General features: G+C 43.7%; 3 protein-coding genes across 5 annotated transcripts in view; all 3 read right to left on the bottom strand.

Annotated features, from left to right (window-relative positions):
* Window positions 1-12,566, bottom strand: part of eif3ha (eukaryotic translation initiation factor 3, subunit H, a) — a 71,163-nt gene extending 58,597 nt beyond the window's left edge. Inside the window, 4 exon segments of the mRNA XM_037533784.1 lie at window positions 4,470-4,474; window positions 5,169-5,267; window positions 5,270-5,324; window positions 12,483-12,566. Of these exon segments, the coding sequence (XP_037389681.1) occupies window positions 4,470-4,474; window positions 5,169-5,267; window positions 5,270-5,324; window positions 12,483-12,566 (243 nt within the window).
* Window positions 12,567-20,852: 8,286 nt separating this feature from the next.
* On the bottom strand, window positions 20,853-30,293 carry rad21a (RAD21 cohesin complex component a). Of its 3 annotated transcripts, none has more exons than XM_017684354.2 (14): window positions 30,089-30,293; window positions 27,728-27,912; window positions 27,479-27,608; window positions 27,223-27,322; window positions 26,179-26,285; window positions 25,836-26,033; window positions 25,569-25,691; window positions 25,302-25,433; window positions 24,931-25,154; window positions 24,533-24,686; window positions 23,606-23,751; window positions 22,861-23,040; window positions 22,526-22,609; window positions 20,853-21,656 (listed from the first exon to the last, which is right to left on the bottom strand). In XM_017684354.2, the coding sequence occupies exons 2-14, from the start codon at window positions 27,869-27,871 to the stop codon at window positions 21,465-21,467; spliced, it is 1,914 nt and encodes a 637-aa protein (XP_017539843.1). In that variant the 5' UTR covers window positions 27,872-27,912; window positions 30,089-30,293; the 3' UTR covers window positions 20,853-21,464. The 3 variants fall into 3 exon arrangements, with proteins under 3 accessions (XP_017539843.1, XP_017539844.1, XP_017539845.1); XM_017684355.2 differs by having other exon boundaries at window positions 30,096-30,293; XM_017684356.2 differs by having other exon boundaries at window positions 25,302-25,430; window positions 30,089-30,289.
* Window positions 30,294-45,653: 15,360 nt separating this feature from the next.
* ext1a (exostosin glycosyltransferase 1a) lies at window positions 45,654-124,615 on the bottom strand. The gene is made up of 11 exons (XM_017684353.2): window positions 122,851-124,615; window positions 70,779-70,872; window positions 60,100-60,207; window positions 55,263-55,382; window positions 53,812-53,944; window positions 52,270-52,388; window positions 51,745-51,840; window positions 50,235-50,324; window positions 49,938-50,098; window positions 49,593-49,764; window positions 45,654-48,453 (listed from the first exon to the last, which is right to left on the bottom strand). The coding sequence occupies exons 1-11, from the start codon at window positions 123,786-123,788 to the stop codon at window positions 48,268-48,270; spliced, it is 2,217 nt and encodes a 738-aa protein (XP_017539842.1). The 5' UTR covers window positions 123,789-124,615; the 3' UTR covers window positions 45,654-48,267.
* Between the last annotated feature and the right edge of the window lie 19,564 nt (window positions 124,616-144,179).

Raw genomic sequence — 144,179 nt, 5'->3', positions numbered from 1 at the left:
AATGCCCAGCTATAAATGACCTTGCTCTTTCGGGGTAGCTAAGCTGGTCCTCTCTTCCTCCCCGATGCCGTCTTTGGTCGCATACTGCTATGAATCACAGAATGACATCGTTCTCAATGTCAACATGTAAACACAGCATGAGTGCTTATCCTTGTCTTTTGGGGATTGTGAGTTCAATCCCCAGCGATGTAATGGTCGTTTGCAGCTGGGAAAACAAGAGAGAATAATTGTCCTCAATCTCTCTGGGTTTGCAGGACAGTCCTTCCTCTTCCCCCACCATTCAGCTTGATGTGGACATTATTGGCTGACTAAAGAGAATAGGTATTTAGCACTCTCCTCCGGGCGTGTTTAGTCCAGTGACATAGTGAAGCAGAAGTAAGTAAGGATCTGGGATGTGGTGATGTGTCACAATTGGCCCCTCCCAGCCCTCCATGTGCTTTTGTTTTGCTTCTTTGTTTTGTTTCTTCCCAGTCCTGCCCCCTTGTTTCTAGACTCCGTCCTTGATTGGTCCTCACCTGTTTCTTGTTAACCACCTGTGTCTCATTAACCTGTGCCTGTATTTAGGCCCTGTGTTTTCACCTATGAGTTTGCTGGTCTTTGTATTTTTATATTGCATTCTTTGTATTGTATCGTTTGGTGATTGTTCTGCTGGTGTCCGTTGTTTGTTTAGCCTGTTTTCCTTTTTTTATGTCAGTTCCCCGATCTATCTGTGTTGGCTCTCTGACCTTGGACCGTTTTTGACCCTGATTATGGATTTGCCCCTAATAAATCTCGGTTCTCTCAGCGCATGCGTCCGCCTCATCATCGCTCATCGCTCAGATCATATTGATCCAAGTGCCAGCCTTCACCCCCTCCAGCTTGGTAGAATGATATGACAAGGGTAGACCTAGTAGATGGAACTGGGAGTGAGTAAACTGGAGACAAAACAGAAAGGAAGCGACCAGCCAGGTCTGTTTCCAGTCTAAAAAAACAGGTGTGTCTAAACCTTTAAATGATTTTCATAACAATTTACAGCGTTCTCTCTTGAGCTGTGAATTGTGCAGTGGTTGGTTGGAAGCATCAAGATGTCAAAGTATAAGCTTCTTTTTGTCTACATAACGTCTCCATCTTCCTTACGTTCCTCATCCTTCAAAACATGCGACTGGGTAATAATGGTTCTCTGTTTTAATGATTGACTCAGACTTCCTTTATACTAAGAAACAAAGTGACTTTGCCAGTTGACTTTAGAATTCACCTACAGACGTCTTCCCGTACAGAGGACAATCTATTGGGTCAGTCAAAGACAAAATTAATAAGCAGATTTTTTCCTTTCAAACACTTGAATGATCTTCACCATTTTTTGTTTTGTTTTTGACTGATCCATGCCCATTCGAGATGAGCTAACCTAAAGATCAGAAGCTTCACACCCTGAGGTGATTTCTTGGGAGCACAGCGGATCGCTTTGTAACCACTCTGTCTGACAGATGAAGGCAAGATCTGGCACTGCTAAAGCTGTTTCATGAGTTGAGACATTTTTCAAGTACTCAAATTTACTCCAGTGTATTCTCAGGTACGCCAAACTCAAATTTACTCAACTCTCTAAAAGGACACTTGAGAAGCATTCTTTCACTCCTAGGACTGACTCAGAGGGTTTGTTGTTCATACATGAATGTGATATCCAACCACATTGCATCTATATAACAGTCAAACCCCTGAGTTGGTTTTCTTGGACAAAAAACTGTGACAAGAAAAGCTTCCGTGCTGCCGAGACGTGTTTTAGAAAAGCTAATTATGGGGAGAAGTTAAACAAAGCAGCAACCTAAAGTCTCCTTTTTCCAAGTGTTTTCCATTTAAGAAAATGCAGTCATATCTTCAGAGACTGTGTGCTACAGTACACCCAAGTGGGCTCATCATAAGACTTAATTACTATGGTACTACAGTGAGTACATTTGCCCTACATCCTTAAAGCACTGCGATAGAGCTGTTAAACTGGCCTTGCCGTTCAGACCTAAACAGCTATGGAGAAACTAATGCCAAGGAAAGGTTGAGCAAAAAGACAAATAGGCAGCAAGTGATGGGTTAATGTTTAAGGAAAGGCTGTACTTAAAAATTCCACCACTGCAAACGGTGAACACTGATAGGAGCATCTTTCATCCAGTGTTAGTAATAAACATTTTTAAATGTTATTCATTCAAGGCCTTAACACAAGTTCCAATAAATGCCATAAACAGATACGCAGATGTACTTTCTTAACCTCTGAGGGAAAATGTGGGATTTCTCTATAGTAAAAATCATGTAGAGGTTCTGGTTTCTGTTAAGCATTTGTTTTTTCATTAAATTATGCGAAAGGCTATAGTTTTGATACTTTTCATTGGAATGCTTTTGTCTTCAAACTAATCAGCCACGTCTGTAATGCAGTTATACAGTTGAATAGGTGGTGCAGCATATGGCATCCTGGTGGCATAACTGTCTACAGATTGCCACTAGTTTGAATCCTGGCAATGCTGCAACCGAGAAAATGTGAAAGTCATTAATTATCGGCACAGTTTCCTCAATATTTTCACCAACACTGTTATATCAGGTTCTAGCCTGTGTTTACAGGAGACTGAACCAGAAGGTCCTTACAAGCCACAAAGCTTCAGTTCGTCCCACGTTCAATTCCTGTAAGAGAAGCGTCAGTCGTCACAGCAGAAGGCTTTTGTCTGATCGTCCAGAGGCCTTGATTAATTACAGCTTGAGTAGTGAGGAGAGGGGTTCGAAGCAATCTGCTAAAACCTCGGACAGGGCATACTCTGTGAAGGCATCAAGGGCCATTAATAAATCAAGCCATTTAAGTAAAAGATTGGCCCACAGCCAGGGCCACAGTGCCAACTACCAGCTCCCACGAGTGTGGAAGGTGGAAATGGCTCTCGTGACTCTTGTTTGATTAAGTCATCCCTGAGGTGCACGCGAAGATTCCGGAGGTTTAGAGGTCAGACGCCGGCTGTGACCAGTCCAGCATCCCACTGCTGCTTTAGGGTTAGCACTCACCGTTGATTATGTGTCTCAGTGACCCTCCTAGCAGTATCAACAACACGCCATTCTCTAATGTCAGATTTGAGCCGGGCAATTAAAAGGAGAAAGCCTTCTGCCCTGACTCGCATCTTAATAACGGCATGAATGAGAGCTGAATTTGCAAAACATACAGTATGTTGGACTTACCAGAGGTGAAGGGGGAAATGGAACCACTGGCTTTAAGTGATGTAAGATAAGCTCATCTTGGAACCAGGAGCCAGACTGTTACCCTGATCTCCAAGAGTATCACATGGTTAGTGTCCTCTGTTTGTACAGGGCAGAGGTTCAGCCTCATGCACTGTATATCTTGGAGTTGTCACTGTCTAGCACACTTCATTGAACTAATCAGCTAATTAACAAGTTGAGGTTGAGTAGTTGCACTGGAGCAATAACAACACTATAATGTGCAGGGCAGGGGTACTCAGGGTGGGGAACCAGTGCAATAGAGTGTTCAACACTTAATCCTCAACTTCCAGCACTTGCACCTTATACCCAAGCCTTCTCTCAGCTTATGTACCTGGCAGCGTTTTCCTCCAACCCTGACTGTCTCTGACCCAAGACCCCAATCAATCAGCAAAGCAGAAGATGATCACGGGCATCTTGATTCAAGTTAGGGGTCGACGACTAGGCTAATGCGCTCACAGAACCCCCTCTGCAAATTGCCCGTTTAGTACATTGGTTCTGCACGATGCACACTGTAGGACTGGGACGAGTTCTTCTGCAATAAATCTGCTCTCCAACCGCTCCTAGGTCAGTCTGCCAGCATCATGCCCCCCCCTTTTTCCCACTCAGCCTGCCGGCTCACCTACCTGGCCTCCATGTTGAGGTGGAAACGCTGAAATGAAAGTGCAACACTGTCACCTTCTGAGAGTGCAAGGGAATAGCAGCTGAAGATGGCTGAGAGCTGAAGGGCAGCAGGCAGGGAGGCATATCTCTTATGCTGGGCAGCACACTCACAACAATAAGAACGTCCACTTATTCCCTTCACATCTGCCATCATCCACAGAGGGATGGGGAGGGAGAGGGAGAGGAAGAGCTAAATTATACCCAGGCTGCATGAGCTACCTGGGAGCGATGAGCTGTCACAGGAGCAAGATGACTGGCTCAGCAGAAAGCGGTCAGCGTGGCTGAGTTTAAGAGTGATGGAGCGCTAAAAAGAGCGCTGGGGCAAGCTACAGCCTGACCGGCCACAAGTTATGACTACAGAAAGACTCTAGAATCATTGCCTTAAATCAGTGCTGAAGATGGCCCGCGGAGTCCAGGAGTGATGTGAACAAGCTGAGACCAATTTTGTTCACGCGCACACAAGCACCAGTTTTTCTGGACACCGATTAAATTTAGGCCGCCATCAAGCAGGCTAGCCTGAAGGTCACCTAGATTTTTTTTTTTTGGCACAGAGCAGCAGGGCTGCCTTTGATTCCCCTTGGGCAGTAAACTTGTACTATTCTTCTGCAATCAGGCAAACAAGATCAATCTTTTTTTTGTTGTATTTCACACAGAAGGAACCACCAAGTATATATTGTTTCAGTGGTAAAAGCAACAAACTGGCTTCAAGAGATAATGCCATGCCTCAGTAAACATATGTCCCTGGGCACCCATCTCCAGCTTGGCCTTTTGCTCTGGCTGCAACTTCTAGACCGCTGCTTGTTAGCGGAGTTGGCCGGCATTCGGTCAACCGAGCTCTAACGAGCAGTCTGAATCAGCAAGGTCGTTTCCCACAGTCTGAGGGCCAAGGTGGGGGACCGACCTCTTCTGCAGGCCAGAAGCCAGTCTGACAGAAGGCCGGGAACTAATCATGGAAGCCACTGAACAGGACCAGCATGCCATACTAATTACATGGCGATTGAAGACTACAGCCTACAATGAGCGCAGCATTAATTATCCTATAGATCGCACAAAGCCTACTCACACACTGTATGATGCATTATCTTGTTTCAAATTAGGTTTGCACAGCTATGCTGGAAAATCTCACTTGAAAATGAGACCTTGGATCTCAAGAGACTTACCTGGTTACATAAAGGTTAAAAAGGCAATTAACATTTAGAGACGTAATAGGAAGACTCAGTATGTGAGCTTCATTACGAGACCGGCGTACGTGTGGAGCTGCGGGGATGAAGATGGGTTTTAGCCCCTACCTCCATCCAAGTCGGCATCATCCTCTGTGTGCTGGCGGAAAGGAAAGCAGTTGGTGATCTTAAGGCGGTCGTCCACCACTAGGCCATGCAATACTCCTGTACTACCCCGCTGCCCTGGCTCTCCTCATGGTAGCGCTTTATAATCTTTAGCACCACCTGCCAGACAACAGACACTCCAACTAAGGGCACAGTAAGGTTTATGTGTGAGCATGTGAAATAAAATAGGAAAAAAAGGAAAATAAAATTGTCAGAATAAATAGTAAAAAATAAACAAATGACAGTTAAAAAAGGAAAAATATGTAACCTATCCTGTATTGACCTGACATGGTAAAGTACCTTTATACAGAATTACCAGTTCAATTTCAAGAAAATTACAAAAGCAAAAATGCTTAATGTAAGTAGTTAAGCTGGTTATGATTAGACTGAATATAAGCAGTTACATATATGTGATAACCCTCCCATCGACCCACCACCAATGGGAGGGGCAGTAGTAGGGGTTCGGTGCTTTGTGGATCGGGCAGTGTCCGAAGGCGTGGGCCTTGGCGTTCTGATCCTCGGTTGCTGAAACTGGCTTTTGGAACTTGGAACGTTACCTCACTGGCGGGGAAGGAGCCTGAGTTGGTGCGTGAGGTTGAGAGATACCGGCTAGATATAGTCGGGCTCACCTCAACACACAGCTTGGGCTCTGGGTCCAATCTCCTTGAGAGGGGCTGGACTTTATTCTTTTCTGGAGTTGCCCATGGTGAGAGGCGACGGGCAGGTGTGGGCTTTCTAATAGCCCCTCGACTCGGTGCCTGTATGTTGGGGTTTTCTCCGGTGGACGAGAGGGTAGCTTCCCTACGCCTTCGGGTTGGGGAACGGGTCCTGACTGCTGTCTGTGCTTATGCACCGAACAGCAGTTCAGAGTACCCAGCCTTCTTAGAGTCCTTGGAAAGGGTGCTTGAAAGTGCTCCTCCTGGAGACTCTATTGTCCTACTGGGGGACTTTAACGCTCACGTGGGCAATGACAGTGAGACCTGGAGGGGTGTGATTGGGAGGAATGGCCTCTCTGATCTGAACCCGAGTGGTGTTCAGTTTTTGGACCTCTGTGCAAACCACAGTTTGTCCATCACGAACACCATGTTTGAACACAAGGATGTCCATAAGTGCACATGGCACCAGGACACCCTAGGCCGCAGTTCATTGATTGACTTTGTAGTCGTGTCATCGGACTTGCGGTCATGTGTTTTGGACACTCGGGTAAAGAGAGGAGCTGAGCTGTCAACTGATCACCACCTGGTGGTGAGTTGGTTCAGGTGGTGGGGGAAGATGCCGGTCAGACCAGGCAAGCCCAAACGTATAGTGAGGGTTTGCTGGGAACGTCTGGCAGAAGAACCTGTCAGATTGATCTTCAACTCACACCTCCGTCAGAACTTTGACCAGATATCGGGGGAGGTGGGGGACATAGACTCAGAATGGGCCATGTTCCGTTCCTCCATTGTTGAAGCGGCTGACTGTAGCTGTGGCCGTAAGGTAGTTGGTGCCTGTCGGGGCGGTAATCCTCGAACCCGGTGGTGGACACCCCAGGTGAGAGATGCCGTCAAGCTGAAGAAGGAGTCCTACCGGGTATGGTTGGCCTGTGGGACACCAGAGGCAGCTGGCAGGTATCGACAGGCAAAGCGATCTGCGGCTTCAGTCGTCGCCAAGGCAAAAACCCGTGTATGGGAGGAGTTTGGTGAGGCCTTGGAAAGTGACTTTAAGTCGGCTCCGAAAAGATTCTGGCAAACCGTCAGGCGACTCAGAAGGGGAAAGCAGTGTGCCACTAGCACTGTATATAGTGGAGATGGTGTGCTGCTGACTTCGACTGAAGACGTCATTGGGCGGTGGAAGGAATACTTTGAGGACCTTCTCAATCCCACCGACACGTTCTCCAGTGAGGAGGCAGAGTCTGGGGACATGGGAATAGGCTTGTCCATTACTGAGGCCGAAGTCGCTAAGGTGGTTAAGAAGCTCCTTGGTGGCAAGGCTCCAGGGGTGGATGAGATCCGCCCTGAGTTCCTCAAGGCTCTGGATGTTGTGGGGCTGTCTTGGCTGACACGCCTTTTCAACATTGCGTGGACATCGGGGGCGGTGCCACTGGATTGGCAGACTGGGGTGGTGGTGCCTCTTTTTAAAAAAGGGGACCGGAGGGTGTGTTCCAACTACAGGGGAATCACACTCCTCAGCCTCCCTGGCAAGGTCTATGCAGGGGTACTGGAGAAGAGAGTCCGGCTTATAGTTGAACTTCGGATCCAGGAGGAGCAGTGCGGGTTCCGTCCTGGTCGTGGAACACTGGACCAACTTTTCACCCTCTCCAGGATTCTGGAGGGTTCATGGGAGTTTGCCCAACCAGTCCACATGTGCTTTGTGGATCTGGAGAAGGCATTCGACTGTGTTCCCCGGAGTATTCTGTGGGAGGTGCTTCGGGAGTACGGGGTACATGGCTCTTTGCTACGAGCCATTCAGGCCCTGTACAAACAGAGCAGGAGTTTGGTTCGCATGGCCGGCAGTAAGTCAGACTTGTTCCCAGTGAGAGTTGGACTCCGTCAGGGCTGCCCTTTGTCACCGATTCTATTCATAATTTTTATGGATAGAATTTCTAGGCGCAGTCAGGGGATGGAGGGTGTCCGGTTTGGTGACCTCAGGGTCACATCGCTGCTGTTTGCAGATGATGTGGTCCTATTGGGGACATCAGGCCGCGAACTTCAGCTTTCGCTGGATCGGTTTGCAGCCGAGTGTGAAGCGGCTGGGATGAGAATCAGTACCTCCAAATCCGAGACCATGGTTCTCAGGCGGAAAAGGGTGGAGAGCCCTCTCTGGGTCGGGGATAGGCTCTTGTCTCAAGTGGAGGAGTTCAAGTATCTCGGGGTCTTGTTCACGAGTGATGGTACAAGGGAGCGGGAGATTGACAGGCGGATTGGTGCTGGGTCAGCAGTGATGCGGGCTCTTTACTGGTCTGTTGTGGTAAAGAAAGAGCTGAGCCATAAGGCAAGGCTCTCGATTTACCGGTCAATCTACGTTCCCACCCTCACCTATGGTCATGAGCTTTGGGTAATGACCGAAAGAATAAGATCGCGAATACAAGCGGCCGAAATGAGTTTCCTCCGCAGGGTGTCTGGGCTCTCCCTTAGAGATAGGGTGAGAAGTTCGGTCATCCGGGAGGGACTCGGAGTAGAGCCGCTGCTTCTTCACATCGAGAGGAGTCAGCTGAGGTGGTTCGGGCATCTGATTAGGATGCCTCCTGGACGCCTCCCTCGGGAGGTGTCACAGGCAAGTCCACCTGGGAGGAGACCCCGGGGAAGACCCAGGACACGCTGGCGTGACTATGTCGCCCAGCTGGCCTGGGAGCGCCTCGGAATCCCCCTTGGAGAGCTAGTGGAAGTGGCTGGGGAAAGGGAGGTCTGGGCCTCACTGCTTAGGATGCTGCCCCCGCGACCCGAACCCCGGAGAAGCGGAAGCTAATGGATGGATGGATGGATGGATGGATATATGTGATAAATATAGGCAAACTAAAATGTATATCTGAATATTTTTTACTACTTTATTACGCTATTACAATATTAAGTAATTAAGTACAACACGAACAAGGACAATAATAATAATAATAATAATAATACATATTTTATAAATACTTCGATTAGGGACGCACCAAAAATTCTGGCACCATAAAAAAAGAAAAAAATTACTGAAATGACTGAAAAGTAACGCTGAACAAAGTATTTGCAAGGTAACAAAAATGGGGAATTAAACTTAAATTACATTTCAGACACGGGAGACAAACAGTGGTGAAAAAGTTTTTAGGTTTTAGATTCAACCAGGAACCTTCAATTCTGTGCATCACTGAACAAGATCTCTTCTTAACCCGGGGCTGCATTTGTATCAAGTTAAGGTCTGACAGGTGAAGACAGGCTTTTTCACACATACTTATTTGAGAAGCAAATCTTATCCTAATTCCTAATTTAGGAATCTTATTAGCATCTCATCTGAAGTTACTTGCTATGTCTATTGTCAAAACAATTATATTTGTAATATCAAAAATATTAAAAATGTAAGGTTAGGGATGAATAAAAGGTCAGAACATAACTAAAGAACAATAAACGGGAGATTCTGAACATTGTGACAGCATTGTGTATCAGGGCATCACCACTCTCAAGTTTCAGTTTCCATTTCCCAAACCGGCCTGCAAGCCACGCTAATGTTATTCCTATATATATCTCGCTGCTGTCGGGACAAAACCTCATATCTCCATTTTTGGCATTTTACAGTTTTTGACATAATTTGAAAATAACTGTTGCCCTTTACATTGTGTGCAAATTTCATGATGAATGGACCAAAAGAAATGTCCCAAAATGACTTAGTAAAAAATCTGGTTCCATTGACTTACATTAAGAGTAAAGTAGGTTTTTTTCCTTCTCCTGTAAAGTTATCCATTTGGAGATATGAGGTTTTGTTCTGACAGCAACGATATGTACTATATACAGTTGTATGTGAAGGTTTGGTAAGGCAGAGACAGACCCATTGATGTAGCAGCTTAGCACAACTTATTAAGGAATTAATTTTAAGCTCACTTTAACTGTGGATTAGACTGTGTAAGAGTACTGAAACGGCCCAAAATGACTTAGTAAAAATTCAGGTTCCATTGACTTACATTAAAAGTAAAGTAGTTTTTTTTCCTTCTCCTGTAAAGTATATATGTATTTATATATATATATATATATATATATATATATATATATATATATATATATATATTAAATAGACACATGTTCAGCTCTGTCTCCTCATTATTCACCACCATTACTGTAATATTTTATCTGAGGAGATTTAACATACACAGGTAATAAGAGGGGATGATGTAGATCGTGTCTGCAGCGTCTGGGATTAGGGCTGAAAGATTCATTGTTTTTATGTCGGAATCGTAATTCGAAACAGTGCAATTTTCAAATCTCAAGAGCTACAAGGTTTTATTAAAGTTTTATAGTTTATTATTAACTACACTCTTATAAACGATAGTTCTTAAAGCATTCTTTAGGAACGAAAATGGTTCTATCAACACCTCAAAGAACCCTTTACGTGATTAAATGGTTCTTCGCATCGTGAAAGGATTCTTCAGGCTGATGGAGAATGTCCTGTAGATGGTTCTATATAGAAGCTTTTGAAAAGGGTTTCATGGTGCACCCAAATGGGTTCTTCTACAGTTACAGTGTCAAGCTTCTAGCAATAGCAGGGTGCTATACAGAACCATACACAACACATTTTCCATCGTTCAGAAAAAGCGTTTCACAATGCAAAGAACCTTTTAATCAAGCAAAGGGTTCTTTGTCCGTTCATAGTTCTACATAGAACCATTTTCTTTAGTAAAGAAACCTTGAAGAACCATTTTTTAAGTGTGGATGTTGATATGTTGCGAGCTTTAAGTAGGGAATTTTATCCTGATCACATGGAGCTTGTGAACTGCTTTTAGATGAATTCGATGAATCAGAAGCAACCAAACATCCGTGAGCTGTGACATCACAACCATTAATAACTGTGAGGCTGGTGCACCGTTTTAAGTGTTTATGCCTCAAGCCAAAAAGTATTCGTTGGTCTTCTTAGCCAAAAAAGGCCCATGCATCAGTTTATAGGAAACAGTGGGATTCTGGGATTGTGATTATATTAGTGAAATATGCTGCCCAAAAATGCTAGAAACAGAAGGTTAAAACAGAAGTTAGGAGCCTGTTTGGGTTTGTCCTAAAGTTAGGACAGTATTTAGGAGATTTAATCTAGCTAGGATGTGTCTGTAATACTGTTTTCTTATCCAGAGTTAAAGGATAAGATTATGAAATTAAGCACGGTTGTTCTGTAATACTACAGAACACAACTGTAATACTGTAATACTACTACTGTCCTACATTTAGTCCTGAAGTTGCCATGGTGACTAATAGATAAGATTACAGAGTTAAGATGTTTCTTAATAAGGCCAAGTCAAGACAGAGCAAACAGAGTCAATGCAACTTCGGACTATATCTGCAATTACGTTCCCTAACTAAAGGTACTTTAGACGTACCCTTGATGTTACCACCCCAAAAAGAATTTAGTACATTCTTTCCTGTGAGTGTACTTGACCCCAGGTCCTGGCAAGGTACAAAAAACATTTTAGGCAAACAGAGAGAATTGCAGAAACAGACGAAAACAAAAAAGCACAGGGTCAGACAGGTTACACGTTTAGAAGGGCAAGTTAGTCTGTGAACATTTGGCCAATTATGCAAGAGACAGAGAGAGAGAGAGAGAGAGAGAGACGGAGGAAGTGATTAGAGAATGTAAAACAGTAAAAGGCAGATCACAGACTTTCGCTTTTGGTAAAGTGGCTGAAGGGCGAGATCACAATATAAGAACTGCCCTCCATGGTAACAGGGCACACTCAGCACTCTGGCCACCGCACGTCAGTCTGAGAGAGCCAGAGGGTTAATGGAAACACAATTACCCTTACTGTCTCATTAAGCTGTCCGTGGGAGAGCTGCTCTCTGAATAAAGCTCACAGCCTCCTCAACATGCAGTCAGGTCTACCAGGGGTGCAGCTCGCTGTGCCCTTGGCCTGATTGAGCACTGTATATTTAGATGTAAAACTATATGGCGCAACGGTACAATTAGGTTCTTGTATGGTTCTTCTGAACCGTGTGCTGGTGATCAGAAGGTGAAAAATAAACTCTAAAACAGGCTGAGCTCTTGGGGAGACTTGGCCAAAACAGCGGAAATTAGATGACATCAGTGGTCTAAATCGGTCACTTTATGATTCAAGCAGTTGGTCAGCGTTCTAGACGGACCAATCACACCCATGATTTACTCAGAAAAGTGTACTGTGACTAAGGACTTGTATTTTCTCAAAAAGAAATATTGGCTTTAGACACAAAATAAGATTTGACTGCTATTTTAAAATGATTTTTTAAGAACGGTATGATAAGAATGGGCAACGGTTAACAAGGTGAACACCAGACCAGATCAAAAAGCAGTAGGAAGAAACACAGTACAAGGCAGGAGGCAAAACCATAGTCATAAACAACCAGGGGTCGAAACCAAGACACCAAACAAACAGGTAAACAAAGCCAATAAATAGTAGAGAATCCAAAAGATGAAAAAAGTGGAATAAAGCGAGGTCAAACGTGGGTAAGCAGTAGAGAAAACGGCTCGGTGTGCACTGACGGAACAGGGGCAGTACTTCCCAGAGTAACAGTGAGACAGACAGACTTAAACACACATTTCTACAGGTGATGATAATCAGTACTCAGGTGGCTTGGATCTGCTGGTCACATGACATACTACGGGATCTTGGGAATTGGAGGTTGTAGGGAGGTGAGAGTCCGACAGAGAACCAGGAATCCCGACGGTCAGCATTTTATCCATTTTGCCACATTCGTAACTCTACACAAGTAGGCTTTACACTGTACATAACCTATAACAAGTTTCAGACGTTGCCATCAACCCACAAGTCCCATACCGGCGCATCCCTACCTGTGATGAAATTCATCACCATGATGATGACATCATATTTCCGTCCTTCCTTTCAAACATGTGCATTAGTATCTTACTATGGGACATACTGTCAGACAAGCTCCTCCTAAAGATCAACCACAGAACATGAATCAGTCACTGCCTGTTAGGTTCAAACGGACCTACTCTCGACACTCTGGCGTTTCTGCCTGAGATGACCAAGGCTCAAGAGAACGGCATCCAGTTGACCACACAAAGTTCAGGATTAGCTTTCAGCAAAAATTATGCTGAACTCATTCATCATCCAAACCGCTTATCTTCCTGGGTCATGGGTTGGGGGCGCTGGAACACCTTGAACAGGTTGCCAGTCCATCACAGGGCAGACACATGGACATATTTAGAATTAGAATTTGCAGTGAAAAACCCACCTACATGCACACTAGTGAACACACACACACACTAGGGGTCAGTGAGGTGGGCAGCCCTATCCAATTGCAATTGGGGGTTAGGTGTCCTGCTCAAGGGCAGTTCATCATGGGCTGTCAGCCGAGGGGATTGAACCAGCAGCCTTCCGGTCACAGGGCCGTTTCCCTAACCTCCAGCCCACGACTGCCCCTACATATACAGTAACGCTCACATCGAGGGGCAATTTTAGGATTTCCTATTGGCCTGACTGCATGTCTTTGGACTGTGGGAGAAAACCCGAGAACCCGGAACAAACCCACTCAGACACGAGGAGAACACCACACAGAAAAGACGCTGGTTGCCCGGTCAGGGAATCGAACCCAGGCTCTTCTAGCTGTGAAGTGTGAGCTTAACGTTAAATTTAAGTAAATATCAACTCACATTACTACGAATTTATATCACCTACAAGGTGTTGCGTTGTCACACATGCATGGACTGAAGAAAATGAAAGAAATCAGAGTAAGAGTAAAACAGAGTAAAAACAATTACTGAGCTGAAATTCTGCTCTCTTTTTCTTCATAAGATCTCTAGGCCTCACTCTGATCTAAGAAATGGGAGTGTGCCGTTCACTTGAGCACATGAATAATCAGAAAGCTGGCAAAACCCAACCAAGATCAAATAATTACGTGCATATAAACGCACAAAAGCCAATGTGATGACCATCAAGTACCCATCGGTGGTAGACGCCCTTCTCCAAACGCCAGCTGTCACCTCAAGGCATCACCATCATGTTCTTTAAAGCACTGCTATAGTTTGGGCTTCTTCGCCATCTCCTCACTCCACATAGCAAAGAGCTTATCAGATTTCACAAATCGTTTGTTGAACCAACATCTTTGATTCACAGATTTGCCGGCTTTATTTTCAGCTACATAACCAGAATTTGTAACAGTGGCAAACACCGAACCCTCTGACACGTTTGGGCGCTGGGTAGAACTGATTTGATTCTGTCAGTGCTGTCTAGGAACTGAATTGCGGTACTCAGTCCCAGACACAAACCCTGGGATGGAAGGTTGTTTATGAAGTTGTTTCCTCTCTGTGATCCTGAAACAGGCTTTACGGTGATAGAGGGAAAGAGCCGAAAGCTTAACTCCCTTGAAGTGCAGTCCTGCCAAGCTTATCATCTCAAATAGAGGCGCCCCTCCACGGGTATTTTCCGAAAAGCGTTGATCCGCTAAATCATTTACGACGCTAGTCAAACACCTGCCTCCCCAAATGAAATGGAAGGCGAAGCCCCCTACAAATGGGGGCAAACAACACATCAAAAGCCATCGCTGAGCTCCACAGTGCAGCAGTCACCTCATGGGTCACCATGGCAGACCAGAGCGTGAGCCTGTGACCAATTTATAAAGACATTTACACAGATGTTGGGTAATGCACAAATAAAATGCACTGAAAATAAAGATTCATTTCCAATTGATTAGAAATGACCAGCCACTTGTAGCCCAATCATTCTTTGTTCAATCAGCTTAGGCTGTATGCTGCCAGTTCATCTGTCCATTCAAGTCGCTCTGTGCCTGTGGTCGGGTTCACAATTCAAATCCTTTTGCATGCATTTGTCAGTGTCAATATGGACATTTTCTACCAATATAAAAGGCAATAAACTCGGTGCAGGAGGTCCTTCATTATTTCATTACAGTCCCAGCAATCTGAGCTTTTGCCTCCACTGATGCGTATGACTGGCTCTGGCAAAGTCTTGAAAAACACGGGCATCATTAATTCAGTAACACCTGGATTTGCTACAGTTTCACAGTGCATTTCAGTGCCTGACTGGAAGCTTGCGCCCGACCAACAGCAGAAGGCAACAAGACCTACCTCCACAGCTCCTGAGGAGAAACTGATCTGTAAGCAAACCTAGCAGATTCCATTGATGGGTCGCATACAGTTCATTCAGATACATTCTGTGTCACTTACTTGAAAGAGTCCTCACTGAACACATCAGGACGTTTGATCACACCAGAGAAGTTGTGGAGAGGAGAATCACTACTCTGAAGTCTTCTAGGTTTCTCAAACACTAGAGGGCGCTGCTGAGTGAGTCCAAAATGAGTGGGTTAAGGTGGAGCCTTTGAGCAAAATCGTTTTAATGTAAAAGAAAACATTCATGTCCTGAAAACTGAACAGCATAAGACATTTTAACACCGCTGTTATATTTTAGACGCTTTTAAGGCCAATTCTTAAGATTTTAAAGCAGCACCTCATGTACATCTATGACGTCAGTTGATGAGCTGCTCCGCTTGCCCACCAATCAACCCTCAGAAGCAGTAATGCTAGCGACCTGCTGCTAAAGACCCATCTGCTGTAGAGAAAAGGAAACATACAAGTGAGTTTTCTTTGTTTTTTTAATGAAACACGTCCCTCTACTTTCTAAAATTAAAGAAAAGATCAGGGCAAGTGATTAGAAACCCATTCATCGAGCACTCGCTCGTGGGCGCCCTCTGCTGTCCTGCTTTTGATATAACGAGGGAAATAAGAAAGGGGCCAGGCCCTTCATAAACCGGCTCTGATCCCGAGCTCTCCACCTCAAATGTTTGTCTTCATGTCTGAGCAGAATTAAAGTCCCAGGAAGCCCAGAGTGAAATGTTTGTATGAGACAAAGACTCTGAGTCTTCGGTTAAAGACACAGCAAAGCTTCAATGAAAAATCTAAGACATAAATACGATAAATCACTGCTTACAAGGTGCAGATCAGAGCGATCTGTGAGCTAATCCAGCTTTTATGTGATGGTAACTGGACAAAAAAACTCATGGAGCCCGGAGAGGAACAACAAAAGCAGCACATGAAGGAACGGATGAACTGTAGGTCTGCTTTAGCTCACTAAGCTTCTCTGACTCTGAAACTGTTTCGCGTGGGCGGGGCAAGAGACATCAGCCCTGTGATTGGTCAGGGGCATGCTGACAGATGATTAGGACCGGCCAGTTTACATTGCAAGGTGAGAAATATGGTGACATATGTTGGTCATTTAGAACCTTATTTGCAGGGTAAACTGGGTCCTTGTTCACTGTTTGCCTGCAATAACAAGATTAACCCAATTAGAAAGGAAACACAGATTAAGGTTTGGGTCTCTGGGTCTTGAAGTGAGTGCCAGGGGGGCAAATGGATTAAAGCAGGTTACCAAGGGCAACAGAACAACTGTTAACGTCAAGCACTGGGTCACACACTTGGCCTCAAACCCCATTAGGTTGCTAAGTAACTGCAAACAGACGTATGTGGTTTGACATACTGCTGTCCATTGCTACTACCAACCACAGCAGGTGACACGACCATCACAAAGACCAGTGCGAAACTAAAGAGGCACCAAAATCTGATCTGGCCGAGTCACAGACCAAGACTAGAGATGGTACAGATGCTTGTAGTGCTGCAAAATGCAAAGCGAAATTAACCTAAGCATGTAATAAAGTCAGTAACCCAATGATAATGTCAACTCATAATACAGATGGTCCTTCAAGGGCTCTTCAGTAAAGGCAATGGTTCCACTTGAAATGGTTCCACACATTTATGGAGAGGGTTTTGTATTCGCTGCTGTCGGAACAACGCCTCATATCTCATATTTTTCACATATTTCATTTTTTTATATCATTTGAAAGCACCTGTTGTCCTTTACATTGTTTGTAAATTTCATGATGAATGGACTACAACAAATAACCCAAAACGACCTGGAAAGACGTCTGGTTCCATTGACTCACATTAAAAGTAAAGCAGGTTTTTTCCTTCTCCTGTAAAGTTCTCATTTTGGAGAGACGAGCTTTTCTTCCAACAACAGCGATATGGTTCTCCGCAGAAGCTTTTCGAAAATGGTTCTATTTTCCACCAAAAAGGTTCTTCTACCCTCACGGTGTTAATCTTATAACAATTGAAAAAGGATTTCTGGCGCTATATAGAACCCTTTTCAAACATCCCACAGTTTTCATCAACCTGAAAAACCATCTCACAATGCAAAGAACCATTTAAGATTGAGATGGTTCTATAAAGCGTTGGTGGTTCTAAATCCTTGAAGAACCACCTTTTTAAGAGTGTAGTGTTTGGGTAATGTGAGCACTGCATAGAAAGCATATTAGTTTTCAAAGAAATCAGCCAGTATGGAAGGTTTCAGTATCTGCATCAGGAAGAAAAACTCACTGTCATCTCAAATCTTTGCCATACGGCCCCAGTCGTCCTCATCTGGAGTTCGGCTCAGATCCAAACTGTCTTCCAACCCCACCATTCTTACCCCGTATTACCTGGGCAACAGCATCTAAATGTTTAACACAGCATCTGTTCCAGCATCCAGGCTTCAGCTCCACTCCGTGCAGCTCCTACCACCTGAGTCCTGACCATCGAGTGCACTGCCTTATTGGAAACATGACCCAACAGCCCGAAAGCACAGCTGACGAACCCACCAAACGAGGCAGCCGCTGGCTCTAATTCTGAGAGGAATTTCCTTTTATTCCTAGCAATCATCTCTACAAAGCAGCATGGCCTAAATACATTTGTGGCCCACATTACAAGCGTGGCTCAGCAAAGCAGTGATGCAATGTAAAGAAACTACTGTAGGAGCGCAGGTGAATTATTTATTTATCACATTGCGCACAGATTCCCTTTCATTCTACTGTACTCTGCTAGTCCCCCACTTATCAAAGACAGCAAGCAAATAAAGAAGAAGTAATTACAGGTATGTGTACACAGCCTTTCAGAGCGTTAAGAATGCCAAAGCGAGTCTGCCAGCTGAAGGAATCTGTTGATGCTTTCTGAAAGTGATTCCAGGCTTTAATAAAAGGCTCACGTGAGTGCAGCCGGCAAGGCTGTAGACTGGGATGAAGCGCAGCTCATGAGGCTGATGGAAGTGCCCCATTAAATATCTTGAGTGTTTGAAAATGCAGTAACCAGTCTCTGCTGTCAAATCTGAGTGGCCATGAACTTTGAGGCAAGCCTGCCCCCTGCTGGCAACGTGAGAAATTTCTCCTAATCAGCAGCAAAGCTTTTCACTGAGCTGACAATATTAAATATCTTAAATTAAATATCTTTTTACATCTTATTATGTTTATTTCCTTCGCCAGATTCATCTTGGTTTATCTGAAATAGTTTAAATGTGTGGTTTCTCATTTTGATTACATCGCTGTGCACCAGCGGGCCGGGGACAATAATATGCATATCAGAATCATACTAGAATCAGCAGAAAACAATAAGGACCTGACCGATATTTACTCCAGTCTGAAACAGCAGAACATTTAGCCAGTGCTGGATTTCAGAGCCAAAATAACTGCACTTGCATAGAGGTGGATGAAGTACACAAACCATGTACCTGAGCTAAAGTAGAGACGCCCAAGGTAAAATATCCCTCCAGTAAAAGTAGAAGTTCCTCCCTTTAGACCTCCACTTGAGTAAAAGTACTAAAGTATTTCCCTTCAAATGTACTTAAGTATAAAGTAAAAGTACTAAAAGAGTAATTCTGGCTCTGATGTCCTGTTATCATTTTTATAACCAGACTGGCTTCATGAACTCATTTCAGGTGAAAGTCCTCCAGCGTCTCTCTTGGTAAACCAGTCTTTTAATAGAACGTCATTAATTAGTGACGCTGACGTCTATTAAAATGATCAGAAGCACAAAACACTGAAGGTAAACAGTTTCCATCAGGGAGAACCGAGTGGCTCTGAAATCACTTTTTACACACAAGCAAAGTTTCAGTTTCAGATTTATTTACAACTTAGTTCCAAGTTTAAGTTGAATAAAAACTGGCTTTAAACTCAGGATCACAGATGAGCTCCTTTACTATGTTGATCTGTAGGCGTCTGTTCATAAACATAAACCAGCCCAAACTCATTTACTATAAAATGAAATGGTGTTTGTAGAAATTCAGAAAAAAGCCGCGTCAGTCTCGACTGCATATGTGGACATATTTCTATATTGAGCTCTATTTACACAAAGTTAGGTTAGTTCATCATTTATGTTGAACAGACTCTCCCAAAGTTTTACGCCACTGCGCTGACGTTGAACCGCGTGCTGCACTGGGTCGGTCTGACCAACAGGTCAAAACCAGCTCTAAACAAAGTGACCGCTGGGCCCTGATTGGTGCTCTGGCTTTGCGCTTCTTTCGTTTTGACATGTTACGTTTTTATACACACAGAAACCAAAAGGAACGACAGATTTCTCAGAATGTAGGAGGAAAAAGTCGGATATTAGACTCTGAAATGTAGTGGAGTGAAAGGAAAAAGTCCAGAACGGAGAAACTTCAGTACAGATACACCAAAAATACTAAAGTACAGAAACTAATTACATTTACTCAGATACTCAGTTACTGTCCACCACTGCATTTGATTAATTTACTGCCTTTTTAACCCTCGACAAATTTGTTGATACATTTCTCTGCAGGGTTATACCAAGTGGATCTGGTTCCAGTGAATGTGTTTAGATGCAATTAATAATCTGATAAATTAATAAACTGCATTAAATCTGATTTTGTCAGTAATTCTTGCAACGCTCAATGCACTTGAGGATTTCAGACGATGGAAAACTCCAGGTCTACATGAGTCCGACAAACAATCAGATTTCTGCTTTGCAACCTACTAATAAACACAGCTGGAACCAATACCAGCGTTGAATGGGCGAGAGGCAGGAAACACCCTGGACAGGTCACCTGTCCATCACAGACATGTACAATCGAACCTGTGAGACGACAGTGCTACCCACTGTGCCATCTAGAAGATGAAGAGTATTGAACTCGTCAGGTACGTAGCTGGTTTCAGCATCTCTCCCAAAGTATTTTGTTTCCGTTTCACAGGTTTGGGAAGTAGAGCATTCGGCAGACGCTCTTATCCAGAGCGGCTTACAGTTTGATCGTTTTACACAGGTCGGTGAAGGTGGTGTTGGGAGTCTTGCCCAAGGACTCATTGGTATAGTGTGGGGCGCTTGTCCAGGTGGGGACTGAACCCCAGTCTACAGTGTCGAAGGCAGAGGTGTTACCCACTACACTATCCAACCACTGTTTACACTCTTTGTTGACATAATATATATGACATACAGCATTTACATTTTTGATCATTTTTTTTCTTTTGAATATTTGTTTTAAGCCATTTTCATTTAAAATAACTGAAGAAAATTAAAAATGGGCTGCAAATTTAGCCTAAAAGTGAGTGAGTGGAGCTGGTGAGGTGGACAGTGAGTGGAGCAGGAGAGGTGGACAGTGAGTAGAGCAGGAGAGGTGGACAGTGAGTAGAGCTGGTGAGGTGGACAGTGGGTGGAGCTTGTGAGGTGGACAGTGAGTGGAGCTGGTGAGGTGGACAGTGAGTGGAGCAGGAGAGGTGGACAGTGAGCAGAGGACAGATGCCCCTCTGCCTGGACCTGAATAATAATAATAAAAAATACATATTCAAGGGCTACTTGATCATCTAATGTTTACATCTGCAGTGGGTTGTCCTTGGTGTCCCACCAGCACCAATGGCCCGGTCAGCAAATCGTCACTACCCATGTTAATAAATCAGTCATTACGCTTCTCTGCAGTGAGCCACTTCACATCAAACCACACTGACAGACTTTGTTTACATCTTAATTAAATTTCATATACATGTTGAACATGTTGATCGTCTTCTGAGGTTCTGGTCACCACACATTTAGCTGTACACCATAAAACCTCAGTACACTGTAGTTTTTGAAGGCCAAGGCTACAGAGATGAAACCCAGTTTGACTAACACTGCAAACATACACCAACAAAAGACTATCAGTAGCACAAAATTACACGTACGAAGTCAATGACGACCATATTCCAGGTTTAAATTTATATTGTATTATATTAAATGAAACTGGGGGTGTTTGACAGAGCTGTACAAAGTGTAACGCTATCGAAAGATTAAAAACAATGACATCAGTTGAAATACCAATTCGGCTAGAAGGCTATTATTAATCATGCTTAAGTGCATAGAGTTCCCAATCTGTATAGAGTTTTAATAATCCTTTAATAACCATCATCATTAAAAGAGATACAAAACGTTGAGCTTCTGCATCATTCAAATACACCACAGCTTCCAAAAATAAACCTTTGTCTCAAATGTGACATTATCAAAAAGGTAAAAATGTATACACCTATTCTACTTGTATTTCAACTGTAAAACCTAGCGGGTAAAACCAAAGTAATAAAACAGAAATGATCCGTGGAACGAAGAAGCGGGGCTGAAAAGTTCAACTGAGGTTACAGGAGTACAAAAAGGAACGACATGCAAACCTCCCTCCCTGCTATGTAGAGGACAATCTCTGCATGATCAAATACATCTTGATTCAAATGCATAAAAATTGGCCTGAAACAAGCTGAAAATAGGTACAAAAAAGAAAACTGAACAGTAAAAAGTGTTAAATACAACTAAAACGAGAGTAACACAGATCTATACAATGTGGAACCGTGGTCCCGGCGTGGCGACGATGTCGCTGTAGGGCTCTGCTTGGGACAGGTCGACGGCTTGCTGTTTCTTCAGGACCAGGAAACTGTAGAACTTGGCAGCGGCTTGTTTTTTGTTGTTGTTCCTGCACAGTTCCAGCAGGCTGATGGACTGGGCGCCAGTTTTAGCCACCACACGCTGAAAAAAAACGAAAAGTGATCAATTAGACTTTGAATCCTGCATTAAAATAGTGCATCATTCAGCAAGAACACCATGTAACGAACAAGACCTCAAACACAGACAGACAAACATAGATAGACAAAGACAGACACAGGCAAATAGACAAACAGACTCAGAGAGAGAGAGAGAGAGAGAGAGAGAGAGAGAGAGAGAGAGAGAGAGAGAGAGAGAGAGAGAGAGAGAGAGAGAGAGAGAGAGAGAGAGAGAGAGAGAGAGACAGAGAGAGACACACACACACAGAGAGAGAGAGAGAGAGAGAGAGAGAGAGAGAGAGAGAGAGAGAGAGAGAGAGAGAGAGAGAGAGAGAGAGAGAGAGAGAGAGAGAGAGAGAGAGAGAGAGAGAGAGAGACGAACACAGACATAGATAGCCTGTCTATATATCTGTCTGTTTGCCTGAGACAGACAGAGATAGACAGACAGATAGATAGATAGATAGATAAACAGACAGAGGCAGATAAACACAGACAGTAAGATCTTAACTTGGTCAATTTGAACCACGACTGTACCCTGATGGACCGCGTCTCTGGTCATATTAGGCATGTCATATCCAATTCACAGGAAAAGAAACCATTTCCTCCTGATTTTATCACATAACTCTGCACCAGTGGGCAGGGAAAATATCATATTATTTCCCCTCCTCCCACTACCACCACCACCCATCACTGACAGAAAAAAGCTTAGCCAGCTCATAAACTATCGATGTGGGTTTTTCACGACTCATATTGACACGATGCGAGATAATCAGCATATTGCCATTTCAAATACGATCAGCAAAGGAAGAAGACGGCAATCTTCACACACGCACTGCAGTAACATCAGTGGCATACCTGAAGTCCATGCAGCATCTGCTGGGTTCTCTTGTTCCATCTCCTCTCCTCTTGGTCCTGGTCTCCACCTTGACCCTCTGCCTCCTATTTAAATCAAACAATACCAAATTGTGTCAGACAGCTCCCAAGCCACACGTCATCTCATACTTCTCAACGAACTCCTTTACTCTTAACCTCACTGCAACAACCCTGTTGAATATACCCATTACACTGTGTCCATTAAGCAAAGCTGCTGAATCGGTTCCATGAATACGTTAATATTAACGTCGTTTAGTCCGAGTGATCATTTTTACTTTTTGTCTATAAAGCAATTTAACAAGCGTCAAAGCTCGTACCTCCTCCTCCTCGCTGTCGTCTTTTTCTTTGTTTTTCTCTCCCAGCAGGTCTAGCTCGGGGACGAGTCTGGAGAGGTTTGTGCTGTCCTCGGGTGGCAGGTCAACCTGTGGCATATCGAGCTGCTGGGACACCAGAGACTGTTCCACTGGCTGCAGAGTCTGATCAAGCATGCCCATTGGCTGCAGACGCAACACACAAATGAAACACAGCATTACATACAACACACACACACACACACACACACACACACACACAGCATAAATGTCTAATTTAAAAACAAAAAGTACAATCAAATGAATTACCTCAAACTCTGAGAACTCATGTGGGACCACGCTTCAGCTTCCCAATTAACTTTCTGAGTTTATTATTAAATATTAGAATCACAGCTGTTACTAAAAAATTCATAATTAAAGTCATTACTGTACAGGTTGAGTCAAAAGTCACAGGACATGTTTTATTTTATTATTGACTTTTTATCTCTGGGGTCATCTCAAATTGTGTATGCTGAGAAAATCCGCACCACCACCTTGTGGAGGCTTGTGACAGCATAAAAAAACTGACTTGACTCACCCTGTATAACAAGCCTTAGGTTGAACAGCTGAGTAGTAAGCCGTCAGTGTAAGAGGTTAACTAATATACATGGGCCAACATTTTCAATTATATTACAAATTCAATCCATTCTACTCATTTTCCTTTGAATCAAATCAGGAGGGCTTGAGGAGTAGCTGGCACGAGCTGACTCACCGGCAGAACGGTCTCGGGCTCCTGAGACTTGCGCTTGACTCCTCGCTGTCTGGAGGGGGGAGGCATCAGAGTCTCGTCCAGAGCTGTTCGACTGCCCTCGATAGATGAGACTTGAAGCATGCTGGGCTCCTCCACTATGGTCTGGTCTGTGACAGAAAAAAAAAGAGAAAAATGAATTCTCTAGCGTTTTAAACCTGCGAAGAGCAACGACAGCTACACCTCCGAATTTATCTATCAATTTAAAGCAACTTAACGACACCCATTACAGTCCCTTAAAACAACTTCTGTTAAAGCAGTTAGAGGCTGAAATGCAAGTTGGCGAAGCGAGCGAGCCGTCTGACAGCTGTGCCAAATTCTGAACAATTTTGAGCACTTTTTCAGCTTGCAATCATCTTTAAATGCACCGTCTCTGGACGAGCTGGCATATAAACAAGTGCCTCAAGACAAATTGCAAATGCACTGCTGATTTCAAGACAAATACACATTATGTCTGACATTTTAATTTAACATTCACCATAATGTTTTGTTACCCGTGTACTACGACCCATGTTAAGCCAGCAGCCACACCACTCTGGGTTGGGCAGTTTGTGATGCAACGTTCTTGCCACATACCATACACTATAAAATAGGCACCCCCAGCAACTGTGGACAACTGTGAATTAAATGTGTGAATTGTATTTTAATTACACATTTTTACTCAGCTCTGCAGAGAAATTCCACTTGTCAAATTGAGTTGCTTAATGCTCAACTTAACCCTGGCCAAATCGGGAACTCCTATTCAGAATAAACCCACCTGATTATCTGTCTGGAAGCTGAACACAGCTGCAGACGGCGGTCAGAGCGTTCACACAATACATTCAAGGCCATATGCGACACTTCAAAGCGCTCGTCTTTACTGTCCAGTATCACATCTGTCAACATACTTACCGATAACATCTCTACTTTGTGTCATCTGCTCTTCTCGGGGAACTTCAGGGTTCTCCAGCTCCCTCAGGAACTCCTCCAGACTATCAGCCTCGCCACCCTTCCTCCTCTTCCTCAGCTCATCCGGCACCAGCGGGGTCAGGCAGCGTGTGAACATCTGCCACGTTTAAACGCTTAGCATTACTTTACTTGAATCAGCACCATTTTTCTAAATCTTGGATTACACTATTCCAGCAATGAGCATTACGAGACTGGATTAAACATTTGGTTGGGCTAATTTGTTGGAGCACAGCAAAAGGCATAAAGGTGAAGAATAATGCTGCACGCTGAGCTTCACACTAATAAAACCTGTACGGAATAAGGTGAAGCATTGACTTTGGCAAGACTGAGTGTTGAGGTACCTTAAGCAGTCTGCCGTTCCAGAGTGGCTGTGCAGGCAGGGAGAAAAGCTTCTCCACCCCTCCAGTCTCCTTCCACATCATCAGCTTCTTGGTAGGTGGAGCCAGGTCCAGCGTGGTCACAATGTCTGAGTAGTCACTCAGCTGGGCACGAATGGTCTTACTGTCCAGCTCCTTCAGGCTGTCCACAATCAGCTTCCTCTTCCTCTTAGCCTTTGTCTCTTTCACTGTGAATGATGACAGAACCTTCAGAATCTCACGCATTCTGCACTTGTCGTTGGGGCAGAGCTACACTTAACTTTTCCTCACCAGAAAATTCCCTAGGGAACATCAAACTGCAAAGAAATTCTATTTTGCTTTGGCTGTTTCTTTACCAGTGATGTCTATGGGCTCCAGGGCAAAAGCTTCCTCCTCATTGGGCACCAGTGTGGTCTGCTCTGTTTGGTCTGTGGTGTTGGGCAGGGGCTCAACAGGGCCTGAATCAGGACTGTCCGGAGCACCTGCTGCTGATTCGGCAACGTCACACAGAGGAATAACGAACAACGAATGAGTATTCTACTCTGTTTTAAGAATATTAACAAGTTAAAAAGGAACCGAATTGATATGGCATCCCATGAAGCAGTAAAAGAAAATGAGCTCACGGGAAAAGGCGTCAAAGTCATCGTCGTCATCTCTGTGGTCTGGGGGCATCATAACGCTGTCCGTGATGGCTGGAGGATCGTCAAATATTCCTCCACCGCCATCGCTGCTCAAGAGCTTATCCACTAAAAACAAGCAAATAGATTTACTTTTAAATGAACTGAACTAACACAACTACTCCAGTAAATCAACTAAGAATAATCTATTTATCTGAAAAATCAGTTCCTAACTGTAAACCACACCATTAGGGCCGTCTACAAAGTACTTACCGAGTATTCCACCATCACTATTTTCCAGGTTGTTCTCTCCAAAGTCATCATAGTCGAGGTTAGTTGATTTATCAGGCAAGTGGGCAGGGCCAGGCTCCGCCTCCAGCAAAAGGTTGGAAGCAGATGATCCGTGGATGATGTCCATATCTAAGGCACTCTCCTCCCTCATGATCTCCCGGTCATCCATGCCAAAGTCACCTGTAACACACATCAGGAGGTCACCAGGGTGCGGAAACTATCTACAAGTCAGTAAACCTATGGGCACATAGGGGGGCACTGTATTTAACTGAATTATTTATCACAAAAGTGAAGCACAGGTGCAGTTAATTTAATTTACTCTTACCAAAGTCGTTGTCAGCCAAGATGCTGAGATTGCCCACCTCCTCCCTCATGGTGATCTCCTCCACCCGGCTCTGGTTCAGCGTGAACTGCTGTGCTACATCTATGTCACTAGAAGAGGGGAAAGTCAAGTCAAGTCAGTTTTATCGTCAATACAATATGTACAGGACATACAGTGCACTGAAACTGCGTTACGCTTAGACCCTGCGGTGTAACAATAACATTAAATAGACGGTAAACAGGAAAAGTGAATTTAAACAGACACAAAAAAAAATCATGAAAATACACATTAATTGTAGAAAAACAGAATTAAACAAATAAGACTTCTGAAACGAACACTAAAGCGACATAAGGCACATGCAGATTAATGTCTGTGGGTATAAACAGTGCAAATATAAACTGTAGTGCCGTTACTCTGAGCTTATGGAGCAGTTAAAGGGGAAATGTAGAGCAACGTCAATTCCACAAATATTCTTTCAAGCAGGGCATTTGAAAATACACTAAATGAATTACAGGCTTTATTTTTAAACTTAAGATTCAGAAAAGCTCAAAGATGAAAACTACAAGCAATTTATCACCATAGGTCAGTAAAAAGTTGAAACCTTTGCATGACAGTCAACCTATCAAGACCAATCCTTGGTAACCCGTATTTTGTGCTGTATTTGATCTGTTCTCAGACAAGCACTTACATTTTTCAGTAACAAAAGTCATTTTTTATGTGGCAAAAACAGGCATATTTAACTTTTACATAACCTTCAGATCCCCTAAAACTAAGTGGTTTGGTTTTGTTACTGTGTGTTTGCGACATGTAAATGCCTAGTTGCCATGCATCATGCCTCACTGAAAAAATTCAGTGTTAATAAAAAAAAATAATAATAATAATAACCTGTAACTTGAATATGACAGGATGGGGTTAAATAGATTTTTTTATTGTATTTTTCTCATGATATTGGCTATTTAATACCAACAGGCAATGACTGGATCACATCACTAGCACAGGGTCTCGAACCCTTGTCAGAACAGGCACAACAGCTACGTGCAAGCTTACTCCAGATCCGGAAGGGGCTGATCAAAGTCATGGAATTCCTCTGGCAAGGTGATGGCGTTGTAAGCAGCCTCACGATTGTCTTCAGGGAGATCCACAACACCTGACGAGCACAGACAATTCAGAACAAATTCAATGCATCTTCCTTTAGCACGGATAGCCGTGTCTTCATGTGCTGAATGCCAACCAGTGTGAATTACAATAAACGTTGAAGACGAAACAATAAATGGGAATCTCGCAGGTATAAATCTGTCATTACCTGGTCGGAAAGCCATTTTGATCTTAATGAATGCCTCATTACAGTCAGCAAGCAGGTATTTGGCTTTCCTGTGGTAGATCCTCACCACACCCAGGAGAAGGTGACCAGATGTACGCAGAGCCATCTTCACCTGCAAAATCAGCACCAATTTAGGAAGGGGGAAGACGGTCTACATACATTTACATCCAACAGGTTTCGTCGCACAGTTACAGCCCAATAACAAACATCAAATAAGGAACAAAAACGCACCTTGGGGGAGATTATGCTTTCCACACTGCTTTCCAAGTTGCACTCAAAGACATGGGCCTTGGTCAGCTTCTTGTCCCAGTGGGCCGCTAGCCAGATTTTGGCCAACGGCCCACGTTTGCTGAGGACGAAGTGGGCGTAAAACATTGCCCCTCAAAGATCACTCAAAGATAAAGGGGCTGCAACACCTGGGAGACACAAAACAAATTACAGCAACTTGTTGCTCTTGAAAGAACCACTGACACACCTGATCTTCACCCATCTTAAGAGGGTGTAAATCTGGTCTCAAAAAAGGGAAAATAAGCAGATCATAAGAGTCTTAGATGTAGAGTGAAGCAGCAAGCACAGGCAGCAACATTAAAGGGGAACTCCACCAATTTTACTAGATTTCCGCATAATTACACGGTTAACATCAACAATATCGCTCTGAGAGGTTCGTGAAATGCTCTTAGAGTCAGAAACCTGACGTCTCAGGAGCTTAATGCCTCCAAAAGCTCCCTTCCAGAAAGCTATTAGACGAAAGGGTTGGCATCAGCTGATGTCTGAGACACCGTTTTACAGTAGATTTAATTTGCAGCAGAGAGCTACATCACTAACCGTCTACCAGGAATTATTCTCCGAAGAAATCCTACTTTTTTCTAGAATCACCATATTTCATTAACATAACGACTGAGAAGAGACCTGCAGGTTCATCTACGGTCTTGCACAGTAAATAAAATGACCATATTTGCGTTGTAGACGACAGGAGCCCTGGTGATTAACTACCATCACCACTGTAAATAAATCTTAGCACGTCAGTAACTACGTTTCTCTGCAAATCCACAACTTCACGCCAAACCTACCTGAACAGCTTTGCTTACAAATCAGCTTCTGAATTAGACAGACGCGATGAAAAATCGGTGGACTTTCCCTTTAAAGCACAAAGGTGATTCATGCGAATTAACCCGCCGTCTATGCAGCTGCAGGTCATCTGAACTGGTCTAAATGTAAACCCGGGTCAGAATTCAGTTACATGCACTAAAAGCGCCCCGCGGTGTTAATAACGCCACGCATGTTTACATCGACCAGCTGCGAAGCGACGAGCGTCCACGACGAGGCCGAAACTGGCTTCCTATCCGCCAGCTTCTTGTTCGAATCTTCCCGTTCCACCTTAAGTTGTATTTTCCTGTTCCACCTTAAATGGTGCGGTAGTTACTTTCTGGCGAATTTGGTTAGCTGGCCTCCTATCCGCCAGCTTCTTGTTCGAATCTTTCCGTTCCACCTTAAATTGTATTTTCCTGTTCCATCTTAAATGGTGCGACAGTTACTTTCTGGCGAATTTGGTTAGCTGGCCTCCTATCCGCCAGCTTCTTGTTCGAAATGTCCCGTTCCACCTTAAATGGCGCAGAAGTTAACTTGCATGTTGCACTGTTTAAGGTGGAACGGGAAATTCTGATCAAGAAGCTGGCGAATAAGCGAGCCTGCTAACCAAATTCGCCAGAGCACCATTTAAGGTGGAACAGGAAAATACAATTTAAGGTGGAACGGGAAGATTCGAACAAGAAGCTGGAGAATAAGCGAGCCAGCTAACGCTAATTAACCCAATTCGCCAGAAAGTAACTACTGCACCACTTAAGGTGGAACAGGAAAATACAATTTAAGGTGGAACGGGAAGATTCGAACAAGAAGCTGGCGAATAAGCGAGCCAGCTAACGCTAATTAACCCAATTCGCCAGAAAGCAACTACTGCACCACTTAAGGTGGAACAGGAAAATACAATTTAAGGTGGAAAGGGAAGATTGGAATACGAAGCTGGCGAATAAGCGAGCCAGCTAACGCTAGTTAACCCAATTCGCCAGAAAGTAAATACTGCACCATTTAAGGTGGAACGGAAAGATCGGAATAAGAAGCTGCCTTCAGCTTCGTGCGTTTGCGTATTGGCTGGAAAACAAAACCAAACAAACACGAACCGACCGTTGGACAACTAAGCGGTCTCTTGTCTAAACACTTACCCAGACTAATGCGCACACACAACAGCAGGACTGCGAACAGAAACAGCCAAGTTTATTCGTCAGGAGGCTAAAAGCAAACTGGCGCTGCGGCTAGCACGCAAGCTAAGTGGTTAGCAAGTGTTAGCTTAGCTGCTCCGCAAAACTAACAACGCGCTGGCTTCCAAACACGGTCGAACAGAACGCAGATGGGGTCAAAAAGGGACGGGATCAGTTCATTTAGTCCGAAAAGTAGCCTAAACCGAACGAAACTGCGAGTTAAGCGCTAATGTTGCTAACGGGGTTAGCTAGCCCGACGGCGCGGCTAAATTAGCTTAGCGAGCGGTCGGAAACCTTACGCGCGCCGAAAAGGCCGCGGTTCGCGGCTTAAACTCACCATTCACCTGTAACGTCCCCGCGGCGACGTGGAGCGGTGTACGTTCTCCCTTCCCCGCTGGAGAGAGGTTAAAAGCGGTTTCCCTCCTTCCTCGTCCCTCTCATTGAATCGCGCTAAGATGGCGCCTCCCGCTCAGCGACGCTTTAAAATCAGCGGGATGTTTACGGTCGAAATTCGGCTGCAGGCGGAGCGACGACCCAGTGAGGCGCGGGCGGTGCTCCAAACAGCGTGACCGCGCTTCGCGGTCTAGTACACTAGGCAACAAGCGCACTAATGTGACGCGGCCTGGTCCCGTCGCACATGCTCTACGAGACGAGCACACGCACGCGCCATCACAGCGTTGCGGAGCCTCTAAAGTAATGTGGTGTCATCATTTTTTCATCTGATTGTCAAATTATCATGGATTACTATTTTGAGGCCATGAATTAGGATATTGTAGGCACGAGTTAAGTTTCTCATAACTCGTGGCCTGTAGTCGTCCATGACCTCAAAAAGACACAATTCTGTGGCTTTAATATAATAATTCATAGCCTCAATATATTAAATTGCAGTCTCAGTTTACGAAATTGTGACCTCAAAATAGTAAATTATGGCCCTAATATAGTAAATTGTGGCCTCAACATACAATATTGTGGCCTCAATATAGTAATGTTTGGCCTCAGTATAGTAAATTGTGGCCTCAATATACCAAATTGTGGCCTCAATATAGTAATTTGTGGCCTCAGTATAGAAATTCATAGCCTCAATAGACCTATCTTACATTCTGGCCTCAATATGCCAAATTGTGGCCTCAATATACCAAATTGTGGCCTCAATATAGTAATTTGTGGCCTCAGTATAGAAATTCATTGCCTCAATAGGCCTATCTTACATTCTGGCCTCAATATACCAAATTGTGGCCTCAATATAGTAATTTGTGGCCTCAGTATAGTAAATTGTGGCCCCAATGTAGTAACTTGTGGCCACACCTTATTAAAAAATGATCACCATGTCATTTTAGAGGGCTCCCTACCATGTCTCAATTATTAGCAAGGTTTTTCGTTTAATGAACCCCACCTTCCTGAGTTAGACGCGTGGGAATGAAACGAATCCGTAAAGACGCCTCGCGAATGTAAACGGCTGGATTTCAGTTATCCAGGGACACTTTGAACACTAGCGGGCTGGAATTCAGTTTAACTGCTTCTACTTTCTTGACTCGCTGGGATGAGGGTGTTCAGACACCCCCTCTAACTGTCACACGTGCTCTTCTTTTCATTGTCTCTGTTAAAACCGCAGTGACTGGAAACAAAACAATGCGAAACGAGTAAAAATGACTTTAAAACCGTTTTTAATGCAGTAGAATAATGTGATGTGTGTTATTTTGGGACCACAGCTGTGTTTTGTCTCGTTTATCTGTGACAGCAGTATGAAACAAAAGCACAGTGGCAGGTGTCTTTAATAGGAACGTGGAATAACTGCAGCGATTGTTTCTGAAATTGCTGAATAACAAGGCTGTCGGTTCGATTTGCATGCACTGACTTATGATCAGATAAGAGTCACTGACTTGGACCCTTGCTTGAGCTGACGGACCTTTGCCGGCAGACATTAACTCAGTTTTTAACCCTCGGATTGTCTGTTGGCTGTCAGATGTCCATGGTCCACACAGAGCTGCAGGTGGAAGAGGGCAGCATTGTCTTACAAATCAGTCCTATCACTGGGATTTCACACAGGGCCTCATAGCTCCGGAGGAACAGGCCTCGTTTTTCTGGTAATGTGTTTTTTAGATCAGGGGCATCAAACTCAACCACCAGAAGGGCCTGACTTGTGTTTGACACATGGTCTTTAGATTTTCTGCTCTTTGACCATCTCCAGTAAGCCATGATCAGCTGGAAATCTGTTTGCAAATGTAAATAACAAAATGCAATGACGTGCAAATCATTTACACCCTATATTTCATTTAAAAATGCGTCAAAGATGACATATCAAATGCTGAGACTGAGAAATGTAGGTGCTTTTTTTTTTAATATTTGCCCATTTTGAATCTGATGCCAACAACATGTTCCTAAAAAGTTGGGACGGGGGAACAAAAGGCTGGTAACGTTGTGTAATGCTAAAAAAAAACACCTGGTGGTTGATTGGCAACAGGTCAGTAACGTGATTGGGTATAAACACTTCTGAAAACCACTGACTGTGAACACAGTTCATCACTGCATCCACAAATGCTGTTAAACTCTAAAACACAAAGAAGAACCCAAATATAAACAGGATCCAGAAACGCTGCCACCTTCTCTGGGCCTGAGCTCATTTAAAATGGACTGAGGGGAAGTGGAAAAGTGTCCGGCGGTCCGACGGATCAACATTTCAAATTCTTTAGGAAATCATGGACACTGTGTCCTCCGGGCTGAAGGCCACCCAGCTTGTTATCAGTGCTCAGTTCTAAAGCCAGTATTCATGATGGTATAGGAGGGCATTAGTGCACATGGCGTGGGTGACGTGCACCAAGGGGGTGAGGGCTAGCATGTCCTTTCTCCCAGTCAGAGCAACACTACTTTTTTAAACTTTTCAAACTCACATCTTCTTTGGCACTGCAATGATAACAGATGTCAGAGTTGGCTGAGTGATGGAGGGAGAAGGAGGACTGAATAAAAAATGAATTATGTAAATACTTCATTAAATAATAATCATTGAAACTGAATAAAAATGACAGTTTTTAATACAATGACAACTAAATCAAGATCACAATGTTTGCTGCCAATTCAACTAAAATGAAACAGAATTATGAAGAAGAAACCTTTTATTCAAACTTTTCTTTTAGTGTGGAATTTTCCATTCCTTTGCGAATGTTTTGTGTTCCCTCACAATGATTTCACCTTCCCTCGCAACGGTTTTACGCTGCCTTGCAATATTTTCACCTTCCCTAGCAACGATCTTGCCTTCCCTAGCAACGATCTTGCCTTCCCTAGCAACGATCTTGCCTTCCCTAGCAATGGTTTTGCCATTACCTCGCAATGATTTCACTGCATCTTCCAATCATTTTGCCTTCCCTTGCAGTGATTTCACTGTATCTCGCAATGATTTCACTGTATCTCGCAATGATTTCACTGTATCTTGCAATGATTTCACTGTATCTTGCAATGATTTCACTGTATCTTGCAATGATTTTGCTTTCATTTGCAAATGCATTGGATTTTGCATGAGTATGCAAACATTTTGCAAGGCAACACAAAAAGTTTGTGAGGGAATGCAAAAATAGCAAAAAAAAAAAAGCAATGTTGCTGTTGTTGCTGCTGTAATGGCACCTTAAAGGCTCAGCATGAGTGAAAGCTTTGAACGGGAACTTTTCTATGTTTGGCTTCCTTAATGTTCAATTCATTCTACTCTAATCAAACACTTATTATCACAGCAGCATTCATCGTAAAACTGACAACTAGAACTGAAACTAAATAAAAACTGAACTAAAACTCTTAATGCATCCGTAAAACTGACTGAAGTGCTTGAAGCCAAATTAAACTCCAAAACCAAAACAAAAACCAAACTGAAAATGAGAAACCAATGAAGATTTCAAACCTATAAAAGCTCTGCGGCCTGCCTGCGCGCTCCCCTCGCCCCTGTAAATCAAGCTCCCATGTGAAGCACATGTCTAATCGTTTTTTGCAGTAAGTGAAGTTGGCCTGGATCTGACCTTGATTTAGTAGCCCTGGGCAGCGCAGACTCATGCTGACATAGACCTCCCGCAATACTTCGCAATATTTTGTTTTGAAATTGCAAGGCTGATGAGAGGCTTTTAAGTATGGACACAACAAACCAGCAGCAAAGGCAGTTCCTCAGAAACATTTCAGACCTCCAGCGTGGTTTCAGCGTCAGGCAATTTTCTGTCTCATCTAGTCTCAAACATCAAGCCCATGCATGCTAATTTGTCCTGGCTGGAAAGCGTCATTTTCAAATCAAGAGTAGCTAATTGTTTTCTTTGTACTGCGATCAGTTTTCACAGCGGAACGCTTCATCTCACCCCATGCAGCGTTCAGGCAAGTGATCCGATGAATATTTAATATCCCACCTGCAGAATCCTTGCAGAAGTGAAAAGTAGCAAAACAAAGACACAGAAAAATGGCAAATGCACGACTTTAATTAAAAGAAAACAACTGTTTTTTGTTATCATCATGATTATAAGTTGTAATATCAGCTATAACAAAAATTGAAAGTTATATATATCTCACTGCTGTAGGAAGAAAAACTCGTTTTTCAGTTTTTGACATCATTTGAAAATACCTGCTACCCTTCACATTGTGTGTACATTTGATGCTGAATGGACCAAAGGAAACGGCCCAAAATGACATAGAAACACGTCTGGTTCCATTGACTTACATTAAAAGTAAAGTGGGTTTTTCCCTCTCCTGTAAAGTTGGCATTTTGGAGATGCAAGGTTTTCTTCTGACATCAGCAATATGTATATATATATATATACATATATATGATCAGTTATACTGCAATTTCCCTCTGGGATTCTGATTGATTCTGATAATCATAACTGTTATGTCATTGCATTTTATATTAGAGGTGGCCTCATTTTAGCTTGGATCTTCTATTGGTGATTCCAGGGAATGGCAACTCAAATGTTAAGAAGAGCCATTTTGTCCTTTCTATCTAAAATAAATGTCTCAGTATGTGGTAATGTACTGGTATAGGCTAAGAAAAAATATAATATAAACGAAAACACAGGCTTACTTTGCTCTGCTTTAAGCTTCAGCTCAGCTGTAGCCGCTTTTCTCGCATCTCCAGCAGGAAACTTCTCTGCAAAAGCAGAACGGTTTCTTCTGTAATGTCTTACAACGTTTGACTTTTTTTTTACGAGGCTGAAGTCGCTTCTCATTCTTGAATTTTCCTATTCCACCTTAAACGGTGCTTGAGGTGCCAGAATGTAACCGCTGCACCATTTAAGGTGGAACGAGAGAATTTGAATAAAAAGCTGGTGAATGAGAAACTGAATCCAGCCTTGCGACTTTTTAGTGTTGAAGAGTTTCTTGTTGCAGATTAAACGTATCAGGAAACCAGCTGAGCGCTTAAAAAAACATTCATCTCCAAATGAACAACATTTGTCTATTTGCCTTTTTGTTAGGACTTAAATCCATTCAGAAGGAAGAAAAGCAGGTTTCAAGAAAGAGTCCATTTCTGGGGTCACCAAGGCTTGAAGAGGTAAGATCATGGTGTGGGGGTGTTTTTCAGGAGTTGGGCTCGGCCCCTTAGTTCCAGTGAAAGGAACTCTTAAAGCTTCAGCACCAAGAGATTTTGGACAATTTCATGCTCCCGACTTTGTGGGAACAGTTTGGGGACGGCCCCTTCCTGTTCCAACATGACTGCCCACCAGTGCACAAAGCAGGTCCATAAAGACGTGGATGAGCCAGTTTGGTGTGGAAGAACTTGACTGGCCTGCACAGAGTCCTGACCTCAACCCCATAGAACACCTTTGGGATGAATTAGAGCGGAGACTGTGAGCCAGGCCTTCTCGTCCAACATCGGTGTCTGACCTCACAAATGTGTCTGGAAGAACGGTCAGAAATTCCCATAAACACTCCTAACCCTTGTGGAAAGGCTTCCCAGAAGAGCTGAAGCTGTTATAGCTGCAAAGGGTGAGCCAACATCATATTAAACCCTATGGATTAAGAATGGGATGTCACTCAGGTTCATATGCGTGTGAAGCCGGATGAGCGAATACTTTTGGCAGTATAGTGTATTTCTTGTGTACAGCACTGTTAAATGAATGCTTTTCCCATAGTACATCGTTACGGTTACAGAATTGTGTAGATTTGTTAACAGAGTCTTTAATAAAGGAAAGAGAGAAGCAATCCTGATTTAAGTTTGTCTTTAGGATGACAAACCAAACCTTACACAAGAAAGAGAAATAGTCTATTGCACATCCACACACAGAGAGCCAGCAGTGTTCTAGACAGTCTGACAACGGAGTTAAAGGGTGATGCTTTATTAGATTATCCATCTGGGTCCTGTCCCAGCAGGTTATTTGATTATATTACTTACAAATATTGTTGATGTTTGATTTACATTGGCCACTAGGGAGCCTGCAGTAAAGGCCTGCAGTAACAGTTCAGCCAATAGTTGCACCGGAGCTCCAAGACGAGAAGATTTCGGTTCATAGACAATTCTGGGTAACAGGCATGAAGTTTTTATTTGGATTTTATTTTATTTTATTTAACATTTTTATTGAATTAAAAATGAAATTGACATGCTGAAATTAATTAATATACCATTAATTAATTAATTATTTCAGATTTTTCTTGATCTCAATTTTTATTGATCAGTTTACACATAAAAATTAAATTTACATGTAAAAAGTAAATAGTAAATACTGAATCCAGAATATCAGGAGTTTTATTTGCACATGAAAACTAAAACTGAATTCAGTTTTTACTGTTAAAACAATCATTTTGTTTTCAACAACCAACGGCACTCAGTAGCAGAGATGCCAGCGTCTTGCTGCCCAAACCTGTTTACTGTAGAAAAAAAAGAAGCACACAGGTTTTCTTTGCTTTGTTTAGTGGAATACTTGCATCCACAAGTCATTAGAAACTAAGTCTAGCTCCATTTCAGCTCCATTCTCCCCATTCGTTGAGGACTCACTCGCGGGTGCCCCTGTTTTTGATATAACAGGGGAAATAGGAAGTGGCCAGACTCTTGGTTCTTGTTTATGGGTGTGGAAATGCATTCCCACCATGCTATGTGCACTTACCGTCACATGGTGTGTTTCATAAATCTGGCCCAACATGTCTAGTTCAGTCTGTTTGTGGTAAGGCTGATACATACAGCCCCAGAATGTGATCCAGTACTGCCCGGTTTACAGCCGTCACAACGGCTGCAAGGCCCAAACTGCATTACTCACACACCCTCATGTTTAATGGAACTGATATCATCTGCTGAATGCCAAGTGCCAATTCATTTGGCTCAGTATAAATTGGTCCAAAGGAAAAACTGAGACTCGTATGAAAGCGCAGATGAGTAAAACTGTCCTGATCGCAACCCAAAGCCACTCATACATCCCAGATTGTTCCCTTCTGTCATACACAGCAATCAGATTATACAGCTCTGCCCTGTCCAGCTCTGGGCAAATAAATATGGCAGTTTGTTCTCAACGACCTCGCACGACCCCCAGTGTTACTCATACTGCAATCCAGTTCTTCGGAGCAGTCCTGGGACTCGGTAGAGTTTAGGCCGCAAATGAAACGGCTTTTGTGGGACTCCACTATTTTATTTGCGTCTGTTAGAACAGAAGCGCATGTAACTGGGGAGGCTGGACTGCTGGAAAAGCGAATACCAGAGCACCAAGTCATACGGGAGATTTTATAGCTGCCTAAGCATAACGGAAGACTGTTTCCACCACTGTCTCTACTAATTCTATCTTGCTATCTCATAATAACAGGATCCTGCTGTGACTTGGTTGAATTTGTTGTTGAATTGTGACTATTTATCTTATAATTAGCACATACTAAATAATCATGACTGAGTATCTCATAAATAGCATGTACTATATCATAATTATGACCTGCTATCTCATTATTATGACATCATGTCTCATAATTATGAATTAGTATCTTCTTATAACTTGCTTTGTGAATTTTGACTTACAATGTCACAATTACAACTTAATATGTTAGAATTATGGCTTACTATCTCCTAATAGCATATTGTCGTAATTATGACTTGGTATCTCATAATAATTATTAGATCAAATCTCATTTAGACAGTTTTTCATAATTATTACTTACTATCTCAAAACAGCGGGATCCTGCCCTGTAATTATGACTAAGTATATCCTAATTAGCATATTACTGTTGTCAGAAGCAAACATTATTCCTCCAAAATAATAACTTTACAGGAGAAGGGAAAAACCTACTTAAGTTTTAATGTAAGTCAATGGAACCAGAATGTTTTCCCAAGTAATTTTGGGCCGGTTCTTTTGGTCTATTCATCATGAAATTTACATCCAATGTAAAGGGATGTGAGCAAATATGAGCTGCTGAATCTGGCTAACTAGTAGAGTAATGGATCAGGTTGCATGCAACTTTGTTTTTGAATTGCATTGTGCAAAGTTGCACGGAAATCATGTTGCATGCAACTCACAACATGCTAGTTGCATGAGAGTTTCACCATGCAAAGCTGGCCTCAAGCATGCAGGTTGCACGTGGTGGGGTATGAATGTAAAGGGTATTTTCAAATGATGTCACAAACTGAAAACGGTCAAAAATGAAGATTTGTGGCTTTCTTCCAACACGAGCAACATACTATATCATAATTATGACCTGCTATCTATGAAGACTTAATAGGAATTAGTATCTCATAATAATGACTTACCTTGTCCATTTACAATCTCATAATTACAACTTAATATGTCAGAATTATGATTTAGTATCTCATAAAAATAACTGTGTTGTAATTATGACTTACTGCTGCAAATGTTAAGTAAACAGACAAACAAATTAATAAATAAATGTAAAATTAATTTAATGTTGATTTTTGCTTCTAAATCAAAGACGCTCATCCTGGAGAACCAGTGTCCAGAACATTGTTGTCCATGTAGCAGAAGACACAAAAAAGTGCGTTTAATTGAAAGGCTGGCATTGAAACCCCCCATTCTAAGCACTACCATCATATTTGTGTACAGAAGAGGGAGATCTGATCTAAGCCTGACACGCTGTATGACATATCACATTATGGGAAACACCGGGTTGGATTAGAATGTTATCTGAGCCTAGAGCTTAGCATGTTAGATAACGCTCGTGGCGTGGCTATCAGGGCCAGCAATCATCACAAAACTCTTTTATGTGGTCGTGTTTGTCTGTAAATATATTGGAGTGATTCGGTAAAAGCTGTTATATCACCCATTCAGATTAGAAGAGAGAAAGGAGAGGTATTAGAAAGACGTGGAGTATGAACCAGTTTTATTAAGCAGACAGTTTACAGTGGTCATCCGCCAAGCTACTGTAAAATATTCAATACACACAAAAATGACTAGAACTAATTCAATTTGTATTATGTATTATCTGCCCAAGTCAATTAGATCAAGATTAAGTGACCCTTATTAGTCCCACAATGGGGAAATTTGACCTCCGCAGTCTAATCCATCCGTGCGGTGAAACACCACATACACACTAGTGAACGCACATACTAGGGGGCAGTGAGCACACTTACCCAGGGCAGTGGGCAGTCCTATCCGCAGCACCCAGGGAGCACTTAGGGGTTAGGTGCCTTGCTCAAATATTCCATAGTCAACGAAGTGGTCGGCCATGTAAAATGACAGAGCGGGGTCAGCGGATGCTGAGGGGCATAGTGCGCAGAGGTCACCGACTTTCTGCAGAGTCAATCACTACAGACCTCCAAACTTCATGTGGCCTTCAGAGCAGCTCAAGAACAGCGTAGAGAGCTTCATGGAATGGGTTTCCATGGCCGAGCAGCTGCATCCAAGCCTTACATCACCAAGCGCAATGCAAAGCGTGGAATGCAGTGGAGTAAAGCGCCGCCACTGGACTCTAGAGCAGTGGAGACGAGTTCTCTGGAGTGACCAATCACGCTACTTGAGATAACGACAATATGGTTTGAGGCAACTGTGTGGTGACTTGGCTGGGTTTAGGCTGTGATGCTTTCATGCAACTTTAGTTGCTTGAAACCTACATGAAACTAAACTGCAATTTAGCTGCATGATGTAAAATGACCTGCAACTCACTCGAAACTTAGTCACAACACATGCAAGTGTGTTACCTTTGTGAAACAAGTTTCATGACACAGTCAATGGCAATACTGTATCAAGTGATCTCGTCGATTGATTGATTTCACCAGATCAGTGGGCAAGAAAATAAAACAGATGATGATTTACTGGACTTTTTCTGTTGATGCCAAAATTGCTCAGATTCATTTGCAATCCGAGAATTTCCAAGCAATCCAAGACGCGGAACGTGGTTCTCGATAAACCAGTGCTTCTAGGACTTGATAAGCGAGACATAGACCATGAGTGAAATGGCTACCTTAAAAATTCACTTTCATAGGCTTGATATAGAAACAACAGATAAAAAAACTCAAATATTTAGTGAAGAATTTAGAACATAGATAATTAAAAGTCAGATATAAAAGAACAGCAATGACAGCTGGAAAAAAAAATATATACAAATGAAAAAAATGTGATAATTTCACCTCACAAATGACTTTATTGCAAGAACAATATGTTGTATCCAAAAATATGAGCTGCTGAATCTGGCTAACTAGTAGAGTAATGGATCAGGTTGCATGCAACTTTGTTTTTGAATTGCATTGTGCAAAGTTGCACGGAAATCATGTTGCATGCAACTCACAACATGCTAGTTGCATGAGAGTTTCACCATGCAAAGCTGGCCTCAAGCATGCAGGTTGCACGTGGTGGGGTATGAACTTCCATTTCTTGTCTACGTTAGCCAAGTAGCCCCAGCGCAAAACGAGGGCAGTCGTGGGCTGGAGGTTAGGGAACCAGCCTGGTGACCAGAAGGTCGCCGGTTTGATCCCCTCAGCTGACGGTCCATGACTGAAGTGCCCTTGAGCAAGACACCTAACCCCCAATTGCTCCCCGAGTGCCGTGGATCGGGCTGCTCACTGCCCCCTAGTGTGTGTGTTCACTAGTATGCATGTGTGGGTGTTTCACTGCACGGACGGGGTAAATGAGGTCTAATTTCACAGTGTGCAAACACAGAGACAAATGGTTGTAAATTCTTCACTTAAAGAGGCCAAAATGTCCACTACAATAAAATGCACATGTAATTTAACATTTTTGCCCAACTATTTCTTTATGAGCAGCTTTAGCTCAAGGCAGAATGCTTCAAATAGTATTTCCACTACAAATATGAAGTCAGTTATCCATGACCTCATTACCATTGTGTTAATTGTTTGCTATTAGTTTTCATTCATTTTTTACATGATATAGTGAGACTGAAGTAACTGCAGGGAAAATACAGTGTATGAGGGCTTGGGGGCACGATTCGTTCTAGAAACCCCACCGAGAAATCTATCCACAAAATCTCTCCATGATTTACGGAGGTCTGATCAAAGGTCCACGCTGGGATGTGAAGGGCAAAAAAATAAAAAGGTCCAAGATTAGCACTTCAAAAGGTTTCATACACAGGACTGCGCTTCTTCCTTTAGCTCGTAAGAATTGATTGGAGAACCTGAGCACTGAGAAAACGATCCTAGACCTTAAAGCAAAATTAAGCAATAATACCTGACTTACTGCATTTATGAAAAGGAGGTAAATTACAGTGTAAGCAGAGCATGCGAACAATGGGGTTTGGTTGCCAAGCAACATCAACTAATGGTCAAAGATCATGACCTGTTTTGAAAGAGTTCATATTATGAAAAAACTGAATCTTAAGCACTTTAGGAAATAGGAGTTTCATGTATACTTTCAAAATGATGGTTCTTCAAAGGTTCATTAGTAAAAGAAGAGCGTTCAGGTTCTGAACTGTGAACACTCAAAGAATCCTTTGCATGATTAAAGGGTTCTTTCCATCCTGAAAGGGTTCTTCAGATGGATGGAAATGTGCTGTAGAGGCTTCTACTTTTATTACAAGCTTGAAATCGTAACAATAGAAGAACCCTTTGCAAACAGGTTCTATATAGAACCATCTACAGCACATCACCAATCTTCATCAATCTGAAGAATGCTTTCATGATGCAAGGAATCCTTTGATCATGCAAAGGGTTCTTTGAGTGTTTGAGGTTCTATATAGAAGCATTTCATTACTAAAGAACCTTTGAAGTACCACAGTTTTTAAGAGTGGTATGTAAACACTTTCAGTTTGAGAATGTACCGTTCACTGCTGAGACCATATTAATGAAATTGAGTAACATCCCATTCTTAATCCATAGGGTTTAATATGATGTCGGCCCACCCTTTGCAGCTATAACAGCTTCAGCTCTTCTGGGAAGGCTTTCCACAAGGGTTAGGAGTGTTTATGGGAATTTCTGACCGTTCTTCCAGAAGCACATTTGTGAGGTCAGAGGCTGATGTTGGACAAGAAGGCCTGGCTCACAGTCGCCGCTCTAATTCATCCCAAAGGTTGAGGTCAGGATTCTGTGCAGGTCACTCAGTCAAGTTCTTCCACACCAAACTGGCTCATCCGTGTCTTTATGGACCTGCTTTGTGCACTGGTGCTCAGTCATGTTGGAGCAGGAAGGGGCCGTCCCCAAACTGTTCCCACAAAGTTGGGAGCATGAAATTGTCCAAAATCTCTTGGTGCTGAAGATTTAAGAGTTCCTTTCACTGGAACTAAGGGGCCGAGCCCAACTCCTGAAAACAGCCCCACACCATGATCCCCCCTCCACCAAACTTTACACTCGGCACAATGCAGTCAGACAAGTACCGTCTCCTGGCAACCGCCAAACCCAGACTCATCCATCAGATTTCCAGATGGAGAAGTGTGATTGGTCACTCCAGAGAACACGTCTCCACTGCTCTAGAGTCCAGTGGCGGCGCTTTACTCCACTGCATTCCACGCTTTGCATTTGGCTTGGTGATGTAGAAAGTCGGTGACCTCTGTGCACTCTGCCCCTCAGCATCCGCTGACTGCTCTGTCATTTTACGTGGCCGAGTTGCTTTCGTTCCCAACCGCTTCCACTTTGTTATAATCCCACTGACAGTGGACTGTGGAATATTTAGTAGTGAGGAAATTTCACGACTGGACTTCCTGCACAGGTGGCGTCCGATCACGGTACCACGCTGGAACTCACTGAGCTCCTGAGAGCGACCCATTCTTTCACTAATGTCTGTAGAAGCAGTCTGCAGCCCTAGGGGCTCGGCTTTATACACCTGTGGCCATGGAAGAGACTGGAACACCTGAATTCAATGATTTGGACGGATGAGTGAACACTTTTGGAAATATAGTGCATCTTCACTCTGAAAATCAGTAGCTGCAAATTCCCTGAAGCCTCTGCCTTATTTAAACTAGATATAGACTACCAATAGACTACAGGCAGTAACAGTGCTGCTGTACCAGGAATCTGATTAAAGGTTAAAATCTCTTCACCGCACATGCTTTTCACATAGCCTCTGTGGAAACCATGCATTTCTGCCCATTTCCAGCAAAGCACATATCAGCTCGCTTCATACAGACATCAGGAGATATGAATCAAACTTCTTACCACTCAAGTAATGCATTTAATTGTAAGATATTTAATTAGGATTCCTCGGGTGTTATCTCCCACCGAGGCCGCTCTCCTGCAGCGACTCTCTCTCCCCGAGCGGCCACCCGCATTAGCATTTTTTTCATTAAAAAAGCCTCAGCGCGAGCTGCCCGATGCCCTGACCGATTACAGTAAGCCGCAGTGGTCATGTTCAAACAACGTAGACGAGCCGGGTAGGCCCGCCGGCTGGCCAGCCCACGTCCCTGGAAGAGATCAGCCAGCCTCAGTGATGTTATTTATGCATGTCTGAACCAATAGTGGGGAGATTTGCATGAGATTCGGGTCAGCATGAACATGCGGGGGTACGATTCAGTTTGGCCCCGTGCAACGTAGTGAAAAAAAGCAAGCAAGGATGCCAACCAGGCATGCAGTGCAAGTCTAGGAGGAACACGTAAATGGCAAGTAGACTTCTGCAATATGCTCAGGGAAACCGACTCGGAGCTGTCAATGATTTATGAGTCAGTGAAAGTTCCCTCATCCCATCAAGCGTGCCTAAGCTTTCGCAAGAGAGGTAAAGGCAATCCGCAAAGAGGCAGACGGATCATAGTCCGCCACACACGCACACGTCACGGATTCGTCCCGCTAGACATACATTATTATTAGCCCGTGTGGAACGAGGCCTAGAAAATTCTCTCTAGGCCCCAAGAAATAATCTCCCTCCCGTACTGTATGCTCAACACCCCGTACAGCCTCTGAACATAATCAGCTCCCAGACTTGGAACGCTTGCTCTCCGGATGTGCAGCAGCAGCTGCCTTTGAAACTATTTCAAATGAATTGGGATTCAGAACCTTTGCATAATTGAATTAAGAGGTAAACAGTGTGTTTCAGAGAGGTTCGGAGTGAAATGCTAGTGTGTTTAACGCCTCTAAAAGCTCTTAAAGGGTATAAATATGCTGCCTGTTTATGACCTACAACGTATTTTTAAAATCCATTAATGGAGGTGACACGTTTCAGTTATGCTGACCAGCTAAATCAGCGCAAGTCTACATGAATCAGCATTTTTTTTTTCCCAGCAAGGAAAGTAAAACAGTCTCCAAAGAAACGGATTTTTCACATGGATCACTATTTCACCAACACTGCATATCACGGTTGGAAGAAAACCTCGTATCTCCAAAACAGTAACTAAGCCGAAGGAGAATACCTGCTTTACTTTTAACGTGGGTCAATGGAACCAGACTCCCCCCAACTTCCCCAATCAAGGAATTTTAGGTCATTTCTTTTGGTCCATTCATCATTAAATTGACGTACAGTGTAAAGAGCAACAGGCATTTTCAAACGGTCAAAAACGGGAAAACACCAAAAATGGAGAGACGAGTTTTTCTTCCACTAACAGCGCAAATATAAAAGTTGAGATGTGCAGGTTCACTGGTGGTTTTGGATATTAAATAAAATGGCAAAGAAATGCAAGTTTCTGTACAGTAAACAACTTCCCATCTGACCATCCTCAATGACTGTTTACATCTCAGCTATTCATTCAAGCACAATCTGACAAATAAGTGTGATAATCGTTTTTTTTTTTTAGGGGGGGGGGGGGGGGGGGTCTATTTCTGACTATTTCTGTTTCCATAGCTGTTCCACAAAGCATTTCAAACGTCGGTCTGATGGAAACTGCATTTTCATTTTATTGCTTGCAATTTGAGCAGAAAGTTGATGGAAACAGCTATTTATGCCACAAACATTAGAAAAAAAATACAAGGACTGGAGGGCTGCACCTCCATCAGACGCCTGCCTTTGATTGGTCAGAAGCTCAGCCTTGAATAGTTCAAGCGCTTTTCATGAAAACAAAATTCAAAATCCCGAATTTACAGTCCAGCAGTGAAGCGATGCACTGCGATCAGAAAACCCAGGATTAGACTGAACTGAGCTAAAGGTGGGCCATCTGTCTATATGATGGCTATAGATTCATACATTATATGGATAAAAGTATTGGGACGCCTACAGGAGCTTTTATGTTATCCCGTTCCAAATCCACAGGCATTAATAAGGAGTTGGTCCCCCTTTGCAGCTCTAACAGCTTCCACTCTTCGACCACTTCGTGGCTGAGCTGCTGTCGTTCCCAATCGCTTCCACTTTGTTATAATCCCACTGACAGTGGACTGTGGAATATTTAGTAGGGAGGAAATTTCACGACTGGACTTGCTGCACAGGTGGCGTCCGATCACGGCACCACGCTGGAATTCACTGAGCTCCTGAGAGCGACCCATTCTTTCACTAATGTCTGTAGAAGCAGTCTGCAGGCCGAGGGGCTCGGCTTTACACACCTGTGGCCATGGAAGAGACTGGAACACCAGTGGTTTGGATGGGTGAGTGAATACGTCTGGAAATATAGTGCATGATGTGTATATAAGAATATAAGGACATGGAATACACACGGACTTAGCAAACATTATTTATTCCTCTTTTTTATTTATTTATTTTTTTATAAAACCTTTCTTACAAAACTGTAAGTTGCCTATTATTGTTCTTAGCTCTGTAAAATAAGGTCTTTCAATTACATTGTTGTCCGCACTGGGCAAAAGGGTTGCCATACAATGAATCCACATGTCTGATAAATACACAGATAAGCATGGTCACAGAAACTGTTAACAAAATGAAACCGATACGTCACCGAGATATTTTCCTACGAAACATGGTAGGAATGTCAGTTACAGCATAATTTTGTAATGAATCTCCCAAACAAACAAACAAAAAAAATAAAACAAAATCAAATAAAATCCAGTGTTCGACAACGTAAACCAAAACCAACTAATGTGTAGAACTGGATAAGAAGAGATCTGTCAACACTGATCACCGCAACACAGGAATGGAAGCTTGATTTCCATGAAAGGCAAATGGAAAAACAACTCAGACGTGTCTCGAGAAAGGCACATTTGTGTAATTAGGAGAGAAAAAGAAAAAGCCAGGTAAGATTGTGAGAATGTGCAAGCTGTGGGACTGACTTTAGAAAACCATGACTTCCTTGAGAAAGCCGCCTGCCACAGAACAGCACTAACTTCCATACACACAGAAGCAGCTCGCTGACACGCTTCAGTAACACCGAGGTCAGACTGCAGCTTTCGTTTGCCCAGCGATTCGTTTTCCTTGATTGCAGTGACAGAAGCGAGCGGTTCATTTCGTTTTCCGGCAGTAACGTCAGGCAAATCTTGTACGGAGGAAGGAATGGCACCGCATGGACATGGTAGGAACAAACCGTATTTTTAACAGAGCCCATGTGCAAAAAGAGACTTGGACTCGTTTCTGTGGGAAAATGAAAAACCGTCCAGACTGACCGCAGCAGCTGTCTTTAAAAAAAAAAAAAAAAAACACGACTGACGAAAAGTTTAACAGTCTCCAGATCCGTTCCCGTCTGATCTGAATGTTCAAGACACGTATTGGTTGCAGTACGACTGGCCGCAATCGCATAAATCTCAAAAATCTCTTTAAAGGGGGTCAAAAAAAAAAGTGTTTTTTCTCCCACGTGCTTCAACAGAAACAACGGTGCTCAATGACGTCTAGGATGCGTATAATTTACTACCTACACAGTCGCATGCAAAAGTTTGAACACCCCCATCACCTCTACATATCTCTACACGGAGAGCCAACTAATTTTAGAGCTCAATTTTTTTTTTGCTTAATATTTTGGTGGGGAAAAAAAACAAAAAAACAACAGAAAATATAAAATGTGTAATAACCGCCCCCCACCCCCATATACGTTACATTAAAGAAATAAAAAAAAGGAAATGTATGATAAAATATGTTCTCTGTAGAGGTGTTTTATCTTATCTTCACTGAGAAAACTGGGAAAAATGTAAATGCGAGGTGCCAAAACTTTTGCACACAACTTTAATTTTGTAACGATTTTGGATTTAAATCTCAGTAAAGCACCTCTAAACACTTCAAAAGCAAAAAAATGGACAGGGTGAATTTATCGTGCTCTATATAATCAACCATTTATATACTGAGAGACAAACTGTTATGATTGGCAAAAAGAAATCCAATTTAGGAAACAACAGAAACGGAATTCTCACTGATTCTCTCGCTCTTACCCTCAACACAGACTGCAGTATACTTTGGTTTGTTCGTCTTCTCAAAGCAAAGAGTAAAAACAAAACTAGTGTTTAAAACGTCTGATTTTAAATGTGCAACACATCCAGCTATGGCCGACGGGTATTCCGATATGGCAACACGAAATACAACAAAAATTCCTAATTTTGCCTGGCAAGAAGCACGGATTAGTTCTTGGTTGAATTTTTAGTCGTACAGGATCAGACGACGGTTACGTTTGAGAACATTTAAAACGTTACAGACGTCGTAGTGTTTCACTGAGGGACATTCACTCCCCAGCAAGTTAGTTTCTATGGTCAACAACAGTGGCAGTCACAGGACGCTCCCAAAAAAAACTAAAACCATGGTCTAAACCATTCAGAACACATCCCAATAAAAGACCACTAGAGATGTGAGGAAGAAACAAAACAAAAATAAAACCAAAAGGAACGATAACTTTGGGCAAATCTGAGAAACACTTCCATGTCATTTATACTACCGAAACGCAAGCAGCACGACCAAGGAGTTCCTCCGCTCGCGCCGAACCCCTCCGGACTCCCAGACGCACTCTGCTCCGAACCGGTCAGGCACTGTGACAGCGGAGCTCTGCAGGAGAGGCTTGCTTCATCCACCTGTCAAAACCCAAACTCCTGCAGTAGTGTGGAGCAGATGTGTTTTGGTTAGGGCTGACTTTCAATCCGATACATTTCGAATGTTAATGATGCTCGTTTGTTTTCCGACAGTGAGGACTTCATTAAGCACAATGCGCTCTCCTTTCCTTCGCCTGTCCCCTTCCCACTCCTGCCTGGCTCGCTTTCTCACCCGCCCGGCTGCTCCTGGCTGGCTCGCTTCCTGAGGGTTTCACTGGCCCCCCCGTTTGTCCCCTGTATAGTCCGAGACTCCGGGGGGGGCTCTGCCGTTACGTTTGCCCCTTCCAGCTTTGGCGGAAGAGGTGGGCTCAGGTTCGTTAGAGTCTCTCAATGTCTCTGTACTTCTTGCGCAGTATAGACACCTGGTCCTTGAACAGAATCGGGTCCAGCCTCATCTGGGAGTGGACCAGAGGCATGGTGCCAAACCAGCTGGCAAATTTGTTCATGCAAGTCTGCCGCTGGGCGAAATGGTCAGGGTCCGCCCAGCGAGAGGCTCTCGTCGTCTAGCGGGAAGAGAAAGAGGACGGTCAGTAAAGTTCACCTTCACAAAGCCATCGCTTTCGTTTTTATTTTATTGCAAAATAAAATCTTGTTTGCATGGAGTGCTGATGCACCAGGCACCAATCTGGCCGGAAGCAAAGAAGTTCAAGACACTAGGCCAAGCATCAAAACTGAGCTTCATGTATTATTTATTTATTAATAATTTTTAATTTTTTAATAACTATACTAAACATGAAACCAATTGAGCCGACATAAAATAAACAAAAATTATTATAGAACGGTTTGTGCCACAGAATCAAACGTCCTTAACCACAGAACGGTTGGCCACCCAAGACAAGGTCTTCCTTTTTTTTCTGATTTTTATACTTTTAGCCTGTCATTTGTGATTTTTTTCATCATTTTATGTTTCTCGATTTGCTCTATTCTGCATATGAAGTAGGATGTTATGTGTAGTGGAGAAGTTCTGGACTTTCTGGACACCTTATAACAACAGAGGGAGATCACAAATCTCTAATATCACTGGTAGAAACCATGAAATAGTCACGTGTCCAATATTTTCTCAGCTGCTGCAGTCCAAACACTGACCGGCGCAGGACAGTGAAGGGAATTAACAGCATTTTTAGTCATTATATTTCATGTTCATTACCATTCAAAGGATCGGTTAGTAAAAATTCCGTAGATCTAATTAATTAGATATTTTTCAGCCGTTCGTCTCTTTTGGCTGAAATCATTTGCAGCCAGATGTTCCGGTGGCCAAGGTTTCAGGGCATTCCTGCCTTGGTGGAAGTATCCGGATACATACTTTGCTTGGGAACATGATGAGATGGACTGAAAGTTGAGACATCTGCGGAAGTCGTTACTAAAGACACATTTGGAAAGAGAACAATGAGCTGATCTTGGCATTACGTTCTGTTTACTTCCGGAGTTTTCCAAATTTAGAACAGTGGCCGAAAGACCAACATTTCTTCGCTTAAAGTTAGACAAGAGACCTGAACGGATTTCCTCAAGATTGCCATGTCGTGTTAATTAAATTTAGTGATAGAAGAATATGTAGACTTCAAACTCTTTCTTTTCTTTTCTTCTGAAAGCAGTGGGCAGCTAATTATGTCTCCACACAATAAGCAGAGCCTGAAATGTGTACCTGTCCCATCATGGTCTCCTTATACTGCTTCTTCTGAGTGACCTTGATGGGAGGCATCTTGGTGACAGCAGACACTAGGAAGTTCATGAGGATATCTTCACAGTTTGATAGCTGGTCAACCATGCTCTTCAAGCTGGCTGGCAGGTAATTTGTATACAAGTAGTTGTAATATCTAGACAGAGGGAAGGGAAAAATGACACTATGATTACATTATTACTTATAATATTCACTATTAAGAAGGTCAAGCCACTAGGCTTCTTCAGAAGGCCCACTGCTGTTTTACAACATATAAATAATGATTCTTCTTCCAAAAGTAGAATAATGTAAACAAAACAAGTTTCAAACCTGTGGTAGAAAGCAGCTCCGGTCAGCACCATTGAATAGTCGTTGGTCCACTTAGACGTGTAGCCCCACCGCTCCTTGTTGGCATCCCAAAAATGGCTCCTAGCCGGGTAGCCTACGATCCTCTCGGGAAAACTTTGCCAAACAGTGAAGGCAAAATCCACCTTCGAAAAAATAAAACAGGCTCTCAACTGATATGATCCTGATTCGTATGATTCCTATCATAACTCGGGGAATGCAAGATAAAGCACAGCGCTGCACCAGCAGCCTGATAAAAGACGACAGCGTGTCGTCACTCACCTCAGTGGTCGAGAGCACAGTGTCCTCATCCAGACTCAGCACAGCGTCTGTTAATATGCTGCTGTATGGCACGAAGCGGCTGCTCATCACCTGGACACGACAACAAACCATTACATGACATGTCAAAGGCTGCCATTTGCTCCACATCGAATGCCTGCGCTGTGTTTTCAAACACCCAAATCCTCCCCAGTATAATGACCATCATTATTCAGAAGACTGCCATTCTCAGCATGACACAATATCATAACGTCTTATGTTACAAAGGATCGAGGGTATTGCAGCCATTATAATTACTAAGGAGGCTGGATATAGGCCCTCAAGTGGAGGAGTTTAAGTATCTCGGGGTCTTGTTCACGAGTGATGGTACAAGGGAGCGGGAGATTGACAGGCGGATTGGTGCTGGTCAGCAGTGATGCGGGCTCTTTACCGGTCTGTTGTGGTAAAGAAAGAGCTGAGCCATAAGGCAAGGCTCTCGATTTACTGGTCGATCTACGTTCCCACCCTCACCTATGGTCATGAGCTCTGGGTAATGACCGAAAGAACGAGATCGCGAATACAAGCGGCCGAAATGAGTTTCCTCCGCAGGGTGTCTGGACTCTCCCTTAGAGATATGGTGAGAAGTTCGGTCATCCGGGAAGGACTGCGCTGCGGTGGTTCGGGCATCTGGTTAGGATGCCTCCTGGACGCCTCCCTTGGGAGGTATCACAGGCAAGTCCATCCGGGAGGAGACCCCGGGGAAGACCCAGGACACGCTGGCGTGACTATATCGCCCAGCTGGCCTGGGAGCCCCTCGGAATCCCCCCCGGGGAGCTATTGGAAGTGGCTGGGGAAAGGGAGGTCTGGGCCTCATTGCTTAGGATGCTGCCCCCGCGACCCGAACCCCGGAGAAGCGGAAGATGATGGATGGATGGATAGATGGATATAGGCAAGCCAAACATGACATTTCCAGTATATGCAATAACAATAAGCTTAAGTATAAGCATTTTATTTGATGAGAAAATTCCCAGATCGATGGATAAATGACTTCAGAGGTACTAAAAAAGGACCGTTTGCAGTTTCAAGAATTTTCATGGTATACCAGTGGCCAGTATACCACTCTCAACAACCAGACAACAACCTTACAACCAGAGAAGTCGATTCTATGTATGTATATATGTTTTTCTCTGATGTAAAGGCGTGTTATTTGAAGCTTCACTGGAACAGCACTGCAATAATAACTGACCATGACCAAAGCAAAAGTGGCACACGGCGTCACACGTAAGGCTGGAAACAAATCATCAGTCGACCGAAAACCTCAGTGATCTATATAGCCTAAAACATCAGTTAGCATCTTGAGTTTAAACGTATATACAGGACAGAGTATATGTGCAAGTCATATAGAATAAACTTTAATAATGTGGAAAAAGTTAAATTATGGGTATCGGTATCGACCGAGAAATTGTGCAGTGTTTCAAATTTCTCTGGTCTAAAAGTCTGAAATCTGTCTGTATGAACTGCCAGACGTTCTTACCTTACTCTCTCCCTCAATGACAATGATGGGTTGAGATGTGGCAGGCCAGCGGTGCTTCGCAGGAAGAGGCTTGTCACAGTTCCACAGGACAATGATCTAACAAACAAGCAGTATCTAATCACTCCAAGAATAAAAACACTTTGTCTAGACACACTTATATTGCCAAAAACCTTCGCTCGTCTGCCTTCACTCGCATATGGACTTGAGCGACATCCCATTCTTAATCCATAGAGCCATCATTAAAACTTTAAGTGATTAGCTGGTAATTTACATGACAATGAATGCAGTTCACTTTCTTGCTGGCCTTTTATACAGTGACACATATTTTCCCCTCCACTCATCATCATCTTTTCGGTTTTAGGTTTTTTAGGCTTTTTGGTAAGGTTATGTGGGTGAACGGGTGGGTAGAGAAACAGTCTCGTAGACTTTTCAAAGACTTCCTCTTCTTTTTAACATCACTGTATGGCATTTTAATAAAACCACTTCAATGATCATCAGAAATAATGGACCTTCCACTGTCCATACCTGGGCACAGTACGGTGATTTGGCCACAGCCACTAGCAGTTTCAGGATGGGTTGAGACTGGGACACCAGGGGTGATACTGCATGGATGACCGCCGTGAACTTGGCTTGCGGTTTGATACCTGTGAGAAAAAGTGATGATGTGATTAGTCTGGGGGGAAAAAACCCCTCATTAAATATACATGCTCCTGTGGTATTTCAACATCAAAGTCTTCACACTTTCATCCCTGAAAAGCACACGGAGTTCAACTACTCTGAAATAACTCCGACCCTTGTAAACGCATAACGTCGGGAACAAAGGCATAGAGAACCCAAACAAGAGAACAAAAGAGACCACAGGGCTCAAAACACAGGTTTAAAGCTGATTTTTAAAAGCAATGAAAAGAATTCAAGTCTAGACTCTGACTCATCTGCCCTTTTTAAGATGAAGCCAGAGAAAACAGCTCTGACAGTTCCCATCACCATAGAATTAGGGGCTTTTCCTTCAAACACGTCAGTGCTTTCTACATAACAAGCACTTTATTTAAGAATTGTGCACTGCTGGTAATTAGACTATATATAGTCATATAGACTATGACGTGGCGTGGTGGGTAGCGCTGTGGTCTCATAGAAAGGAGGGCCTGGGTTCGATTCCCTGGCCGGGTGACCGGGGTCCTCTCTGTGTGGAGTCTGCATGTTCTCCCCGTGTCTGCGTGGGGTTCCTCCGGGTTCTCCGGTTTCCTCCCACAGTCCAAAGACATGCAGTCAGGCCAATTGGACGTGCTAAATTGCCCCTGGGTGTGAGTGACTGTCTGTGTCTGTCTGTCTGCCCTGCGATGGACTGGTGACCTGTCCAGGGTGTATCCTGCCTTCTGCCCAATGACTGCTGGGATGGGCTCCAGCACCCCCGCGACCCAGAAGGAGAAGCGGCTTAGAAGATGTGTGTGTGTACACACACACACACACACACACACACACACACATATATATATATATATATATATATATATAAAAAGCATAAGATCATGCTGCACCCTTTAAAGATATTTCACAACTGGCAGCCACATTTGATTGCTACCGTGGGAAAAAGCACATAACAGCACAAATTTAGAAACATCTAAATAAATATTATTGCATGAAACACCACTGTTTACCACAAAAACCAACAACAATACTGCTTACATTTAAACCTGCAATAAGTCATGTGGGCAATAATTTACAGGTTGGTTTCCCGGTCATGGATTAAGCTCTTAATTGCAATGCCAATGATGAATCACCCTTGGAAATGCTCTTAAGGCTTAATCCATGTCTGGGAAACTGGCCCTTTCAGAGATTACAGCCTCTTAGTTAAGGTTTAAGATGTTTTGCTTTAGTTGATTTTGTTGTGCTTAACCAAAATACACAATTGTGTGTATATAATTGTATTGATAATCTTCCAACTAAAACAAAAATGCTGTGAAGTAATGAACAGTCCACACTTATCTCCATTACTCAATGTCATTTTTGGGCGAAGCCTAGTTTTAAAGTGGCTGTCACAGCAAAAAGCACAGTGGGTAGGCCACTCACCAAGCGGAGCGTAGAAGAAAGGGAAGTGGCCCAAATAGGAGGAGTACTGTGGTAAGGTGAAGAGACCACCGGGATGGTTGTTCCACATTAGACTGCTGCGTCCCATGTGCTGCAACACGCGGTCATGGATGATCTGAAAGTGGAGACACCGTCATTTCGTACATATTCAATGGGATCGGCTCAAAGAAGGACGCTAGGACGAAAGCTAAATAATTAGGACATCCGTTGGTAATCTTTGACGTATTTTACCACTAATTGCTCAGAAATGTGTTCACCGTATACTGACATACGACTAGGTTTGAGGAGAGATGCTTGGCGCTCAATACAAGAGAGAAGTGAAAGGACGACACTTCACTTCAGGAGGCCTGAACAGAAATCGTGCAGGGGAAACAAATCACGAGGCCACGCAGGGGCTACTGCTCATTCTCACATCGAGAAGCGAATATCTGGTTTTATATTGCCACGTATTCCAGAATTAAACGTTGTTTTCACATTCCTCACAACCTGCTGTTATGTGGGACGCAAGATTCACTTGTAAAAAAAAAAAAAAAAAGATTGCAATAATTAAACGTACGCCCCCTTTAATGACAGCGTACACTTGAGCTGGCATGCAGACTGTTCAAAAGACTCTGGAGAGTAGACTGAACCTACCTGAGAATGGTCTGAACACAAGCCTCAATGGAAGGAGTTGGACTAATAAATAAATAAATAAATAAAAAACAATAACAAAAAAAAAAAAATGTCCAAAAACACATTATCTTACACATTTGCCTACATTTGAATTCTGACCTAAAAATGGTCCATTTCAAACGAATAAAATCTGGGATTTGCCGTGTACTCTCACACTTTCGGACCTCCTTTAATGCCCGTGTTTAATACGATTTCAGTACAAGTATATTTTCTAAACGTGCCAAAGAATCATCCACAATAACTATCTGCATGTTAGTATTCCTTCAAGAAGCCTTAACGTCATGAGTATCCAACAGTCTGCAGCCGTGTCTCCTTGAACACCTGTTCCAGCTGTCTGCTATAGACCCTCACGGCAGGGCCTGGTCTGGGTGTCCCCTTACTCACAAACACCAATCCGGCAATCCTCTGGGCGACAACGTTTCCTCTGGAGAAAAAGCGCGTGAAACCGGAGCCAGCGCCAGGCCCGCGTACGTCTGCTCCTTCAGGAATAGCTCAACGACGTGATTGATTGGCCAGACAACACTGACCGAATCCAAAGTATACTATGGCTCTCTACAGTCTCGAGTTCATACTAAAGGGAAAGCGAAGGGAGCCTATGGTCTATAAAGCTGCACAGCAGCGGAGATGGGTTTGGAGCCATTACTGCTCGGGGGCCATGAAAATTTAATGAGAGAGTGTCTTAAGCGCAGTGAGGGATGTTCATTGATTGGGTGGGGGTGGGGGTGGGGGGGGGGGTGACTCTGGGGAGAGGGTTACTGTACCTCCAGTGTAGTGAGCACGATCTTTTCCACAGAGGAGAAGTAGGCCTCCCACAGGAACTGCGTCTGCTGCCGGAGAGACAGGATTTTGTCCTGGTGGATGGAGCGGGTGGTGGAGGGGATCTGGAGCGAGAGAATGTAAAGACCATGCATCAGTTATGGTGCGTTTGATTTAAAGCTGGCTTGGGTTACTCCACTTGATCTGACTTGAAAATAAGACGTAATTTAGGGAGGAATATTTCAGGCCGATGCGGCGTACTGAGCATGTATAATGTATTTTATGCCTAGAAGGCTGGTATTAGAGCCTCCTGCTACTGTATCTCAGCCTGTATACCATCAATTTTTACATTATTTACGTGTATGGATGTATGGCCAAGTTAAAAACTGGACGCCAGAATTGTAGAAATGTTTATCACATTTAAATTAGATTTACAATTAACAATCATGCTGATCTTCTGTAGCTTTGAAAAAGGAAATATTTACTAAAAACTTGACATTTATGAGAAGATTGCTGTTGTGGTGACCGTGGCGGTCCCCCCTCTGACGTCATCTGATCTAGGTCACTACATTAGGTGCTGTTTAGCTACTGCACTGAGAGCCTCCCGGTATATTTAACACCTTGTTTTACTTTATTTGTATCAGAGAGACATTCGCAAACTTTAGAAGAGCATCCATGACGCCAGGCAGACCAGTTCAGCAGGGGGAAACGGCGATAAGGGTGTCCCAAAGATCTGAGATCACATTTAAAATCTGGGATTTTTTTCATTTGATCATGAAAATAAGGCACGAAACTTTCGAATTTTGAAAAAATTGAAAACAAAATAATCCTGAGAAGTAAATGAAAGAAGAAACGCTCACAATTCTGCACTATTTCTAGGTCACCGTTCAAATTTATTCGAATGCGTGACACTGAAAAAGGTCTTTGTACAAAAGTCTCAGAGTCTATGCCAGCTTGAGTGCAGACGGTCATGAAAGTGAATGGAAGACACTAAGATTAACAATTATGCTGATATGATTTGCAATGAAAAATAATATAGTATTAAATTAGAAAGCAGCACAGAGGAGAAGCTTTTCACAAATGTGGCTAATAAATGTTTCTGATAAGAGGTTTTACACACAGTGCTTTCAATCACCACCTAGTAAACAGCAATGTGTCAGGGCCTGAAGTACACTAGATTTCCAAAAGTGTTCACTCCCCCATCCAAATCACTGAATTCAGGTGTTCCAGTCACTTCCATGGCCACAGGTGTATAAAGCCGAGCCCCTCGGCCTGCAGACTGCTTCTACAGACATTAGTGAAAGAATGGGTCGCTCTCAGGAGCTCAGTGAATTCCAGCGTGGTGCCGTGATCGGACGCCACCTGTGCAGCAAGTCCAGTCGTGAAATTTCCTCACTACTAAATATTCCACAGGCCACTGTCAGTGGGATTATAACAAAGTGGAAGCGATTAGGAACGACAGCAACTCAGCCACGAAGTGGTCGGCCACGTAAAATGACAGAGCGGTCAGCGGATGCTGAGGGGCATAGTGCGCAGAGGTCACCAACTTTCTGCAGAGTCAATCACTACAGACCTCCAAACTTCATTTGGCCTTCAGAGCAGCTCAAGAACAGCGTAGAGAGCTTCATGGAATGGGTTTCCATGGCCGAGCAGCTGCATCCAAGCCTTACATCACCAAGCGCAATGCAAAGCGTGGAATGCAGTGGTGTAAAGCGCCACCACTGGACTCTAGAGCAGTGGAGACGGGTTCTCTGGAGTGACCAATCACGCTTCTCCGTCTGGAAATCTGATGGACGAGTCTGGGTTTGTCGGTTGCCAAGAGACGGTACCGACTGCATTGTGCTGAGTGTAAAGTTTGGTGGAGGGGGGATCATGGGGTGGGGGTGTTTTTCAGGAGTTGGGCTCGGCCCCTTAGTTCCAGTGAAAGGAACTCTTAAAGCTTCAGCACCAAGAGATTTTGGACAATTTCACGCTCCCAACTTTGTGGGAACAGTTTGGGGACGGCCCCTTCCTGTTCCAACATGACTGCCCACCAGTGCACAAAGCAGGTCCATAAAGACGTGGATGAGCCAGTTTGGTGTGGAAGAACTGGACTGGCCTGCACAGAGTCCTGACCTCAACCCCATCGAACACCTTTGGGATGAATTAGAGCGGAGACTGTGAGCCAGGCCTTCTCGTCCAGCATCAGCATCTGACCTCACCTGCTCTTCTGGAAGAACGGTCAGAAATTCCCATAAACACTCCTAACCCTTGTGGAAAGCCGTCCGAGAAGAGCTGAAGCTGTTATAGCTGCAAAGGGTGGGCCGACATCATATTAAACTCTATGGATTAAGAACGGCATCTCACTCAAGCTCATGTGTGTGTGAAGCCGGACGAGCGAATAGTTTTGGAAATACAGTGTAAGTAAATGCAGAAAACAAAGGTTCCACATGTTTTGAGTCCCATTTCTATTGCTTCAGTCTTTCTATAGTGCAGTAAAAAAGTCATTTTGGGTAAACATATTCATTAAAAGCAGCATGAAGTCACAACAACAATGCTTTTAAAAGGTTTACAGCTGTAAAGCGTCATTCAAAAGCCAATTTATAGCCCCTTTGTTTGGCGATTTAATGGTGCGGGGACAGAGAGTGCGGTCAGAGGCGTATTAAATGCAGAAACCTGGTACTCCACTTTGACAGAAGCTGTCACTGCTGTAACCCCACAGCGTCCTTTGGCCTTGCGCTGTAAGCACGAGAACTTGGGTCCCATTTCAATTACACTGCGGCTTGTTTCCTAAACCCTCCCCAGCCTGTTTAGTCAGTGAGTTTGTGGTATAGCAATTAGAAACAGCATCACATGCAGAGCAGATCTAATTGTTTTAGCTAATGAGCACAATAGCAAATAAAGTGTTTGGCTGAATGCTTTTGTTTGAAGCTGGTCCAAATCCATATTAAAGCTAATTTCCTGGACTTATTAAAACAGGCTAGGGTGAATGATGAAAGATGAATTAACTGCGGTTTATGTGGAAAAGTAACAATGAACTTTCAAGGTTGATTCTGTAGCTTTAAAAGCTGTAAAATGCTGACAGAGCCTAAAACTGTCCACACTATAGGTGTAAAAATGCTTCAGTACAGTGGACCTGTATCGATCCGCAGCCGGTGATTAAACCGTATTGATTTTGAGATGTAAGAATTGATTTTACACAACAGTAAGAAGCTGAACTGAGCCAAAAGCTTCCTACCCATGTTGTTCTATATGATAAGAGCATGTTTATTTTACCATTCCTGTATAATGTCACTGAACATTCGTGGACAAGCAAAAATGGTCACTTTAGTCCAAGCAGCTGGGCCTTTTTTAGTGGATGAAGTAACAAAAATACTGAATGAAACTACCAAATGAATATACGATTACCACAATAAAACACTTGAGCTGTTCACATTAACACTGTCCCTGTTGTGGATCTGCTGCTTAGATAAACTACTATAATAATGTATTGACTGATATTTGGCCAGAATATACACTACATTTCCAAAAGTATTTGCTCGTCTGGCTTCTCACGCATATGAACTTGAGTGACGTCCCATTCTTAATCCTTAGGGTTTAACATGATGTCGGCCCACCCTTTGCAGCTATAACAGCTTCAACTCTTCTGGGAAGGCTTTCCACAAGGGTTAGGAGTGTTTATGGGAATTTTTGACCGTTCTTCCAGAAGCACATTTGTGAGGTCAGACACTGGTGTTGGACGAGAAGGCCTGGCTCACAGTCTCCGCTCTAATTCATCCCAAAGGTGTTCTATGGGGTTGAGGTCAGGACTCTGTGCAGGCCAGTCAAGTTCTTCCACACCAAACTGGCTCATCCGTGTCTTTATGGACCTGCTTTGTGCACTGGTGGTCAGTCATGTTGGAGCAGGAAGGGGCCGTCCCCAAACTGTTCCCACAAAGTTGGGAGCATGAAATTGTCCAAAATCTCTTGGTGCTGAAGCTTTAAGAGTTCCTTTCACTGGAACTAAGGGGCCGAGCCCAACTCCTGAAAAACACCCCCACACCATGATCCCCCCTCCACCAAACTTTACACTCAGCACAGACGCGCCCCATCACTGAGCTCCTGAGAGCGACCCATTCTTTCACTAATGTCTGTAGAAGCAGTCTGCAGGCCTAGGGGCTCGGCTTTATACACCTGTGGCCAAGGAAGTGATTGGAACACCTGAATTCAATGATTTGGATGGGGGAGTGAAAACCTTTGGCAATATAGTGCATATAAAGTGAGTTTAGTGTATTGTTGTTCTCTGTTTTGCACCAATGTGTAAACAGGTCCTCGAGTTAAAAAAAAAAAAGTTGCGCAATTTTTTAAATCAATATTTAACACTAAAACCACATCCTCTGCAACACGATACACAAAAATGCAAATATGACATTCTTCCAGTGTGTCTGTTATTGTCTGGCTGGCTGCTCTAAAATAACACTATTGTCAGCCCTGTCTTTAAGCATCATCTTACAATTTAAGACGCCTAATTAGGGGTGGACAAAGTGGCAAGACACTGCAAAACAAAAATGCATCACGACGTTTAACTCTTCTGAGGTCTGAGGCAACAATATTCTATCAAACTAGACTACAATGATTTAGAAAGTGCACTTAATCCAATAAAACAGGACTAATTAATCGCTCTCCGTACTGACGCATGAAGGTGGTTAGTGACCACATCCACGTCATTATGATAACAATATACTGCCCGTCTCTAAATAAAATGTATGCAAAAACACTTTATGGCCTTAAATCTACTTCAAACTTTTTATAAGCCTACAAACAAACAAATAGGCACCAAATAAAATGTAAAACACCTCAAAAACATTCTAGGTTTCTATGTACCTGCAGAAGCAGCCTCTCATCCCCAATGACAGCAGCAGTGTTCCAGTCGATGACCTCCGAGAAGGGAAGCTCCCAGCCGTTACTGAGCATGACGGGAATACACGCAGCCTGCAAACACACAGAACGTTACTGCGTACGGCGGCTCAGCACGGACAAAATACCAGTACTGCAATTACACTGCTACATATCATGACTGCAATCCACCTATGAAATATCAACTCCCTGGTGAATCAATATTGTAACCTGCACTCTGAGAAATTAGGGTCCTAAACTGTCACTGGGGTGGTCCCCTCAGGGGTGCATCTCAGCACCCCTGGTCAGGGAATGTAACTGTACCATAATCCATTTAAATGATATTTTCTTTGCAATAACAATTTTTATTTCCTTTTCAACCACAGAAAAGAAAAAAGGAAAAGAAAAAAAAAAAAAAAAAACAACCAAAATAAACTCAAAAAACAAAGGAGGGTAAGAAACTACAGAGGCACCAACCCCCCCTCCAACCCACCCCACCCCACCCCACCCCACTAACAACAAGAGACAGCTTGCTAGACATAACGGTGGGCATTCTAGACATTCCACTGAAAAACAAACACACCAAATAAACCGAGCCGTCCGCCTTAATAACAACATTTCAAATACAACATCCTGGCCAGTCCCATCTCACCCCTTGCCCCTACCACTCAGCCCGGACCCCTCTGTTTTGCGCGTTCACGTCTAGGGTTAGGGTGTCCCAATTTTAGTTGAGGTAGAGGGGGAGGGTGAAGTGTTGGGGCTACATGACCCTCCAAACGGAGTGTTACGGAAAAAAAGCAAAAGACGGCAGGACGGCGGCGCAAAAGACCAAAGAAACCCAGAAATGTGAGAATTTTCTCTGTTAAAATTACAATAACCACTGTATTTTCTAACTTTAATGTAGCTTCAATGTATTTTGGTCATTTTATATATAATAATAATAAATAATAATAAATAACTGCCCCCCTCTTTGAAGGCGTTTGATCCCTAAATGTAACTAAAGCCCAGCAGTGAGGAGCTGAACTTTCCCCTCCTCTGCTGTCCCTGCAGACGGGCAGGGTCGCCTACAGAGCGGCGCTGGTAGCTGATAATGAAGTGATGCTCTTTTATTAGAGGGTCTCATTTCAGAGGGAAGATCTCAACCACTGCCCTGTAACTCAGGAACAAGGGGCAACACTCGAAAAGAAGAGGTGGGGGTAAAAAAAGAAGAAATGGGACTGGACCCAAGTGCTCTCAAATTCTGTATCATTACCTTTAAACCTAGCATATCGCTGCTGTAGGAACAAAACCTCGTATCTCCATGTATTTAGTTTTTCAGCTTTTGACATAATTTGAAAATACCCATAGTCCTATATTGTGGGGCAGTCGTGGGCTGGAGGTTGGGGAACTGGCCCTGTGACTGGAAGGTCGCTGGTTTGATCCCCAGAGCCGACAGCACATGACTGAGGTGTCCTTGAGCAAGACACCTAACCCCCAACTGCTCCCCGGGCGCTGCGGATAGGGCTGCCCACCGCTCCGGGCAAGTGTGCTCACTTCATGGATGGGTTACATGCGGAGGTGAAATTTCCCCATCGTGGGACTAATAAGGGTCACTTAATATATTGTGTGCAAATTCCATGATGAATGGACCAAAAGAAATGACTTGGAAAGACGTCTGGTTCCATTGACTTGCATTAAAAGTAGAGTGCGTCTTTACCCTCTCCTGTAAAGTTACAATTTTGAAGATACAAGGTTTTGATCCGACAACAGCACTCAAAAGGAAGAATTTCCAGAACTTCATTGTGCCAAAGGTTTACTGTCATATAGCCGCTTAAGATGCACCTACGATGAACAGTAACTTGTGAGTGAGCTGGATTTGACAAGATTTAAGATTAACCTCCTCCTTTAACCTTACCTAGTATAAGACTCCACACACCCCGCCTCGCCTCGCCTCCAGGCTTTTACTCTACTGTTCTCTTTTAAAAATTCGGTTCTGAAAAGGTACAAATACCAACTTTTCACCTGGAGAACCTGATTTAAGCTTCACAATCAGACCTTAAACCCACTGCTGGAGCTCTGAGGGAACATTGACATTGTTTATACCTTGATGGACTAAAAACGTTCCAGCACAGAACCTTCATTTCCAACAGTGCAGTCAAATGATTGGCATTATTTATTTTGGGCAAAATACTTTTTTACTCATTACTCATTTCTCATTTGGACGTGTGATTGGTCAGCACACGCACTAAAAAGGCTATAAATCAACATCAGGCTACACCACAAAAAAAATGACATGCAGCCCTATTACAGTCTCTCACACGCTATGGCAGCACATCAACCGCAAGCACGTGTCTCGTTACCACATAAAAGAACGTCGGACGCTCCAAGCAAGAAAAGACCCCGAATGTAACGCAAAAAAGGCCAACCGAGTGGCGAACTGTGATCCACTCCAACGCTGTACAGCCGAAATAACTAACAAAGTCAGGGGAGATGACTCAAAGCACTGCGCCATCTGCTTGAAGTGATGCCTCCCGATCATTACAGAGAGAAGCCGAGTGCAACAAAGTTATAAAGGGACAATACAAAAGGAATACAGTGACTGGAAACCCTGTGGGAGAACAGTGCATTAAATCTGTAGCTGTCGGCTACAATTTTATGACTGGAATAAACAGTCTGCCCATCCAGCAGTTGAAATCAGATATAATTGTGCCCGTACGACGGGATCGTAAATAACAAACAGCGCACAACAAGTCCAAGCACACTGAACAAGAACAAGGAACATCTGTGTTTGAATCTGATGTATAAACAAAGCACTTGACAACGGATTGGCACGGCGGTACCCAAATCCGCACTCCGTGCTACCTGGCTGCTGATGTCCCAAAAGGCATTTCTACCTCAGTACTAATGACCGATAATGAAGCCAGAAATTCTGCTTCATGTCCACACAGCCATTAGACCCTGAAACAATGCACCATCTGTCTACGTCTACCTCGGCTTAACACGCTGGTTTTGGAACGATTGGTCCATCTCTGTGTATTTTAAGGCCCATGAGGGTGGTGGGGGGCAATATTGGGTGCATACGATGCAAGTTCCAAGGGGTTATGGTGGCACACGAAAACAAGGGATAGGGGTAAAAAAGAAGAAATGGGACTGGGCCCAAGTGCTCTCAAAATCTGTATCATTACCTTTAAACCGAGCATATAAGGACCTGAAAGGAAGAATTTTTACCGTTTCATTATGCCCAAGGTTAACTGAGGGTTGGTGGTTTTTGTGCTGGATGAGAAACAAAGGCTGTCTCTTCGGATGGGAGTTAAAACCACAGCTGACTGGCTTTACACAGGATGTAATGTTTGTACAGCAAAGGACATCAGAACCTCCGAAAAGCTCTGTAGGGTCTGTGGCTCCTCAGTTAAGTCTATGTTTACTGTTTATCATCGTTAAAAAATAGGTGGTTGTCGATCTCGAATCTTCTCCCACAATTTTTTATTTTTACCCGATTTTCTCCCCAATTTAGTCGTTTCCAATCCCACCCGCTACTTAGGACTCCCCCAATCACACGATACTACCAGCGCTAGGAGGGTGAAGGCAGCCCAGGCTTCCTCTGAGACCTGTGAAACCAGCCACCGCATCTTTTCTAACTGCCGCTCACGCGACGTCACGGGACGGCCGAACGCGCTCGGAGGAAAGCGCCGACCGCCAGATCTGCTACGTCAGCTGAGAGACGCCTGCACTGACTAGAGTGATGGGGAGAAGGGGGGGCCACCCTGCCCACCCAGAGAGAGCGAGGCCAGCTGTGCTCTCTTGGACTCCCGGCTACGGACGACTGCAGTATCACCCGGGATCGAACTCGCGATCTCCTGATGACACGGCCAGCGTTTAGACGGCTGCACCACTTGGGACTATTAAAATCCATCACAGACACAAAAGGTTTCGCAAAGTCTGGTGGTCATTATGGGGAATATTGGAAGGGATGGGAATTATGTGTGTGTGATCGGCACGTTTTTCTCCGTAATCTGTAACATGTTTTTAATGTTATTCCACTACTGTTCAGCCTCTTTGTTACTGGTGCGGCGACGGACAACTTGTTATTATGGATAAATCTTTGAAATTCAATAAACATAATATAGAAAAGTAAAAATGCCGATTTGCAAATTAATCTAGATTACTAGTAATAGGCCATCGTTAAGTAAACTGTCCTGGGCGCAACTGAATAAAGAGAATAAGACTCAAAACTGAACAGAGATTGGGCTTTGATTTTGTGTGTGTGTGTGTGTGTGTGTGTGTGTGTGTGTGTGTGTGTGTGTGTGTGTGTGTGTGTGTGTGTGCGCTCGCATGTACATGTCCTGCTGCTAATCTGTTAAGCTGGGTGCGAGCGTGCGATTGGCCCCCACAACCCCCTGCGCTCCTCTATCATCCTGCTCCCCCATTCTAATCCCTTCAGTGTCATTACCCAAGCCTCCAATCTGCTGAAATACATACATACCCATATAACCACGGGGGGATAAAGCTGCCACGTGCTTGCGAGCACGCTCTCTCTCTCCCCATCAAAAGAACTCGCGTTAAAAAGGTGTGTATCCAGGAAAGGTAAGCATGATGATGTAATCAGCTTTCGTTATCGTGTTACATTACGTCAATTTGTTTTCTGTATATATCACGGAAATCACCAGTACTGAACAACCGTATGCATCACAAAAAAAAAAAAAAGAAATTGACCAACTGACCATTTGCAAAATAACGACTGGTACGCCTCTCAGCCAATCAGAACGCTACTCAGAGCTACTCAAAAGAAAACATCTGACCAAACAAACCTGCAGTGAGAACGGCGGTGGTAGTAAATCAAAGATATCAGGCTAAAGTGTTACTGAGTATCATTCAATTCTGATACACGCTATTATGATAGTTTATTAAATGCAAAGACTTTATGTAAAAGACAACACCCCCCCCCCCCCACCCCACCCCCCAGCTCACCTAAAGGGGCAGCTTCCATCAATAAAACCTCCTTCTTATTGCTTTACATTAACCAACACGTAAATCTTCACTAAACATTGTGGAAAATCAAAAGAAAATACTTATATAATATAATATAATATAATATAATATAATATAATATAATATAATATAATATGTACTTCAAAAGATTTTCTTCATGCTTTTTAGCCTGACAGCTTGACAGACATAGCAACAGTAACTAAGAGAGGCGGGGCTTGTCAGAATTTTTTGCCGTCGATTATAAAGCTCTTGTAAACAGCAGATGCATAGTAACTAAACAATATGACAACAGTAACAAGCAGCTGCCTGGATGTCAGCCCATTATGCTACTGTCTCATTGGGATTTTTCATCATCTTCATTTGTATTATATGCTTGATTTTTAGCTCTAGACGAAAAAACAAAAGCACTGTACGCAGTTCTTTGCAGCCGTTTATAAATACGGCCCTACCGTTCTGTTGGTGTGTTTTGTCTGGTCCAAGCTTCAGAGAGCCTAAATATAGTGATAAATATTGTGGCGTTACATTTTTACCATATCGTCCAACCTTATGCGCCTCCACATAAACCACATTATGTCCTACAACCCAATGCCATTACAAAAGCTGAACATGCTGCTACAGAAAAAGGCCGTTCCTACACCCACACTGCTCTGGGCCCAAGCTTCAGCACCGAGTAAACTCAACATTAACATTACCTACAACTGAACTGAAGCACTGAAGCCTGAGAGAAGCCAGTTTCACACCCACACAGCACGGCGCATCGCAGCACCTGCACACAGCTGTGGAGAATCCACATTTAGGAAACGGGCCTTGTGCTCGCGCATCAATCCAGCTTGTGCTGCATCATTACTGCAGCCATACAGCAGAGCTAAATGAGCCAACATGTGCAGAACTGCATATTTTTACATACACTTTGCTTGATTAATGAGTGAGTGAGGATATTACCGATTAAGCCGTGTGTCCTCAGTTACACACGGCCCACATAATTCAGTCGCATTACAAGCCAAAATAATCGGCACAGTAAACCGCTGGAACAGGTCAGCGACAATTAGCCAACAGCAAAGTCAATCAGTGGATTTTTGCGGTGACTTACTAAAATAAACAACGGTAAGTGGTGAAATTAATAGTCCTAATATCTGACTGGCTAAGCCGCATTCAGAGCCATTATAATATACGCACATCTACGCCTCAAACTCCGTCACTGAGCCACAGCATGAAAAATCCTTGCGCTGTTCATAGAACAATCTTCGACACTTACGCTGCTCACAGGAACCGAGAGCACCCCCGAAGTAAGAACCTTAACCAGAACCAGGCTGATCAGATAGCTGACAAGCTAAAAGACCTCCACCTCCATCCAAAAGTGCTTAGGGTCTGATTAACTGTAAAACTGCAGTATAAAACTCTAGAAACGCCACTTGAATGACTTACACTTCCAATGTCCGTGATTCAGTCAGAATTCACGTCAATCCCAAACGGCTCTGCACTCCCTAAACAGTGTTCTAGCTATGAAGGTTGAGAAATTCCAGCGTCTACAACCAAACAGTGCGTTTGTCGAGTCCCAAATGACGATTTCATAGCTAGATTTTGCACCGTTGGGGCTGCAGGATCCAGTATTTAAATTCGTGCACTACGCAGGGAGACATTTGAGATTCAGCCCCAGCACGAGAAGAAGGGAGCGTGGCTTATTGCTTTAATATACAATAATAAAACAGTCATAACATAACAGTAAAAACTGTTAATATATGCTTTTCCTTGGAGGGGCTTTATAACACTAGCTGATGCCTTTATAAAGGTCTATGTCGGGTGTTATGAAAGGCTCATGTAGGTGTGATGCAGCTTCACAAATCTGCTCTGAAATAAGTGTAAGTATGATTCTCTGTAAAGTTCGGCTGGCAGACTGTCGCTCTGACCGACTGCAGGACATTAAGAGGGTGATACGGCTTCTGCTGTTTCACCGCACCATAAAAGAAATAACCTGTTGCCCAGACTTTCAACGGCGACAGCGGAGAAACTGAAGACAAAATCATTCGGATTAGTCGACAGGTTAACAGACTGCAGTTCAACTCTGGAAGCAAAACCAAGGTAAGGCTGAAGAAGCAGAGCCTACAGCTACAGCCTGATCTCCCTCGGCTCAAGTGTAGCCTCTCCGTGCTGCCACTCACTTACATGTTAGGACAGTTCACGTCAGCGTGCGCCAAGCTAGACGACAACAGAGGCATCTTCAGACATGAGGTCGCCCGAGCATGTCAGCTCAGACTGAGATGCCTCAATCTAAAGGTGGTGACGCAACTGCACTGATTTTGGGTAACACTATTTAGACAGCACACTTTCAAAGTTCTGCAGAAAACCTAAACCCAACCCTCACCCTGCTCCTAGCACTAATCCTGGTCCAGATCCTTGAGTTTCTGGTCCAATCAACCGAGTTTCAACAGACAGTTTGTTAACAACATCAAACTATAACATTGGGGGCAGTCGTGGGCTGGAGGTTAGGGAACTGGCCCTGTAACCGGAAGGTCGCCGGTTTGATCCCCAGAGCTGACAGTCTATGACTGAGGTGTCCTTGAGCAAGACACCTGACCCCCTGGCTCCCTGGGTGCTATGGATAGGGCTGCCCACCGCCCCCGGGCAAGTGTGCTCACTGCCCCCTAGTGTGTGTATTCACTAGTGTGTATGTGGTGTTTCACTTCACAGATGGGTTAAATGTGGAGGTGGGATTTCACCGTTTGTGGGATTAAAAAAGTCTCACTCACTATCACTTAAACATCAAACCACAACATTATGCCCATTTTACCACCTTGGCTGTAAATATGTCTCAGTATGTGCTGATCTATTAGTTTAGGCTAAAAAATACAAAATAAACAAAAACACAGACTCACTTTGCTCTGCGTTTAGCTTTAGCTCAGCTATAGCTGCTTGTCTCGCATCTCCGGCAGGAAAAAGAACAGTTTCTGTGAAATGTCTCTCAATATCACATCTTTCTTGTTCGCATTTACCCGTACCTCCTTAAACGGTGCCTGTCTATAAATGCAAATAAGTCCAGTTGTCTCCAAATGACCGATGTTCATCTTAAAACTTTCTTTTCGCCTTTTCGTAGCTACTAGCTGGGCGAAACTGTTGTCTGTGTTGCTATGGTGACCAGCCGTCTGCGCTGATCTTCAGGGTTAAAGGGTGAATCAGCAGTTCTACATTAACTCCAGCGTTTAAGACCATTTACTGTTAAACTGTGTTGAAGGATCAGCAGAGCTTTATTTTACTGTAGAGGAGGATTATTTTATTATTACCTACTGATCTGATTCAGCTGTGGAGCCGCGACAGGACAGGAAAAGAGCCGGAGCCTAGACTGAATGCCTGGAGAACTGATCTATTGTCTTTGTTATGACGCAGTCCACATGGCTTCAGGCTATATTTGGTGGTTTATATTCACAAAAAAAAATAAAAACTGTACCAGGTACAGCATACAGGCACCATCAGTGGGGTGGTAGCCTCAAGAGAGTGTCTTCAGTGCCTGTAGTTTGGCAACACAATTGTATATGATGGTGTGCAGATATATAATTATATTCTACAAAGAGCTGGACAATATAACAATACTTCACATTATCGTGATGAATTACATCCTAATGTGTCACAATATGCTTCCCAACTCCATGACTGATTGAAAGAGCACCGAATTAGTCCCGTTTTATTGGATTCCGTGATGTACGGTATGAGAAATGTTGGATATAAATCACTGTACTCATAGCTTTTGTCAGAAAGACTATACATTGTGCCGTACTGTATATTGTGGAAAACGTCCACTCCAAATATCGTGCTTACGTTTTTGCCACATCGGCCACCTTGAACTGTAACGTCTTAAATTGCACTCATTTTTCATAAGTTCCACGTCCTCTATACACTCAGCCGTGGCTCCAGACCTTTTATTTTCTTTATCTAATTAAAAAGATAATTAATCAGGTATGAATGTGCAACTGTACCCTGGGAAAGCGAATGAGGTGTACCTTAAAGACTCATTTAACTGCATGAACCTAATAAGAAGCTGCTCGTTTAATTCCGCTGCATGAGGACCGGAATCTTTACCAAGCATTCGGAAACGGTTTTAACAGAAAACGAGTAGAACAAACGGCTGAATTAGCCACTTTTTTAGCCTCAAAGGGTTACGACACAACACATGATATGACCTTAAGATCCCTGCGGCAGCTCCGAGGGTCTGTTTGCACTGTTTGTGCCTTGGGATATGAAAATGGACCCAGACAGCGGTCGTTTTTTCTGACGCCGTATTTCCACCAGTCACATATCCAGTAAAACGGTAAAATTCGGAAATGTTTCAAAATCAACTTTAAAAAAAAAACTGAATTTCACAGTTTCTAAACAATCGCAATAGGACTGACATTTAAACTGCGCTTGGACTGCGAGGTGGACTGTGTTCCCTGGACGGTGTGTGCGTGCCCAAGAAGCCCAACACCGAGCTGGGTGTTATCATCAGTCTATGCCACGATGCAGCGTGTGCTGGCAAAGGGCAAAGGCCTGGAAGGTGACCAGAGCTCTGCAGTAGCCGACACATGCCTGGAGGGACGGGGGGTTTTATGCTAATTAAGACAAAACAAAGCGCCGGCAACCTGATACCAGTTCACAACAGTCAAAATGAGTGTCTGTGAGGGGAATGCAAACCTACGCATGTACATGACAGCAATGCTTGTTTGAGCGCGTGAGGACACTGTGTGTGCGTACACCCATATATCAGTGGTGGACAGTAACTAAATAAATGTAATTAGTTTCTGTACTTTAGTATTTTTGGTGTATCTGGACTGAAGTTTCTCCGTTCTGGGCGACTTTTTCCTTTCACTCCACTACATTTCAGAGTCTAATATCCGACTTTTTCCTCCTACATTTTGAGAAATCTGCCGTTCCTTTTGGTTTCTGTGTGTATAAAAACGTAACATGTCAAAACGAGAGAAGCACAAAGCCAGAGCACCAATCAGGGCCCAGCGGTCACTTTGTGTAGAGCTGGTTTTGACCTGTTGGTCAGACCGACCCAGTGCAGCACGCGGTTCAACGTCAGCGCAGCAGCGTAAAACTTTGGGAGAGTCTGTTCAACATAAATGATGAACTAACCTAACTTTGTGTAAATAGAGCTCAATATAGAAATATGTCCACATATGCAGTCGAGACTGACGCGGCTTTTTTCTGAATTTCTACAAACACCAGTTCATTTTATAGTAAATGAGTTTGGGCTGGTTTATGTTTATGAACAGACGCCTACAGATCAACATAGTAAAGGAGCTCATCTGTGATCCTGAGTTTAAAGCCAGTTTTTATTCAACTTAAACTTGGAACTAAGTTGTAAATAAATCTGAAACTGAAACTTTGCTTGTGTGTAAAAAGTGATTTCAGAGCCACTCGGATCTCCCTGATGGAAACTGTTTACCTTCAGTGTTTTGTGCTTCTGATCATTTTAATAGACGTCAGCGTCACTAATTAATGAGGTTCTATTAAAAGACTGGTTTACCAAGAGAGACGCTGGAGGACTTTCACCTGAAATGAGTTCATGAAGCCAGTCTGGTTATAAAAATGATAACAGGACATCAGAGCCAGAATTACTCTTTTAGTACTTTTACTTTATACTTAAGTACATTTGAAGGTAAATACTTTAGTACTTTTACTCAACTATATATATATATATATAAAACAAAATGATTAAAATTCACCTGCAGGGCCTCTAGGAAGCGGAAGGAGCCCAGGCGGCGTCCTCTAGGCACCAGACAGAAAGTGGAGTTGTGCAGCATTTCTTTGTATTCATACCTAGAGAAAGAGAGAGAAAGAGAGAGAACACTTGGATAAGAGGAAGAAAAAAGCTTTATCTGCAATCATGAGGAGCTGGCTCTGGTTCAACAAATCCACTCTCGTAGACATACCCTGGTACCGATTACTACCAAAGTGCTTTGAAAATCCATCAAGGAACACAGCAAGTGTCTAACTCATGAGCTCCTTACTGTGGAAGCCCAACTAAAAGGTCTTTGGTGTTCAGCCTAATTGGTGTGCAATAGTAAAAGAACTGCACAAAACACATTAAAAAAAACAAACAAACAAACAAAACAGAAAAAAACCCAACAAAAAACACCCTTTTCTCCTTACTTTGCAATCTTTGGCGTCAAGTTCCTGGACATGGTTTAAGGCCCAGTCTTTAACTGAACTGCAGTCCCACTGGCGCATTACCACATGAGTCTATGCTTAGCCTCAATCAGGGCCTAAGAAAGTGGCCCAAACAGTGGCCCAAATATTTCAGCTATCGTTTTCGTAAAACACTTCCATAAGCCCAGAATAATACTTCACACAAGTACACGAACACTTTGATCCACGCTGACGTGGTTTCGCTCACGCCTGCCTTGTAAAACTACACAATTTAAGACCAGGCAAGCCGCGTTCTGAGTGCTGCAGCAAGAGATGCTACAGCGTCATCCAAGCCTGGCCAAACTGCCCTATGAACTCATGACACACCAGCACTTCAACAACAAGTCTCTCAAAGGAATGGCTCGCTCATTAACATGCACTCACGGCCACTTTATTATTTAACACAAATAGCTAATCAGCCAATCACACGGCTGCAACTCAGGGCATTTAGGCGTGTAGAGGTGGTCAAGACGACTTGCTGAAGTGCAGACCGAGCATCAGAACGGGGAAGTAAGGGGATTTAAGGGGCTTTGAACGTGGCGTGGTTGTTGGTGCCAGACGGGCTGGTCTGAGTATTTCAGAAACTGCTGATCTGCTGGGATTTTCACACACGACCATCTCTAGGGTTTACAGAGAACGGTCCGAAAAAGAGGAAATATCCAGTGAGCGGTCAGTTGTGTGGACGAAAATGCCTTGTTGATGTGAGAGGTCAGAGGAGAACGGGCAGACTGGTTCCAGATGATAGAAAGGCAGCAGGAGCTCAAATAACCAACCAGAATCTCTGAGGAACGTTTCCAACACCTTGGTGAAAGTCTGACATGAAGAATTAAGGCAGTTCTGAAGGCAAAAGGGGGTCCAGCCTTTTACTAGAAAGGGGTACCTAATAAAGTGTCCGGTGAGTGTATATGATACATTATGGCCTCTTTGTTTCAACAGAGTGAAAGCAGAAATCGCTCCTCTACTGTCCACAGGTCTTGTTTTTCTGGCTGTTGCAATAAAAGTAGATCTTATTAGAACTTCCACTGTAACAAGGAACACAGCGAGTTTGTACAGCAGGACTGAACTGGCCAGGTGCTTTAATCTGTGTCGAGGTCTGTAGTTTCAAGGGCGGAGCTAGAGATGCTTATACATGCATTTATCTCATCTCGTATTGATCACTGTAATGCTCTTTTCTCTTCACTCGGTATGTCGGCTCGTGACCGATTGCAGGTCATTCAGAATGCTGCAGCAAGGTTACTGACCAAGTCAAACGGATGGTCTCACATTACCCCCGTTAGTCTCGTTACCCTGGCTTCCTGTTGAGTGTAGGACTCAGTCTAAAATCCTTACACTTACACAGCATTGCATGGTCAGGCTCCTATGTATGTGATTGATCTGCTTCATCCATACGTATCAGCTCGTTCTCTCAGGTCGAGTAATTTAGATTTACTGGCTGTTCCACGTTGTCGATTAAAGCCTCGTGGAGATTGAGCGTTTGAGGTCGTTGCTCCTAAATAGTGGAACAACTGCCCCCTTTAAGATCATCTGATTCTGTGGAGTCTTTTAAAAAGCAACTAAAGACCCACCCTTTTAAGCAGGCGTTTGGTTGGTGGCTGAATAAATTTTACTTTTTATTATTTTTCTGAACGTGTAAGTTGGATACAACAGCCGTGTTGCTCCAGGGCAAACCTAAAGAAGCAAATCTGGACACTAAACTTGTCTGGTTAGCTTCATCAAACACAAAGAAACACAAACCAAAAGAAAACAGTCCATGTATAAATGACAGGTGGTTGATTTACCTCACGTTACTTCACTGGTGGTTGGTTAGTGTAGTGGTTAACACCTCTGCCTTCTACACTGTAGACTGGGGTTCAATCCCCACCAGGGCAAACACCCTACACTATACCAATAAGAGTCCTTGGGCAAGACTCCCAACACCACCTTGGCCTCCCTGTGTAAAATGATCAAATTGTTAGTCGCTCTGGATAAGAGCGTCAGCCAAATGCCGTAAATGTACTAAATCAAAGGTTCTAGCTAATTCAAGCAAGCTAGTTTTATCAGCTTTGCCTCTCAACTGAAACCCAGAGGCACCCGTTCATCACCGCAGCCTGTTGTCCATTTGATGCAGCTTAAAGCCAAAACCTGGCAACTTCCACACTTTGAGGGTTGGATGGTGCTACCGCCAGATTTACAACGTACAAGAGGTTTTCCTTCGTCCGCTGGTTTGTATTCGTCTACTTTCATTTTCGTCATTCACAGCTGTAGGAAAAGTTTGGGCACCCTGTCAATTTGCTGACCTTCCGAGTGAAAATAACATTTTCTGTACAATTCAGTGCATAGTTTCTATAAAATGTGGCACAGCTCTTGCACAGGCTACACCTCAATGTAGAGCTGGGCGATGTGGCAGAAAATGTTATCAGGATAGACAAAATTCATATCTTTCGATATCGACACATATCGCGATAAAATCATTATTTCTTTCGAGACTGAAGGCCGATTTTTGCTCCTGGGTGGTTAATCGCAATTTTAATCTATCCTTTGTGGTCAGAACACGACAAACACTCACCAACCAGTGGAACGTCTCACAGATCGGTCACGGGACAGCGGGAGAAAGTGTCTGGTGAGCTGTTTTTACCGTCTGGAAAAGCCCGGCCGCAGTTTTTTTTAATATTCATAATTTAAGAAAGATGATTCTAGCCGTCTGGTGACGAGGCTCGGCTGTCCTGTTACAAACGCTAAACGAGTGGCCAAAAACAGCGCTGACCCGTTTAGCTTCTCAACAACAGCAACTCGGTATGAACAGCAAACGTGATCTGGTTCGGGACGCCGGCGATGGATCACACCGGCTCACTGGCGTCAGTCCCACCACAGCCACGGTATTCAGACACCAGCCAGCGACGACTGGGTTGCTCTATTCTATCGTGGTGTGTGAGGCGTGAACCACAATATCAACACCAGACAAACAGCCCAAATTTTAGCTACGTTTAACCTGAAAGCGGCGCTTTTGAGCCGTGTTTGATCTGCAGTATCATCAATTCTCTGTGCTGTGCGAGTGACGGAGCTGCTTCAAGTTATCCAGCTGCTAAAAACAGCCTGGAAAGATCTCTCCTGCTCTCTAAAGCCTCACAGCTTCCTCAGTCTACTTTAGTTTAAATCAGGGCTTCTCTCTCACTTTCGTTGCTTGTGAATGCACTACTAATAATAAAAAACCATGACTGACTGACTGAGCACTGTAGTTGTGTGGACCAGATGTGACAATGCTGCTAACGCTTGTTAGGATGTACAGAAAGAGGCGAGTTCGCTGCAGTTCAGTAAAGTAACGCCACCGATCTCATCACTCACACTTGGTCACAGAAATCAGATCGCCGGTCACTCCACTCAAACAAGGAATGCTGCTAAAGACTCATCTTACTCGTGCTCGTACGGAAGTGCGCCCTCTCCTGGCGACAGCAGAGTAGCGTCGCTTTCCTTGCAGTAGAAAACGCCACCAGGACTGTCGCTGAACGTGGAAGTGTGAGAATGGTGTAGCGTCTTGGACATTTATCGAACGTCTTATCGCTCTATTGAGGAAAAGTTACATTGTGATAATTATCGTTATCGTTTTATTGCCCAGCCCTACCGTAATGCGATAAATTCAGCAAATAAACGGCACAATCTTCAGTGTAAAGTGTTCTCTGTGGAGAATGGGTTCACTTTCACTTGAAACAAAATCAACACAACGTTATTTGGCCAAGGCAACACATAAACGCCCGTTTTTTCAGGATACGGTGATGGGAGTGGCCTCACATTCAAGACCTTAATACCACCTTTACTAGACAAGCTGTGTTTTTGGACCAAGTGCAGTATGTCAGCCGTTTTTCTTCCCAAACCTCTTTTGCTATAAATCATTTCTGAAGAGATTCATTCCAGTTTGCTGTATATCAATAAACTGCCAATATAAAGAAAAGAGAAATGGGGACCAGCTGTATTTCTGCTGCTTTATTCCCAGAAAACCTTTTATTCGGCTGCACTGGGTAAACACAATGCTCTTGTAGAGCAGCTCCCGTTGGCAACGGAGAGGCAGCTGCACAAGGAAAACGTTCAAGGTGGCACAATTAAATCACCAACATGTGGTCATGCTGAACCAAGTCAGAGTGAACCAAACTATTAAAAGGCCTTAAAAACACATCGTGAAGTGAAGAAAGTGGAGATCAGAGACACGTTCGCTTTTTTAAGGTGTTCTACGCTCACGACGGAACAGAGAAGTTGGAAAAAGCTCTTTCTTCCAAATCCCTGCGCACACACAGCCCTGACCCCGGTGACCCTGCCCCATTCCTTCCCTTCAGGCGAGGGAGGCTGAGTGGGAGGCGGGGGAGACGGGACTCCGCTGAGGAGCGAAGTTTCACTCAGCACTTGGATTAAGAGGCTGTTTGGAATTCCTAATTTAACATTCCTTCTCTCTTCCAGTGCTGGGACCTGTCAGCCTTAGGGTTGCTACTAAACCCCCTCCCCTCCGCCAACCAATATCCCTTAAAGGAGCAGCTCAGGCAAATATGCTAACAGGGCAAAGAATGAATGGTAGCTGGAAAAAAATATTCACATGATATGATTTGCAAAATTTTAAGAGGTGGCTGTTCACTTCCATTCCCTTTTTCATTACAGCTTCATTAGTGTTCTTTTCCTTTCCCGCTCTGCTGGCCTTAATCAATGGCGTGCAGTAGCCTGTTCAACATAGACCGGTAGAAATGCCAATAAGTGGGAAATTATCAAATATAATTTCAAATTGGTCTGGAAGTAAAGTCCTGTTTGAAATAAATACAAGTCAAAAGGGTTTTGCAGTAGTTATTTTAGTACGAATGAGCATTTTAACCATTTACCATTTGAATATTCGCATTTTTATACATAAACACTTCTGTTAGGTATGTGGACCAGTTGGTTTGCAATCATCAGTGGTTGGTTAGTGTAGTGGGTAACACCTCTGCCTTCTACGCTGTAGGCTGGGGTTCAATCCCCCACCAGGGTAAGCCCCCTACACTACACCAATAAGAGTCCTTGGGCAAGACTCCTAACACCGCCTTGACCTCCCTGTGTAAAATGATCAAATTGTAATCACCACATAACTTTCTATGTTCATCTCGTCGGCACATCTTTTCATACATACTTCTTTAGCTTTGTTAAGTTGTTGCCGTTTCTCTGAACGCGAGATGCCACGTCATTTGCTTGTGTCCCCACATTTTCCAGGGGTTCTGAATCAGCCAGTTAAAAACCTACTTAACACTTTAGTTAATACACATAATTAGCTTCATAGTCTTGCCTATGTTGTGTGTCCATAGTCTCAACGCATTGTGTTCTTTCTCTTGCTTCTCTAGCTTTTCCCTCCATCTATACCTCTCTAACCCGAACATGACGAGAATGAAATGAAGGTGAACATTCCTCCCAGGGCCTTCTCTCTCTCCTTCCTCCTCTTCCTCAGAGGGGATGAGGGATGGATGGATGGATGGATGAAGGAGCTGGAGGGTTTTGCCCAAAGCACAGCAGACGTTGGAGCTTCTTACACTGAAAAGCTTTCCCTGTGTTACTGCTTCAGGCTAGCTGCTGTCACACACACACACGATGGAAGTCAAGGACATGGGGTCACATATACACGTGTCCTATATATACACACACACACACACACACTATATTTCCAAAAGCATTGGCTCGTCTGACGTCCCATTCTTAATCCTTAGGGTTTAATATGATGTCGGCCCACCCTTTGCAGCTATAACAGCTTCAACTCTTCAGCTTCAAGGCTTTCCACAAGGGTTAGGAGTGCTTATGGGAATTTCTGACCGTTCTTCCAGAAGCCCATTTGTGAGTTCAGACACTGATGTTGGACGAGAAGGCCTGGCTCACAGTCTCCGCTCTAATTCATCCCAAAGGTGTTCTATGGGGTTGAGGTCAGGACTCTGTGCAGGCCAGTCAGACAAGTACCGTTTCTCCTGGCCACCGCCAAACGCAGACTCGTCCATCAGATTCCCAGACGGAGAAGCGTGAAAACCTTCAAATCTCCAAAACAGTAACTTTACATGAGAAGTCATTTTGAACCATTTCTGTTGGTCCTTTCATCATGAAATTCTGCCAAAAGATAAAGGGCAACAGTCTTTATCGAGAAAGGAGAAACAAGGTTTTGTCCCAACAGCAACGATATACTGACATATTGTGATGTGATTCTGTATAACGGTATGACTGTATTATGACCTTCCTGTAATAAATAAGTTTCCAACTCAGCAAAAATCAGAAGCCACAAACTAATTAAATAAGACTGTTCATGTTAAGACCAGTTTACTGGTCTGTAGCTTAGCCCTGAACCTGGGATCACCGCAGGTAGATCACTTTTGTCCTGAAAACGTATGAAAACACACACACGCACACACACGCACACACACAGCTGCACTGAAAGTGAATGAAGGGCCCTTCCTTTCTGCTTATGTCTGGTGGTGGAACCGCAGGTCAAGTTCCGCTGTTCTATAACGTCACTGAGAAAAGCTAATGAATCACAACCTGGCGCCTCTGCAAGCGCGCACACACACACACACACACACACACACACACGCGGTGTGCAACTGACATCGACATCTACTTATAATATACTGAAGGCCGGCTGAAAAACAATGAAAGGAAAGAGTGAACACAGAAAAATACGTCTATAATTCACCCAGCACAGCACGGCACGGCACAGCCGTCTTAAGGCACGACACCTTTCAGCAACAATGACGTACAAGGATGGACATGCCATCACGCCAGCCGTCTCCATAGGCCATGCTGTGAGAGAGAGCAGACATCGTGACAGACAGGTCAGTAGCTAGAAGGCTGAGTGGAAGGTTTAGGAATTTGGCAGGTTCTCTAATTCATTCTGTCGTGTTTCGCTATTTGCATCGCAAATTTCAGCAGCCCTATCGGTGCAGCAGCCCACTGTCAAGCTACCAAGACAGATTTAATCCAGTCTAAACCTGCAAAATAAAAACATTAATACAGAATACGAACAGCTACTCAATTCAGAACTGCAGGTGTATTTTTCATGCCCTGAAAGGCAGAGAAAGGCGGAGAAAGGCAGAGAAAGGCGGAGAAAGGCAGAGAAAGGCGGAGAAAGGCAGAGAAAGGCGGAGAAAGGCAGCACTTCCTCCATTTTTTTCTACAAAGGCTAACCAATAATTATAAAGTATTGCGCAAACCTCCTAAGACAGGGCGCATCAATATCAGCTTTTCCCCTCTGATACTGATACCTGAACTAATTAAGATTAAGTGACCCGTATTAGTCCCACAACGGGGAAATTTCACCTACGCATTTTACCCATCCGTGCGGTGAAACGCCACATACACACTAGTGAGCGCGCGCACTCTCACACACACACACACACACACACGCACGCACGCACGCACGCACACACTCCACTGGCTAACCCCAAGAGACTGGCAGTTCCTTCTGTATGTCTTTCTACTGTTCGCTCCCTCAACAGTAACATGGACTAACACTGACTCTAAAGCGGGAGATGAGCAATTACTGAAAGAGGCCTGACTCAGCCATTCATGTAAGGAGCTTCCATTAGCATGTTTTACACTGTGTGTAGAGTGTTAACTGGCTTAGTTGTGGAGTAACAGTAATTCCAACCGTCTCATGTATTATACACACACACACACACACACACACACTATAATATATATATCGCTGCTCTCGGAACAAAACCTTGTATCTCCAAAACCTTGTATCTTCATTTTTCAGTTTTTGACAATTATAAAATGCCTATTGTTCTTTACGTTGCCTGTAAATTTAATGAAAAATGGACCAAAAGAAACGGCTCAAAATGACTTGGAGAAAATTCTCCTGTAAAGTTGTGATTTTGGAGATTTTCTTCTGACAACAGCGATAATATTTTATATATATACACACACACACACACACACACACACACACATACATATGTATATATATATAGAGAGAGAGAGAGAGAGAGAGAGAGAGAGAGACACACACACACAAAACTATACAACTACTTGCATCTTACAGCAAAAAACATCCTTACATGCTCCTGTTTAAGATCTAAAATAGCCATCCAGAGCAAGGTACGCGTCTTCAAATGATCTCCTTGGTGGCCTGCTTTGTTGATGGTTGGCATTGTTGCCGTAGTAACCAACAGTCGTTGGTGGTGTGGCATAAATCAGATTATCGGAAATGAAAGCTCACTTGGCAACCACTGAGTTCACTATGCACACGCGCACACACACACACACACACACACACACGCACGCACGCACGCACGACTGCCAACCTGTTTGTAATGACTGTGTAATTAGAACAAGATTAAACCCACATTTATCTTCTCAACGGCACTAAAGACACGCGTACACTCACTCACTCTTGTGAGACGCGCACTCCTGCTCACCCCACCATCATTATCCGAGCAAACAAACATGAATACGACAAAGACAAACCAAGAATGACATAAACCATCATACCACAGCTATTATGACAACTTCAAAGGAAAAATTACATGGTATGAAATTACAGGTCAATGGCGAATTTAACACACACATGATGTGGCTGCTGTGTGGGTGGCATCACATGGGCCTTTTCCATTATAATGAGCCTTAATGGTGATACTTTATGCTGTACGTTGCACTGAAACCATTTCTGACGAGCCTCTCATCCCTGCTGAACACCACCGCTGTACAGCTGTAGTAGCCTTCGGGCGCTGTGTTCGAATAGAGCGGCCAATTCAGAACGAAAACAAAAACCCTGGCCGGAGTAATCTCAATACTCAAGTACACGTTCCAGGGATGTGCGTGGATACTGGAGACACTGCTTGACCGTTTGAGGTGCCAGTTCTTGAACACTATAAACCACCTTAACCACTATTCAGCATTTATTACATTTCATCATGGGAAGATTGTAGACTTACAACTCAAACACATTCATTCATTAATTTCATACCCTGAAAGAGGAAAAAGGGATAATGGCTTGGTGATCGCTTTATTGTTAATACCCTAGTTAGACACCCTGGGTCAGCTCTGGATTTATACATTAACTCCAGCATTTCTCACCCATTAACCTTGAAGGCTGGCACATAGACCGCTGGTCATCATAGCAACACAGACAACAGTCTCACAAAAACTAGTAGCTAACGAAATGGCAGAGAGAGAGATTTAAGACAAACATCAATAGTTTGGAGACGATACTTATTTGCATGTATAGTCACTTCAGCTGGTTTTCTGTTACGGTTAATCTGTAACAAGTCACAACCGTCAAAACACTAAAAAGTCTGAAGTCGGCTTCCCATTCAAATTTTCTCGTTCCACCTTAAATGGTGCGGTCAGATACATAGATAGCTACTTTGTGGCACCTCAGGCCCCATTTAAGCTGAAACAGGACAATTCAAACAAGAATCGGGCGAATGAGAGGCCGACTTCCGCTTCGTAAGGAGTCTAAGAAACTCTACTTTTGTGGAAAAGTTTCCTGCTAGAGATGTGAGAAAAGCAGCTATAGCTGAGCTACAGCTTAAAGTAGAGCAAAGTAAGTCTGGACTTTCATTTATATTATATTTTCTATCTTATACTAGAAGGTGAGACACATTTACAGCCCACACGGTGAAACGTTACTTCAATAAAACGGACGTGAAATGTTGTCAAGTGATGCTTTATTAATCCCACAAACGGGGAAATTCCACCTCCGCATTTAACCCATCCGTGAAGTGAAACACCACATACACACTAGTGAATACACACAGTAGGGGGCAGTGAGCACACTTGCCCGGAGCGGTGGGCAGCCCTATCCACGGCGCTCGAGGAGCAGTTGAGGGTTAGGTGTCTTGCTCAAGGACACCTCAGTCATAGGCACTGGGGATCGAACCGGCGACCTTCCGGTTGCAGGGCCAGTTCCCTGACCGCCAGCCCACGACTGCCCCCAACTGCGAGAGAGTCCAGGCACACGGTATATACCGTGGCTCCCAAAGTGGTTAGACTTTGTTGAAACTTGACAAAACAGCTCTTTTGACTGGGTTGTCAATTCCTGGCATACAACAAATATATCAAATAAAATACATTTAAAATATAAAGAATAGCAAATAAATATATTCCTCCAACGAATTACGTCACTGCTCTCCGAGGCAAAAAGATCTTTCAACAGCATCCAATGTGTTGGCTCATCTGACAAGGAAGCCTCCTTCACCCGTCCAACAAGCGTCTCTCAGCTATTTCTGAAATGTTGCTCTGCTTGCATATCTTCTTACAGGAAAATCAAAAGCCTGAGGCCACATTATTTTAAGCCTCCAAGTCCTTTAATCTCGTTCAGGAACGCTTACGGAAGCTCAAATATCAAAATTAGTTAGAACACGCGCTTAATACCTTTATTACACTGGTATTCTCTATTTAGGATTCAGAAGCTTCATCTTCTTTAAGAAAGAAAACCAGCAAAGGCCGTTAAACAAGAACTGCTCAGTTAATCCGAAGAGATAAACTACAGCTAACTTAGCTGAACGCATCAACACTGCACTGCCTTCCACACGGCCGGGGAAGCTAAAAGAGCAAAGATGCCTAAGAAAGAAGCCACAGGTGGGGGCATCTTAAATTACTGGACGATTAGAGGAACGTTCAGTCCAAATTTTGCTATAAGAGGCTGGAAGCAGAACAAGCTCGATGAATAATCTTAAATAGGCAAGTACAGCGATTCCCTATCTACACCGCCTCCAGCTTAGCTCTGTCACGTAACTGCTTCAGGTGGTAACATCATTTTTTCTCCTTTTCTTTCCTAAATAAGCTGCTTTTCAAACTTCACAGCACAAACAACTGATCTATTTGTTAGCACACAGTTGGTAGAGCTCAGGGGCCACTCACCACACCAACAAGGTCATCGCATTTCAGCAAATAAACATAGTTTAGAGTGATACAGAAAGTGGGAGGGTAGGATCTGACCAGGTCTCTATGGAGCAGGTTTGAGGAACCATCAGAACATCTGGTGTGAACTGAAAAACAGATCTAAATGGAAGCGTATCTGTTCCGTCAGATGCTTAGAAGTGCCTACAATATTACTGTCCTTATGGGTGATGAGTCTTTGCACACATTCATTCGGAAAGGCCAACCGGAATAGAAAGCCCATAAACTGCTGTAAAAAAACGGCAGTAGAAGGAAAAACGTTAAAGAGCTCCCTCTTTCATATTAGCTGAAATATAATAACAGTCTATTTGAGAAAAAAGAGCTTTAGGCATGCACTTCGCACAATGTCCGCTGGCTGTTACGAGCTTTCGTGACGCGTGATTAAAGTTTTCAATCGCTTTAAAGCACAACTGGAAAACAAAGTGCGCTTAAGTGAGGAGGAAGAAACTTAAACTGCTCACTAACCACTTCAAAACCACAAGAGCACATGTAGACGCTTCTAGTTTCACCACATAAAAGGGCGCTAATTTCAAAGCAAGCCTGCTCGTCATGCCATGCACTGCATCAGCGCCAGGGCCAGCATCTACCAGACGCCAGTTCTGCAAAGCTGTGCGTCTCCTTCTCCACCCGACGCCAAACGGCTGTACAAGCAGCTGAATTAATCGCTGTAGAGCGGAAGAAAAGCCTGAACTGTCGAAAGACGGCAGTAAAGTCACAAACTGAGAGACAACAATCCAAAGAACTGCTAGAAAATGACAACAAAACGATGGCTGTGTGTGGCGACGCGCTTCCTCCCGCCGACATCAATAGACTCGATGAAACGGCAAGGCCGATGCCATTTGGCATCCAGACAAAAGCAGCTTCCGAAGCGGCGGCAAATGATCACAGATCTTTCCCCGTGATATAAAGGCATTCGTATCTTAGGCCGAGCCCACTTCACTCATTTCCTCATATCCAATAATCCTCCTTTTCTGATAGGGATGAAAAAAGCCTTTTCAAAAAGTCATGCAGCCATTCCGCTGAGCTTTTTCAATAAAGCTGAGTGAATGCAGGAGGTCAGAGGAGGCTCCTCTGTCCACGCGAGCGACCATCATACACCACGATTATACAAAGCCTCAATTTGAGCTGCACAGGCCATATATTAAGCCTAATGCATGTGTGTAATGAGATGAACACAATAAAATATTATTAAAAACGATGGTTACGACTCTCTGTGAGGTAGGAAGACGCTGCAGGAGTGTTTTGTTTGAAAACGGCATTCTGAAAATGATAAACTAGTAGAATCTTCCGTTGTCGAGCACCTACTAATACGTAATACAGCGCATCAGACGTCAGGCTGGCCAACAGCCAGGCTCCTTCTTAAGGCCTCGGTAAAATTTCAGCAAATTCCGTTTTGACTGATCCATCCTCGAACGATGGTGCATCTCTTTCGCACCAACCAATGCACAGCTTGTTTGTCCAGCTGCCATGTGTGTGACAACGTGTGAGCTCACCAATCGTTCACCAAAGTCAGGCGAACGTCATCTCCACAAGTAGCACACCCAGGTCTTCAGAGAAAACAACCACGCCTTTACCACATCAGCTTCGCACCTTAAAACCCCATCTGCTTGTGAAACTGCAGAGGACAGGCAACACCATGGTTCAACCACATTGGGAACGGCTGAAGCTTCATTAAAAAGCAATAGAACGTGTTGAAAGAGCAGCGGTTCAAAGCTGAAGCTCACTGAAAGTGATCAAATGGACACTTGAACCAGTGTGAGCACTAAAAACCCTCGACAAGTGGCTGAAAACTGTGAATCTCTTGGACTATAAACAGCACTCCACTCGCTTCACAATGCTGATGTTTAGAGCAGCCGTTTGGAAACCACTTGTAACCAAGGTCCAGCGATACAAAACACACAGTCAGCCTTCACGTGCACAGAGCTGAGGGCAGGGGAGGGAAGGAAGAGTTGGAAGAGCAGCTTTTAGCGCAAATGTTCATTTCTTTTCACAAAGCCATCATCCACATCGAAGGTCTGCTCTTTTAGATGTTTTCTCCAAAAGAAATGGCTCTGGACATGTGCATACCTGAATCTGAAGGCAACAGACGGACACCACCATCCATTCACACAGGCTACTGTGCTACTAGTTCAGCCTTTACATTAACAGACCACCAGTACATCGCTGTCAAAGTAACGTCGCCACACTGTCCACTAAGGAGAAAACACTTCCTACAGAAGACGAGTCTTCATCAGCTGTCAACACTGTACTGGTCAGCATTGATCCACATTGAGCCACTGGACAGTGGAGACGTGTTATCTGGAGTGACCAATCACGCTTCTCCGTCTGGGAATCCGATGAACGAGTCTGGGTTTGGTGGTTGCCAAGAGACGGTACTTGACTGACTGCATTGTGCCGAGTGTAAAGTTTGGTGGAGGGGGGATCATGGTGTGGGGGTGTTTTTCAGGAGTTGGGCTCGGCCCCTTAGTTCCAGTGAAAGGAACTCTTAAAGCTTCAGCACCAAGAGATTTTGGACAATTTCACGCTCCAACTTAGTGGGAACAGTTTGGGGACGGCCCCTTCCTGCTCCAACATGACTGCACACCAGTGCACAAAGCAGGTCCATAAAGACACGGATGAGCCAGTTTGGTGTGGAAGAACTTGACTGGCCTGCACAGAGTCCTGACCTCAACCCCATAGAACACCTTTGGGATGAATTAGAGCGGAGACTGTGAGCCAGGCCTTCTCGCCCAACATCAGTGTCTGACCTCATAAATGCGCAAATCACATTAAACCCTATGGATTAAGAATGGGATCTCACTCAAGTTCATATGCGTGTGAAGCCAGATGAGCGAATACTTTTGGAAGTAGTGTACCTATTTCTAACATGACCCCAGTCCTTTACATTGTTCATCATTTATAAAAGGCTGCAGTTACACAGAAAGAAAGAAAGAAAACTAGATTAGCTCCATATGTTACCAAAGAGCTCCATATATATTCAATAAGACATTAAAAACACCTCGTGGTGAAATATAATAAACTACTAATTGGTATGAGTAGGTTATATCTTAGTTTGTACTGGGAAAGTGGTGAATAAAATGATTAGTATGATGAGTCATTGCAAAGTTTTGACACTAACTCCAGCACACAAATTCACCTGGCCTCGTCTTTTCACAGAACTGTCTGAGGAGGAACGCACAGCTCCACCACCCCTCCCCAAATTCGGTTCAGCTGTAATACAAATGACTTTTCCACAGCTGTAAGGAAGCAGCTGTACCAGACGCGGGGGTGAAGAGGAAACCTAGAGAGAGCTCCGGGCTCTGTAAACTTTCGTCTTAATTAAAAGCCCCGGGAGTTGAGCGGGCTGCGGGAGGGAGAGGGCTGAGGGTTCAGTTACCCCTACAGCTGGAGGACTGGAGTACGCCTAGAGGAGGGTGTGCAGGGTCACTGAAACTGCCTAACGAGCTCACTAGCCCTGTTGGGCCAACAACCAAGGCCAGACCCTTAATGGTTCTGTTAGAGACCTCATGGAACTCAGTGTTACAGCCTCATTTAGGAGCCTCAACACGTCTATGTTGGCAAGCGTGTCTGCGCTCATGTCTGAGAGCTCGCATTAAAAATGTCTTGGTGAAAAATCTCATTTTCACAATTTTCTCCTTATTCGAGACGCATATTTCGAATTGTGATCTCCATCAAAACTATACGTTTGTATTTAACCTCCCACATCAGGTTCAAATCAAATAAACAGGATCAGTTACGCTCTCTTTGTAGTGAAACATGCAGTTGGTCAGGTGTTCTTTAAGTACTGGTCAAACCCTAAATAATAAAAAAAATTTTTTAAATTATGTTAAGTGACAATTTAACATCGTAAACATTGTTATAATTTACAGAATTGAATTTATCACAACAAATATTATTCCATTGCCCTCAAACTGTGTCAAAGTGTTAATAAACATCAAAATCAAGATGCTTGAATGGAAAAAATGAATGAATTAGGGACGTTTTCATCAGCTGGGCTGAAGCAAAAACACATAAATCAGGAAATTCTTTGAGACGTTTCGTGGGTTTTACGAAAACACTAACTGGTGGTATACGTTGACTAATGTTTGTTTATTTGAGCCGGAGGTCTGTTGTCAGCTCGGCGCTACTAAGCATCCACTTTCTGGCATATTTGGCCAGTTCAGGCTTGACTTTAAGACTGGATCTACACGGGGGAACTTGCATGCAACTAGTTGCATACTGCAACAATTTCTATGCATTTAGAAAGTTGCATGCAACCCATTCAGCAGTTTCTCCAGTTAGTGGCTCATATTCTCTGATACACCGTATCATTCTTGCTTAAAGCCATTCACAAGGTGTTCCTTACAAACCGCAGCAATTTTACCATCTTTGTACACTTTGTCCGCTGATACTTGCCATTAATTTGTTTCTCCATCTATTCAAGCCTTTTCTTTATGTCTGTCACTATAGTCATAAACTACTTGAGGTCTCGCTCATCCTGCCCGAGAAGTTCCACGTTCCATGAAGGACCACGTCTGAGCTCTTCTGTAAGACCTTTCGTTCTTTGGCATCAAGAGAAGGCAAACATAGTCTAGCCACGTAAATCACCATAACAGAAAAGAAGAACAAACGGTGGCCAGTTAAACATCAGTTCATGCTGGCTGACGAGTTAAACCAACCGGTCACAGGAACGTTAGCTTCGGGAAGCTCATGTTTGTTGTCATGGCCCCGGGAACTAAAAAAACTTGGTTTAAAAGTGGTTAAAGAGAGCGTCGCTCTACCCGATCACGTAATGCGTTACTGGCATTAAGACTTGAAGATTTAGTCTGAAGTTCTAAGTGAGTTGCAGAGCGCTCCACGTTACGCAGCTTAAGTGCAATACAGTTTCATGTGCAGTGCTGTGAGAACGTTTTAGGCATCTGAGCAAAAATGTTTACACAGTGGACCTCAGCAGTGAGTTTATCACCATATACATTAGAATAAAGTCGTATTCATAATTCAAATAAACAGAAAATAAACAGTAACAAGAATTTCTCAGGTCCATATTTTTCCTGGACACCTTCACAGCCGCCACAGAGACTCGTTAATATCATCAATGACATCATGAGCTCAATTTACTGAGCACTGATTGGTCAAACCAGGAGCTGGTTTTTAACTACATATAATACTGGGCTTCCTCGAGGAGCGGCTTGGAGATGGGTAAACAAACACAACAACATCCAGAAAATTTCCATCCATCCATCCATCCATCCATCCATCCATCCATCCATCATCCATCCATCCATCCATCCATCCATCCTCTAGAGATGTTGTTTATTCAAATATTAACACTTTTCTCAGCAAATAAACACACGTTGTACGGCAGTCAATCCCTGGCTAAAATTTCCTGACAGTGTAAACTGTAAACGTCTTGACTGACCGACTCCGTTTGGTTTTCGTGAACTTAACTTTGTGCTGAATTCCTCCTCAACAGTCCATTAAGGCAAAGTGAGAGGGAGAAACTGTGTAAAAAGAGAAGACGACACAGCAGGAGAGGACGCGAGTCTCTGACAGTGCCATGACCCATGTTGCCCCACGCCATCTGGTTCCCTCATCATTTTATTTATTTTTAACACTCTTCCTCATTGAAGCTGCACAGGTTTGAGGTTTGAAGAGATCATGGAGTTTAAACAATATCGCGCTGTGCTCACAGCCCTTCTTCTGCCTATCCTCAGTCTGCTGTTTCCCAACACAAACAGATGAAAATTCACATTTGGAATTCCGTCTTTGATGAGCCGCGGCGATGAGCGCAAGACTGGCAGTTAAAATAAACATTATAACCCACGCTCAGGAACGGCACCGAGGATGACACACTCTCCTGCTGAGGGTTGAAAGCCAAGGAAGATCCAGTCGAGCCCTCAACGAACTACCTGACAACATGAGACGTGGCGTTTGCTACGTGTTCAAGTTTTTCTTGGGAATAATCTGCTCATGTGTAATGGTATTCCGAAAACGTCCCGCTCACGCTCACTCAAACAATTCCATTTGATCATGTTGGGAGGGAAACGGCGAGAAGCCGCTTTTCCTGAGACGAAGGAATGGCTTCTTTCAGCAGGAGGCATCTTACCAAGCCTGCTCTTACTGACCCATTTCCACTAAATCCAGTCTCATTCCACTTGTTCGTGTTGGGAGGGAACATGGGGAGAAGCTGCTTCTCCTGAGATGAAGGAATGAAGTATCTCAGCAGGAGGCGTCTTCAGGGCAAGCCCTACTATTAATCACACCGGTTCCCCCAGGAGGAATACGAACAAAACCAGCCGGAGACCATTGGGGATTTTTGTGATAAACATAGCACCACTCTGGAAAACAGACACTGCATAACTGGAAAATAAGACAGTCGAGGAGGCGAGGCAGAGTCAGACTGCAGGCCTCTCTGAAGAGGTTCTAAAACCTTCTCCCCCTTGCAGAAGCAACCCCTGAAAACCATCAATGACAACAGCAACACTTCGCGTTAAACAGCAATGTTCTCCAAAACAAAGCAAGGGTTGGCGTTTACGCCCTGGGCTGTTCTCTGAAACGTCCCCACGCTGAGCCTGTCTGTCTGTCTGTCTGTCTGTCTGTGTGTCTGTGTGTGTGTGTGTGTGTGTGTGTGTGTGTGTGTGTCTCAGGCCGGCTGTGTCTTTAATCCCTAACGGAGCGCTCTCCGTTGCTAAGAACATGAGATTGAACCAAAGGAATGTCCGCCTCAAAGGGAGACACTGAAAGTGTGTGTCATCGGTTCGGCAGTCAGTGGACACACATAGACAGCGCTGACAGTCACATTACACCACCTACTCCCTCTCAGTCTGCATCCGAGATTCGAACGGATTCTGTCTTCCACCAGGAACTCACTTCATATAAATCCTGCCTTCTTAAAAAGAAACGTTCCCAAGTAGTTCTTGGCTTGGATGTGCCACCATATGAAAACCCCTTAATCAGTATAGAATTCCTTCATCAATGAGGAGTTTTTAAATGTAAACAATCTGCTGAAATGTTCTTCAGGGGCCCAAAACGTGTCCTACAGTCTAACAGCTGTTGTATCCTGACCAGACGCAGAGTTGACGCTGTCGCACGGTTGTGGCTGAACAGTTTGGGGAAATGATCTGACGGTGAATCTTCAGACCGGTACTGAAATTATTCTGTATAAATAAATTTACAGGCCTTTTTTTTGTTAGGCACACAATTTTTTTGACCCAACGTAATTTGCCTGACTACCGGTTCATGATCTCTGCATTAAGCTACACTTTCCCACTTAAAATGTCAGACATTGTTGAATAATGTAGGCTATATAAAAAAAACCCACAACACCACTATTTGAAATTTGCTCTCTTTCAAACTGATATTTCAATACAGAATTGATTAAATCGCTCAGCCCTATCCTGTTAGGGCATTTCATTGGGTTATTTTCACAGTACTCATGATTTCTGGGTAGTTTTTTGGGTGGCCACTGGATAAATAGTATGAGGATAAACAGTATGAGGAAGAAAGTTAGAACAGAGTCTAAAACTACACACACACACACACACACACACACACACACACACCCTTTTTTTCTAACAAACATTAACTGCCTAATAAATTCTCTCAGACTAGACTAGATTGTTTTTCTCTTTTCTTTTAGCGTGTGGAAGGTTAGTCTTTTAGAGTACATAATAGGACAGCATGTAGTTTATTCCATAAAGAAAAAGACAAAAACAAGTATATAAAAAATAAACACACAAAAAAAAGAGTAAATCTCAGCAAAAAGCTTTTAAAAAAGTATAAAAAAAAAAAAAAAAAAAAAAAAGTGCTGGGTAGGGTCAAAAGGTAGGGCTAAGGTAGTAAGGTCAAAGTAACGTTAGGGCACCTCCTACAACCCGGTCTGTTGGGTTGCTCGTATTACCAGCGATGCTGGTTCAGTTTAACCCAGTACGTGTTCTGTTGCATTGTGACCCAGTACTGGGTAACGTAATGACCCAAATTGGGCCGTTTTAATCCAGCATTTGTTGAGTATACGGTCTGTTGGCAAGATCTTGATAATATGAACTTAGGAATTACCTTGGTTGGCGAAATTACGGCTATATATTCCAAGGTTGCCTGAGTCCCTAAAGACTGTTTAAACAAACCAAACATCACTTTCTATTGACTAATCAATCCAGAACAGCCGAACAGATCTCGGCTTTAAAAGTGTTTGCTGCAGACCAAAAGTAGCTTTCACACACTTATCTGCTTCAGTTGCTTCTCTACTGCCTTTCTGAAAAGGGAGGAAAGACTAATCTCGAACGTCGGACATTCCAGTCGAATTTTCCCAAGCTTCAAATCTCTGGAAAAAGTTCTGGTCATCACAATAGGAAAAACCCTCCCTCATCCAGCCTTCCGTTGCTGTTTATTGTCTTTGTCCTCAGCCACCCGTGCTGGGAACGAAAGCTTTTCCATTAACAGAACGGGAAAAACAGCTCATATGGAACATCTAAAGAAGAGCAACTGGAAGACTGGCAAGCAAATGATGACGATATGGGAAAACAAAGCTGGGCATCCAATGCGAACCTCAGTGAACCAAGTGGAGAAATCAACCCAAACACTCCTGACTAGACACTTCAAACAAGGTTCAAACTTGACCATTACTGACCACACAATTCACGTATTTCAAGCAAATGTTCTCAGGGTTGGCGGACGCCTATTTAAGCGATATTCGTCCATTTGTCCAGTTAAACAACCAGAAGAAGACAAATATTATTGCATCTATACATAAACAGACTTGGAAACACAGCGAGGGGGAAAAAAGCAAAACCTTTAAGGCTTAATTTCATTTGCTGCTCCACCAAATTAAAATTAAAAGAAAAAGAAACAATCTATCAAAGTCCTTCCCACAGCGCTGAGAGGTCCCGGGTTCCTGGAGCGCTGGAGGAGTTCAAAGGAGGATTCATGAAATATTTAGAGCAGCTCGGAGCAGAGTCTCTCCCTGCCTCTCTGTTCTCTCTGACCCCGGGTTAATTTATCTAATTGCTGCACAAAGGAGTCACATTCGCCTCTTTCAGCTTTCCCTCAATCTGCACAGATTCATCACTCCTTCCTTTCTTTCGGGTCTTTCTCTGCCTGTTCCGCAGCAGGTCTGCGGAAAAAAAAGAACAAAAAAATCCAAAGCGACCACTTGCATATCGATCAAACAACCACGGATAAGGCCTGGAAGAAGATGTCAGCTTGGATGACGTCTCAGACAAACTTCTGATCATGCAGAACCTCTATTAAACCAAAGGAATCCAACTCTGCGTCACACGGAAAGCTTCAATTGTAATCAAAAGACAGAAATCAAGAAGAAGCGTGAAAATCCTGTCTGTAAAAAGAGGACAAATGCCTTGAAAAAAGACCCTTAATCCAGAGTCACTCGTCTGTGTGAAATCTTAGTAACTCAAGCCCAACTTCCTGAAAGAGATACGTTACTCTGGACAGATAATTACATAGCAGGAATTTGTCTGTTCCTGGGCCAGGAGGGTCATGGGGAGCAGGATTCAGACGGAGCAAGATGTCGGAGTCTTGAGCGTGAAGAAAAATGGCTAGAAAGAACGTTAAAAGAGCGATTTGACCACGTCTATTCATTAAATTTGCGTATTTTTTTTTCTCAAAATGTATAGGCGTTCATACGATAAAGCACTTTGAACTTGAGTCTGTGTACTGAAGTTTTACTGCCTCAGTAACTGCTGTGTTTATGTCTGTTATCTGACTGCGTGGCTCTTTGTTTCTTGTTGCACCGTGTCGTTCCTCGAGGAACGCAATTTCACTCCACGGTGTAGTTGTACATAAACGGAATGACAATAAAAGCCTCTTGACTTGACTCCTGACATGATGGCTTCCATCAGAAAGTGGAAAATTCACATTCAAAACGGTCAAAAAGGCTCAAAAACTATGTGCTGCTGAAGGAAAAGAATACGCTGCAAATGAGGTAACGGCTGTAGAACATCTGTAATAACACACTGCAATATTTCTATCTGCGGTTCCAAACAGGCAGTGGCAGGGAAGAAATCCATAAGCACAAGGAGGCTTTCTCTCCTGTAACACCAACCTGAGAAAGCCTGGCTTAACTAACAAACAGTACTGCGCGAATTACATTGTTGCACCATCTAGCTAAAAGGTACAAATGCCTGCAACAAAGACAACTTATTGCTCGTTTCCTTTTTCTACTTCACAGAAACACCTTAGCAACCATGAGACAACAAAGCACCACTTTAGCAACCACCTGGGATTTCACTGCAACAGCTTTCTCAAGCCATCACAGTTTGCTCCCGAACTTCTCCTTCTAGTTATAAAACAATATTGAGAGTATCTTGATAAACTATATCCAAAAGTCTTCACTCACCCATCCAGATCACTGAATTCAGGTGTTCCAGTCACTTCCATGGCCACAGGTGTATAAAGCCGAGCCCCTAGGCCTGCAGACTGCTTCTACAGACATTAGTGAAAGAATGGGTCGCTCTCAGGAGCTCAGTGAATTCCAGCGTGGTGCCGTGATCGGACGCCACCTGTGCAGCAAGTCCAGTCGTGAAATTTCCTCGCTACTAAATATTCCACAGTCCACTGTCAGTGGGATTATAACACAGTGGAAGCGATTGGGAACGACAGCAGCTCAGCCACGAAGTGGTCGGCCACGTAAAATGACAGAGCGGTCAGCGGATGCTGAGGGGCATAGTGCGCAGAGGTCACCGACTTTCTGCAGAGTCCATCACTACAGGCCTCAAAAATTCATGTGGCCTTCAGATCAGCTCAAGAACAGCGTAGAGAGCTTCATGGAATGGGTTTCCATGGCCGAGCAGCTGCATCCAAGCCTTACATCACCAAGCGCAGTGCAAAGCGTGGAATGCAGTGGAGTAAAGCGCCGTCACTGGACTCTAGAGCAGTGGAGACGTGTTCTCTGGAGTGACCAATCACGCTTCTCCGTCTGGAAATGCGATGGACGAGTCTGGGTTTGACGGTTGCCAGGAGACGGTACTTGTCTGACTGCATTGTGCCAAGTGTAAAGTTTGGTGGAGGGGGGGATCATGGTGTGGGGGTGTTTTTCAGGAGTTGGGCTCGGCCCCTTAGTTCCAGTGAAAGGAACTCTTAAAGCTTCAGCACCAAGAGATTTTGGACAATTTCACGCTCCCAAATTTGTGGGAACAGTTTGGGGACGGCCCCTTCCTGTTCCAACATGACTGCACACCAGTGCACAAAGCAGGTCCATAAAGACACGGATGAGCCAGTTTGGTGTGGAAGAACTGGACTGGCCTGCACAGAGTCCTGACCTCAACCCCATAGAACCCCTCCGGGATGAATTAGAGTGGAGACTGCGAGCCAGACCTTCTCGTCCAACATCAGCATCTGATCTCACAAATGCGCTTCTGGAAGAACTGTCAGAAATTCCCATAAACACTCCTAACCCTTGTGGAAAGCCTTCCCAGAAGAGCTGAAGCTGTTATAGCTGCAAAGGGTGAGCCGACATCATATTAAACCCTATGGATTAAGAATGGGATGTTACTAAAGTTCATATGCGTGTGAAGCCAGAAGAGCCTTTTGAAATATAGTGTATCTTGTTATTTCTGAAGACTGGAAAATACTGTAATATAAATGAGCTCACATTGCCCACTTACACAAGAGGTGAAGCTCATTTTGCCCTATTTTTGCAAGCTTTCAAGAGGCCTCTTGAGTGTTTTCAGAGCCAGAACGCATCCTTGTAATAATTCACTGGGAAGGAATTACAGATGACAAAGGGAAACAAGGAAGCAAGGTACAAGCCACAACATGCAAATATTGACCAGCTTGCTTTGTCCATTTCATTCCGCTTTGTTCACTAACTGCTGTACTGTAGCACTCAAAAGACCAGAACCGGGAAATAGCCAGTATGTAAGAAATGAATGAGTTAATACACCCTTGCCCAGGTCACAGCACTGAGCCCACTCAGGAGGAAAGTGTACCGTATTAAGAATGAGCAAAAGGAATTCAGCGGTGTAATCCATAACCCATTGGGGTCTGCGAAGGGCATCAAGGAGGAAAGAGGAACTACAAGAACAATGAACCCCCTACTAAGTGAGATATGATGACACCAAATGTCCAAAAGAATGTCCATGTACTCAAAAGCAAGGAAAGCAATCAAGTCAGCTCAGGCATGTTCATTCCTGGGAGCGAACATCTCCGAAATAAAACCGACCACAAGCCTACGACCTGCAACGGAAGTTCTAATAGAAAGGAGGAATTAACCTAGCATGGGATATAATAGCCCGATGAGATTTTTAATTGCTTTTGATTTCATTTGCACCCCCGATGCAGAGAGCACTTGAGGACGTCCATTTTCACTTCGGCTTGTGAGCTATCGTGCAAGGAAAAGGCACCAGGGCCCCAGAGTCGAAATTAGCCGACAAATCACGCCAAATAAGCCTGGTTAATGCTTTCCCAGGCCAGCACTGCAGGCAGGTAATTAGTTTAACAGTGGGGAAGGATGAAAGAGCGGATTTCCAGGCGAGCTCTCGGGTTATGGGATCGCAAGGGGAAGTCAAAAGTTTCACAGAGGTGGCAGGAAGAGCATGGCATTTTTATGAAGCACAGCCAATATGATGGAGAAGGAGGACAGTGTTTCTTGCTGGAGCTCCAGGTGCAGTAGGATCACCTGGTGATCATTCAGCCAACAGCAGGTTCAGAACACTCGAGCCAAGGAGAAGGAGGAGAAGAGAGGAGGAATGAAGAGGAGGAGGAGAAGAGAGACTTGAATTCATAACATAACATCAACCCCTTAGTAGTTCTGCAGTAAAGGTATGCCAATAAGATTTCCAAGAAACATTAAGAAAAATGAACATGAGGATTGGTAGTAGGTGGTATAAAGGTTCAACTGTCGAATTTCCTCAGATATGAGTTTGGTCATTATACCTGTACGCCACAAAAAAACAAAATGCACAGTGCAAAACATGCTCATGTCATTCTGTTTTGCTGAATGGCTGTTTCAATCAGGTTTTGAATGAAAATAAAAACGAGGCGGTCCCTTCTGCCGTCTAGTCGGGTTGCACAGTGAATTAACTCTTTTTGAGGCAGCCTTGAGCCAGTCTCTTGGGGTTAGTCTTGCCTTAATATGGACACCAGAGCACTTCAATCACACCATCTAAAAGGAATGAGAATTAAATGGTAAATTTGAACAAAATAAAAATATTGTAGAAATTAAGCACAAACAAAATGCGCCCCTTTTGCACCGGGCCTGTGGTTCAAACGTTCTAAAGCAATACCAGCAGATTGATCGATACAATATTGTTCAGTATTATTTTTACTTTCTGCACAATAAGAACATTTTTTAAATGGTTATTAAAAAGTGAAGGGATCTCATTGCTGAGCACATTCCATGACACATGACACGTGAACGCATATACACACATATACACATTGCTGCAAACAGTAGAATTGTGTGTGGTGGTTGGGTGTATATGTATATATGCATATGTATAGATATGTAAACATGTGTATGTATATAGCAGCGAATAGTAGAATTATGTCTGGGTGTATATATGTATAGATATGTGAATATGTATATGTATGTATATCTGTATAATTGTTTTTTTCCCTTCTCTTTTTTTTTTATTTACTTATTTATTTATTTATTTTTATTTTTATTTAGTTGTCTTTATTTACTTATTTTATTAGATTTTTCTTTCTTTTTTTTTTCTTCTTCTATTTATTTACTTACTTATTTAATTATCATTATTATGATTTATTATTATTATCTTTTTTCTTTTTTTTTTCTCTCTTTCCTCCCTTCTTCTCTTTCTTTCCTGTCCTCTTTTTTATTGCCTGTCAGGCCTGGCCAAACAAATAAAATACAAACTTTAACAAGAATAGTCTTTAGTAACCTAATGAGCTTTTTCTTGTGAAAACAAATATGTTCGGATTACAATTCCGATTGCAAAAATGGCCAGACATGACAGGTAAAAAAAAAAGAAGGGATATTCCTGAATGAGAAGTCAGGAGTTTTCTTAAGAATATAAAATGGTTTTATTTGGGAAAAATGCTATATATATATATATATATATATATATATATATATATATATATATATATATATATAAAATTTCACTGACAAGTATGTAAACCATCAGAAACTTAAAATATATCATGATACACATTTTGGCCATACTGACTACTGCTTATGAGGAGTTGGCAAAGGTAGGCCTGCAAGGTTAAATGAGGCAATATCACAGAAAGTATAAGGGCTACCCACAAGCTGAGAAACCTCTCCATTTCTACAGTTCTACAAGGTCAGTAGTTGTCCCTATTCTGATAACATGACAAAGACTGTGTAGCCAAATCTGACACAAGGTTATTTTCTTATAGCAAAAAGAATCTTTTCATTCAAAAAGACACACAAACAGCTGGTTGGTTTTGCCCTGGCTGGTGTGGTACAAGTTCCAGGCAAATCGGGCAAGCTCTGGAATGAAGCAACCTGATCTCCAGGAAAAATCACTAGTGTTACCATCAAGTGGGCCGAGGCCAAGACAAGTCCTTTCAAGCCAAAAAAAAAAAAAAAAAACAGCTTGTGTGGGAAGCTAAACAGCCCATCAAGAACCCATGAGACATCTTGATTGGCAAAACAGGGCTACATGCAATGACACAGGGGTTACCACACATCTTCTACATTACAATGATCCCACAGCTGGCAGGAAACAATCAGCAAGTTACTTTTGATCAGGCAGTGAAACAGCCCACCTGTGAACCCCTCGATATCTGTGAAAAAGGGCCAAGGACGTGGCAGCCCATCTTAAAAGGTTTGATGGCCCCTATAAGAAATCAAAGGGATCACTGATAAGACGCATCGCTAGTGTGGCCCGTCTCAGCTGATGAAGTGGAGGACACGCGAGAGCGAGTGCGAGAGAGGGCGATAGGGATCTGCATGCGCAAATGTGGCCGAGTTTCTATCCACAAATCTGCCAGGCTTGGCTCTGCCACGCAGAGGGTTTGGCCGTTGGGCTTCGCAGAATGATGGCACACTTTTAACCCACCCCTGCATCCATTCCTCAACAAGCTGGCTTGGCTGTTCAATATGTGCACGAACACACGTTTACCATCACCGAGATGCACTGGAATTAAAATTCTTGACCAAAACTAAAACTTAGGACACTCTAGACAGAACACCGAAACAAAAAGGGTCTGACCAATTAAAACAGTTTACATAACAGACATACTAAAACTTGATTACAGTGTGAAGGCTGCAGAAAGTGCCACATCCAACATTCTCAACAACAGAGAACAGTGGCTCATTCAAGGGAACCGGTTCCACTACTTTTAAGGTTATAATTTACAATTTGTCTATAATTTGTGAATTTTTAGAGATATTAAGTTCACAGATGGTGTCAGTGTGCTAGCAGGGACTTTGCATTGTCGTATTCTCCATAGAGCTGGATACTGTAGCGGAATTAAACCTGTAGCGGAGACGTTCCTGGGTGTTGTATCTCCTCTTGATACTCAACCCTCGTATGAACTGTACGAAAATAGTTTCATGTGGAAACAATCCCTGTCGCTCTGCTGACGCTGTCTGAACTCATCTGTGAAGTCTGGGGTAGGAAAACGAATAAGGCTGAAGTTCTGAAGCTACTCCTCCTTAAATGGTGCAGTCACCAGTGCAGAATGGAACGCAATGGAATGCAATGGTGCAGAATGGAACTGCCATATCATTTAAGGTGGAACGTAAAAATTGGAATAAGCTGACAGCAAGAAGTCATGAGCAACAAGAAATGTGTAGAGAAGGAACAGCTTTTATTCACTAGGTTTCCTTTGCAATTAAAATGATTTGAAACATCTCTGATAATAAATAAATTTCAAAATGTTGATTTTCCACTTCCACTCTGATGTTTTAAATGAGCTCAGGCCCAGAGAAGGTGGCAGCGTTTCTGGATCCTGTTTATATTTGGGTTCTTCTTTGTGTTTTAGAGTTTAACAGCGTTTGTGGATGCAGTGATGAACTGTGTTCACAGTCAGTGGTTTTCAGAAGTGTTTCTGAGCCCATGCAGTGATTTCCACTACAGAATCATGTCTGTTTTTAATGCAGTGCTGCCTGAGGGCCCAAAGATCACGGCCAGCAGATACTGGTGTTCAGCCTCGTCCCTCACAGACAGAGATTTCTCCAGATTCTCTGAGTCTTTGAATATTATTATGTACTGTAGATGATGAAAAGCAAAAGTTCATTGCTATTTTACGTTGAGAAATGTTTTTCTTCCTTGTGCATTCTTTCACAAATTGGTGAACCCCTCCTACTACATTTGCTACTACAGCCACATGCTAATTCAAAAGAGAAATTCAATATATTGCTCTACATTCAATAACCATAATTCAAAACGTACAGCAATTGAGCAGAGCTCAAAGATTTGCTTGAGAAAGCCACCTAGTCATTCTAAGAAGGCTGGAACATACAAACTAGGCCTTCTAACTGACCACAACTGTCTAAGCAACGTGACCAGCCATCGTATCAGTCGAGCACTTCTGTGGATGTTACTTTGATTAACTGAGGTCCATCAAAAATGTATTTGGTTCAAAATAACGCAGGCCACTCTAAACTCGTATCACAGTTCTGATTCATCACCGCTATTGTGTTTGTTACAAGTGCATCACAATCACAATATGCAGCATTATAAAGTCACTGTTCTGGTATTTTGTCCATATGATGCAGCCTTTCACCCAGAAAATCAACTTGGATTTTAGCTCGAAATGGTATATGACAGTCTAACTGGCCAGGATGATTATTACAGACAGTAATGCCCCATCTCTGGATCTGAGAGAGCTATGACGACACACGTAGGAGGCCGCTAAGGCCTGGGATTTGCGTTAGCTCTGCATAAATCTTCCTCCCTGTAGCTTTCAAAAGCGATTTCATTGTACAAGCAGGATGATTGCAAAAGTCTCATCATGCCAGAGAAGCAAGTTATCACTGGCTCAGAAGCTGTGGAAAAAGCAGCTTCCCGGTCACACACACAACCCAGGCCCGGTGAACAAGGGGGAAATGTCTGTTCTCAGCATTCCATGACAAACACATAGCCTGCTCGATACTGCCAAGGTCCACAAATACATCGTCCTGCCTCAGCACACTTGGAGAGCTGGGTAAATAAATGACAAGCATGTAGACTCTTTTTTCCCCCTCACTCTGCAGCTGGGGGCATCCCGAGGCAAGCCACTAGCAATTAGATATCAAGTAAATTACTTATAAGTAACTTACAGCCCCAATAACGCACTTCGTCAAGAAACCTTAAGAGCATTTTTGTCTTGGGCAACAATAAAATGACGTTCATTACCTAAAAAGGTGTAGACATTCATGAGGCACTGAGTCAGGGGTGCTTCCAGGGGTCCTGGAGGGCTGTTGTCCAGGACACTCTGGTCGTTTCCCTAATCAAACACACTCACTAAACCTGGCAGTTAACAGATGAGTGGGACTCTGTGTGTATGAGCAGGTAAATCACAGAAATGATGTGTATAAATCACCGAAACTCTTTGGTACATTTTACTGGACAACACCGACGTTTACAAGCTGCCTGATGAACCCATTAATAATCCGACTAACAGCACAAATTGGAATAGAACATGTCCATGTAAACACCTCAACTGGACTGGACTAGTCCGATTGAGGCCCTTCGGAATCTAATTTCTACCCAATTAAACAGGTAATCCTGTAAATAATCCGGTAAATAAATAGAAGAATAATATTGGTATAAACGTCTGTATCCGATTACATTCCCTATCGGAAAGTTTAAGTCCGTTTATACCGTTCAATGCGGCGGAGCAGAAACTGGTCTGCAGAGGAGACGGAGTTCATGCCCTGATCTTTAAAAGACGGCGGGGGGACGGACGTCCAGCTCTCGGCCTTCTTTAATAAGGACATGTGAAGGACGTTTTGTCCTGACATCATTTTAAATCAATTAAAAACATCTTCATTGTCATGGTAATTTCCCTTTGGGATCAGTAAAGTTCTATCCGTCTATCTATGATAATGTTGACACTAAACTGTACTCTAAACGTGCATTATTTTAGATCTGATTACTTGTAGTGAGCATGTTAACCGAGGTTTTCCATCAGATTGCTGAGTAGAATGCATATAAACACCTCAGTTTCAATAAGAACACCCATCAAAACATGAGTTGAAAAATGTTACAATATACTACATTAACATACCAGAACTCAGCAACGAAGTGTGCAAGCGTGACAGCCACACAGCCGAAAAGTTGAACTGAAAATAAGATTTTTGCCAAAAGACTATGTGCACATTACTAGGCTGAAGAGGCACAAACTCTTTTTTTTTTTCCTGCAAAATAAACAGATTTTTTCCAGAGCTGTGTGGACAGACAAATATGATCTAGATTTCAAGTCAGTTCTGAGCCACTTTGTGTCGTCCTAGATCATCCACACATCAAATTTCTGGCTTTGTAACCTTAACAGGAACTGTCCGATAGGAATGTGTGCATTTAGGGAAAACGTGGCAGTAGCGGCTACCCTGAAGTGCCAGTAAACAGTGTAAAAGCACTTGCACCACACATTTTATGCCATTTGGCTGATGATTTTTACAGAGGCTGGTGAAGATAACGTTAGGCATCTTGCCCAAGGACTCATCGGTATAGTGTAGGGGGCTGACTCAGGTGGGGCTTGAACCCCAGTCTACAGCGTAGAAGGCGGAGATGTTATCCACTACACTAACCAACCCCTTTCATAAATGTCAACTACTAAGTTAGACCGATCCGCTCTAAGCTCATGAACGAGCAATGAAGCTTGTATCTAGGATAACTGGAAGTCACTAATGTGCAACCTGGCAGAGAAAAAGGTCTCGATTACGAGTTCAGTGGCGCATTTCTGGCTTTCCTGCAAGATCAAAACTGTTCTAAAAAGATGATCAATGGACACTAATGGACAGAAATAGCATCCACTACCTGCTCCCCTCGATTTTCTTCAAAACAAACCCGCACTATTCCAAACAGAAGACAAACGGGGAAGATTACTCGATACACATAATCGACAGAAGCCCACAGAGGATTTCTGCGTCCAAGACATTTTCAGTGAAGTGCCAATGCAAGATACAGGGCCAACGTATTCAGTCTGCTGCGTGAAGAAAGAGGGTGGCTTACCCACTAAAACCAAACGGAATAAATCAACCGAACACAGCTGTGTCAAACTGCGGCCTTGAAGGGCCAAAGCACAGCACAGTTTAGTGTTTCCTGCTATGAACAGCAATCAAGCTTAATGAATCCCTTCAGTAATCAAGCCAGACGACTGTAGTGTTTCACCTGTGTCATAACTGCTCACTCATTCGTCGTCTTGCTAAACGATCACTTCACGACTGCGCCGTACACATTCACGCTCTGCTCTCCACGGCCCTGGCCGAGAGCCAGATGTGCTCCCGAAATGCCTGATGATTGACTGGTGCATGACATCCTGCACAATTCCTAGGAACGACATCTCAACTCACTGTCACCATTTCTAGAGACTGCCCTTCTTTGCTGCTCCGATAGTAGCTTTACCTTTTTCTCTCACTGTATGTGGTTGTGTGCATCCTCTGCAGGGACTCTTGGGGCTCATGAAATGCCCCCATGGATCACATCTGAAAAAAAATCTGATGTGTGTTTCTAGCCAAAATATTCTAATGTGAGGAACAACTGAGCGTGTGTAGAAACCAAGACAGCAGTGTGTGGGAAGAGTCTTTGTTCGTGTAGCTTCCAGCACAGTGAAGCAAAGCTCTGAAGATGATATGGTCTTCAATATTTTCTGCAAGGGTACTTCACAAATAAATAACCTAGGAGAGGAACGCATCAAGGCAATGATATGAGACCTGGGCAGGGTAAGACAACAAGTTGTCTTGTATATCCAAAGCAACGTGTGAAGCAAGGGTGTCAATCTCAGGACATTCAGATTCAGATTCCTTTATTGATCCCAGAGGGAAATTGCAGGAAAAAAGCTGCCATGGACATGACCTGACCTGACATGGAAAGCTGCCAAGATTTCTTTTTCTACTCTAAAACACAAGATGCACACAAATAAAACTGGTTGGTAACTAATAAGCTGAAGTGAAACATGTTTTGCTGTGGTCCTGAAAGGCCTGAAGTTTCAACAAGGTTTGATTGCTACAAAAAACTTCTATAATCTCCCAAATCACACTACCACCCACTTGCTGTTAGAAACGTTAGGATTTCTGAGTGAAGAAGTGTTCACGCACTTCATCAGAATATCCCAATTCGAACGAACTGTTCCTTTCAGCTAGACCCAGCAAAGCCAGCTCCAGACGTAGCTGTCCATCTGTGGAAACGTGACGTACGTAAGTGGAGCATGCTGTTAGGCCGCGGGCTGACTAGCCTTTTATCCACCATCGCCTTTAACTCTGATCACTTTATACACAATAGATCCATCAGCAAAAGCTGAGAGCATTGCTTAATCCGTGTACCGAGATCCCTCCGCTCACCATCCATCTAGTTTATCCTCCCCCACACACACACACACACACACACACACAACTACACAACCAACCACGCACACAGGCCTCAGCTTAAAACTTAAAAGTGAAAAACAGCCACAGAAGAAATCTCAGCGGCCAGTGATGTTTTGGTGCTGCACTAAAAGCAGAAAACAAGACAACCCACTGGTTAATATGGACAGAAAAAAGTAGGGAGGATGTGACCCGTCCTTCCGTTTCCCAGCATTCTTCTGTCTTAGCTGGAAGTGGACGTGCCGAGGCCTAGCCCGAATCCTCGGCCAACTTCAGACAGCATCTTAAGCACGGGATTACTGTGTGTACAACACTTAGGGAACAGTGCTGTGCCCCCCATTAGTCCTCTTAATGGATGAATCGGTTCAACAGGTTCTCTCAGAGACCACCACAGACAAGCTGTACTGCTAACAGGGGTGAGGATCACTACAGTCGTGGGCTGGAGGTCAAGGAACCAGCCCTGTGACCGGAAGGTTGCCGGTTCGATCCCCTCGGCCGACAGTCCGTGACTGAGGTGTCCTAGAGCAAGACACCTAACCCCCAACTGCTCCCAGGGCACCGTGGACGGGGCTGCCCACCGCTCTGGACAAGTGTGCTCACTGCCCCCTAGTGTGTGTGTGCTCTCTCTAATGTGTATGTGGTGTTCCACTGCACGGATGGGTTAAATGCGGAGGTGAAATTTCCCCGTTGTGGGACTAATAAGGGTCTCTTAATTTGTACACATTTAGCCCATGGGTTCACATGAAAGGGGCAAAAATAATCATGCCAGGTTTTATTTTAAAATACGTAACAACTTCTTTCATTCATTCAAATTATAATGGCAGGTGAATAACATTAGGAACCTTGTTTGTTTGTTCTTTTACACCCCCCCCTCCCCCCATCATCATTCAACACAAGTAAGAAATAATCAATAATGCTATTTTTCCTATCAGTGATTGAAAACGTACAGCTGCCTTATAAAAATGACACTGAAACTTGTTTAGTGGGCTGACCGAATGATGACAAAGATAAGGCACTGTTGCACTGTTTATTGCCTTCAGCTGAATCAATATGACTAAAATTGTATTAAATATTCCAGCAACTATGGACAATTTGGCATAATAGCACAGTAAACAAAGTCAAGTCTTTTCCTTCCTCTGCAGCAAAATAAAAACATCATCTGTGGTATTAAGCTTCTTGTAAGCACCTCTCAAAGCAAGGGAAAGTCCAGACATCTGAAGTGTAGATGGTAAAGTTTTATTGGGAAACATCTGGAAGGTCTTTAATTAGACAAGTTGACTAAAACCACCTCTTACAGCCACCAGAGAATAGAGCAAAAGCCAAAGGCAAAGCCCGGCACACACAACCTGAAAAGAAACACAACCCTACATCCAGGTCAAACCAGAGGTCGTTTCTTTTGCTTTCCACCAGAATCCGCATTTATGTCCAAATGAGTTGCAGATAACTTGACTAGTTCAGCTGCAGGTGTTTATTTGGACTTTTCTCCATCATTTCCGACCACATTGATATTCAAGAAAAGTAGAACGAGAGACTGCGTCAGGCACTCATCCGTTTCTGGTGATGAAATACAGAGTGGCCTTTATGTGCACACCTTTCTGGAGTCCCCGACCAAATGAAATGCTACAGTTATGGCAGTTATATATATATATAAATAAAGAACGTGTTAACTGTGTTGTGGTATGCAACAAAGGCCAGCAATATGCAACTCCATCACATTGCTTAATGTTCTGACCAATCAAGGTTCCACAAGGTATTCAAGCACTCCAACAAAAGTAAGTTTATTCTGGTCAAAATAACAGGTCAATCTTTAAAACCGTGACACTGCTGTCGCCCCAATGCAGGTTTAATACACCGCAAGGCACATCGCTGCAGCAATATGCAGCAATATAAACCACAACACTAGTTCTCTGTCCGCATCGGGCCTGAGATGTGCTCAGATCAGAACACAGAACCATCTGTTTGGTTTCCACTGAATAAATACTGAACATGCTGTATCCAGATGACTTGATAGGGTTCGAGCAGAGAACCTCTGTGGGAGACGAGTAAAGAAAACTGGCTTTTACTCTCAAAACGTCAGGCCTCCGTACGTCAACTTCCCAAGAAGCACCATTTCGGAATAAGCTCCGGCACGGATGGTGATTTGGCCACAGGCTGCGTCGTGAGCAAAGCCCTGTACAAGCCCAACCACAGAGGCACTGCTCATGACTTAAAGCCAGCAAAAGGAGAGGGAGATGGACAGAGAACGAGAGAACGAGAGAGAGAGAGAGACTGACTATCTGCAGGAGCCAGAGGGGATCAATTGCCAGCCGTAAACTGAAAGCTCCCAGCACGTTTCCAATTAAGAAGCGCTGCCAAAGGACGGAGGAGAAAAACGCATGCGGTCCGTATGACATGGAGACGGGCTGACGTCATGACACCCTACGGGATGTATTTATAGAGCAGTTTTAAACCCTGCTCCCTGGCTTAGTGGTGGAGCGAGGCAAGCTAGTCTGGATTCTTCACCACCCCGAGCACACGGAGATGGAGGACAGTGGGTGGAAGAGAAAGCAGATGGTGGGCAGCGAGCAATGTGACAAGGCAGGCAGCACCTACAGTATCTGCTGTTGACTTAACGACAGAGATTAGAAGGTAAAGTTATAAGCTGGAGACGACTGCAAACCGGTGTGTGTCAACCATCACGGCGAGGAGCTTCTATCGTCCTCCTTGACCTTTGGTCAAGCAATTTGGTCCCATTTTATAGCTGAAACGCTCTACAATTACAACTCAAGTTCTTCATGGTCAGTGTGTTCATCATAGATAAACACTGATCAGGTGTAGCATTCTCACCACCTCCTTGTTTCTCCACTCATTGTCCATCTTATCAGCTCCACTTACTGTATAGCTGCACTTTGTAGATCTACAGTTACAGACTGTAGTCCATCTGTTTCTCTGATACTCTGTTCTTCAGTGGTCAGGACCCCCGTGGACCCTCACAGAGCAGGTACTGTTTGGGTGGTGGGTCATTCTCAGCCCTGCAGTAACACTGACGTGGTGGTGGTGAAACTGAAACTTTGCTTGTGTGTAAAAAGTGATTTCAGAGCCACTCGGTTCTCCCTGATGGAAACTGTTTACCTTCAGTGTTTTGAGCTTCTGATCATTTTAATAGACGTCAGCGTCACTAATTAATGACGTTCTATTAAAAGACTGGTTTACCAAGAGAGACGCTGGAGGACTTTCACCTGAAATGAGTTCATGAAGCCAGTCTGGTTATAAAAATGATAACAGGACATCAGAGCCAGAATTACTCTTTTAGTACTTTTACTTTATACTTAAGTACATTTGAAGGTAAATACTTTAGTACTTTTACTCAAGTGGAGGTCTAAAGGGAGGAACTTCTACTTTTACTGGAGGAATATTTTACCTTGGGCGTCTCTACTTTAGCTCAGGTACATGGTTTGTGTACTTCGTCCACCACTGACACGCCCTGGATTTCGAAGTTCAATGGACTTCCTTATATGTTTATACCCCCTCTCTGCCACCTAAAAACCAAAGACTGCCAACAACAAATGAAGCAAATATAAACTCACAATCACATCTGCAATGGCTTTTATTTACCATTAGCCATTTTAGCACTTTATAGAGAAAATTAAGAGAGGGATAAATATGAGGAGAGCTTATAAAGAGCAATAGGATCTAACAGATAACTAACAAGTTCAGAGGAAAACCACAGAGACAGAGAACTACTGTCTACACAGGGAGAATTGGCTTCATAGGTGAAGCTGTGTTTTTGGCTCTGCTGAGCAGCTGAAACCCAGGCGCCGTGGACTGCCTCGATTCCTCATGGAGCGGTGTTAGAAAGACGGCGTGACGTGTGCCCGGACCCTGACCTCGACTGACCTGCACCAGATTGTCTGGCATAATCTAGCATGCTCATCACCGGGGTCCGGCTCCCAAACCTCCTGGATTTATACACCAGCCGCTGCCTCAGGAAGTCCAGGGGGATTCTAAAGGACTCCGCCCACCCAAGCCCCTGTCTGGTCTCACAGCTGGAGGAGGAGGAGCAGGAGGAGGTACAGAAGCACAAAGTCCAGAACCAGCCGGTTCCGAGACAGTTTCTTCCCCCTGGCCATCGGGCTGCTGAACAGCCTGCCAGTAGTGCTGGTGTCGGTCTATAGGCCTGACACTGCACCTCCGAGTCATCTCCATGGACAATCACCACCTCAACCACACACACACACACACACACACACACACACACACACACACACACACACACACCGCTGTTGCTGGAACAAAACACTCGTATCTCCAAAAGGGTAACTTTACAGGAGAAGGAAAAAATGTACCCTACTTTAAATGCAAGTCAATGGCACCAGATTTTTTTTTTTTTCATTTTGTGTCATTTTATTTGGTCCATTCATGATAAAATTTACATGCAACATAAAGGGCAACAGGTATTTTCATATTCTGTCAAAAAGTGAAAAACGACAAAAATGGAGATACGAGGTTTTGTTCCCACAACAGCGAGATATATTTCTTTTTCCTTCTTAGATATTTATATATTTAAATCCTATAAGGGGCTACGCAGCCAAGATTCTCCCTCACTTTCCACCTGGGTAAACGTGATGTGACCAACGTGATTTGATTTGATTTGATTTGATGTATCTGCTACGCGCTCCGCGTCACTTCACTCTGAAGCAGGCCGACAGGTTCGTGTCTACATAAACTCAGCTGGTTCTAAAACTATATAATGAAGAAACGAAGCGTTTCCAAAAATCAGCACGTTTACGGCGGTTTAACAGCATCTGAATGGGCAAAAGTTGTCAGTCAGTTGTTCCTCATCATCTTACTCACCTCACTGGATTCAAACGGCACACGGGAAACGCCACTGATTAACGGGATTAAATGCAACAGCTGGATTGTGTTCGAGTCACTTAATTACATATTTACCTACACAGTTACATGTGATCTGCTTTCTGTACCAACAGCTTAGAGTTTACACTTCTGACCCTTTCCTGTTTGCTCTGATGTCAAGAAATGACCAATTTTCACCGACAACTAATAATTAAATCTCTTCTACTTACAAACCCAAACGTGGACTGGACTGAACGCGCCGGACCTGACCTTCCCACAAAATGCTGCGACTTCTAAGGGTTAACACACAGCAGGAGGCTCGGGGCCTGTGCTTGTTTCTCTTCTCGGGCGGCTGATCCAGCTCTTTCCCACACTGGCGAACGACTTTCCCAATTGGGCTTGCAGACACGCAGCTTAAAGCCCTCTCAGCTATCATTACTTCCGAACTGCAACACTATCCAAATACGCGGTGCAGCCGTCGAGCCTGCAGAGTCACTGCAGTAAAAGCCAGGCCTCCCGTATTACAGAGAGAACCCATGAAGAGATTAACTGAACAAATCTCACCAGTGGCGCTCGTGTTTCATCGAGCGAATTCGGCATGTCGCGTAGGGGAAGCCTTAGCAAACTAACGGCAACAACAAAGAGAAGTGGTGGAAAGGGAGCGGAAACTTTCAGGCTCCACGCAGCATTCGGACTGCAGGCTTACACACACGTCCAAACGACTTCGTCAGATCGTATCTAGAGCCATTTCAGTTTCTTTAACATTAAAATTCTACACACATGTTAAGGAACATGCCGTCTCTGCACTCGCCAGCTGTTTAATGCCTTACTAACACAGAAAGGAGCTCATTTGGCTGCATGCATATTATTTTGGACAACATGAAATGTTTGCACCAGCCTGAGAAAAAATATGTTAAAGAAATTAAAGAGCAATTTCATACAGAAAGACAAAGTGCAGACGGAAATAAAACTTTGAATTCAAAGTATTCTAGGGACAGCAAGAACTTACGGCATGGCAAAAAAGCAAATGTTACTGAAAATAAACTGGAATAATCTACAAGTAGTCAGTTCTCCACAGACCACCTAAGAATAGGCATCTGAACAGCAGGACGGTCACCGTTTCAAATATGACACAATATTAATTAGAGAGCTTGAAGAGGCTCTACTGTTATCTCTCATACTTCTTATTCTTCAACACTTTTCTGCGATTAATTCAGCCAGAACTGCTGAACGTACGGACTCTGTTCAAACTGCGTTCCGAAGGTCTCGGCGCTGTGACTTGTGCTCTGTAGGTTTGGAGCCGATCGGATTGGCAGTTTTTAATGAAATTAAGTTTAAAAATTAAAAACCTCCCATAAGAAATGAACGGCGGAAAGTTCAGAACTTCAGATTCTAATCAATGACGTCACAACAGGCCACTCAGTCTCACAGACACAGCTGATCACGCAGGGAATCTGCTTTAACATCCTTAAACTTTTACCCAGAAACTCCATTCCAGTTTTAAATGGTAGAGAAACTTGTCCTTTCTGAAACCTCGAAATATCTCATCTCTTTATCAGTTAGCTTTAGAGTTATGAGCATTTGTTTGGCACTAGGCACAGAAAACTGCCCCATTCACTCCCATGTAAATTTCTCAAAATCAGAATCTGCTTATTTCAGGATTTTCTCTGTGTTTAACTCGTCATAACTCAGACATTTTCTTCTCAATACACACAACAAATAATCCTCAACGGGTCTCATCTCACACCATCTATCCGGTTAAGCGATAGAGTGAACATTTCCTGAGTTATGACTGTTTGTTCAGAGGGTGCAAATCGGACTCAAACAAGGCTTCTCCACTAAGAGCCGCATAATAACAGAGTGACAGTTCATTTGAATGACCCCGCCCCGAACACACACATCTCTCCCTCTCACACACACCACACACACACAGCCCTTTTCAAGCACTCTTGCAGTTCCTTCAGGAAATGCACATCTAGTTTATTATTGTTGTTATTCTTATTACTATTATTATCATCATATAGTTTATTCTATATACATGCTGTTACTTTTGCTCTGGCGTCTGTTGAAGTTCAAACAGAATCAAACTCAACTCCATCACTGATGGCATGAGACGAAAGATGAGAGCATGGGGGGGGGGGGGGGGGACCATGGCAATATTTAATAGTCTACTGTTATCCCCCCATACCCTATATCCCCAAAAGTTCTTTAGTAAAGAAAGTGGTTCTATATGAAACCATGAGCATTCATGGGACCTTTTGCATGATTAAAAGGTTCTTTGCATCACCATGCTGTACCTTTTTGAAAAGGGTTCTATACAGCATGCAAAAGGGTTCTACTATTACTACAAGCCTGAAATCGTAATAAAAGCAGAACCCATTTTTTGTGCTATACAGGATCTTTTTGAAACGTATTCTATAAAGAACCAACCACAGCACATTCATCGGTCTGAAGAACCCTTTCACCATGCAAAGGGCTCGTTGGGTGTTCACTGTCTTTACTAAAGAACCCTTTTTAAGAGCGCACAGAATATTAGAATCTACATTCATCTGCAACAAAACTGTTTTGTTAATTATCTCCACTTCTGAATGGCGAATCTATATGAAGACCTAAAAACGTGATGGATTTCGCGGGTCTGAGCCGTTTTACATGTTAAGCAGCGCGAGTGAAGCAGAGGCGAACTGGTCTACTAGTCGTCCTTCTGATAAATGAGCCTGCAGGACTGACCACTGAGTTCATTACACAAACATTACTGAGCAAACCAGTGTGAAAAGCTACTCGGTGTCAAAAGGGGCGAACGCTCATAACTGTACAGTATCTTTCCACATCCGACATGCAAGCCCAGAATAAAGCTGCCAATTCCTAAATAAATCAAAAGCCATGAATCACTCATATGGGCGGATGTCTTTCGGGAATTTCCAAACACCAGAGCTCTGGCATCTGCTCAGGCTTCAAACAGAATCAAAATCAACTCCGCCTATGATTGACAGCCTGAGACGAAAGACGAGAGGGTGGGGGGTGGGGGGGTTCTCTAATGGGCCTTAATACCCCCCAGTTAAATGCTTCGTATCTAGGCTAATTTACGCTATTCATATTCAGGACCTGTTGCAGAGAACGTCGTATCAGATTGCCAAACAGGTTTTTACTATTTCTATCATTGTTTTCTCCGTTTTAACTCCATCATCAAAGGTACTCCAGCAGCACTGGGTAGAACATTGCAAAGCACCTCATGCTTTCCACCCATAATCAACCACTAAGGCAGGGGTGGAGAGTCCATTGATCTGTGAATAGGCTGTTATCTTTTGAGCCCCACTATCTCATTAAATCCACTGCAGTGTCTGAATGCATGATTACAGCGAGGCGAAAGTAGCCAAATCTGCCATTACGGGAGTGAAACAGCTGCCTGCAGAAATCATGGCTTACTTTACAACCCGAGACGGCTCGAGGTGACTGTCAGCGTAATTACAGACCCAGCAGGTAAACCGGCATTCATACTGCTTCAAGAGAAATACAAGGAAGTTATGAGGGTGGGTGCAGTGCTGGGAGATGTATCGTCTTAGCGCTGAGCGACCTCTGATAATACACGATGATTCTAAATGATTCATCCGATTTCTAAATGGTTGACTTCACTTGTAAAATCGTCACAGATCAGTGCAGTGAGCTGTAAACGGTTTAAATGAGCATAAAGTTTATGTGATTCTACAAGGTCTCAGTCTGAACCTCCTCCAGCTCATCAACGCCAGAGTCAGACTCATCCCAGACTGGACTGAGCGTGTCGGGCGCCGCTGCTCTCACGGCTCTTTCAGTGGGATTTCGGAGATCATCCAGTGCTGTGGAACCAGCGCCGAACGCTCTGAGCTGCTGGAGCTTCACTGCTGATGAAAATCCCGCCACACAGTTCTGACGGATTCACTCTGATTGATGTGGAGAACGCAGAACGTTCTGCTCAGGGGTCTCATCTCCTCTCAGACTGAAGGAGCCAGTCAGGAACTCTATGACCCCCTCTTACAGTTGGATTGTGATTGGTTCCTCGGTAAAAATACGGTGCTCTGAAAATCGGATTAATCTTTTTGAATCACCCTGAATTATAACATTATATCACAGCCTCAGCTGAGGTTTAAGCCTGAATGAATAGTTAGTGACTGATTCCATACGACTATAATTCACTGTTATCGAGATCATTTTTGTTATCGTACATTTCTAAGCAGGTCACACACATCAGTAATTTAAGAACTCTGACCAAGTGTCGGACAGTATGTCTCACTACACACAGACCATAATTAGTCCTGTTTAACTGTAATTAGTACAGGATGCGACGTGAAATAATATTCAGTCTACTGACAGTTTCAGTGGCTGGTTTTACACGTGATTGCTAGTGCAATTTCAATGTCACTCACCACTAAAGACTGTGTTGCTCTGCCTCTTGGTCTTAAAATGACAACCATGTGGGGAAAAAAAAACACTAACAGTTAAACCTGGATATTTCCCTTTGTTTCATCTTTTCTTTGACAAAAATGAAGCCTCAGCTCACACGATTACTGCGTGAATCACACTGGAATTGCCTCATAACTACTGGAAGGGAAAAAAATATTATTAAATTTTTATTAGAGGCTTTTATTATTGCCGTTATCTCTGTACATTTGCTGATGTTTCTTGGAATGTCATTGTTCGTCTTTATGTGCCCAGAAGCATCAGCTCATGTACTCAGAGATCCTCAGAGATCTCAGCTGATGTACTCAGGTCCAGGTTCTCCAGAGCGACTTACAAGGGAGTCTAGCCCAAGGACTCCTATTGGTATAGTGTAGGGTACTTGCCCAGGTGGGGGACTGAACCCCAGTCTATAGTGTAGAAAGCAGATGTGTTTAGTGTTACCCACTAAACAACACTAATATTACTACTGCTACTACCATCAACATTAATAATAATAATAATAATAATAATAATAATAATAACAACAACAACAACAACAACAGCAACACTTCTTCTGATGGCACTAAAAAAGTCCAGTCTACAGACGTAAAGCAAACACAGTGAAGCCTAATGTTTGTCGGAGTACATACAGATGGCACAGCTCAGCAAATGGCGCAGTTGTGGTAGATCACACCTCCAGCACAGCTCAGAAGCCATGTTTCTGTAAATCTCAGCCATGTTTAGAACAGTAAATGTGAGAATGTAGAAAATCACATCACCCGACCTGTTTCAGAGCTCTGTTATCTTCACATGCGGGAATATTAGCATCCTGCTTTGTTTGGCCTGAAGAATCAATCAATGACATCTATGCTGTTGAGAGGAAACACTACTTTCGTCGCCCCTTGAAACTCCAGACACGGCGCCCAAGTAAGTCCAACCTGAACCTGCAGCATCACTTCACAGAAACTACACGCAGCTTTTCTACACACACACTAGGGGGCAGTGAGCACACTTGCCCGGAGCGGTGGGCAGCCCTATCCACGGGGAGCAGTTGAGGGTTAGGTGTCTTGCTCAAGGACACCTCAGTCATGGACTGTCGGCCCTGGGGATCGAACCGGCAACCTTCCGGTCACAGGGCCAGCTCCCTAACCTCCAGCCCACGACTGCCCCCCATGAAAATGTAAATGTAAAATCATGTAAATGAGTTTTACTGGCACTGGGAACAGCGATCAATCAAAACAAGCTGGCTGGTTTGTCAGGTATATTGTCAGGGCACATTCACAAAGCAAGAGGTTCAACTTTAGTATGGAAATACTGAATTACTAATGATGACATAATATTGATATATCCTGCTCCAACACGACCTCCCACCAGTGCACAAAGCAGGTCCATAAAGACACGGATGAGCCAGTTTGGTGTGGAAGAACTGGACTGGCCTGCACAGAGTCCTGACCTCAACCCCATAGAACCCCTTTGGGATGAATTAGAGCGGAGACTGTGAGCCAGGCCTTCTCGTCCAACATCAGCATCTGACCTCACAAATGTGCTTCTGGAAGAACGGTCAGAAATTCCCATAAACACTCCTAACCCTTGTGGAAAGCCTTTCCAGAAGAGCTGAAGCTGTTATAGCTGCAAAGGGTGGGCCGACATCATATTAAACCCTATGGATTAAGAATGGCATCTCACTCAAGCTCATATGCGTGTGAAGCCAGGCGAGCGAATACTTTTGGAAATATAGCGAATCTGACTGAATAAAGAGTATCTGGGTTTGTCCCTTGAGCGCTGGTGTCATCACAGCACACAGCATAATATCGGAAAATACACAGCCCACTCTAAACCACATCACACCAGCACTTTCTTCCACAGCCCCTTCAGGTACTCTGAACACAAGTTACTTCGAATGTTCAAAGTACTGCTCAGCAGTTCACACATAGATATCGCCTGAAATCTGAACAGAGAAGGAAGATAACAGGAAAAAAACGGCAACTGAAACACTCACCTTCTCTTTCCTGGCAATTCAAACAGTCTGTGAACTTAAGCGACCTGAGAAATCTTTACATTACCAGGGCTGATGCTTGCCAACTCATACACAGCCAGTGTTTTCAAAGACTGGATCCAGACAATCACAACTTCCTTGTTATTAGTGACGGAGAATGATGGATTTGCTCCACAATGGGCAATGGACAGGGGGGTAAAAAACAATTACTTCCACCTTGTTTAACCAGACTGTGATGTCTAGTGCAGCCCTAAGCACACCAGGCCTTGGCCAGCACAGACAGACTGAGTACAGGACAGCACTAAGCTATTATGAGCATATTGTTGATGTCATGAGTATTTACACTCAGCAGCTGCACGCTTCACATGTGCCGATGCTGATATGCAATTTCTCATGTGCTTATCTGCTGATAACGATCATGCCACGTAGACATCTACAGAGTTTGGGAACAGATCGACCAGGATAAGCACAAAGTTATTTCTGTAGGATTAGAAATGCAGTGAAACTAAGGCCCAGTCCCATTTCTCACTTTTAGTGTCATTTTGCACCTTGAAACGGAGTTCCAATGGGTTCTGGTTGAGATCTTCCCTCTGAAATGTGACAAAACCTCAGATAGAAGAGCGTCACTTCATTAACAGCTACCAGCGCTGCTCTGTAGGCGACCCTGCCCGTCTGCAGGGACAGCAGAGGAGGGGAAGGTTCAGCTCCTCACTGCTGGGCTTTAGTTACATTTAGGGATCATACGCCTTCAAAGAGGGGGGCAGTTATTTATTATCACCCCCCACTAATTCGTCAGTGATATGAGGTTGAAGTCAGATATTCTCCAGATTCTTGATCGAATCTTTGTTAGACTTTAAATGGAAAAATTCCTTTTAAGGTGGAACAGGAAACTTGGCCAACTAGCTACCGGGACATCGGCATACTCCTAATGATTGTTATGCTTGTAAAATACATTGAAATGACGTTAAATTAAGACAAAACTGTGGTTATCGTCATTTTTTTAACTGAGAAACTGAGACCTCACGTGTGGGTTTCTTTGGTCTCTTGCTCAGCCATCTAGCCCTAACACTTCACCCCACCAATCTACCCTCAACAAAAAGCGGGACACCCTATTCCTAGACGTGAATGCACAAAACAAGTGGTAGGGGCGAGGGGTGAAATGGGACTGGGCGTAATTACCTGGAGACATTTAAGTGCAGTAATCCAACACCACCTAAACGTTCTGCTGGAGGTTAGGGAATCAGCCTTTTGACCGGAAGGTCGCCGGTTCGATCCCCAGAGCTGACGGTACATGACTGAAGTGTCCTTGAGCAAGACACCTAACCCCCAACTGCTCCCCAGGCACTGTGGATAGGGCTGCCCACCACTCCAGGCAAGTGTGCTCACTGCCCCCTAGTGTGTGTGTGATGTTTCACTGCATGGATGCGTTAAATTCAGGCCTGAAATTCCCCCGCTGCGGGACTAATAAGGGTCATTTAATCTAATCTAATAAATGCGGCATTAAACACTGGTTTGACATTCTGGTCAAACATCTGCAAGGAGCCAACGCTATTTTTTAAGCAATTATCTGCCAATACCGATTTGACTTGGATATCGTTGTGATAAGCAATGTAGCTGCCTAACTGGATGTAGTGCAGCACTTCACTGAATAAACAAATAAACAATTGTTTTCAGAGCTTTTATGTGGCACTTCCGGTGTACCGCAGCAGCCGTGCATCGCAAAAACGTCTCCAAGTCTCGGACACCTCTACTTAACAGTCAACTCATTTAACTGGGGACGAGAACTCAGGAGCTCAGTGGACAAAGTAGCCGGAAAGTAGCGGCTAACTCTGTTCCCCGCTGTAAGTTCCTCCAGTCGGTCAGAACATGTAAGCCCTGTCCTCTGGGTCCTAATTAAGCAACAGCTTCACAAAGGATTGGGAGTCATTTAAGGTGATTAGGCACGTTAATAGGGCAGCACAAGCACAAATCCAGCATTACATAACCCAACAGCCATCATCTGCTGGTACCACACTCACTTCAGAAAAGTAGGCCTAGTCGTCGCTCAGCCTCTATGTCATAGATGTTGGCTTTAAGGGGCGACTGAACACAGCGGGCGATGACGAAAGCCCACTTGCGGCGTGATGTTTAGAGGACTTTAAGCGGGTGAATTCATGAAGGGTTGCACTTTAACAAAAAGATCTGGAGATGATATAGGTTTAAGTTCCTGTTGGCGGTGATAAAAGAGTAAAGGCAATGATCTAATTCTAGGTATCTGTATCGGGTCGAGATAAGCAGGCAATGCTGGATTGAACACTGGGGGGGTACAATCTTGTATCACGCCATCTCTGCGTTATATAATGATTCCCTTTCTTATTGGGCCATTAAAACGTATAGAGAAGTGCAAATTCTAAACTTTTGATCCATGTGGATGCAGTTAAAATCTGCTGTGTACGGAGTCGTTTCACGGAAAGAAAAAACATTTATGCAAGGTTTTTATCACCGACACCTAAACAAAGAGAGAAATACTTTGACACAGTTACTCTACATTCTGTAATTCTTTATGTAACTACATTTAAGCTGCGTAGCAAAACAGTGACAATTCTAGTCCTCTAGATGACAGATAATACGCACAATCATGACAAAGTTGGGCGTTTTAGCGCAGTACAGTACAAGATTCTGATGGCCGATATACGCTGCATGGCCAAAAGTATTCGCTCGTCTGACTTCACGCTCTTATGAACTTGAGCGAGATCCCATTCTTAATCCATAGGGTTTAATATGATGTCGGCCCACCCTTTGCAGCTATAACAGCTTCAACTCTTCTGGGAAGGCTTTCCACAAGGGTTAGGAGTGTGTTTATGGGAATTTCTGACCGTTCTTCCAGAAGCACATTTGTGAGGTCTGCACACCTCTAGAGTCCAGTGGCGGCGCTTTACTCCACTGCATTCCACGCTTTGCATTGCGCTTGGTGATGTAAGGCTTGGATGCAGCTGCTCGGCCATGGAAACCCATTCCATGAAGCTCTCTACGCTGTTCTTGAGCTGATCTGAAGGCCACATGAAGTTTGGAGGTCTGTAGTGATTGACTCTGCAGAAAGTCGGTGACCTCTGCGCACTATGCCCCTCAGCATCCGCTGACCGCTCTGTCATTTTACGTGGCCGACCACTTCGTGGCTGAGCTGCTGTCGTTCCCAATCGCTTCCACTTTGTTATAATCCCACTGACAGTCGACTGTGGAATATTTAGTAGTGAGGAAATTTCACGACTGGACTTGCTGCACAGGTGGCGTCCGATCACGGCACCACGCTGGAATTCACTGAGCTCCTGAGAGCGACCCATTCTTTCACTAATGTCTGTAGAAGCAGTCTGCAGGCCTAGGGGCTCGGCTTTATACACCTGTGGCCATGGAAGTGACTGGAACACCTGAATTCAGTGGTTTGGATGTGTGGGTGAATAACTTTCAGCAGTACAGTTTATATGGTGTGAAAACATATGGTAAAGATATCAGCCACCCCTAATTTAAGGTTAATGCATGCAAATTGTTATTCTAAGCCACGTCCAAAAACACACAGCAAGCACAGACTAATGCTTCACCAACATATTACAGTGCTAAGCCTCCACGTTTGCACTGGAATGTAGGTAAATGCTATGAAGAACCAAATTTAACGCTCTACAAATCTGTCATTCCTGCATCATTCGGAAGTATTTCCGAAGCGGAGAAACCAGAGTTAGACAGTCTAAAAGTCAGAGAAACTGTAAATTACCTGGCACCTACTGCCTGGAGGGAACCTGCCTTTAAACACGTCTCATCCAGGAGCTCCACCTTCAACCACAATTGCTTACTTTAACGTTTATTTGTTTAACTAACGTTTATTTGAACTGACAGGATGAGCAACAAAATTATCAGTTTAAATAAATAACCAGTAACAACTGGTTAACCAACTACAAACGACACCTATCTGTCCAACAAATCCAGGCAAACCAGTGAGAACTTTGTTAATCATTTCAAAGGTAAACTGCTTCCAAATACTTTGGGGACTGAATCAAGAGTGAGCAATAGTTTGAAATCTCTCAGGATCATTACTTAATTTTCCACAGTAGCCTTGCCAATGGCAAAGTGCTAGGAAGAAGTGATGGAGATGATTTGGCGCATTCATGAATAAAACATGAACGGCTGAAAATTTTCAAGAGCAGGAGGAAAAGGAAAAAAAAAAAAACATGAATAAAATACAGGCGATCAATTATTCATCGCTGCAGCCATCAGCATCGCGCATTCACATGAACGGTCATGTACAACGACTTCAGCATCCGTCCTTGTAGAGGGAGTGGGGAAGAAATGGCCTATGGCTAGAGAGGAAATGAGAACAGAATGAACTGCCTCCTCCACGAGAAATGTGCCATACATTTTTTATTGTCATGGAGCACTACACAAAAACCCTACCAAGGCAAAAACCCTTCACCCAGTGCAGCACGATACCAAGACATACACTGTACTGCCAAAAGTTTTCACTCACCCATTTAAATCCGTGAATTCAGGTGTTCCAGTCACTTCCATGGCCACAGGTGTATAAAGCCGAGCCCCTCGGCCTGCAGACTGCTTCTACAGACATTAGTGAAAGAATGGGTCGCTCTCAGGAGCTCAGTGAACTCCAGCGTGGTACCGTGATCGGACGCCACCTGTGCAGCAAGTCCAGTCATGAAATTTCCTCACTACTACATATTCCACAGTCCACTGTCAGTGGGATTATAACAAAGTGGAAGCGACTGGGAACGACAGCAACTCAGCCACGAAGTGGTCGGCCACGTAAAATGACAGAGCGGTCAGCGGATGCTGAGGGGCATAGTGCGCAGAGGTCACCGACTTTCTGCAGAGTCAATCACTACAGACCTCCAAACTTCATGTGGCCTTCAGATCAGCTCAAGAACAGCGTAGAGAGCTTCATGGAATGGGTTTCCATGGCCGAGCAGCTGCATCCAAGCCTTACATCACCAAGCACAATGCAAAGCGTGGAATGCAGTGGAGTAAAGCGCCACCACTGGACTCTAGAGCAGTGGAGACGAGTTCTCTGGAGTGACCAATCACGCTTCTCCGTCTGGAAATCTGATGGACGAGTCTGGGTTTGGCGGTTGCCAGGAGACGGTACTTGTCTGACTGCATTGTGCTGAGTGTAAAGTTTGGTGGAGGGGGGATCATGGTGTGGGGTTGTTTTTCAGGAGTTGGGCTCGGCCCCTTAGTTCCAGTGAAAGGAACTCTTAAAGCTTCAGCACCAAGAGATTTGGACAATTTCACACTCCCAACTTTGTGGGAACAGTTTGGGGACGGCCCCTTCCTGTTCCAACATGACTGCGCACCAGTGCACAAAGCAGGTCCATAAAGACACGGATGAGCCGTGTGGAAGAACTTGACTGGCCTGCACAGAGTCCTGACCTCAACCTGATAGAACACCTTTGGGATGAATTAGAGCGGAGACTGTGAGCCAGGCCTTCTCGCCCAACATCAGCGTCTGACCTCACAAATGCGCTTCTGGAAGAACGGTCAAAAATTCCCATAAACAAACTCCTAACCCTTGTGGAAAGCCTTCCCAGAAGAGCTGAAGCTGTTATAGCTGCAAAGGGTGGGCCGACATCATATTAAACCCTATGGATTAAGAATGGGATGTTACTAAAGTTCATATGAGTGTGAAGCCAGGCGAGCGAATACTTTTGGAAATATACTGTACAACATGAATATTTTGGAACGTGCATGGATTGGGTCAATAGGGAGTTGGTATCACCACCCAACTTGTTCAGTGAGAAGAGTTAAGCTTCCCCTCGATAAGAAAGTTTGGGCACATCTCAGTACAGTTTTATCAGATTTTAGGCTGCTGGATTTAAGTCAGTCATTCTCAATGATGCAGAAAACTATCTGGGGTCATGTGTTGTTGAATGACTAATTCACAGTAATTAAAATGTCCCGACTATGTGGCCACGGCAGCGCAGAACCGCAGGAGGAAATCATTTAAAAGCCTTCACAGAAAAGCACGAGTGCATGGAAAAGCTTAAGGTCATGCAGTGCATGCTGAAAGGCTGGTCACACTTTTGTGACCATTTGAAAGGCCTAAAGTCACTGGGGGCACTGTTAATCCTTAGACTGAAAGCTGGCTCGCACAAGAATACCCAACTATAATTACCAGTAGAAGAACCAAAGCAAGCATATTTAACTGGAGTGTAATAATTCAGAAATTTCTGAACTTGATTCAATTCAATATGATGGCGTCTTGATTCAGCAGAGACGAGCGGCTGAAGTCATGATACAACAAGCATTACTGGTCCATCCGCTGTTTAGGGCTCCACGGCTATAAACCAGGAGCTGAGGTCTACCACACAAATATAGCCATATTATTTATAACCCAAATCTACTAGTGAGCCCACATGAGCTTTTATATATAATATTCACCGTAAAATAGAGGTAAATCTTTAAAAACATGTTTTCTTTGGGGACTATTCCGTCTCACAACGCCACAGGGAATTAAACTCTCCAGACGCCTGGTTCCCATCACCAATAAATCTGACTCTAGGCCCGAGTTTTCACACCAAACCACTTTGCCCGACTATTTTGATCGGTCTACATTATGGTTTTAATTATATGGACATTTTGAAAAAATTGGTGGAAATGGCTTTTAAGAAGGATGATGTAACGAGATTGTATTCCAAGTCATTTTGGCCCAGTTCTGTTGGTGCCATAGTCACGAAATGTTCAAAAAGTCAAAGATTGGATTATCGAGGTTTTGATACGGAGGTGATGCAGCACGCTGCCTCTACACGTACCGGTCCGTTTATCAAAATAACGTTTCTCCAAAGTAAAGAGCACCTGACGTTTTCAAACGGCATAAAATATTGAGCTATAAGGTTTTGATACGACGGTGATGAGACATACATAGAGACATCACACCTGTCCAAAATAGAGATAGGCCGTCTCAGAACAGCTGCGAGGCCTTGGCAGATGCGCAGCTGTGCTCCAGTGCCATTATATTGTGTTATTACGTTGAGTGGCATGTGAACATCCCAGTAAGTCACCCATGACAGCCCATCAGCAGGAGAGTTGAGGCTGAGGTCACGTCGCCAGAGGCGAGGGGTCACGCAGTGCGCAGTCAGGCTGCGGTGATGGAGTGGGGTTTGGGAAATGCCTATGCAAACAGCAGGAAGGCCTGCTGTCCTGTGCTGGCACCAAGGGTATTGTTCCTGCTAATCCATCAGAGCACCCCGGGGCCGATGCACACAGTGCCTAGAGACCCCCAGAGACAACACGGCAGGGAGGCAGGGCCTGCGGCTCTCTGAGACACAGAGCCAGACGGCTGTTTGCTCATCAGCTTGACCAAGGCTAAAAACAGGAGCTGGGATGAGTGACCAGCGCCAAAAGGCTCTCTGCTTTGGCTTCTCATCTTCCTCAACGTGAGAGTGAGGAGTGAGGTGAGGGTGGACGATTTGACCGAAATATAACACCACAGTGTAGAATCACAAGATGGAATGCCTAAAATTCAGCAGTAGTGTCACATTTACAAAAAAAAAAAAAAAGACTAATTTTTTTTATGGAAATGCAAAAATAGACCATTATTCAGTAACTATAGGGACTTCGGTGCAAACTGGCTGAGCTATTCTTCCGTTATAGAAGGGTGTAATAAAACTTTGAGCCCACTTACAGACAATGGCCATGTAAAGGGTTAAGAAGGAACAAGTAAAATAGTAAAATAAAATAAAATAAAAATACATTATAATTAATAAATAAATAAATAAATGAATGAATGAATGAATGAATGGGCCCAGGAAAGTATAGTAACACAAATGGTTTGTTTAATTCTAAGGGACAGAGACAGGCTGGAAAACGGTCATGTAAACACCGTGTTCTTGGTGCACAGCCTGACACAAGCACTGGAAGCCGGGGGGGGGGGGGGGGGGGGGGGGGGGCCCATAATATACAGGCCCTTTAATAAATGAAATAATAGCATAAGGAGCCGACATCCAGTCAGTTAGTGCAGTTATTACACTGGTTGCTGTTCACAGGCTCTTGATAAATGAGTCAATTGGTCCAAATCTGCCTTTTACAGCTGCAATCTGCTGTTCAGTGACCTACAAGCACTGGCACTACTCAAGATACTTAAACTGATCGAAAAGACTGACATCACTGTCACAACACCTCCCCGTACCAACAACCAGGGTAGGCTGCGTTTCAGCTGCTAGTCGTTTCAACACAGCAAACAGTGTGGAAAGTAATAAACCGCTTCTAATGATAATCACCGCTTGGACTCGGCCTTGTCCACCTTGGCCCATTCATACGCGCACCCTGGTTACCGGGTTTATTCAGTGACCGTGCTCGTTCAGGCTCGTGACTCAAGCAGAGCAGCATCTGTAAGTCATATGAGGCCGGTCTTAAAACAGGAACACGGGTTAAATTGGGACCGACACCATTCGCGCACAAGCTGAAGTTTCTGATCCCGTGTCAGAACCACAGCGGATACTTCAGGCCTGCTCGGGTTAGGAGTAAATCGAACACAAGCGAGACTGCACACGGCATGCGCTCATACCAGGGGTGGTCTTCTGGGCCTTACAAAAGGACTACACTGATTTTGAAAGAACTCTTATTTATAGACCATCTAGAAGTGAGGCACTGACAACCCAAGCCACCTTCTGAGCTCTGAGGTTACAGCCGTATGAAGGCTTTCTGCACGGCATGCTGGAATAACTGTTGATCCTGAAGGAAACACGTGCATCGTAGTGAAATTATACAGTCGTTATTAAAAGCACAGATCTATTTCAGTGGCCTTGACCACTGCCCACTGGTGTTTCATGAGCTTTTCAATGAACTGAATGAGGACACAGCAGAACGGTGTTCCCACTTGATGTATCACCGGATTAACTTTCTGTTGCAGCAACTTTTCCCTGTACTGCCTGCCTATGAATCAACGAGACAGCACTCTGACCCATATTTACCGCACTTCTCAGAGCGGATGTGCCTTTTGCTTGCTAATAACACTGCATTAGAGGATGCGGGTGCTAAATCCCCCTCCTAAAGCCACACAAAAGACCACCGGACGCTGCGACACACAACTTACTTGTCGTACTCGGCGTTGTCCGTGTCACAGCGCGCATCCTTATGTTTCTGCCAGTCTTTGCCATGCTTGCAGGTGGTGAGCAGAACCACGTCCTCAGAGTTGTGGACGTGGTACAGAGCGTTCCTCGTGTCCGACCCGATGCCGGTCAGATACCGTTTGCCCTTAAACACCAGCATGTATTTCCTAAACGGGGGAATGGAGTTGTACTTTAAGAACCCCCTCTCCCCTCCGGTCCTTGGGTGGTCTTTAGAAAACAGAGGAATGGACACATCAAAGTTAGGCCTAAAGTTCTCCATGCTGATGCTGGCCTTGGCCAGCATGGCCTGGCCAATGTCAAAACCCAAGTCCTCCGTGTAGTCTGGCCAGGTCCCCGAGTACAGATTGAATATGAGGTGATTCCGGCCGCCGTTCCAAAGACTCAAGCTTTGGACCTTCGCCTTCAAATTGTGCACGTACTGAGGCGACAGCTGGTCCCGGTCCAGGGTGTCCAGGCTCAGCACGAACAAGCACGCCTGCCCCGGGTCAGACGTGTAGAACCTGGAGCCCTCGATTGAAGCCAAGATGCTCTGGTAGCTCTCTGAGATTTTGTCCCCCTTCTGCTGGGGGTACACGTAAACTTTGAAACCGTTCTTCGCGCACAAAGAAAAGTCAAAACACGAGTCCATCCGGCAGCGCCTCCCCTGATTAAGGCCCGAGCTGGCATCCCTCTTCTGCCTCGCTGACATGTGAGCGATGTAACCCTCGCTTTCCGTCTGATCCCATGGAACGAAAGGCTGCAGGTGCTCCAAAAAGCGGGGCCAGCGGGGGCCGGGTCGGTGCCCATCACGCTGGACCTGGCTCCTCCTGGATGCCGGCACTGGCAGCCCACCAAGGAAGAGCAGCAAGACGAGACAGGCGCCGGCGGAGACCAGAATCAGGTAGCGCTTTTTGGCCTGCATGTGTCCTCCGGTCCGGCTCCGCGGGCTCGGCCGAGAAAAACAACTGGCCACCGAGTCTGGGGCTCACCGACCCGAGCCGGGCAGCGCAGCCATCTTCCTCCAGCCTTCAAGGGATTTCTCACGTTGTCCTCCTTCTTCTTCTTCCAAGTCCGATCCCAAATCCAGGGCATGTGGGCGACTTTGGTGGACCATCTAACTTACCTCTCCCCACGTGAACAGCAAGAAGAGCCACTCCAGTGGACTTCGACCTCAGTAGGTCAGGTCAGTCCTTCTTGTGAACACTTCCCAAGACGTGTGTGTGTGTGTGTGTGTGTGTGTGTGTGTGTGTGCGCTCTAACCTCGCCAACAGAGTCTCTCAGCAGGCAGTTTGGGTAGAAACTAAGCGTTAAGTTGCCTCGGTGCTCTTAACGTTTCTCAACGGACTCATTGCTTCTTCTCACGGGCCAGGCGCTGGAAACTAACACCGTCGAACACACAGAGGCGACGTTCAGTCCTCTACTGTCTCCGAGCAGCCACGTCCGTACCGTCGCCGTTTTCACTGGCGAGTGCGCGAAGCGGACGGATCCCTGCGCGCCTGTAAACACGGCTCGGTAACGTTACGGCTGAGTTGGTGAAGCACAGGCGGCTAAGGTTACTCACTCGCCCCGGCAACCCGCGCCGTTTTCCGCGTCTCGGAGTAAACTTACACCCCTTAAGTCGTCCTTACAGCCGGAGACATGCTCCGCAGCCGCGCGGAACCGCTGAAACTCCGCCGAAAGCCCGGCCCTGAACTCCGGACCGCGGGTCGACGCGAACGTCGCTCCGTTTATCTCGGCGTTGCATTCCAATCCCCGCACGACGGCCGCTGACGTCACGCCCTTCCACAAGCGCACCGACGCGTCTGATTGGCCGTCGTCACGTCCGCGGAGGTGGGCGGGACGTGCGCGCCGGCCAACCACAGCCGCAGCTGGCGTTTAACCCTTTCGCTCCAAGACCAACCCATGAGCCGAACGGGCGCTCATTGCTCGCAACGCAAAGGGGAAGTCCACCGAATTTCCCCAAAAACCCCGTCTGCCGCGGCTCACACTCACTGAACTCAGGCGGCTCACACAGTCGCACGAAGCGGGCACAAATACGCTTCCCTGACGCGTGAAACGTGGCTTTCCAACAGCTGTCAGAAAGGATTTCTGCCTGTAATGTACTTTTAAAATTCCAGTTATGGTGGGGAGGCAGAAAAAGAGACAAAAAAGAAAGTTTTTTGTTTTTTTTTCTTTTGTTGTTGCTGTTGTTGTTTTCAGATTTCTCACTCTTATGACATTAATAACATTACATGTAAAACCCCAGAAGAAGGGTCACTGTAAGGTCAAAAAAGCTTTTTAAAATCTCCTTAAGTATCATCTCATAGTTAGAGGATGTTCTACATAACAAGTTAACTTCTTTAACTTTCATGATAATCATTTATTCATCATCAACTGAAAATATTTCAGCTCTGCTGTGGTCACTTAGCAGCAGGTCGCACCCAGTGGTGGACAGTAACTGAGTAACTGAGTAAATGTAATGAGTTTCTGTACTTTAGTATTTTTGGTGTATCTGTACTGAAGTTTCTCCGTTCTGGGCGACTTTTTCCTTTCACTCCACTACATTTCAGAGTCTAATATCCGACTTTTTCCTCCTACATTTTGAGAAATCTGTGGTTCCTTTTGGTTTCTGTGTGTATAAAAACGTAACATGTCAAAACGAAGGAAGCGCAAAGCCAGAGCACCAATCAGGGCCCAGCGGTCACTTTGTTTAGAGCTGGTTTTGACCTGTTGGTCATACCGACCCAGTGCAGCACGCGGTTCAACGTCAGCGCAGCAGCGTAAAACTTTGGGAGAGTCTGTTCAACATAAATGATGAACTAACCTAACTTTGTGTAAATAGAGCTCAATATAGAAATATGTCCACATATGCAGTCGAGACTGACGCGGCTTTTTTCTGAATTTCTACAAACACCATTTCATTTTATAGTAAATGAGTTTGGGCTGGTTTATGTTTATGAACAGACGCCTACAGATCAACATAGTAAAGGAGCTCATCTGTGATCCTGAGTTTAAAGCCAGTTTTTATTCAACTTAAACTTGGAACTAAGTTGTAAATAAATCTGAAACTGAAACTTTGCTTGTGTGTAAAAAGTGATTTCAGAGCCACTCGGTTCTCCCTGATGGAAACTGTTTACCTTCAGTGTTTTGTGCTTCTGATCATTTTAATAGACGTCAGCGTCACTAATTAATGACGTTCTATTAAAAGACTGGTTTACCAAGAGAGACGCTGGAGGACTTTCACCTGAAATGAGTTCATGAAGCCAGTCTGGTTATAAAAATGATAACAGGACATCAGAGCCAGAATTACTGTACTCTTTTAGTACTTTTACTTTATACTTAAGTACATTTGAAGGCAAATAACTGAACTACATGGTTTGTGCACTTCGTCCACCACTGGTCACATCCACCGTTTGACTCTGAGCCGTGCTGTTAGTTCTTCAGCCAGCATCTTATTCCCCTAAAACACTCTCTGCAGCTATGCCCAACACCTTGTTAACGCTGGATAAGGACAGGGTTGCCAGGCCCAGCAAAAATCTTCAGCTCAGTCCATCAGAAGCTGAAGCTTTCTGCACTAGTGACTGCAATCAAACTAGTCTGTTTGAGGCAGAAATTGAGTTATAGTCATTTTAAAAAGGGTATGGTTTTGTCTACTATGTGGCAATAGACCTGTTTTATTATCTCTCCAATTACGTCCTTTTCCAACTCCTAACTAGGTTTCCTCCTCTCACATGATCCTACCAAGCTGGGAGGGTGAAGACTAGCATGAACTCCCTCAGAGACATGAAGAGCCACAGATTCTTTATGAGCTGCTGCTTATGCACCGTCATTGCAGCGCTCAACACGCTTGGAGGAGAACACTAACTGCCAATTCTGTTACATCTCCTAACGAAGCCCCGCACTGGCTAGCATTGGCTGCGTTTAAACTTTGGCCAATCTGATTGAATACATTCCTATAACAGATTCAGACGGAGGTGTTTATTCTCACTCTGCTCAACAATCTGATGGAAAATCTTCGTTTACATGTGAGATCCAAAATGACGCGTATGCGTGGAGTAGCTCTTAGAGTAGACGTTACCATGGCAGCAAGCATCACATGAGGTCCAGTCAGAGTGAGATGAGCAGCAGTGAGCAGTGATTGTGTTTTTAACTGCTTTAAAATGACGTCAGACTCAGGAAAACGTCCTTCACACGTCCTTATTAAAGAAGGCCGAGAGGAAGACGTCGTGCTCTGAGACGCATAAGCTGGACGTCCGTCCCACCGCCGTCTTTTAAAGATCAGAGCATGAACTTCGTCTCCTCTGCAGACCAGTTTCTGCTCCGCCGCGTCGAACGGTATAAACTCTCACTGTGACGCGACGCACAAGCAGAACGGACTTCAACTTTCCGATAGGGAATGTAATCGGATACAGGCGTTTACACGGATATTACTCTTCTATTTAACGGATTATTTACAGGATTACCCACCTCGTTCAGTCAGATAGAAATTATTTTCCAGGTGTTTACATGGACGTATCTATTCAGATTGAGCTATTAGTCAGATTATAAACGGATTATTAGGCTGCATGTAAACATGGCTATTGCTCTGAGTGATGAGTGAAGAGGGTGGGCCATGCTACCCACCCATAGAGAGCGAGGACAGTTATGATCTCTTGGCCTATTAGTCACGTAGGGCTGTGGCACTGCAGAGCACAAAACTTACCTAGTAAAATAAGAGTTAAACTACACCCTACTGGTTTTATGAAAGGCTTTAGATGACCATAGATAGTGACTAAATTCTATAGAGCCAAATCATAATGACTGCACCCTTTGCACAAATGAAAGAAAATAAAAGAAACTGCATCGTTTCCCCAAATTGCGCCCAGAAAGTGATACTACCATAAAGTGTAATCCATTGTATATGGACATATATAACATGATAGATATGATGGGCAGGTCGACGCCGCCTCTCAATGTACTACTCCTAGAAAAACACCATGGAAATAAGTGGACGCTGGCCTAATGAAACATATCGGCAGGTGTCCACAGACCTGTCCTCCGGATTGTTTTCGCAGCTGCTGAGATGTGAGAGAGCAGAAGAGATTCTGTGGGGCAGGATTTGAGACGGAGGGAGAGCGGGGAGGAATTTGAAGCCGCGTTCCTTGGAAGCTGCGGAGCCGAGTGTGTATGCGGCTGCTACTACGGGCCAGTGATCAAAGCTCGGCCCTTACCTCCTCTTCTTTCTACCCAGCATTCCTTCCACTCTTTCTCCAAGTCTTTCATCCGCCGGCAGGGTGCTAGCCCTGAATGCTCACGAGCACGCTTTTCAAGAAATAACATTAATGCATTTGAATCTTCCCATGTTAAAAGAATAGCTCAATGGGAAGTGGAAATAACTGGTTTGCAGCCGGAAGCGTGCTTCTTTAGTTCCGAGGCTACTGGAGCTAACGAGGAATGAAAGCTGCATGGGAAAAATCACATGGGACTTAAACTGTGCTCAGCTTTCGACGCTCAAATAGACTTGCTTTTCCAGAAGAACATTAAAGGGGAACACTACTGGCTTTTCAAAACGTCTGCATAATTCAATCGTTTAGAGGTAAAAACGTCATTCGGCTGGCTTTGATGTGAAAGGCTGCATTGTGGAGAAACCGACCAGAGCAGAGTTTCTTCACAGTGGTGGTGATAGGAACCAGGGGTTGCAATGTCTACAGAACAAATGCAGCCATTTCATTTTTTATCCTACTCAAACTGTGAGCTTACACATGCCAGGTTTATGTAGCCTATGTGTAGTTTATAATGGTAAAATAGTGGTAAATCTAAAACAAAATCACTTTAATTCCCCTTTAATTTTAGTGCCACATTCACATTTACCAGTGAGTGATGTCACTCTAAACTAATGTGATGCATTATTGTATGTTTTGAGGCAAAGCCTCCAAGCATTAGTTAGCCTGTAGCTGCTTTGTCCATCTGTATTTCACAGCCCACTTATTTACCCATCGGTTTTCCTTGGTTTCACAGAAGGAATGTCAAATCTTCAGAAGGGGGCTTATGGAGAATCGATACTGGAGAAAGCAATGAAGAAGCTCATCTGTGTGTTAGCATGGCTGCACAGCAGAACTGGCCACATCACTATCAAGTGTATATTTGTAATGTCCCACAGTGAACAGTCTAGAACCTTTTCTTGTATCCTTATGCACATTTATTATCATACGTTCTGTTTGCTGTGTATTTTTTATATCTTTTTTGAGCCACATGCAAGCTTTCATACAACGATTCCTGCGCCGTCATGTTGGAACAGGAAGGGGCCGTCCCCAAACTGTTCCCACAAAGTTGGGAGCGTGAAATTGTCCAAAATCTCTTGGTGCTGAAGCTTTAAGAGTTCCTCTCACTGGAACTAAGGGGCCGAGCCCAACTCCTGAAAAACACCCCACACCATGATCCCCCCTCCACCAAACTTTACACTCGGCACAATGCAGTCAGACAAGTACCGTCTCCTGGCAACCGCCAAACCCAGACTCGTCCATTGGATTTCCAGATGGAGAAGCGTGATTGGTCACTCCAGAGAACACGTCTCCACTGCTCTAGAGTCCAGTGGTGGCGCTTTACTCCACTGCATTCCACGCTTTGCATTGCGCTTGGTGATGTAAGGCTTGGATGCAGCTGCTCGGCCATGGAAACCCATTCCATGAAGCTCTCTACGCTGTTCTTGAGCTGATCTGAAGGCCACATGAAGTTTGGAGGTCTGTAGTGATTGACTCTGCAGAAAGTCGGTGACCTCTGCGCACTATGCCCCTCAGCATCCGCTGACCGCTCTGTCATTTTACGTGGCCAACCACTTCGTGGCTGAGTTGCTGTCGTTCCCAATCGCTTCCACTTTGTTATAATCCCACTGACAGTTGACTGTGGAATATGTAGTAGTGAGGAAATTTCACGACTGGACTGTAGAAGCAGTCTGCAGGCCTAGGGGCTCGGCTTTATACACTTGCGGCTGTGGAAGTGTTTGGAACACCTGAATACAGTGATTTGAATGAGTGAGTGAAAACTTTTGGAAATATAGCGTACATTAGGCCTAGCTAAATTTTTTTCTCTTAGTAGTTTGTAATATTAATCATAGGCAATTTTCCAAGTAAAAGTCTATGTGCATTGACTTGTACACAGGACAATAATCTGCGTGGGCTGAGGGTGGACCAGCAGGGTGCTGACCTTTTCCAGCCAGCTGGCCGTGCTTGCTCTCTGGGTCATTGTGTTTTGGTCATATTATGTGAACTTTACATTTTTCCATTCTGAGGTTCTGCTCTACAGTGTCCAGCGCTGTAAATGTTCAGGTTAGTGTTTCCATGTAAGCCAACAGACAATGTTTAACTACTTAAGCAGCAATATCGTTAATGTTAACACTCACTGGGAAAGAGTTTACCAGTTAATAAAACTGCTGCACGCAGAGCCCTGCACTCCACACACTCCACACACTTGTAAGTAACAGATGTAAGTTAGTTGGATTGTCTTTACAGCCCTTTGCCATCTTCTTATGACTGTCTGCAGAGCAGGGACCCTGGGCAGGACAAGCAATAGCCCACACAACGAGGGCTGAAACCTCCATGCTGCCCTCATGACGTCCATCTCAAACGCACCACCCAATTCTGGGATCAGGCATTTCTGAAAGTCAAACGCAACCTTTGAAAAGCTGTGAGTCACGATGGGACCCTCAATAGGGCCCTATTCACACGGCTTGACACGTCATCATTAAAATGTTTCCGTCACCCTTTTTCACTTTCCAGCTTCAGCAATACTGTGACTTTTCCACTTAGTCCTAGCGTTGAACTCTTTTTGTGATAGCTGGGCGTTTTTTTTGAAAATTCGCAAAAGCCATTAGATGGAAAATCCTCTACTGACTTTGAACACTCAGTCATGCAGATATCTGCTGTACAACATCCGGAGGATCCGACCCTTCATCACCCGAGAGGCCGCCCAGGTGCTAGTGCAGTCTCTGGTCATCTCAAGGCTTGACCACTGCAGCTCGCTCTTGGCTGGTCTTCCCATGCAGACCATCAAGCCTCTGCAGCTCATCCAGAATGCGGCAGCACGGCTCGTCTTCAGTCTCCCCAAGTTCAGCCACGTCACCCCACTGCTGCGCTCCCTTCACTGGCTCCCTGTAGTTGCATCAGGTTTAAAAACCTAATGCTGGCCTACAAAGCCAGAAATGGACCAGCCCCTCTCTGCCTGATGGCAATGGTGAAATCTCGAACTGGACCATGAGCCCTTCGAGCTTGGAGCTCAGGTGGGGGAACGAACTCCCACTGGCTGTCTGAACAGCAGACTGAAGACGGTCTCTTTACACAGCACTTAAATGAGCATTGAATTAAGTATTGTTTGCAATATATTGGGCTGCACTTATATATTATATTTGATTGTATTGCACTGTGTATTGTCGTTTACTGTATTGTAGTTTACTGTATTGTATTGCATTGTACGGCAGAGTTCTGTGCTGAACTCTATCTGAGCTCAGGACCGTCTCTCTCTCTAACCTACTGGTAACCAGCAAAGATACTTTCTCTAGACAGACAAAGCTCTTCTTGTAAGTCGCTCTGGATAAGAGCGTCTGCTAAACGTAAGTGTAAAAAAAATGAACACTGGCTTACTGATTAGATTTTAGGGCCCTTGCGCATTTGGAAACCGGACACTTGTTTATAATGCAACTTTAAGAAAGTCTGCGTAGTCATCCGTATGATCACGGTTACTCTCTGCGTGCAGTGATTGCCCACTGGAGCCAGTTTGTTTGCTTTGAAATGGCTAATAGGATGGTGGTGACACTAAATGAATGGCAATGGAAATGGCAGCGTGTGGATGTCATTAGGGCAGAAAGCGGGCCTGCAATGGCCCTCCTCCATCTTCAATTAAGGATGAAGGTTACCCTTGGGACTGAGGGGCTGACGGAGGGTCATTTAAATTCCCCCAGCCGCCAGAACGGTTTTCACACATCATTAACACATCTTTACTCAGCTCGGAATTGTGTTTGTAAGCATGCGGGGTTGATGGCCTGCTCTTATGCAAAGTTGTGCTTTGTTATCTAGAACTGTTTGGCTCGGCCTGTATGACCGCTCCTCTTAGAATGCCAAGAAGGAAGACTATGATTTAATAGTAGGATAATTCATGAGCCGAAGTCATTACATATTACATATGATGTAATATAATGAAACATGCTTAATGTGACCAAGGCTGACCAATGATCATTTTGATTTCAGTTGGACTTTAATACATGTGTATTAAGCACGACAAGGCAGCTGGAGACACTGTGTCCACTCACTGTCCACCCTGTTCGACACACATACCTTGTTGCTGCACCTTGTAGATGTAAAGTCAGAGGCGACACCTCATCACAGTTTGTGTTAGTCATCCTCTAGTCCTTCATCAGTGGTCACAGGACGCTTTTGATGCTGGATGTTTTTGGTTGGTGGACGATTCTCAGTCCAGCAGTGACAGTGAGGTGTTTAAAAACTCCAGCAGCGCTGCTGTGTCTGATCAACTCAGACCAGCGCAACACGCACTAACACACCACCTCCATGTCAGTGTTAGTGCAGTGCTGAGAATGACCCACCACTGATGTACTGTAGTCTGTAATGGTAGAACTACAAAGTCCAACAGTGAATATAGATATGTATATATAGCTGCCGTCAGAACAAAACCTTGTATCTCTGTTTTTGTCATTTTTCATTTTTTGACATGGTTTGAAAAGGCACGTCGCTCTTTACACTGTGGGTAAATTTCTTGATGAAGGGACCAAAAGAAACGGCCCAAAATGACTTGGAAAGACGTCTGGTTCCATTGACTCACATTAAAAGTAAAGTAGGTTTTTTCCTTCTCCTGTAAAGTTGGCATTTTGGAGATACGAGGTTTTGTTCTGACAGCAGCGACATATTTTATTTATTTATTTTTAAAAACCTTAAAACTGGTGCTGTATTATTGAAGCCACTGATTCTAAACTTTTGAGCGGTGGCGCACACCAGGGACCCTCGGCGCGCCGCACATTATGGTGAGTGTTGATGGAGCCTGCTGCTCATTTGAGGGATTGCTCTGCTGGAATTAAGCGCTTCATTAAGTTTCCTTTTCCAGGCCACAGTTGGAGCCGTTTTTCATGCCTCTCTGTGCAAATTGAATTGTATTGAATGTGGCAGTGATAAAAATCGATCCTAGTGGCCTCCACAAAAAGCACAGCCCTGTGTAAATTTGACGGGATCAATCACAGAGGAAGCGAGTGGCACCCAGGGCCCCTGTGAGATTCCTGAAGGAATAATTTGACCAAACATGCGAATGTGACTTACAGAGAGCGGAAGCTTGTAGGCACCAGTTAGCACGACTCCTTTTTACTAAATGCCTGAACTTGGGTCGGGCGGCACGGTAGCGAGGTTGCCCCTAAGTGTGAGTGACTGTGTCTGTCTGCCCTGTGATGGACTGGCGACCTGTCCAAGTTATATCCCAAGCTGGGATAGGCCCCAGGACCCAGAAGGAGAAGTGTGTGTGTGTGTGTGTGTGTGTGTGTGTGTAAACTTCAGGCCATAAAACAAATCAACACAATTTTCCACTTACTCCTCCTGTGGTTGGTCAGCGAAGACATGTCTGCTTCTTTTGTTTAGACCTGGAGCTACCAGGGTAACGTTGCTAACAAACACTAGAACTCAATAGTCACCCAACTAGCCCAGATTGATTCTGTAAAAATACAGCCTTAAAATGAGGCGAGTGGACATGTTCACAACATACGCAGCAATGTGTGCGTCTGTGATTTTGACCAGAGTGTCCCTTTAAAATGTAATGAACAAACTACAAGAGGCCTTGTGTTACAGTGATTTTACAGTGTTGTTAGATGCGATTCAGTGCATAAGTAATGCCTGTTCATCTCATGTTCACAGTATTTACAGTAATAGGACGTAAAGGACTGTAGATATACTGGCCTGTTTGGCGGAGGACTAATAAAAACCAATCAGCTCTCAGTAGCAGTAACACTAACCAATCAGCACTCAGTAGCAGTAACTCTAACCAATCAGCTCTCAGTAGCAGTAACACTAACCAATCAGCTCTCAGTAGCAGTAACACTAACCAATCAGCTCTCAGTAGCAGTAACACTAACCAATCAGCACTCAGTAGCAGTAACTCTAACCAATCAGCTCTCAGTAGCAGTAACACTAACCAATCAGCTCTCAGTAGCAGTAACACTAACCAATCAGCTCTCAGTAGCAGTAACTCTAACCAATCAGCTCTCAGTAGCAGTAACACTAACCAATCAGCTCTCAGTAGCAGTAACACTAACCAATCAGCTCTCAGTAACAGTAACACTAACCAATCAGCACTCAGTAGCAGTAACTCTAACCAATCAGCTCTCAGTAGCAGTAACTCTAACCAATCAGCTCTCAGTAGCAGTAACTCTAACCAATCAGCTCTCAGTAGCAGTAACTCTAACCAATCAGCTCTCAGTAGCAGTAACACTAACCAATCAGCTCTCAGTAGCAGTAACACTAACCAATCAGCTCTCAGTAGCAGTAACTCTAACCAATCAGCTCTCAGTAGCAGTAACACTAACCAATCAGCTCTCAGTAGCAGTAACTCTAACCAATCAGCTCTCAGTAGCAGTAGCACTAACCAATCAGCTCTCAGTAGCAGTAATTCTAACCAATCAGCTCTCAGTAGCAGTAACGCTAACCAATCAGCTCTCAGTAGCAGTAACACTAACCAATCAGCTCTCAGTAGCAATAACACTAACCAATCAACTCTCAGTAGCAGTAACACTAACCAATCAGCTCTCAGTAACAGTAACACTGACCAATCAGCTCTCAGTAGCAGTAACACTAACCAATCAGCTCTCAGTAGCAGTAACACTAACCAATCAGCTCTCAGTAGCAGTAACACTGACCAATCAGCTCTCAGTAGCAGTAACGCTAACCAATCAGCTCTCAGTAGCAGTAACACTAACCAATCAGCTCTCAGTAACAGTAACACTAACCAATCAGCTCTCAGTAGCAGTAACACTGACCAATCAGCTCTCAGTAGCAGTAACACTAACCAATCAGCTCTCAGTAGCAGTAACACTAACCAATCAACTCTCAGTAGCAGTAACACTAACCAATCAGCTCTCAGTAGCAGTAACACTGACCAATCAGCTCTCAGTAGCAGTAACACTGACCAATCAGCTCTCAGTAGCAGTAACACTAACCAATCAGCTCTCAGTAGCAGTAACGCTGACCAATCAGCTCTCAGTAGCAGTAACGCTAACCAATCAGCTCTCAGTAGCAGTAACACTAACCAATCAGCTCTCAGTAACAGTAACACTAACCAATCAGCTCTCAGTAGCAGTAACACTAACCAATCAACTCTCAGTAGCAGTAACACTAACCAATCAGCTCTCAGTAGCAGTAACACTAACCAATCAGCTCTCAGTAACAGTAACACTAACCAATCAGCTCTCAGTAACAGTAACACTAACCAATCAGCTCTCAGTAACAGTAACACTAACCAATCAGCTCTCAGTAGCAGTAACACTAACCAATCAACTCTCAGTAGCAGTAACACTAACCAATCAGCTCTCAGTAACAGTAACACTAACCAATCAGCTCTCAGGAGCAGTAAAACTAACCAATCAGCTCTCAGTAACAGTAACACTAACCAATCAGCTCTCAGTAACAGTAACGCTAACCAATCAACTCTCAGTAGCAGTAACGCTAACCAATCAGCTCTCAGTAGCAGTAACGCTAACCAATCAGCTCTCAGTAGCAGTAAAACTAACCAATCAGCTCTCAGTAACAGTAACACTAACCAATCAACTCTCAGTAGCAGTAACACTAACCAATCAGCTCTCAGTAGCAGTAACTCTAACCAATCAGCTCTCAGTAGCAGTAACACTAACCAATCAGCTCTCAGTAACAGTAACACTAACCAATCAGCTCTCAGTAGCAGTAACACTAACCAATCAGCTCTCAGTAGCAGTAACACTGACCAATCAGCTCTCAGTAGCAGTAACACTAACCAATCAGCTCTCAGTAGCAGTAACACTAACCAATCAGCTCTCAGTAACAGTAACACTAACCAATCAGCTCTCAGTAGCAGTAACACTAACCAATCAACTCTCAGTAGCAGTAACACTAACCAATCAGCTCTCAGTAGCAGTAACACTAACCAATCAGCTCTCAGTAGCAGTAACACTAACCAATCAGCTCTCAGTAACAGTAACACTAACCAATCAGCTCTCAGTAACAGTAACACTAACCAATCAGCTCTCAGTAGCAGTAACACTAACCAATCAACTCTCAGTAGCAGTAACACTAACCAATCAGCTCTCAGTAACAGTAACACTAACCAATCAGCTCTCAGTAGCAGTAACTCTAACCAATCAGCTCTCAGTAACAGTAACACTAACCAATCAGCTCTCAGTAGCAGTAACACTAACCAATCAACTCTCAGTAGCAGTAACGCTAACCAATCAGCTCTCAGTAGCAGTAACGCTAACCAATCAGCTCTCAGTAGCAGTAACACTAACCAATCAACTCTCAGTAGCAGTAACGCTAACCAATCAGCTCTCAGTAGCAGTAACGCTAACCAATCAGCTCTCAGTAGCAGTAAAACTAACCAATCAGCTCTCAGTAACAGTAACACTAACCAATCAACTCTCAGTAGCAGTAACACTAACCAATCAGCTCTCAGTAGCAGTAACTCTAACCAATCAGCTCTCAGTAGCAGTAACACTAACCAATCAGCTCTCAGTAACAGTAACTCTAACTAATTTCCAAAGTTTCCCACACAGATGGTTAGAAACCATTTAATCTTTAATTTTTAGCCATTAAGCTCATCCCCAATCAGTGATGACCGGATCAGTGAGGCGCCCTCTGGTATTTTGCAATCATGTTTTTAATATAATAGGAGAAATAGGAAGTCTCCAGATTGCCCTTAAACCATCTCTGGCCGATATTTCCATATGGCCGATATTCCATGTGTGTCACTGCACAGTTCTAAGGTTTATATCTCTTAATAATGTGGGAATAATCAAAGCTAGGGAAATCAGACATCTGCACTTTTGAGCTGCACTACGTCCAGTATAATACTGTCACAACAGGGACAAGTGGCCTTGTTTGTGAGTAGCTGCGTGTTTCTGTGTGTGAATCCCGGTCGAGATTCAGGGGAGGGAACGTTCTAAATGCTGCTGTTTGACCCGCGCTGTGTGAGAGCTGTGCGCTGATGGAGGCCAGCGTCTTTCCACTACCCAAAAACCTTTCTCATTTTCTTCTCTGGTTGATTCTGATTCAGAGTGACAAAGACCTGATGCTGAGCAGCAGCGCACACACACACACACACACACACACACACACACAGAGCTCCCTTCAGCATACAGCTGCAGAGGGTACGCCAACAAAACACCAGTGAAATAGACTCAACATGAAAATCTATTAAAAGTGTCTGAATCTTCATCCACGGAGTGGATTAATAACCCATTCCTTTTGAGCTGAAGTCTGAGTAGACTGATAAATCAATGTGATCGGTTATTAATCTCAGTGTTACTGAGCTCTGCTAAAGCCTGAGTAGACTGATAAATCAATGTGATCAGTTATTAATCTCAGCGTTACTGAGCTCTGCTAAAGCCTGAGTAGACTGATAAATCAATGTGATCAGTTATTAATCTCAGCGTTACTGAGCTCTGCTAAAGCCTGAGTAGACTGATAAATCAATGTGATCAGTTATTAATCTCAGCGTTACTGAGCTCTGCTAAAGCCTGAGTAGACTGATAAATCAATGTGATCGGTTATTAATCTCAGCGTTACTGAGCTCTGCTAAAGTCTGAGTAGACTGATAAATCAATGTGATCGGTTATTAATCTCAGCGTTACTGAGCTCTGCTAAAGTCTGAGTAGACTGATAAATCAATGTGATCAGTTATTAATCTCAGCGTTACTGAGTTCTGCTAAAGCCTGAGTAGACTGATTAATCAATGTGATCGGTTATTAATCTCAGCGTTACTGAGCTCTGCTAAAGCCTGAGTAGACTGATAAATCAATGTGATCGGTTATTAATCTCAGCCTTACTGAGCTCTGCTAAAGCCTGAGTAGACTGATAAATCAATGTGATCAGTTATTAATCTCAGCGTTACTGAGCTCTGCTAAAGCCTGAGTAGACTGATAAATCAATGTGATCGGTTATTAATCTCAGTGTTACTGAGCTCTGCTAAAGTCTGAGTAGACTGATAAATCAATGTGATCGGTTATTAATCTCAGTGTTACTGAGCTCTGCTAAAGTCTGAGTAGACTGATAAATCAATGTGATCAGTTATTAATCTCAGCGTTACTGAGCTCTGCTAAAGCCTGAGTAGACTGATAAATCAATGTGATCGGTTATTAATCTCAGTGTTACTGAGCTCTGCTAAAGCCTGAGTAGACTGATAAATCAATGTGATCAGTTATTAATCTCAGCATTACTGAGCTCTGCTAAAGCCTGAGTAGACTGATGAATCAATGTGATCGATTATTAATCTCAGCGTTACTGAGCTCTGCTAAAGCCTGAGTAGACTGATAAATCAATGTGATCGGTTATTAATCTCAGTGTTACTGAGCTCTGCTAAAGCCTGAGTAGACTGATAAATCAATGTGATCAGTTATTAATCTCAGCGTTACTGAGCTCTGCTAAAGCCTGAGTAGACTGATAAATCAATGTGATCAGTTATTAATCTCAGCGTTACTGAGCTCTGCTAAAGCCTGAGTAGACTGATAAATCAATGTGATCAGTTATTAATCTCAGCATTACTGAGCTCTGCTAAAGCCTGAGTAGACTGATGAATCAATGTGATCGATTATTAATCTCAGCGTTACTGAGCTCTGCTAAAGCCTGAGTAGACTGATAAATCAATGTGATCGGTTATTAATCTCAGCGTTACTGAGCTCTGCTAAAGCCTGAGTAGACTGATAAATGAATGTGATCGGTTATTAATCTCAGTGTTACTGAGCTCTGCTAAAGCCTGAGTAGACTGATAAATCAATGTGATCAGTTATTAATCTCAGCATTACTGAGCTCTGCTAAAGCCTGAGTAGACTGATAAATCAATGTGATCGGTTATTAATCTCAGTGTTACTGAGCTCTGCTAAAGTCTGAGTAGACTGATAAATCAATGTGATCGGTTATTAATCTCAGCGTTACTGAGCTCTGCTAAAGTCTGAGTAGACTGATAAATCAATGTGATCAGTTATTAATCTCAGCGTTACTGAGTTCTGCTAAAGCCTGAGTAAACTGATTAATCAATGTGATCGGTTATTAATCTCAGCGTTACTGAGCTCTGCTAAAGCCTGAGTAGACTGATAAATCAATGTGATCGGTTATTAATCTCAGCGTTACTGAGCTCTGCTAAAGCCTGAGTAGACTGATAAATCAATGTGATCGGTTATTAATCTCAGTGTTACTGAGCTCTGCTAAAGTCTGAGTAGACTGATAAATCAATGTGATCGGTTATTAATCTCAGTGTTACTGAGCTCTGCTAAAGTCTGAGTAGACTGATAAATCAATGTGATCGGTTATTAATCTCAGTGTTACTGAGCTCTGCTAAAGTCTGAGTAGACTGATAAATCAATGTGATCAGTTATTAATCTCAGTGTTACTGAGCTCTGCTAAAGCCTGAGTAGACTGATAAATCAATGTGATCGGTTATTAATCTCAGTGTTACTGAGCTCTGCTAAAGTCTGAGTAGACTGATAAATCAATGTGATCAGTTATTAATCTCAGTGTTACTGAGCTCTGCTAAAGCCTGAGTAGACTGATAAATCAATGTGATCAGTTATTAATCTCAGCGTTACTGAGCTCTGCTAAAGCCTGAGTAGACTGATAAATCAATGTGATCAGTTATTAATCTCAGCGTTACTGAGCTCTGCTAAAGCCTGAGTAGACTGATAAATCAATGTGATCGGTTATTAATCAGTGTTACTGAGCTCTGCTAAAGCCTGAGTAGACTGATAAATCAATGTGATCGGTTATTAATCTCAGTGTTCCTGAGCTCTGCTAAAGTCTGAGTAGACTGATAAATCAATGTGATCGGTTATTAATCTCAGCGTTACTGAGCTCTGCTAAAGTCTGAGTAGACTGATAAATCAATGTGATCAGTTATTAATCTCAGCGTTACTGAGCTCTGCTAAAGCCTGAGTAGACTGATAAATCAATGTGATCGGTTATTAATCTCAGCATTACTGAGCTCTGCTAAAGTCTGAGTAGACTGATAAATCAATGTGATCAGTTATTAATCTCAGCGTTACTGAGCTCTGCTAAAGCCTGAGTAGACTGATAAATCAATGTGATCGTTTATTAATCTCAGCGTTACTGAGCTCTGCTAAAGCCTGAGTAGACTGATAAATCAATGTGATCAGTTATTAATCTCAGCGTTACTGAGCTCTGCTAAAGCCTGAGTAGACTGATGAATCAATGTGATCGATTATTAATCTCAGCGTTACTGAGCTCTGCTAAAGCCTGAGTAGACTGATAAATCAATGTGATCGGTTATTAATCTCAGTGTTACTGAGCTCTGCTAAAGTCTGAGTAGACTGATAAATCAATGTGATCGGTTATTAATCTCAGCGTTACTGAGCTCTGCTAAAGTCTGAGTAGACTGATAAATCAATGTGATCAGTTATTAATCTCAGCGTTACTGAGTTCTGCTAAAGCCTGAGTAAACTGATTAATCAATGTGATCGGTTATTAATCTCAGCGTTACTGAGCTCTGCTAAAGCCTGAGTAGACTGATAAATCAATGTGATCGGTTATTAATCTCAGCGTTACTGAGCTCTGCTAAAGCCTGAGTAGACTGATAAATCAATGTGATCGGTTATTAATCTCAGTGTTACTGAGCTCTGCTAAAGTCTGAGTAGACTGATAAATCAATGTGATCGGTTATTAATCTCAGTGTTACTGAGCTCTGCTAAAGTCTGAGTAGACTGATAAATCAATGTGATCGGTTATTAATCTCAGTGTTACTGAGCTCTGCTAAAGTCTGAGTAGACTGATAAATCAATGTGATCAGTTATTAATCTCAGTGTTACTGAGCTCTGCTAAAGCCTGAGTAGACTGATAAATCAATGTGATCGGTTATTAATCTCAGTGTTACTGAGCTCTGCTAAAGTCTGAGTAGACTGATAAATCAATGTGATCAGTTATTAATCTCAGTGTTACTGAGCTCTGCTAAAGCCTGAGTAGACTGATAAATCAATGTGATCAGTTATTAATCTCAGCGTTACTGAGCTCTGCTAAAGCCTGAGTAGACTGATAAATCAATGTGATCGTTTATTAATCTCAGCGTTACTGAGCTCTGCTAAAGCCTGAGTAGACTGATAAATCAATGTGATCAGTTATTAATCTCAGCGTTACTGAGCTCTGCTAAAGTCTAAGTAGACTGATAAATCAATGTGATCAGTTATTAATCTCAGCGTTACTGAGCTCTGCTAAAGCCTGAGTAGACTGATAAATCAATGTGATCGGTTATTAATCTCAGCGTTACTGAGCTCTGCTAAAGTCTGAGTAGACTGATTAATCAATGTGATCGGTTATTAATCTCAGCGTTACTGAGCTCTGCTAAAGCCTGAGTAGACTGATAAATCAATGTGATCGGTTATTAATCTCAGTGGTACTGAGCTCTGCTAAAGTCTGAGTAGACTGATAAATCAATGTGATCAGTTATTAATCTCAGTGTTACTGAGCTCTGCTAAAGCCTGAGTAGACTGATAAATCAATGTGATCGGTTATTAATCTCAGTGTTACTGAGCTCTGCTAAAGTCTGAGTAGACTGATAAATCAATGTGATCGGTTATTAATCTCAGCGTTACTGAGCTCTGCTAAAGTCTGAGTAGACTGATAAATCAATGTGATCGGTTATTAATCTCAGCGTTACTGAGCTCTGCTAAAGCCTGAGTAGACTGATAAATCAATGTGATCGGTTATTAATCTCAGTGTTACTGAGCTCTGCTAAAGCCTGAGTAGACTGATAAATCAATGTGATCAGTTATTAATCTCAGCGTTACTGAGCTCTGCTAAAGCCTGAGTAGACTGATAAATCAATGTGATCAGTTATTAATCTCAGTGTTACTGAGCTCTGCTAAAGCCTGAGTAGACTGATAAATCAATGTGATCGGTTATTAATCTCAGTGTTACTGAGCTCTGCTAAAGTCTGAGTAGACTGATAAATCAATGTGATCGGTTATTAATCTCAGCATTACTGAGCTCTGCTAAAGCCTGAGTAGACTGATAAATCAATGTGATCGGTTATTAATCTCAGCGTTACTGAGCTCTGCTAAAGCCTGAGTAGACTGATAAATCAATGTGATCGGTTATTAATCTCAGCGTTACTGAGCTCTGCTAAAGCCTGAGTAGACTGATAAATCAATGTGATCGGTTATTAATCTCAGCGTTACTGAGCTCTGCTAAAGCCTGAGTAGACTGATAAATCAATGTGATCAGTTATTAATCTCAGCGTTACTGAGTTCTGCTAAAGCCTGAGTAAACTGATTAATCAATGTGATCGGTTATTAATCTCAGCGTTACTGAGCTCTGCTAAAGCCTGAGTAGACTGATAAATCAATGTGATCGGTTATTAATCTCAGCGTTACTGAGCTCTGCTAAAGCCTGAGTAGACTGATAAATCAATGTGATCGGTTATTAATCTCAGTGTTACTGAGCTCTGCTAAAGTCTGAGTAGACTGATAAATCAATGTGATCGGTTATTAATCTCAGTGTTACTGAGCTCTGCTAAAGCCTGAGTAGACTGATAAATCAATGTGATCAGTTATTAATCTCAGCGTTACTGAGCTCTGCTAAAGCCTGAGTAGACTGATAAATCAATGTGATCGGTTATTAATCTCAGCGTTACTGAGCTCTGCTAAAGCCTGAGTAGACTGATAAATCAATGTGATCGGTTATTAATCTCAGCGTTACTGAGCTCTGCTAAAGCCTGAGTAGACTGATAAATCAATGTGATCAGTTATTAATCTCAGTGTTACTGAGCTCTGCTAAAGCCTGAGTAGACTGATAAATCAATGTGATCGGTTATTAATCTCAGCGTTACTGAGCTCTGCTAAAGCCTGAGTAGACTGATAAATCAATGTGATCAGTTATTAATCTCAGTGTTACTGAGCTCTGCTAAAGCCTGAGTAGACTGATAAATCAATGTGATCGGTTATTAATCTCAGCGTTACTGAGCTCTGCTAAAGCCTGAGTAGACTGATAAATCAATGTGATCAGTTATTAATCTCAGTGTTACTGAGCTCTGCTAAAGCCTGAGTAGACTGATAAATCAATGTGATCGGTTATTAATCTCAGTGTTACTGAGCTCTGCTAAAGCCTGAGTAGACTGATAAATCAATGTGATCAGTTATTAATCTCAGTGTTACTGAGCTCTGCTAAAGCCTGAGTAGACTGATAAATCAATGTGATCGTTTATTAATCTCAGCGTTACTGAGCTCTGCTAAAGCCTGAGTAGACTGATAAATCAATGTGATCGGTTATTAATCTCAGCGTTACTGAGCTCTGCTAAAGCCTGAGTAGACTGATAAATCAATGTGATCGGTTATTAATCTCAGCGTTACTGAGCTCTGCTAAAGCCTGAGTAGACTGATAAATCAATGTGATCAGTTATTAATCTCAGTGTTACTGAGCTCTGCTAAAGCCTGAGTAGACTGATAAATCAATGTGATCGGTTATTAATCTCAGTGTTACTGAGCTCTGCTAAAGCCTGAGTAGACTGATAAATCAATGTGATCGGTTATTATTCTCAGTGTTACTGAGCTCTGCTAAAGTCTGATTAGACTGATAAATCAATGTGATCGGTTATTAATCTCAGTGTTACTGAGCTCTGCTAAAGTCTGATTAGACTGATAAATCAATGTGATCGGTTATTAATCTCAGTGTTACTGAGCTCTGCTAAAGTCTGAGTAGACTGATAAATCAATGTGATCAGTTATTAATCTCAGTGTTACTGAGCTCTGCTAAAGCCTGAGTAGACTGATAAATCAATGTGATCAGTTATTAATCTCAGTGTTACTGAGCTCTGCTAAAGTCTGAGTAGACTGATAAATCAATGTGATCAGTTATTAATCTCAGCGTTACTGAGCTCTGCTAAAGCCTGAGTAGACTGATAAATCAATGTGATCAGTTATTAATCTCAGTGTTACTGAGCTCTGCTAAAGCCTGAGTAGACTGATAAATCAATGTGATCGGTTATTAATCTCAGTGTTACTGAGCTCTGCTAAAGTCTGAGTAGACTGATAAATCAATGTGATCGGTTATTAATCTCAGTGTTACTGAGCTCTGCTAAAGCCTGAGTAGACTGATAAATCAATGTGATCGGTTATTAATCTCAGTGT

Source organism: Pygocentrus nattereri, chromosome 24 (genome assembly GCF_015220715.1).
Source record: "Pygocentrus nattereri isolate fPygNat1 chromosome 24, fPygNat1.pri, whole genome shotgun sequence".
Classification (NCBI taxonomy): Eukaryota; Metazoa; Chordata; class Actinopteri; order Characiformes; family Serrasalmidae; genus Pygocentrus; species Pygocentrus nattereri.
The sequence above is the reverse complement of the archived record's forward strand: the minus strand, read 5'-3'. Positions and strand labels throughout refer to the sequence as shown.

Excerpts from the sequence above, each read along its gene's own strand:
- rad21a (XM_017684354.2), bottom strand. The coding sequence starts at position 27,871 with ATGTTTTACGCCCACTTCGTCCTCAGCAAACGTGGGCCGTTGGCCAAA. Across the intron at positions 25,434-25,568 it reads TGACTTTGACGCCTTTTCCC|CAGCAGGTGCTCCGGACAGT; the intron begins GTGAGCTCATTT and ends TTGCCGAATCAG. Across the intron at positions 22,610-22,860 it reads ACGACAGCGAGGAGGAGGAG|GAGGCAGAGGGTCAAGGTGG; the intron begins GTACGAGCTTTG and ends TGATTTAAATAG.
- ext1a (XM_017684353.2), bottom strand. The coding sequence starts at position 123,788 with ATGCAGGCCAAAAAGCGCTACCTGATTCTGGTCTCCGCCGGCGCCTGT. Across the intron at positions 53,945-55,262 it reads TCGTGCTCACTACACTGGAG|ATCATCCATGACCGCGTGTT; the intron begins GTACAGTAACCC and ends CTCCACTTTCAG. Across the intron at positions 49,765-49,937 it reads GGAGCTGCTTTCTACCACAG|ATATTACAACTACTTGTATA; the intron begins GTTTGAAACTTG and ends CCCTCTGTCTAG.